Source organism: Barbus barbus (genome assembly GCF_936440315.1).
Source record: "Barbus barbus genome assembly, chromosome: 45".
Classification (NCBI taxonomy): Eukaryota; Metazoa; Chordata; class Actinopteri; order Cypriniformes; family Cyprinidae; genus Barbus; species Barbus barbus.
The window spans coordinates 2,780,264-2,882,143 of NC_136723.1; the positions used below are offsets into that span (position 1 = coordinate 2,780,264).

General features: G+C 38.8%; 4 protein-coding genes across 4 annotated transcripts; 3 read left to right on the forward strand and 1 right to left on the reverse strand.

Moving 5' to 3' along the window:
- The first annotated feature begins 26,963 nt into the window (after positions 1 to 26,963).
- Positions 26,964 to 37,428, forward strand: LOC306863957 (macrophage immunometabolism regulator). Its single transcript, XM_079407587.1, has 2 exons — positions 26,964 to 27,065; positions 36,053 to 37,428. The coding sequence occupies exons 1-2, from the start codon at positions 27,028 to 27,030 to the stop codon at positions 36,690 to 36,692; spliced, it is 678 nt and encodes a 225-aa protein (XP_079263713.1). The 5' UTR covers positions 26,964 to 27,027; the 3' UTR covers positions 36,693 to 37,428.
- Positions 37,429 to 51,072: 13,644 nt separating this feature from the next.
- On the forward strand, positions 51,073 to 79,878 carry LOC306864296 (chromodomain-helicase-DNA-binding protein 1-like). The gene is made up of 37 exons (XM_079408231.1): positions 51,073 to 51,367; positions 52,790 to 52,915; positions 53,929 to 54,121; positions 54,899 to 55,015; positions 55,125 to 55,177; positions 55,284 to 55,424; positions 56,284 to 56,549; positions 56,767 to 56,992; positions 57,074 to 57,174; positions 57,266 to 57,444; positions 57,528 to 57,652; positions 57,772 to 57,988; positions 58,078 to 58,167; positions 58,641 to 58,831; positions 59,074 to 59,262; positions 60,148 to 60,310; positions 61,606 to 61,758; positions 61,838 to 61,909; positions 62,189 to 62,338; positions 62,798 to 62,946; positions 63,087 to 63,183; positions 65,328 to 65,423; positions 65,539 to 65,715; positions 66,144 to 66,304; positions 66,558 to 66,599; positions 66,683 to 66,816; positions 67,201 to 67,339; positions 67,573 to 67,723; positions 68,067 to 68,189; positions 68,398 to 68,547; positions 71,372 to 71,635; positions 72,231 to 72,356; positions 73,564 to 73,742; positions 73,830 to 73,929; positions 74,079 to 74,130; positions 74,511 to 74,742; positions 78,376 to 79,878. Exons 2-37 carry the CDS (start codon positions 52,863 to 52,865, stop codon positions 78,680 to 78,682), a joined length of 5,358 nt encoding a protein of 1,785 aa, XP_079264357.1. The 5' UTR covers positions 51,073 to 51,367; positions 52,790 to 52,862; the 3' UTR covers positions 78,683 to 79,878.
- Positions 79,879 to 82,604: 2,726 nt separating this feature from the next.
- LOC306864212 (receptor expression-enhancing protein 5) lies at positions 82,605 to 88,277 on the reverse strand. Its single transcript, XM_079408043.1, has 5 exons — positions 87,892 to 88,277; positions 87,617 to 87,710; positions 84,311 to 84,449; positions 83,311 to 83,479; positions 82,605 to 83,132 (listed from the first exon to the last, which is right to left on the reverse strand). The coding sequence occupies exons 1-5, from the start codon at positions 88,007 to 88,009 to the stop codon at positions 83,083 to 83,085; spliced, it is 570 nt and encodes a 189-aa protein (XP_079264169.1). The 5' UTR covers positions 88,010 to 88,277; the 3' UTR covers positions 82,605 to 83,082.
- Positions 88,278 to 88,365: 88 nt separating this feature from the next.
- LOC306864211 (m7GpppN-mRNA hydrolase-like) lies at positions 88,366 to 95,706 on the forward strand. Its single transcript, XM_079408042.1, has 11 exons — positions 88,366 to 88,631; positions 89,310 to 89,461; positions 90,723 to 90,850; positions 90,955 to 91,053; positions 91,156 to 91,308; positions 92,888 to 93,000; positions 93,085 to 93,180; positions 93,713 to 93,836; positions 94,091 to 94,171; positions 94,248 to 94,299; positions 94,632 to 95,706. Exons 1-11 carry the CDS (start codon positions 88,579 to 88,581, stop codon positions 94,763 to 94,765), a joined length of 1,185 nt encoding a protein of 394 aa, XP_079264168.1. The 5' UTR covers positions 88,366 to 88,578; the 3' UTR covers positions 94,766 to 95,706.
- Positions 95,707 to 101,880: the final 6,174 nt, after the last annotated feature.

Consider the following 101,880-nt stretch of genomic DNA (forward strand, 5'->3'; position numbering starts at 1 on the left):
GATACAAGTGTTGCTGGTCAGGGTACATCCAGTGCTTCTGAGGTTGTGACTAGCTACAGTTCAAGGAACAACCAGAATGCACCTGCTCAACCGACCCGCAGATCTTCCTCAAGCCGCTTCTCTGTCAAGGGCTAAAAGACTCTGGTAAACTGATGCAAATGTCTTCCAGAATTGAAACTCCAATAAATGTTTTAAGCAAAGCAGTTTTCTTGGTGTCTCTCTTGCCCCCGAAACGCCATTAAAGGATGGTGGAATACTTGCTGGTTTAGTTACTGTAACTGTTAAAGGGTGCCATGTACGGTTTAAAGTGCTCTCCTATGAACTTTTAGTTTAATGTCAAAGGGTTTCAACTGTGGCACATGTGGAAAGCAATGAAATGAAAGCAAGCTCTTGACAATGGGGTTTTTTTTTTTTTTTTTTTTTTTAAACCTAAAAAAAAAATGAATTTGTTGAAAAGGTGACATTGCGTCTTCAGGCTGTAGGCATGCATATGTGTGCAGGTGTATAACATTTCTTTATAACGTTACCACCAACTATTTGCTACTGATAGTAACATCAGCACTATCATTCACTGACTTGTACTTCACTAAATCTTACCATTTTTGTTTAATTGCAGCATATTAATGTGTGGCTAGGGCTTCTTTAAAATTGGTGACCTTGCTATAGGCCCAGTTGTGGTGTTAAAATATCAGTAATTTGTATTGGCCTGAATATTTTTTATTTTTATATATTTTTTTCTTTCAGTAGTGCAAGACTTAAATTCTGACTAGTAAAAGCAGTAGCATAACAGTTTTATGTGTAAAAAAAAATCTGTGATTAAAGTGTAGGCGGGCCTAGTTGTGGTGATTGTGCAGCAGCAGCGATGCTCGTGATTTGTGAAAGCAATCACAAGGTCCCGGTACACTTTGTATGGAGTCGGACCAACATAACAGTAATGCTTGAGGCTGAACTAAGCAGGGATATATTTCCCAAAATCATTGTAAGCTTAAGTACATCGTAGATCCATTGAAACCAATAGCAACGGTATGCTTATGATGCTTTTGGGAAACGCAGCCCAGTTTAGTCCTTGTATACATTATTCTCTACTCATATCTCTCTATTAGTGCTACTGGATCTTAGCGCCGCGTTTGACACTATCGACCACAACATTCTTTTTAATAGACTAGAAAATTATGTTGGCGTTAGAGGAAGTGCACTGGCATGGTTCAAATCGTACTTGTCTGACCGCCATCAATTTGTGGCAGTAAATGAAGAGGTATCATACCAATCACAGGTGCAGTATGGAGTACCTCAAGGCTCAGTACTCGGCCCCTTTTCACGCTTTACATGTTACCCCTTGGGAGATATCATTAGGAAACATGGTGTTAGCTTTCACTGTTATGCTGATGATACCCAGCTCTATATTTCTTCGCGACCTGATGAAACTTACCAATTTGCAAAACTAACGGAATGTATAGTTGATATCAAAAACTGGATGACTAGCAATTTCTTACTGCTAAATTCTGAAAAAACAGAGGTGTTAATTATTGGACCAAAAACTTTTGCATGTAATAACCTAGATCACTGTCTAATACTTGATGGCTGCTCTGTAAATTCTTCGTTTTCAGCTAGGAACCTAGGCGTACTTTTTGATAGCAATCTTTCCTTCGAAAAACATGTTTCTAGCATTTGTAAAACTGCATTTTTCCATCTTAAAAATATATCTAAATTACGACCAATGCTCTCAATGGCAAATGCAGAAACTTCAATTCATGCGTTCATGACCTAGAGGCTAGATTATTGTAATGCTTTATTGGGTGGTTGCTCTGCAAGTTTAATAAACAAACTCCAGCTGGCTCAAAATGCAGCAGCTAGAGTTCTTACTAGAACCAGGAAGTATGACCACATTAGCCCGGTTCTGTCAACACTGCACTGGCTCCCTATTAAACATCGTATACATTTTAAGATCTTGCTAATTACCTATAAGGCCCTGAATGGTTTGGCACCTCAGTATTTGAGTGAGCTCTTATCGCATTATAGTCCTTCACGTCCGCTGCGATCTCAAAACTCTGGCCTTTTGATAATACCTAGAATATCAAAATCAGCTGCGGGCGGGAGATCGTTTTCCTATTTAGCGCCCAAACTCTGGAACAACCTACCTAACACTGTTCGGGAAGCAGACACACTCTGTCAGTTTAAATCTAGATTAAAGACCCATCTCTTTAACCTGGTTTACACATAATACACTATTGCATTTCTATAATTCAAATCCGTTAAAGGATTGTTAGGCTGCATTATTTAGGTCAACCGGAACGGGGAACACTTCCCAAAACACCCGATGTACTTGTTACATCGTTAGAAGAATGTCATCTACGCTAATATTAGTCTGTTTCTTTCTTATTCCGAGGTCACCGTAGCTACCCGAATCCAGTCCGTATCCAGATCAGATGGTGGATCAGCACTAGAGATGACCTCTACAGCCCTGAACGTCAGTGGAGACCTGGACAACTAGATGAGCCCCAGAGACTGATCCCCAGTGAAGATCCTGTCTCCTAAACGGCCATCGGGACAAGACCACAGGAACATGATGAGTCCTTTGCACAATCTGACTCTGCTTTAGCCTAGATTTAAACTGCTGATTTTGTCTGGCCAGAGGAGAATGACACTATTTCGACAAACTAATTCCCTGTCTAAATACTGTAAAGCTGATATAAAGCCACCCAGCTTTATATCAAGCTGATGTAAAGCTGCTTTAACACAATTTGCATTGTTAAAAGCGCTATACAAATAATAGTAAAAAAATAAAAATGACCGCGGGACGTAGGGGTGCTGAGGGTGTGGCAGCACCCCCTGTTGTGTAGCCTGAGAAAAAATGGGGGGCTGGGGGGTGCGGTGTTGAAAATAAATAAATGAAAGTTTTGCAACAAAAAATAAATCAAATCCATTTTATTAGAGTTTTTCTCGATTGCTAACACACTATAACTGATTAATTTGGCCCAATTTTCCAAACCGTTCATACAGTTCTCAAAACAAAGACACGTTTCTCAAAACTTTTAACACATTTCACCTGTTTGCACACACGTTCCAATTTGCTCAGTGTTTTCTGCAAAACTTTACACAAACAATGCCATCATTTTGCACAGGTTTAACCATGTTCTCATTCAGAAAACACAAACACACAATATAATTAACTCAAGCATCAAAAAATGCTTGCACACATTTATCCCTGTGTGAACATTAAGTAGCAAAACTGATAACACACAGGTCAGAATCTCAGGATGATATGCACAGGAGCACAGGTGATCATGTGTTTTGGAAAATTAATCCTGTTAATGGGATACAAAGAGGAATAGGAGGAGAAAAGAAAAATGAAGGAGTTGAGGTCAAGGGTCATTTGTTGCTGATGAAATATAAAGCATTATAGTTGACCACGTTCTTGTGCATGGAACGACCATAAGGAAAGCTGGCCTGCAGGCTCATCTACAGGGTTTTACACTACTTACACATTACACTTGCAGTACATAGTAGCAGTATTTCAGATGAGAGGACTTTCACTATTCTTTGTACTGTAAATACTGTACCACACACCCTCAAACTCGTAACTGTTGAATTTATTTGTAGCCAAGTACTTCTTACATGTATTTGTTGACTGTCTAGGGGAGGAAACATCTTTTGTCCGAAGAAACTGCTATAGTATAACAAATAAGGATATTACCAATACTGTAATGCAACTTGGCAGAGGATGCAGAATTAATTAATTTATTTATTGCTGTATAGTAACTGACAGTATATTCCAATGTGTGTTTACAGTTTTCAGTTTACATCTCAGACCTTATTTGTCCATACCCCCCCCAAATAAATCTCTTAGATCATCCTCTGACAAACTATTAACCGTCCCATTGTCCCACTTGAAATCTAAAGGTGACAGAGCCTTTCCTGTATTAGCCCCTAAGCTGTGGAATTCGTTACCTCAATCTGTTGGGTTATCCTCCTCTTCATCTGCATTTAAATCATCTTTGAAATCGTATCTCTTTTCTCAGCCCTATTCATAATTTTAGATATGTTAGTCTTAGTGAGTTAAATTCTTATCTTGATTTTCATTCGTTTTTATGGTTTAAGTTGTTGATCTAAGTATTAAAACTCTGTATGTTTGTATGACTGTCATCTTTTTATTTGTGAAGCACCTTGGTCAGCATTTATGTTGTGTTAAAGTGCTATATGAATAAAAATGACCTTGACCTTGCAAGGAAAGTCCATCCAAAACTAAAAATTCTTTCACCCTCATGTGGTTAGATTAGATGATTAGATTCAACTTTATTGCCATTGCACATGTAAGGTACAGGGCAACGAAATGCAGTTAGCATCTAACCAGAAGTGCAATAAGCAGAGGTACAGGATATACAGTGCCTACAATATGTTACATATGTACAGAATATACAGATAAGGCAGTAGTACTATGGACATAATTTACAAGTTTTTAAATACTATCAGTATGATATACAGATGGGTGATATGAACATACTATACAGATGGATTGTGCAGTAAATGTATGTACACTATGAGCAAAAACTATGAATATAATTACAAATGGATATGAATAAGCTATAAATTAAGATATATAAACACTAGTGCAATGAACATTGAAAGTGCATAGAAATAAAAATTTACAGTACATAGTACTCAGTGTGTAGATTGGTTGTTTTTTTTGTTTTGTTTTTTTATTCGATTTAATGATGGGGAGGGGTGAAGAGTTTGTAGTGGTGTGTGAGGGGGGTATCATTGGGCAGAGTTTAGTAGGGAAACAGCTGTAGGGAAAAAGCTGTTCCTGAGTCTGCTTGTCCTTGTTCGGAGGCTCCTGAAGCGCCTCCCAGAGGGCAGTAAGTTAAACAGTCTATGGTCAGGGTGAGAGGAGTCCTTAAGAATGCCGCGAGCTCGACGTAAACAGCGTTTTCTCTGGACGTCCTCAATGGCAGGGAGTGGTGTCCCTGTGATGCGTTGGGCGGTTTTCACCACCCTCTGTAGTGCCTTGCGGTCAGCAGTTGAGCAGTTCCCATACCAGACTGTGATGCAGTTGGTCAGGATGCTTTCAATTGCACACCGGTAGAAGTTCAGCTGGATGATTGGAGACAGGTGGTTCTTCTTCAGTGTCCTAAGGAAGAAGAGGCGTTGGTGAGCCTTCTTGACTAGGCTGGATGTGTTGGTGGTCCAGGTCAGGTCCTCCGAGATGTGGGTTCCCAGGAACTTGAAGCTGGAGACACGTTCAACAACCATCCCGTTAATGTGGATGGGGTCATGGGTTCCACTTTTCTTCTTCCTGAAGTCCACAATAAGTTCCTTTGTCTTGCTGGTGTTGAGGAGCAGGCTATTGTCAGCACACCATGCAGCCAGGTGCTGTACCTCCTCCCTGTAGGCAGTCTCATCGTTGTCTCTGATGAGGCCAATCACTGTGGTGTCGTCAGCAAACTTGATGATGGAGTTGGATCCATGAACTTGATGATGGAGTTGGATCCATGCACAGGCCTGTGGTACGCCGGTGTTGAGTGTGATGGTGGTGGAGCAGGTGAGGCCTGACCTAACATGCTGAGGTCTGTTGGTCAGAAAGTCCATAATCCAGCTGTAAAGGGAGGTGTTAACACCCAAGTCTCCAAGTTTAGTGGTCAGCTTGGAGGGAATGACGGTGTTGAATGCTGAGCTGAAATCAACAAACAATATCCGTGCATATGTGTTGTTGTTTTCCAGGTGTGTGAGTACCGAGTGCAGTACTGTGCCTACTGCATCCTCAGTGCTTCTATTGCTTCTATAGGCAAATTGGTGTGGGTCCAGTGTGGGTGGGAGGCAGTTCTTGAGGTGTGCCAGGACCAGTCGCTCAAAGCACTTCATAACAATGGGTGTGAGTGCTACGGGACGGTAGTCATTCAGGCACGTTGGGGAGGAGTGTTTCGGCACTGGCACAATGGATGTGGACTTAAAGCATGTTGGCACCATTGCTTGGGTGAGTGACAGGTTGAAAATGTCTGTGAAGACCCCTGCGAGCTGCTCTGCACATGTCCTGAGCACACGTCCAGGAATGCCGTCGGGGCCAGCAGCCGTGTATGCGTTGATCCGGCTCAATGCTGTGCAGACATCTGTGGAGGTGAGTTTGAGGGTCTGATGGTCTCCTGAGAGTGTGATCTTGGTGGCTGTCTCCTTGTTGTTGTTGTCAAAGCGAGCATAAAAGTCATTTAGCTCGTTAAGGAAGGAGACGTCTGTGACCGTTGGAGTGGAGTTGCATGGCTTGTAGTCACTGATGACCTGGATGCCCTGCCACATGCGCCGGGGGTCAGAGTTGGAAAAATGCTCCTCTACCTTTAGCTTGTAGCAGTGCTTGGCCTTCTTGATGCCCCTCTTCAGGTTAGCCCTGGATACGCTGTAGGCCTGAGCGTCATCTGATCTGAAAGCAGTGTTGCGGGCTTTCAGCAAGAGCCGCACTTCCTTGTTCATCCATGGCTTCTGATTAGGGTACGTTGTGATCTGTTTCTCTGTTGTGACACTGTCAATGGAGGTATTGATGTAGTCCAGTACAGAGGTGGTATAGATGTCAATGTCCGTGTGAGAGCCACTGGCAGCCTGAGAAGCAAACATACTCCAGTCCGTGTGTTGAAACTTGTCCTGAAGTACAGACTCTGCTCCCATTGGCCACACTTTGATGGTCTTCACTGATGGCTTCACACGGTTGATGAGGGGTGAATACTTGGGGGTGAGAAACAAAGAAAGGTGATCAGACTGTCCGAGGTGGGGGAGGGGAGTCGCGATGTAAGCTCCAGCGATGTTTGTGTAAACATGATCCAAAGTTTTTTCTCCTCTAGAGTGGCAGGAGACAAGTGTGAGTTTCTTTCTACTGTGGACACAAACTGAGATTAAATTGTTGCTGAATAGTAAAGCATATATTGTATAAATATTGTTGCCACACTGCAGTGTGAAAGTTTTTTTGTTGTCTGTAGCTCAGTGTAGCAGACTGTTCTGAACAAGTGGTATTCAGTGTGGAAAAGGCCAATTTTTCTCTTTGTTCTAAGATTTTAGAACATCACAAAGCAGCCTGTATCTGTATTTCAGAAGTGAATATATAATGGCTTAATGTATTCTATGAATATTTCATCGTTATAATGAATTCACTATATATAAAAGTACATATTTATCATGAAGTGTGAACAGAAGCCATATGTTCATAGAATGCATTACAAAGGAATTGAAAAGCATAGTGGCCTTATATCAAATCAAAGTAGGAAAACCAAACACTGTGCAATAGATTTGTCTTTTGTGTAAGACATGTACTGTTAGTCATTTTACATTTCGTATAAAAATGTGTGATATATGTTTGTGTAAGCAATATGTTTATTATAATTTATTTTGGTGCCATGAATATATGTACTGTGGTAAAGTGTGTGATATCAAGTGAATTCATAATTAAGTGATTGTTGTCTTAATGCATGTACGCTATATAGAAATTATGCATTTGAACTTGATGTGATGCAAATGAATGATTATGCTGATAGTTATTAAATATAATTCTTGACAGTTTGGTCTTGATTAATTTCTATACAGATGTAATTTATGCAAAAGGGTACTAGGGACTTTACAAAATACAAGGTGCTTCTCATTAAATGTACATATTCATTTCACCAGGAAGTTCTGTAGTTTGTCTAAGCCTGGTTCGTGTACAGCAGCTTGCTAACTCAGACAATAAGAAAATGTACAGGATTGTTTTTAATCTCCACCTAATTTAGTATAACTCTTTCAAATCCATGCCACATATTTGCAAAAGAAAATACTGAGCAAAAAAGAAAAAAACAACAACAAAGTTTTGCAAAAAAAAGAAGGAAAAAAAGAACAAAACATAATAGAGAAAAAAATGATTAATTGCAAACTAATGCTTTTAATATCAAAATTATTTTGATAAAAGTAATATAATTAGCACATACTCCAATAAATACAATTTTGTATAAGGTGTATGTGGATGTAGACATAGTGAAAGTAATGTTCGGGGATTAATTAGCTGCTTTAAAATGTTTAAACTGCAGAGGGTGTCAAAAACAAGCATCAATCATCTTTTAAAGACAAGTTTCCCAGGTGAATAATATTTCATGTAATTAGTCAATTGCTCTACTTGGACTGGTGAAGGCCTATAAAATACACGCACCACCAGCTGCATGTATGTCTGGATTTGTAGATTGTTTGTAAGGGTTTGAGAACGTGAACATTGGAGTTTTAGAGCACTTGTGGATTTTTTGTCATGGGTAGAGGGTGGAAAAGGTGAGTTGATTCATTCAGTCTGTGCTTATGAATGACTCTGCAAACGTTTATTAATGTTTTTTTTTTTTTCTTCAAATTCGTAGGTTACCCTTGCTAGTAATTTTCCTGCTATTTTGGAAGAATGCTGATGGATATAAAGGTGCAGTATATCTCTGTGTTTTCTTGCTTTATCTTCCAAAGGTGCTTGTTTAGTGGGACTTGTGTACAAAGGTGTTCTGCTTTCTTTAATTCTATAGGTGGAGCTTATTCCAATGGCCATGATCGGTGGGGTCAGCCTTCTGACACTTTCTCACATCGTGCTGTCCAGTCTTCTATGTCAGAGGCCCGTATGACTGGGACTTTGCCGGTTGAAGAAGTGGGCTCCAGTTTGTTCTCTAACAAACCCCTGAAGAGCAGGTCAATGTCTCCTCTACTCCAGTTTGTCAAAGGTGGTTCCAGCAGCTCTCAGTCAACGTCCCATGCCCAAACTGCTCCAGGCAGCTCTGTCTCTGCTTCCTGGCCTCTGCCCCTAGATGAACAGCCTTTAAGCAGCTTGACATCTGCTGGATCAACTATTTCAGGTGCTGCTAGTGGATTAAGTTTGCAAACCCAGTATGCTGCAAGTGGTTCTGGACACCTCGCTTCTACCCAGGGAGGGAGTAGTAGCTACCCTGCCGAGCTTGGCATTTCTGGCCAGTCCACCAGTGATGGTTTGCATTTGTCCACCTCCCGGGAAAGCTCTGTTCATCAATCAGCAGAAGCCTCTTTGCCTGTGTTCTCTCAGGAGAGCATCCCTTACAGCAGTTCATCTGCTCCAGGTGCCACTTTCACTTCTCAAAGGAGCTCTATACTAGTTTCAGGACGTTTGGGTCAACCTGTATCTTCTCAGGGGGAAGGTAGCTACAGTGGTTTGTCTCAAGGTGCCTCTAGTCCGTATACTCCAGGATCCCTGATGTCTAACAAGCTTGATGCTTTACCCTTAGGGGTTTCTAGCCATTCTACAAGTGCTCAAAGTTCACCTAGTAGTTCTCCAAGCACCCAGAGCAGGTCTAGCACTCGGTTGGCAACTTCTAGTCGTTATGTCTCTGTACAGGGAGGCAGTAGCTCTACTAGTTTTTCTCACAAGCTTCAGGGCACTCCGGGTCAGTATGCTCCCTTGTCCCCTACCAAATATGTTAGTGCTCCCATGTCTTCGCCCCAAGCTATTTATAGCCAGGCCACAAGTAGCGGGTCTTCCTATAGAGATGTTTCAAAGGTTGGTTCTCTGTCTCAAGTGGGAGCTTCTGGTCAGTTTGCATCTCGGGGAGGCAACCATTACAGTGGATTGCTTCCGTCTCAAGCTATCTCTAGTCAATATGCTCTTGGCTACTCCAAACCCATTTCCTCACCCCAAAGCACTTCCAGTCAGTCTGCAGGCGTCCTGAGTCCCCATAAGCAATATGCCTCTGCCTCCGAGGGCAGCTCTAGAGCCCAGTTTGGGGCCTCTACTGGTTTTGCCTCGCAGGGATTGAGCAGTTCTTACAGTGGTTCTGTCCAGGCTCAAGGTACCACAAGTCAGTTTGCCCCTGGCTCTCCTTCTCCATATGATAGTTTATATTGCAAGTGTGCACGGTCACCCCAAGGTGTAGACGGGGACTCTACTACTGTTCAGACTTCACGTAAGCAGTTTACATCTAGCTATGGCACCCAGTCAGGGTCTTCTACTCCCTTCACCCTGCAGGGAAGCACTGCTTATGGTGGATCACCTCAAGATGCTGCTAGTCAGTTTGTCCCTGGGTCTTATCCATATGCAAGTGTGTCACTATCCTCACCCCAAGCTGGTCCATCTACCACTGTTCAGGGTTCACGGAAGCAGTTTACATCTACCTTCACAGGGGGCTCTGGCACCCAGGCAGGATCCTCTACTCCCTTCACCCTGCAGGGAAGCACTGCTTATGGTGGATCACCTCAAGATGCTGCTAGTCAGTTTGTCCCTGGGTCTTATCCATATGCAAGTGTGTCACTATCCTCACCCCAAGCTGGTCCATCTACCACTGTTCAGGGTTCACGGAAGCAGTTTACATCTACCTTCACAGGGGGCTCTGGCACCCAGGCAGGATCCTCTACTCCCTTCACCCTGCAGGGAAGCACTGCTTATGGTGGATCGCCTCAACCTCAAGATGCTGCTAGTCAGTTTGTCCCTGGGTCTTATCCATATGCAAGTGTGTCACTATCCTCACCCCAAGCTGGTCCATCTACCACTGTTCAGGGTTCACGGAAGCAGTTTACATCTACCTTCACAGGGGGCTCTGGCACCCAGGCAGGATCCTCTACTCCCTTCACCCTGCAGGGAAGCACTGCTTATGGTGGATCACCTCAAGATGCTGCTAGTCAGTTTGTCCCTGGGTCTTATCCATATGCAAGTGTGTCACTATCCTCACCCCAAGCTGGTCCATCTACCACTGTTCAGGGTTCACGGAAGCAGTTTACATCTACCTTCACAGGGGGCTCTGGCACCCAGGCAGGATCCTCTACTCCCTTCACCCTGCAGGGAAGCACTGCTTATGGTGGATCACCTCAAGATGCTGCTAGTCAGTTTGTCCCTGGGTCTTATCCATATGCAAGTGTGTCACTATCCTCACCCCAAGCTGGTCCATCTACCACTGTTCAGGGTTCACGGAAGCAGTTTACATCTACCTTCACAGGGGGCTCTGGCACCCAGGCAGGATCCTCTACTCCCTTCACCCTGCAGGGAAGCACTGCTTATGGTGGATCACCTCAAGATGCTGCTAGTCAGTTTGTCCCTGGGTCTTATCCATATGCAAGTGTGTCACTATCCTCACCCCAAGCTGGTCCATCTACCACTGTTCAGGGTTCACGGAAGCAGTTTACATCTACCTTCACAGGGGGCTCTGGCACCCAGGCAGGATCCTCTACTCCCTTCACCCTGCAGGGAAGCACTGCTTATGGTGGATCACCTCAACCTCAAGATGCTGCTAGTCAGTTTGTCCCTGGGTCTTATCCATATGCAAGTGTGTCACTGTCCTCACCCCAAGCTGTTACTGGTCCTAGTACTGTTCAGGGTTCACGGAAGCAGTTTACTTCTATATTTCAAGGCGGCTCTGGGACTCCGTTTGGATCCTCTACTGGTTTTGCCCCAAAAAGAGTGAGTAGCCATTACAGTGGTTCTGTCCAGTCTCAAGATGCAAGTCAGTTTGCCCCTGGGTCTCAGTCCTCCTATGCAAGTGTGTCATTGTCCTCACCCCAAGTTGCTGCTAGTCAGTCCAGCCAATCATATCAAGGCTATTCTGTGTCCCAAAGCCAAGAATCTCAAAAATGGCAGCCTTCAGCCACTCGTTGGACACCAGCTATTCGGACCTCTGATGCTACTGCATCACAGGGTAGCTCTTCATCTCAAAGCTCTCCAATGCTGTTCTCTTCCCTGTCATCTGCAGGAGGCTCATCGAGAGTTTCTGGTCCGTTAGTTTCTGCACATGGTGGTAGCACCAGTTACGGTGGCTCGTTCCAATCTCAAAGCCTTTCTACCAAGTATACCCCTGAGTCCCAGGACTTGCCCTATGATACAAGTGTTGCTGGTCAGGGTACATCCAGTGCTTCTGAGGTTGTGACTAGCTACAGTTCAAGGAACAACCAGAATGCACCTGCTCAACCGACCCGCAGATCTTCCTCAAGCCGCTTCTCTGTCAAGGGCTAAAAGACTCTGGTAAACTGATGCAAATGTCTTCCAGAATTGAAACTCCAATAAATGTTTTAAGCAAAGCAGTTTTCTTGGTGTCTCTCTTGCCCCCGAAACGCCATTAAAGGATGGTGGAATACTTGCTGGTTTAGTTACTGTAACTGTTAAAGGGTGCCATGTACGGTTTAAAGTGCTCTCCTATGAACTTTTAGTTTAATGTCAAAGGGTTTCAACTGTGGCACATGTGGAAAGCAATGAAATGAAAGCAAGCTCTTGACAATGGGGGTTTTTTTTTTTTTTTTTTTTTTAAACCTAAAAAAAAAATGAATTTGTTGAAAAGGTGACATTGCGTCTTCAGGCTGTAGGCATGCATATGTGTGCAGGTGTATAACATTTCTTTATAACGTTACCACCAACTATTTGCTACTGATAGTAACATCAGCACTATCATTCACTGACTTGTACTTCACTAAATCTTACCATTTTTGTTTAATTGCAGCATATTAATGTGTGGCTAGGGCTTCTTTAAAATTGGTGACCTTGCTATAGGCCCAGTTGTGGTGTTAAAATATCAGTAATTTGTATTGGCCTGAATATTTTTTATTTTTATATATTTTTTTTCTTTCAGTAGTGCAAGACTTAAATTCTGACTAGTAAAAGCAGTAGCATAACAGTTTTATGTGTAAAAAAAATCTGTGATTAAAGTGTAGGCGGGCCTAGTTGTGGTGATTGTGCAGCAGCAGCGATGCTCGTGATTTGTGAAAGCAATCACAAGGTCCCGGTACACTTTGTATGGAGTCGGACCAACATAACAGTAATGCTTGAGGCTGAAATAAGCAGGGATATATTTCCCAAAATCATTGTAAGCTTAAGTACATCGTAGATCCATTGAAACCAATAGCAACGGTATGCTTATGATGCTTTTGGGAAACGCAGCCCAGTTTAGTCCTTGTATACATTATTCTCTACTCATATCTCTCTATTAGTGCTACTGGATCTTAGCGCCGCGTTTGACACTATCGACCACAACATTCTTTTTAATAGACTAGAAAATTATGTTGGCGTTAGAGGAAGTGCACTGGCATGGTTCAAATCGTACTTGTCTGACCGCCATCAATTTGTGGCAGTAAATGAAGAGGTATCATACCAATCACAGGTGCAGTATGGAGTACCTCAAGGCTCAGTACTCGGCCCCTTACTTTTCACGCTTTACATGTTACCCCTTGGGAGATATCATTAGGAAACATGGTGTTAGCTTTCACTGTTATGCTGATGATACCCAGCTCTATATTTCTTCGCGACCTGATGAAACTTACCAATTTGCAAAACTAACGGAATGTATAGTTGATATCAAAAACTGGATGACTAGCAATTTCTTACTGCTAAATTCTGAAAAAACAGAGGTGTTAATTATTGGACCAAAAACTTTTGCATGTAATAACCTAGATCACTGTCTAATACTTGATGGCTGCTCTGTAAATTCTTCGTTTTCAGCTAGGAACCTAGGCGTACTTTTTGATAGCAATCTTTCCTTCGAAAAACATGTTTCTAGCATTTGTAAAACTGCATTTTTCCATCTTAAAAATATATCTAAATTACGACCAATGCTCTCAATGGCAAATGCAGAAACTTCAATTCATGCGTTCATGACCTAGAGGCTAGATTATTGTAATGCTTTATTGGGTGGTTGCTCTGCAAGTTTAATAAACAAACTCCAGCTGGCTCAAAATTCAGCAGCTAGAGTTCTTACTAGAACCAGGAAGTATGACCACATTAGCCCGGTTCTGTCAACACTGCACTGGCTCCCTATTAAACATCGTATACATTTTAAGATCTTGCTAATTACCTATAAGGCCCTGAATGGTTTGGCACCTCGGTATTTGAGTGAGCTCTTATCGCATTATAGTCCTTCACGTCCGCTGCGATCTCAAAACTCTGGCCTTTTGATAATACCTAGAATATCAAAATCAGCTGCGGGCGGGAGATCGTTTTCCTATTTAGCGCCCAAACTCTGGAACAACCTACCTAACACTGTTCGGGAAGCAGACACACTCTGTCAGTTTAAATCTAGATTAAAGACCCATCTCTTTAACCTGGTTTACACATAATACACTATTGCATTTCTATAATTCAAATCCGTTAAAGGATTGTTAGGCTGCATTATTTAGGTCAACCGGAATGGGGAACACTTCCCAAAACACCCGATGTACTTGTTACATCGTTAGAAGAATGTCATCTACGCTAATATTAGTCTGTTTCTTTCTTATTCCGAGGTCACCGTAGCTACCCGAATCCAGTCCGTATCCAGATCAGATGGTGGATCAGCACTAGAGATGACCTCTACAGCCCTGAACGTCAGTGGAGACCTGGACAACTAGATGAGCCCCAGAGACTGATCCCCAGTGAAGACCCTGTCTCCTAAACGGCCATCGGGACAAGACCACAGGAACATGATGAGTCCTTTGCACAATCTGACTCTGCTTTAGCCTAGATTTAAACTGCTGATTTTGTCTGGCCAGAGGAGAATGACACTATTTCGACAAACTAATTCCCTGTCTAAATACTGTAAAGCTGATATAAAGCCACCCAGCTTTATATCAAGCTGATGTAAAGCTGCTTTAACACAATTTGCATTGTTAAAAGCGCTATACAAATAATAGTAAAAAAATAAAAATGACCGCGGGACGTAGGGGTGCTGAGGGTGTGGCAGCACCCCCTGTCGTGTAGCCCGAGAAAAAATGGGGGGCTGGGGGGTGCGGTGTTGAAAATAAATAAATTAAAGTTTTGCAACAAAAAATAAATCAAATCCATTTTATTAGAGTTTTTCTCGATTGCTAACACACTATAACTGATTAATTTGGCCCAATTTTCCAAACCGTTCATACAGTTCTCAAAACAAAGACACGTTTCTCAAAACTTTTAACACATTTCACCTGTTTGCACACACGTTCCAATTTGCTCAGTGTTTTGTGCAAAACTTTACACAAACAATGCCATCATTTTGCACAGGTTTAACCATGTTCTCATTCAGAAAACACAAACACACAATATAATTAACTCAAGCATCAAAAAATGCTTGCACACATTTATCCCTGTGTGAACATTAAGTAGCAAAACTGATAACACACAGGTCAGAATCTCAGGATGATATGCACAGGAGCACAGGTGATCATGTGTTTTGGAAAATTAATCCTGTTAATGGGATACAAAGAGGAATAGGAGGAGAAAAGAAAAATGAAGGAGTTGAGGTCAAGGGTCATTTGTTGCTGATGAAATATAAAGCATTATAGTTGACCACGTTCTTGTGCATGGAACGACCATAAGGAAAGCTGGCCTGCAGGCTCATCTACAGGGTTTTACACTACTTACACATTACACTTGCAGTACATAGTAGCAGTATTTCAGATGAGAGGACTTTCACTATTCTTTGTACTGTAAATACTGTACCACACACCCTCAAACTCGTAACTGTTGAATTTATTTGTAGCCAAGTACTTCTTACATGTATTTGTGCAGAACTGAGAGTTGACTGTCTAGGGGAGGAAACATCTTTTGTCAGAAGAAACTGCTATAGTATAACAAATAAGGATATTACCAATACTGTAATGCAACTTGGCAGAGGATGCAGAATTAATTAATTAATTTATTGCTGTATAGTAACTGACAGTATATTCCAATGTGTGTTTACAGTTTTCAGTTTACATCTCAGACCTTATTTGTCCCCCCCCCCCCCCCCCCCCCCCCCAAAATAAATCTCTTAGATCATCCTCTGACAAACTATTAACCGTCCCATTGTCCCACTTGAAATCTAAAGGTGACAGAGCCTTTTCTGTATTAGCCCCTAAGCTGTGGAATTCGTTACCTCAATCTGTTGGGTTATCCTCCTCTTCATCTGCATTTAAATCATCTTTGAAATCGTATCTCTTTTCTCAGCCCTATTCATAATTTTAGATATGTTAGTCTTAGTGAGTTAAATTCTTATCTTGATTTTCATTCGTTTTTATGGTTTAAGTTGTTGATTTAAGTATTAAAACTCTGTATGTTTGTATGACTGTCATCTTTTTATTTGTGAAGCACCTTGGTCAGCATTTATGTTGTGTTAAAGTGCTATATGAATAAAAATGACCTTGACCTTGCAATGAAAGTCCATCCAAAACTAAAAATTATTTCACCCTCATGTGGTTAGATTAGATGATTAGATTCAACTTTATTGCCATTGCACATGTAAGGTACAGGGCAACGAAATGCAGTTAGCATCTAACCAGAAGTGCAATAAGCAGAGGTACAGGATATACAGTGCCTACAATATGTTACATATGTACAGAATATACAGATAAGGCAGTAGTACTATGGACATAATTTACAAGTTTTTAAATACTATCAGTATGATATACAGATGGGTGATATGAACATACTATACAGATGGATTGTGCAGTAAATGTATGTACACTATGAGCAAAAACTATGAATATAATTACAAATGGATATGAATAAGCTATAAATTAAGATATATAAACACTAGTGCAATGAACATTGAAAGTGCATAGAAATAAAAATTTACAGTACATAGTACTCAGTGTGTAGATTGGTTGTTTTTTTTGTTTTGTTTTTTTATTCGATTTAATGATGGGGAGGGGTGAAGAGTTTGTAGTGGTGTGTGAGGGGGGTATCATTGGGCAGAGTTTAGTAGGGAAACAGCTGTAGGGAAAAAGCTGTTCCTGAGTCTGCTTGTCCTTGTTCGGAGGCTCCTGAAGCGCCTCCCAGAGGGCAGTAAGTTAAACAGTCTATGGTCAGGGTGAGAGGAGTCCTTAAGAATGCCGCGAGCTCGACGTAAACAGCGTTTTCTCTGGACGTCCTCAATGGCAGGGAGTGGTGTCCCTGTGATGCGTTGGGCGGTTTTCACCACCCTCTGTAGTGCCTTGCGGTCAGCAGCTGAGCAGTTCCCATACCAGACTGTGATGCAGTTGGTCAGGATGCTTTCAATTGCACACCGGTAGAAGTTCAGCTGGATGATTGGAGACAGGTGGTTCTTCTTCAGTGTCCTAAGGAAGAAGAGGCGTTGGTGAGCCTTCTTGACTAGGCTGGATGTGTTGGTGGTCCAGGTCAGGTCCTCCGAGATGTGGGTTCCCAGGAACTTGAAGCTGGAGACACGTTCAACAACCATCCCGTTAATGTGGATGGGGTCATGGGTTCCACTTTTCTTCTTCCTGAAGTCCACAATAAGTTCCTTTGTCTTGCTGGTGTTGAGGAGCAGGCTATTGTCAGCACACCATGCAGCCAGGTGCTGTACCTCCTCCCTGTAGGCAGTCTCATCGTTGTCTCTGATGAGGCCAATCACTGTGGTGTCGTCAGCAAACTTGATGATGGAGTTGGATCCATGCACAGGCCTGCAGTCATGGGTGTAGAGGGAGTAGAGAAATGGGCTCAGCACACAGCCCTGTGGTACCGGTGCGCCGGTGTTGAGTGTGATGGTGGTGGAGCAGGTGTGGCCTGACCTAACATGCTGAGGTCTGTTGGTCAGAAAGTCCATAATCCAGCTGCAGAGGGAGGTGTTAACACCCAAGTCTCCAAGTTTAGTGGTCAGCTTGGAGGGAATGACGGTGTTGAATGCTGAGCTGAAGTCAACAAACAACATCCGTACATATGTGTTGTTGTTATCCAAGTGTGTGAGTACAGAGTGCAGTACTGTGCATACTGCATCCTCAGTGCTTCTATTGCTTCAATTGGTGTGGGTCCAGTGTGGGTGGGAGGCAGTTCTTGAGGTGTGCCAGGACCAGTCGCTCAAACCACTTTGTAACAATGTGTGTGAGTTCTACGGGGCGGTAGACATTCAGGCACGTCGGGGAGGAGTGTTTCGGCACTGGCACAATGGATGTGGACTTAAAGCATGTTGGCACAGTTGCTTCGGTGAGGGACAGATTGAAAATGTCTGTGAAGACCCCTGCGAGCTGCTCAGCAAATATCCTGAGCACATGTCCAGGAATGCCGTCAGGGCCAGCAGCCTTGCACGCATTGATCCGGCTCAATGCTGTGCAGACATCTGTGGAGGTCAGTTTGAGGGTCTGATGGTCTCCTGAGAGTGTGATCTTGGTGGCTGTCTCCTTGTTGTTGTTGTCAAAGCGAGCATAAAAGACATTTAGCTCATTAAAGGAGACGTCTGTGACCGTCGGAGTGGAGCTGCATGGCTTGTAGTCACTGATGACCATGCCCTGCCACATGCATCGGGGGTCAGAGTTGGAAAAATGTTCCTCTACCTTTAGCTTGTAGCAGTGCTTGGCCTTCTTGATGCCCCTCTTCAGGTTAGCCCTGGATATGCTGTAGGCCTGAGCGTCATCTAATCTGAAAGCAGTGTTGCGGGCTTTCAGCAGGAGCCGCACCTCCTTGTTCATCCATGGCTTCTGATTAGGGTACGTTGTGATATGTTTCTCTGTTTTAACACTGTCAATGGAGGTATTGATGTAATCCAGCACAGAGGTGGTATAGATATCAATGTCAATGTCCGTGTGAGAGCCACTGGCAGCCTGAGAAGCAAACAAACTCCAGTCCATGTGTTGAAACTTGTCCTGAAGTACAGACTCTGCTCCCATTGGCCACACTTTGATGGTCTTCACTGATGGCTTCCCACGGTTGATGAGGGGTGAATACTTGAGGGTGAGAAGCAAAGAAAGGTGATCAGACTGTCCCAGGTGGGTGGAGTCGCGATTTAAGCTCCTGCGATGTTTGTGTAAACATGATCCAAAGTTTTGTCTCCTCTAGTGTGGCAGGAGACATGCTGATGGAATTTGGGGAGCACTGTCTTTAAGTTGGAGTGATTTAAAATCACCTACAACAATAAATGCAGCTTCCGGGTGTACAGTTTGTTGTTTACTAATGGCCGCATGTAGTTCGTTCATAGCAAGCTTGGCATTAGCATCCGGGGGAATATATGCTGCAGTTATAATGGTGGAAGTGAATTCCCGCGGCAGATAAAAAGGTCTACACTTAACCATGAGAAACTCAATGTTAGGTGAGCAGTGTCTTCCAACAATGTCAGAGTTCCTACACCAAGTTTGTTTACATAAATGCACAATCCTCCGCCTCTGGTCTTGCCGGAGTCATCTGCCGTTCTATCTGCTCGGAGTGTGCAGCGTTCGGTTAGATCAATAACATTATTGGGTATGTCGCTGTGTAGCCATGTGTCCGTGAAAACTGTTATGATGAGACGTATTGTGTATGGTCTCTCTCTCTCTCTCTCTCTCTCTCTCTCTCGCTCTTTTTCTCTCGCTCTGTCACTCATGCAGGTTGCACCTCCCTAATTGAACGTGTCGAGAATGTGCCCCGTGATTGGTCAACCTGGAACTGTGCGTCTTTCAAAAAAGAGGAAGAGACGTGGATCTGGCAGAGAGAGAAAGGGGACTGTTGTTGATGATTCATAGCGTTGTGGTTGAAACTGCTGTTGTGTTGTTGTAAAGATAAAAATCTCCGTGCAGTGACTTTGTTATTGTGTTATTCATTGTCCTTTTACTTTATCCCCATTTGTTGTTCTTTTTTTTTTTCTCTATTTTTTTTTAAGCGTTCTGTGAACGCTTTTTCTTGTAACACTCAACATGTCTGAGTGTTTCGTTCCTTATTATAATTGTAGTAAATGTCATTGCTTCAGCACGTAAGCCGTCGGAGTTGGGGTGCCACTTTTGCTTTACTGTGATTATACGTTTTCTCCTGTTTTTTGGTTAGTTAGGGAGTTAGTTCAGTCTGTATGTTTTTTTTTTTGTTTTTTTTTTGATAGGATAATAAGTTTTCTCTAAAAAAAAAGGGTAGATTGAATTTTGTTTGTTATTTTGGCTTTCCCAACCCTGAAGTTAACTTGTTTCTTTTTAACGTCTTGTGCTACTGTTTTCCAATTTGAACAACTTGCTTCAAAGTAATAAAAGAGAAAGAAACAAGAAGTCAGTTGTAGCGGGAGTTGTTATTCTCCTGGACCCTAGACCTGGTACGTAACAAAACCATGACATTGCAGTCCAAAAGTCTCTTACTATGGGTGATACGAAGTCGTATCTCATCCATTTTGTTCACCAATGACCGCACATTAGCGAGGAAAATGCTGGGTAAAGAGAGCCGGTGCGGTGTTAGCTTTAGCTTAGCTCTTAGCCCTCTGCACCTTTGTTTACGATCTCGGCTCTGCCTGTGAGCACTTCCGCCCGGCCGAGTAGAGTGCGTAGCCTCGGGTGTTCTGGAAATCTCAGGGATGAGTCGATGATTGGCTATAAAACTGTTGGAAAAGTGCAGACCGATATCCAAAAGCTCCTGTTGGGTGTAAGATGTTAAGGCAAAGCTGTTCAGTGCGAACAGGCCCGAGATGAGCAGGAAAAATACTGCAAAATTGCAAAAACTGGAGAGACGCTGAGCCTTGCGATGTGTACGTGCCGCCATCTTGGTCTTATATATTTAACTTATGGCAAAATTTGGTAATTCTGTATGTTGTCTGAGCGTAGGCATCCTCTGAGGTCATCTGAGGGGTTGGCATCATCTTTTCTCAGGTGTTTGGTCATCTCAGATCATTTAAGGGTTGGATCCAGACTGAAGCTTCTGTAATTCCTAGTTACCCCCGATGTTAATTCCGTGGCAGAAACAGAGAAACAAATAGAGACATAATTAGCGTAGCTGCTGTTCCATCGAAGCAAAAATTATTTGTTCAACCCAAGCTAAAGAATAATAATGTACATTTGATCAGATGTAGTACAAGATTATAAAATGCATTATGCGAATGCTTGGCTAAAGAGATGTGTCTTTAATCTAGATTTAAACAGAGAGAGTGAGTCTGAACCCCAAACGTTATCAGGAAGGCTATTCCAGAGTTTGGGAGCCAAATGTGAAAAAGCTCCACCTCCTTTAGTGGACTTTGCTATCCTAGGTACTACCAAAAGTCCAGAGTTTTGCGACCTTAGGGAGCGGATTGGATTGTAGCGTGGTAGAAGACAAGTTAGGTACTCAGGAGCTAAACCATTTAGGGCCTTATAGGCAAGTAATAATATTTTGTAAATGATACAGAACTTAATAGGTAGCCAGTGCAGAGATTGTAAAATTGGGGTAATATGATCATATTTTCTTGACCTGGTAAGAACTCTAGCCGCTGCATTTTGGACTATCTGTAGCTTGTTTATTGAAGATGCAGGACAACCAGCTAGCAGTGCATTACAATAGTCCAGTCTAGAGGTCATGAATGCATGAACTAGCTTTTCTGCATCAGAAACAGGTAGCATGTTTCGAAGCTTGGCAATGTTTCTAAGATGGAAGAATACTGTTTTTGTAACATGATGAAACATGATTTTCAAAGGACAAGTTGCTGTCTAATATAACACCCAGATTTTTGACTTTAGAGGACGTAACAGTGCATCCGTCTAGTTGCAAATTGTAATCCAAGAGATTCTGTGTACTGTTTTTTGGTCCAATAAGTAATATCTCTGTTTTATCTGAATTTAATAGGAGGAAATTATTGGTCATCCAATCTTTTACATTTTTAACACAATCTATTAATTTAGTTTAGAAGTTTCATCTGGTCTTGTTGAGATGTATAGTTGAGTATCATCAGCATAACAATGAAAAGTAATACCGTATTTTCTAATAATATTACCAAGAGGCAACATGTATATTGAAAATAGCAGAGGACCTAGGACAGATCCTTGTGGTACTTCATACTATACTGGTGATAATTGAGATGACTCCCCATTTAAATGAACAAAGTGGTAGCGATCGGACAGGTAGGATCTAAACCATCTTAAAGCCTGCCCTTGAATACCAATATAGTTTTGTAATCTATCTATGAGTATATCATGGTCTATAGTGTCGAACGCAGCACTAAGATCAAGTAATAATAGCAATGAGATGCAGCCTTGGTCTGAAGCAAGAAGCAAGTCATTTGTAATTTTAACAAGTGCAGTTTCTGTGCTATGGTGAGGCCTGAAACCTGACTGAAATTCTTCATAGAGATAATTTTTTTGCAAGAAGGAGCCCAATTGAGCAGACACAACTTTTTCAAAAAATTTTGACATAAACGGAAGATTTGAAATGGGTCTGTAATTTGCCAGTTCATTTGAATCTAGTTGTGGTTTCTTAATAAGAGGCTTAATAACCGCCAGCTTGAATGGTTTTGGGACGTGACCTAAAGATAACGATGAGTTAATAATATTGAGAAGCGGTTCTTCTGCTACAGGTAACAACTCTTTCAGTAGTTTAGTGGGTACAGGATCTAATAAACATGTTGTTGGTTTAGATGCACTGATAAGTTTATTTAGCTCTTCCTGTCTTATAGTTGTAAAGCACTGCAGTTTTTCTTTGGGTGTGATGAATGAAGCTGAAATACTAGACGCAGTAGAATATACATTTGATATTGTATTTCTGATGTTATCTATTTTATTAGTAAAGAAATTACTAAAGTCATTACTATTAAACTGTGAGGGAATATTTAGATCGGGTGGCGTGTGTTTATTTGTTAATCTAGCCACTGTGCTAAATAAGAACCTTGGATTGTTTTGGTTATTATCTATGAGTTTGCGGATATGCTCTGCCCTGGCAGCTTTTAGAGCCTGTCTATAGCTGGACATACTGTTTTTCCACGCAATTCTAAAAACTTCCAAGTTAGTTTTTCTCCATTTGCGCTCAAGATTACGAGTTTCTTTCTTGAGAGAATGGGTATAACTGTTGTACCATGGCACAGTACGTTTTTCTCTAACCTTTTTCAATTTGAGGGGGGCAACAGCTTCTAATGTATTAGAGAAGATAGTGCCCATGTTGCTAGTCATTTCGTCTAGTTCATGTGTATTTATGGGTACACAGAGCAGTTGAGATAAATCAGGCAGGTTATTTGTGAATCTGTCTTTGGTGGCTGGAACAATAGTTCTGCCCGGACGATAACGCGGAGCCATATAATTAATATCAGTAATACACAGCATGCACGATACAAGGAAATGATCAGTAACATCATCACTTTGAGGTACGATGTCTATATCGATAAGATCATATGGGGAAGTCGTGGCCTAATGGTTAGAGAGTTGCACTCGTAATCCAAAGGTTGCGGGTTCGAGTCTCGGGCCGGCAGGGATTGTAGGTGGGGGGAGTGAATGTCCAGCGCTCTCTCCACCCTCAATACCACGACTGAGGCGCCCTTGAGCAAGGCACCGAACCCCCAACTGCTCCCCGGGCGCCGCAGCATAAATGGCTGCCCACTGCTCCGGGTGTGTGTTCACTGCTGTGTGTGTGTTTGCACGTTGGATTGGTTAAATACAGAGCACGAATTCCGAGTATGGGTCACCATACTTGGCAGTATGTCACTTCACTTCAATTCCATGCGATATAATTAAATCTAGCATATGATTAAAACGATGAGTGGGCCCGGTGACGTTTTGCTTTACTCCAAAAGAGTTTATTAGGTCAGTAAAGTCCTAACACATCATTTGTATTATCAACGTGAATGTTAAAATCTCCGACAATTAGCACTTTATCAACATTAACCAATAGATCTGAGAGGAAATCTGCAAATTCTTTTAGGAAATCTGTATATGACCCTGGCGGTCTGTACACAGTATACCAGAGCAAGAGATAGGAGAGATTTATTTTGCATATCTAACAGTGTAACATTAAGCAGAAGTATTTCAAATGAGTTAAACCTCATATCCTGTTTTCTGAGTAACATTGAGAATATCACTATATATTGTTGCAACACTAGTGCAACTTATGATTCACGACCAGTCTGACGGGGCTCATGTTTATAACAGTAGCTTGGTGGAGTAGACTCATTTAGACCAAAATATTCATTTGGTTTAAGCCAGGTTTCAGTCAGGCAGAGTACATCAAAATTATTATCTGTGATCATTTCATTTACAAGAACTGCTTTGGGTGCGTGTGATCTAATGTTTAGGAGCCCAAGCTTTAAAAATTGTTTTTGTTAATGTATTTTGCGGTTTTTCTGGTTTAATCACGATCAGATTTTTTCTAGATCCTGCATTAAATTAATATTTTGACCTCGCTATGCGGGGAACAGACACAGTCTATATAGATTGGACAACGCAATTACTTCTGTCTTTTAAGTGAGTAGAACAAAAGTCATCATAGTAGTTATTTGAGAATTGGCTTACTAGTCAGATGGAGATGTGTGTTTGTGCCCGTGAGTTCATGTGCTGAGATGAGGAAACGCTTCCCTGCTTATAACGTGTATTAGCGACATACGCCAAACATCTTCCCTTATAATGACTTGCTATGAGAAGCGTTTCTAAACCTGTTGTCCAAAAAAAGAGAAAATTATACTTGTTTTTACTCCACAACATTGGTTGAGTGTTTGAAATAACTTTCTTTTGTGATGTGATGTGGCTTCTTATCACAGAATGAGGGAGAAAATATATTGTATAATAAAGGTTTAGCAATGGCTTACAAATATACTTAATCATTATGAAAATACCGGAGATATATTGCATTGCATTGATATATTGTTGCAGGCGAGTATTTATTGTCCTTACATTTTCATCATTAAAAACGTTTAACATTATATCTTCTTTTTATTCAGTTACAGCGATAGCAATGCCTTTATCCATATTAGGGATTTAACATCATCAGTTCAGTTACTTCTGTGACGCATATGTGAATTTTCTGTGCTAGGGCACCCTCTGGAGTATGGAGCTTATAATATGACACAACTATTTGAATTGTGTAAATTTGAATTATTGACAGGTGTCATTTAACAAAACTGAATATAATGTGGCATTTAACATAGTTCTAAATTTGATTTTTTTTAAACTTGAATAATGAACATTTGAAATTAAACAACTGAATGTTTTTATGGCAGTTTTTTAATAGACATGTATTTTCAAACAGCAGATTTTTTTGTTCTTAATTCTTTGAATGCAAATATCCAGTTTTAAAAAACACAGCTTCAAGTTTTCAAGATATTCGGAATATCAAATTCAATATTTAAAATTCAAAGCGCAGAAATTCAGATCGTACAGAAAGCTAACTATGGTCATAAGTTCCATTGAACTCTATTGGATAACGACGGAACCTGAGACCATAGTTGCCTTTGGGAGACGCACCCCTGGTCTGGAAACTCTGCTATACTGGATATATATTAGCCTCCAGGATGATGGTGTCTCTTATAAAAATCAGCCAAAGAGTCCAGAGATGTCTGAAAATTACCATAAAGGCACAGGCGTCATCCCCTCCATTCTTATAAAGGTGATCCGGTCACTTCCATTTATTTTGGTACATCTATACCGAAAGGGATTCATAAAGGGTGGATATTGTGGATGTTTCCAAGATTTGGGCTTTGGGTTGAACATCCAGCCAATCACAGTTTAGTTTTAACCTGTTCAGCAACCAGTTACTCTATCAATGCTGGATTTCCAACATGTGCAATCAAACCACTACAAATGATTCAGAATGCGGCACGACTGGTCTTTACTCTTTACACTCACTACCGCTTTGATCGAGTTCAAGACACCGATTCTTCGGTCCGGAACACACACACCTACCTCAACTTACTCTTACAAGCCACAATGCTCAGCGAATTTGATCTTTTGAGTAACTGTTCTTCTTCTTCTTCATGTGATTTTATTGGCGGTTGACAAACAACTTAATGGTGTATTTCCGGCACCAACTGGTATGGAGTGTGAATCAAAATGAGTTTCTCCCTCCCCCTTTTTATTTAAATGTATATTTATATTCTATCCCACAATTTAGTTTTTTTAAGGAACTGCAAAACTAGACTAAAACATTCATTATTCGAATTATTTTGTAAAATATATCTTATTATAAATTGTATTTTCCTCTTACCTAATTCTTGTATTAAACTTCTCCTCTCATTGTCATATTTCTGGCAATACTGTATGACATGTTCTACGGTCTCTTCCTGTCCACAAAACTCACACCTCCCCGTTTCATGTTTACCCATTTTATGAAGTGTGCTATTTAATCTTGTATGCCCAAATCTCAATCTTGATATTATTATTTCATCTTTTCTATTTTTCCCTGCATTTCTTATTTCACCCACTTTCCCTTGTATCTTATAGAACCATCTTCCTTTTTTCTCCTTATCCCATTGTTTTTGCCATCTTCCCTTCAGTCTTTTTTTGATTAAACTTTTGATTTCATTCTTACTTAAATTGATAATTAGGTTAATGTCGTTATTTTTAACAGCCTCCTTCGCTTCTTTATCTGCAATTTCATTTCCTTCCACCCCAATATGTGCAGGCACCCACAAAAACACCACTATAATCCCCATCATTTGAATTCTATATAATGTTTGCATAATTTCCATTAAAATGTCTGGTCTACTCTCTGAGTGGCTGTATTGTAAACTAGCCAGAGATGAACTTGAGTCTGAGCAGATAACCGATTTCATAGGTCTGATCTCTTCTACCCACTGTAATGCTAATACTAATGCAATCATTTCCCCTGTATAAACGGATAATTCATCACTAATCCTTTTCCTTACTGAGGTATGAAATTCTGGCACAGTAAACGCTACTCCGACCTTATTATCTAGACTCTTTGACGCATCCGTATAGATCTGAACATAACTATAGTATTTCTTGATATATGTCTGCACATGATATAAATTACATTCCTCGCCTTTATTTTTCTGTTCTAACAATGTAAAATCTATTGCAGCTTCTGGAAATAACCAAGGTTTAATTATTGGAAACGGCACCGTTGGACTTACATTCATCTGGTTGATTTTTAGTTCTGTTGCTTTTTCCTCCGCTGTCCATCCAAAACTTTTGGTTTTTCTACTTTCTTTTTCCCAACAGGGCTTTAAAGTTTCTTGTGTTGGATGCTCTTGACTATGTCCTTTTAAATTAACCCAGTAATTCAGTGATAATTGTAACCTTCTCATCTCCAATGACATTTCTCCCATTTCAACCTGTAGTGCTGCTGATTAACTGTTTCTTTAGAGCTTGTATTTTAAATAGTCTTCTTGTAACACCCTTTAAAAATTTGCCGAGTCCCCTAGTGGCCCCTGTTTTTAGAGAAGCACTGCTTTACATAAGAGCATGCGGCCCTCATCGCGTCACGTGACTGGATGCGCGGCTCGCGTCACGTGACTGGCGTCGACGGCAGACTCGGACAGAATCTCGTCTATGGTTCTGGAGCCCAGGTGTGCAGTCTTTCTGAACAGGTTTGATTTTACACTCTTTTCTTCGTTATATTACGGTCGCTCCGCCTCGACCAGAGCGTTGTCAGTGTGATGTTAAAGCCCCGCGCTGCTGCTGTAATGGTGTATGGTGTAATGGTGGCAGGGACAGAATAAAGACAGGGTTTGGAGGACGCTTGGCTGTTTCAGTCAGTAGTCACTGTTACTCGTGTTCGACGACGGAGCTGTTGATGAACGCGTTTGTGTGGTGCATCTGGTTTCTCAGCACAGTATTTCAATCTCTAATGTCGAGCATCATCATCATCATCAGGATCTCTCACTAAACCCTCAAAAATATCGTTTATTATCATAATTATTCATGCTTTTACATCATTCACAATGTCCAAAGTGTTAAATCGCGCATTTGGCTTCTGCTGAAATGCTACAGTGATCTTTGGTTCATTTACAGTGAAGCACTGGCCTGGTTTCTCCTTCATATCCTTGTCTGGCATGAAACACATTTCCATATGAATAGTAGCTGGATATATCCAGAAATATACTGTATGAGATCTGTGTTAGCTTTGCTGAATGACTGAATAATGCTGTTCGCTTTAAATTGAACTCAGATTTCCTTAAAGATGTGAAATAACTGAACCCCAGCATGGACAATTTACATCTGTCTGTCTGTCTGTCTAAAATTACAAATGGCAGTCCTCACAGAATACAGATGGTTTTAGTTTTATTCTAATGCACTGATCTTGGCAATACAATCCTGTAATTATAGCACTCATCTACTACTCATTGCTGACGTAGTCTTTTCAAACGATTCATGTGTTAATATACTGATGATTAAAAAGTGTGTAAAATAATCATCTTAAATGTATTTATTTGTTAGTTTGTTCATTCGTGTCAAATGAAAATAGGACATTACACTTAAGCACACTTAAATCTTAATGTTTTCCTATATCAAACACTAGATTAGTGAAGTATATCAGGAACAATACAAGGTAAATAAAAAAAGTTGTATCTACATACCTTACAAAGCATAATTAATAAAGTGATGTGTATGTAAGAGTATAGAGAATAAATCGAGACATGACAGCCCTTGATTCTACTTTATATTTGCTCATTAAATGTGCCATTGTTCTTCAATATATCACACTATTTAATTTAAAGATAAAGAACCCAAGCATAATAATTGATAGTTACATTATATTAAATTTGCATAATATTAATATGCAAAAAGAGTTTCTTGACAGTTTGTCTATACCTACTATCTCTGAAGAGACAAAAAGGTCTTTAGACATGGATATAACAGAAGAAGAAATTACAGAAGCCATTGACAGTTTATCAGCAGGTCGAACACCGGGACCAGATGGCCTTAATGTAGATTTTTACAAGAAATTTGGGGCAAGACTTTCCGGACCCATTTTAGATATGTTTAAAGAATCCTTTGCGAATGATGTGCTCCCAGAATCTTTAAGACATGCTCTCATTACATTAATACCTAAGCCTAATAAAATAAATACAAAATGTGAATCATTTCGACCAATTTCATTACTTAATACAGATGTTAAAATACTGAGTAAAATTTTAGCAAGGAGGTTGGAGGTACTTCTACCTAAGATAATACACAGAGACCAAAATGGATTCATTAAGGGCAGGCAAGGGTTTCACAATGTTAGAACCTTGCTTAATGTTTTATATCTTATAAAGGGAACTAGTGATGCGGCCATTCTGTCCTTAGATGCTGAAAAGGCTTTCGACAGGGTGGAGTGGCTGTATCTATTTGAGGTCCTTAAAAGATTTGGGTTTGGAGAGGTTTTCTGTAAATGGATTAAGATACTTTACACACATCCTATGGCTGAAGTGCTCACTAATAATATAGTTTCCAAAGCCTTCAACATTCAAAGGGGCACTCGTCAAGGGTGCCCCCTTTCACCCCTTCTCTTTATCTTAGCTATCGAGCCGCTTGCCATTGCAGTAAGATCTCATAGTAACATACAAGGCATCAGATCAGACACAGTAGATATGCGCATTTCGTTGTACGCAGACGATGTAATTCTGTACTTGACAAATCTGGCTCACTCCATTCCTTCTCTAATACAGCTTCTTTCACTCTTTGGTAACTTTTCTGGTTATAAAATTAACCAATCTAAATCATGTGTCCTTTTATTGAATAGTGGTGATAGTCAAATACCAGCTGTAACACCATTTAATGTGGTAGATTCCTTTGTTTATTTAGGAATTAAAATAACGGCTAATATAGATCAAATATCTTCAGTCAATTACCAACCTCTTTTGAACACTATCTCTAAATTTATTGAAAGATGGAGAAATCTACCTATATCTCTAATTGGACGTGTAAATACAATAAAAATGAGTGTGCTCCCTAAAATATTATATCTATTTCAAAATATTCCTCTCTGCCCCCCATCTTCCTTTTTTCCAACACTCCAGAGATTATTCACTGATTTCATCTGGAATAACAAAAGAGCTCGTGTTCGGTTATCATTATTATACTTGCCTTATAACAGGGGTGGTCTCCAATTTCCAAATCTACAGTGGTACTATTGGGCAGCACAGTTACGATCTACTTTATTTTATTTCTCTTCTGAATCTTCTACGTCTTGGTTGGACATTGAATCTTTCTTTATAAAGTCAAAATTACCCCTTAATCTTTACCTTTATTCGGCAGATATTAAATCTCTTAGAAAAGACAAAGATACCGTATCTTTTAACCCTATCCTCATTAATACAATTAATGTCTGGTGTGATGTATATAAATATTTAGGTCATTATAATACTTTATCATGTTTTACCCCAATATGGGGAAACAAGTGTTTCAAACCAGCCAGATCTGACCCAGGATTTAAGATGTGGTATGATAGAGGGCTGCAAAAAATTGAGGATTTTTATAAGGAAAATGATCTAATGTCCTTTGCAGAAATTGTAGCGGAATTTGATATTCCCAAAAAGCATTTCTTTAAATTCCTTCAACTTAGGAGCTATATCTCTTCTTATCAAGGGGCAAAGCATACAAAACCTAATAAGACACCTCTTGAAGACCTATTATCAAAACCTGCCCAATATAAAGGTTTAATATCTATGTTTTATAAAATGTTAGAATCTTACTCCAAAGAATCATCAGAATCTAAATTGGCTTCGTGGAGAGAAGATTTAAATCTAAATATTCCCTTGGTGGTATGGGAAGAAATATGTGTGAAAGCTCAACTACAAACATTTAATAGTAATCTCAAATTAATACAGTATAACTGGATTATGAGAACATATATTACTCCAGTTAGATTAAATAAAATTAACCATAATATTCCAGACACATGCATCAAATGCTCAGTTGATAAAGGCACACTTTTGCATTGCATGTGGAACTGCCCGAAGGTGCAGGAGTTTTGGAAAGAGGTGGCTATATTTATTTTCCAGATGATATCTATAAATCTACCCATGAAACCTGAAATTTTTATTTTGGGAATTATTCCTGAAAATATTGTTCACCATAGCAGTTCTCGTAAACTTGTTGATTTTAGTATACTTCAAGCAAAGCGTCTGATAGCTCTGTACTGGAAGAAAGTGGAAAGGCCGTCTATTGTACAGTGGATCAATAACATGTCTTTCTGTTTAGCAATGGAAAAGATAACTTATATGTTAAAAGGTAAACTTTCTTCTTTTGAGAAAATTTGGGCACCCTTTATATCGTTTATATCAAATTCGGATTTTGGCAATGTACTGAATGAGACTGGAGAAGACAAGATAACTTGACATCTGACACATACCACCCCCCCACCCCCCACACAGATTTATTTAAATAAACCACTGTTGAATATTGATTTCGTGTATGCCTTCTATGCATGTTTTGGATTTCCAACTTCTCCTTCTTATTGTATAACTGTCTGGAATAACCTGGGATATTATTTAAAATAACCTGTTTTTTTTTTGTTTTTGTTTTTTTTGTTTTTTTGGTTTTTTTTGTGTTTTTTGTGTTTTTTTTTTCTCTTTGTTTGTTTTTTCATATGAAAAGATGTAACTACATTATTGTTGTACTACATTTACTACTTTGTAATATATTGTTACATTTCAATAAACAGATTGTTCAAAAAAAAAAAAAAAAAAAAAAAAAAAAAAAAAAAAAAAAAAAAAAAAAAAAAAAAAAAAAATTTGCATAATATTTACTAAAATAACTTTATAATGTGTGAAATAAACAGATGCCACCTCCTGCATCGGTGTCTGCGGAGGTCACTTTAGATTTGTCGGATCTTAATGTTTGCCAGAATCTTGTTAGACATCTTTCCCACGTCACCGGCACATCATCGTCGCCAGTAGAAATGCTCCATCGGCGCTTACCAGACACCTTTCGAGTGTAATCCAAATGCCAGATTTGAGTTTCATTTCATACCTCCTGAATGGGTTTCTTATTTTATCTGTCAAAATGAGTCTTTGGAATTATCTTTCAGTGTTTTGACTTTAAGATCCATTCTCCTTGAAGTTGAGCTGAGCCTCCTCCTTTCTCTGCTGTTTATAGATTATATATCTGTGCATGTTCTATAGGACAGATGCATCTGCTTCTAATTGAGAAAATTACCACAGAAATGATTAAATAACACCTGCCTTAACTGTGCAGTTTTATCAAAAACATTACAGGTGCATCTCAGAAAATTAGAATATGGTGAAAAAGTTGTTGTAACTTTTATTTCAAAAAGTGAAACTTTCATATATTTTAGATTCATTACATGTAAAAATTAAAAAAAAAAATTGTTTTAATTTGGATGGTTAGAGCTTACAGCTCATGAAAGTCTCAAAATATTAGAATATTTAGATTTGAGTTTCAATTAATGACCATCCCTACAGTATAAATTCCGGGTATCTCTTGTTCTTTGAAACCACAATAATGGAGAACACTGCTGGCTTGGCAATGATCCAGAAGATGAACACTGACGCCCTCCACAAAGAGGGTAAGTCACAGAGGGTCATTACTGAAAGCTGTGGCTGCCTACAGAGTGCTGTATCAAAGCATATTAAATGCAAAGTTGACTGGAAGGAAGGAATTGGGTAGGAAAAGATGCACAAACACTTGGGAGAGCTTCACAAGGAGTGGACTGAAGCTGGAGTCAGTACATCAAGAGTCTCCACGCTCAGACATCTTCAGGAAAAGAGATACCAAGCCACTTCTGAACCAGAGACAACGTCAGAAGCGTCTTACCTGGGCTGTGGAGAAAAATAACTGGACTGTTGCTCAGTGCTCCAAAGTCCTCTTTTCAGATAAAAGTAAATTTTGCATTTCATTTGGAAATCAAGGTCTGGAGGAAGACTGGAGAGGCACAGAATCCAAGCTGCTTGAAGTCCAGTGTGACGTTTCCACAGTCAGAGATGATTTGGGCTGCTGTGACGTCTGCTGGTGTCGGTCCATTGTGTTTTATCAAGTCCAGAGTCAATGGACTCTGGACTTCAAATCTCGTCTACCAGGAGATTTAGGGGCACTTTATGCTTCCATCTGCTGACAAGCTTTATGGAGATGCTGATTTCCTTTTCCAGCAGGACTTGAGCACCTGCACACACTGCCAAAACCACTTCCAAGGGGTTTGCTGACCATGATTACTGTGCTTGATTCCCATCACCCTCACCTGAAGCCCATATGGAATCTGTGGGATATTTTCAAGAGAAAGATGAGAAACAGTTGATCCAACAATCCAGACGAGCTGAAGACTCAATAGAGCCTCAGCAGAGCCACAGGCTGATCGCTTCCATGCCATTCCTCACTGATGCTGGAGTTTGTGCTAAAGGAGCCCGACAAAATATTGAGTGCATAAATGAACATACCTTAAAGAATTTTTCTTTTTCTTTTTGCAAATCCTTTTTTTTATTGATTTTAGGAAATATTCTAATATTTTGAGATACTGATTTTTGACTTTCATGAGCTGTGAGCTCTAATCATCAAAATTAAAACAAAAAAAACTTTTGAAGTGTTTTACTTTACATGTAATGAATCTAAAATATATGAAAGTTTCACTTTTTGAAATAAGTTACAAGAGAAAATGAACTTTTTCACCATATTCTAATTTTCTGAGATGCACCTGTATTTGGCAGCTTCCCAGCTCCATACGATTTGTAGTTTGTAGGTTTTTGTGTAATTTAATAATTTTGTAATTATTTACTAAATTATTTATTAGAACTTATGCATTAAATACTATTCTTATTCTTTCCTTCCTGTGACAGGCAGCCCAGACAGAAGACACAACAGTTGACATTGAATTAAATGCCAGATAATATATATTGTGCAACCAGAATACCAATAAACTAATAAAAAAATTTACTTTATGCATAATGTGTGGCTTTTAGTTATAAACACGCCTGAAATACAGTGGCGCTCTTATTTTGAAATGTCTGTGCTTTACTCTTGCCAGCTTCTCATTCAGAAAGATGGAAGTGTGATAGAAGAAATGAGCAAAGATGGAGATCAGGAATTGAATATTAAGGCTGTAATAAAATGGTCTAGTGAGATAAATAGTGAAGCTTTCTTTGATTTTATTAGGGAAACAGGGCTGATGAATAGATCTTAAACTCTGTTCCACGCTCCAGAGCAGTAGGTGGTGGAAAAGCATCTATTACGTTGGTTGCCAGCCTCTGTTAAAAACCAAGAAGGAGGAGATAAAAGATGTAATATAAAAACCATAAAGTAGACATTGTCATAATAATTTACAAACAGTCGATCTTAAACAATTGCATGGAATAAATGTGCAGTATCCACTGGTGCAAGAGCACCATGTATTTACTTGCAATGCTCAGATTTATTTAATAATCATATTAGGCAGATTCCTAGCTAATATGATGATTCCTGTTTTTCCATCCTCAAATTTAAGAGTTTTACTGTGACAATTCAGCATGTGCCTAGGCATCAGACTCAGCTGTGACGCCTGATCATATTTTCATTATTAATGTTTGAGAATTGCTTACTCTTGTTTGAACAAACAAACCCAACCAATATTTAAATCACTTAACTGCTTTGAATGCCAGAGTCATCACAGCACTGATATATGTGACCCCGGACCACAAAACCAGTCATCCGAAGGTTGAATAAATAATCTTTCCATTGATGTATGGTTTGTTATGATCGGACAATATTTATCTGAGATACAACTATTTGAAAATCTGGAATCTGAGGGAGCAAAAAAATCTAAATATTGAGAAAATCTCCTTTAAAGTTGTTCAAATGAAGTCCTTAGCAATGCATATTACTAATCAAAAATGAAGTTTAGATATATTTACGGTAGGAAATTTACAAAATTTCTTCATGGAACATGATCTTTACTTAATATCCTAATGATTTTTGGCATAAAAGAAAAATCTATAATTTGATCCATACAATGTATAAAAATTTGGCTATTGCTACAAATATATCTGTGCTACTTATGACTAGGGCTGGGTATCGTTCAAAAATTTTCGATATCGATACCGATACCTTGAGTTCGATACCGGTTCCTGAACAATACTTTTTTCGATATCAGTTTTAATAAGATTACATTATCTCAAAAAACTATTTTTTAATGTTGATATTTATACAGACTCAAAGCCTCATCTCCTGAGCCACTGCACAAAGAACAAAATATATCCAACACAATAAATAAATAATTTTAATAAAGTTCAAATAGTTTTCAGTTTACACATCTGTTAGGCGTTAGTGCGTGTTCATTTTAAAACACTTCATGTTCATTTCTAGGTTGTTAAAGACTTTAAAATTTAAAGAAATTTAAGAAATTTAAAATCTTCATCCACTTTCATAAGTGGGTGTTTTATTTTCTTTCACCATATGTTTATTGTTATTAAATTCTGGTGTAGTATGTCTAATTATTTGAATGCATAAAAACAACTTGGTTTATTTAAATTTATTCTTAAAATAGCCTTATTAAATGTTTTATTTTTCCTCAGAAATTCTGTGTTCTGTATCTGGTTTTCAAATGAAGACAAAAAACATTAATTTAATTTCTCTTTAAATTATTGAAAATCAAAGTTTATTTATTTTGGCAAACAAAGGGGGTTTCCTATTAAAATAAAATAAAAATGGAATAACTGTTGTGTGATCATTACTAAAAAAAAATACTAATAAAGTTTTAATAATTTTAGTAGTAGCCTAGTAGTAGCAGTATGTACTGTCTGCTGAACAATATTAATTTATTTCTGCCGCAGTGTCTTCCAAGTAAACCCGAACTTTTATTTTGACGGGTTGCCTGGAATACCTTTACAGTTCTGTGTGTATATGATATGACTTTAGTTTTACTCAAATCAAATGGTAAAATGCTCATTAATTGACTCTCACAGCAGGTCTGGAGCTGTTGTTCATGTGTTTATGTCCTCATTTAGAGAGGCGGCAGACGCTGAAATGACCGCGAGCGTCACGCGAGCTTCAGTCTGTGTATAATAAACAAACCGCGCGATATAAAGAGCTGACTGCTCCGTGCGCTTTAGAAACGCTCTCGTGGAGGTCAAACACTGATCATTCAGCGCCGCGCTGCTTCTAGTCAAACACACCCAGGTTTATTGGCTCACTGACGGTGATGAGATTAACCCCTTAGGTATCGAAATTTGGTACCGAACGACAAGACGTTTTTCGATACTCGGTGGTATCGAGGCAATTCGGTCGGTGCCTAAAAAGTATCGAACTCGATACCCAGCCCTACTTATGACTGGTTTTGTGGTCCAGGGTCACATATGTGCTAGACAACGCTATAAATACAGTATAACTAGATCTAAAACCTGGAGGATCATTTGCATTGATTTAAATCCTCATATTATCCAGCCATGATGATATGCTTGCTCTATGGTAAAGTACAAATACATTATAGACATAACAGCATAACTTTCTGTAAAGCTGCTTTAAAACAATCTGTATTGTGAAAAGCAGATTTGACAAGGAATGTGCATTAAAGTAAATGATGATGAAATATAGGCTATACAATTTTGTGTTATTTGTAGCATAATATATGCTATTTATTCCCTACATAACTCCCTGTGTGTTTCAGCCAGGTCATGTCATTAAAGATGGAAATGGATGCCAGTGGAGCGTCCAGGGCGCCCATATCCGTTCTGCCTGCTGCTGAGGTCAAAGCCACCCTGAAGCCAGAAGCCGATAAACCCCGGTGCTCCAGCACTCCCTGCTCCCCCATTAAAAGTACTGTCTCAGGATACCAGATCCTCCACATGAACTCCAACTATCTCGTGGGCTTCACCACCGGTGAGGAGCTTCTCAAATTAGCCCAGAAGTGGTCTAGCCCTGACAACAGCAACACAGAGGCCTTGCCTAGCCCCATCAAAAAGCCTGTGGATTTAAGCCTGCACCGAGCCTCGCGGATTTACAAAGCCAAAAGCCGTTACTACCAGCCGTATGACATCCCAGCCATCAACGGACGCCGGAGGCGGCGCATGCCCAGCTCGGGCGAAGGCTGCTTGAAGTCGATGGTGAGCGGGGAGCCCAGCAAGGCCTTACACGGGCCCCTGCCCCTCTGCCTGTTGAAGGGCAAACGGGTGTACTCCAAGTCCCTGGACTACCTCAACCTGGACAAGATGAGCCTCAGGGAGCCGGCGGACACTGAAGTGCTGCAGTACCAGCTACAGCATCTCAATCTGAGGGGCGAGCGCGTGTTCACCCGCAACAAGACATGAGTTCTCAGAAACGTCCACCTGCTCACAGTTGTCTGGCTGTGATGTAGGGCCTTGATTTTTACCACTCTGATTATAGGCAGTTCACTACTAAAGTAGGGTGACCATACGTGCCATTTTTCCCGGACACGTCCTGGCCAGGATTCGTTTTGGCTTTGTTTTTCTGTTTTCATACTTGCTAAAGCCAGTTAATGATCAAAAAGTAGTTTGGCCAATAACATGAAGGCATTGCACATAATGGACCAATCATGGTGTGTGAGAAGGTGGGATCTACGGAGAACGGTCAAAGCGATGCAAATACGCGTACATATTAGGTGTGTTCGACTTAAAGCGGCGCTGCTCAGACCGATCAGTGTTTGACATCAAAGTACCTCGAGAGCATTTCGAATGCATAAGGAGCTGTCTGCTCTGCTCTCTATAGCTTTCATGCACATGCAAACAAAGCCAAAACCTACATATTTTAGGCAAAATAGAAATCCTAGCCTGGACATGTCCAGGAAAAATGGCACGTATGGTCACCCTAACTAAAGCCCAAAGTATACTTCGGTTTTTACATGTTTGACGCACATTTTGTCACCAGAATAGTACCCGTGTACTGTACGCGCAAAACCAGATTTTTCTTTGTACACGCAAAGTCACACATGTGCATTGACTACGTTTTGCACTAATCAGTTGTTCCACAAGGTGGCAGCACTGGCCCGGGCTGTTGTTTCACAGTTGAAAACCAAACTAGACACAGAACAACAACAAAATAGCAGAGACCGCAACAACAACAGACGGATCTTTAGATTAAGATATTTTTAGCGCTCATAACTTCTGGAGAATAATAGTGCAGACGCTGGACAAAGATGAAACACTATCAAATAGAGTATACTTTGAAAAAGGTACGCCTTAGACTGTACATGTATGCGTTCAAAAGCGATGTATACTTTGGGCTTAAAGCATCTATAGACCACTAATCTCGAGGTGTGATAAAGCACCATGAAGCCCAGTTAGGGTAAACTAAAGGAGTAGTTCGTTCAAAAAGACCAATTCTGTCATTCTGTACTCACCCTCATGTTGTTCCTGACTTTTTGAGAATTTTTGGAGAAACTTTGCGCAGCTCTTTCCATTCAATGACAGGAAATGTTGACCAAATATGGCTTGTGTGCCATATTCAAGATTTACTAAACAGGGCAAATTAGCATGAGAGTGCTGTCATCCCATAAAAGCGCCGATGGGAGTGGAAGGTTCTGCGGTTGATCTACTGACAAAGTGCACATTAAAGGACAGACACAGCTCATTTCCATAATGAGCAATGCAATCTACCAAGAGCAGCTCAAATGAGCAAATATTGCAGTCATGCCAAGGGCAAGATGGCTCAAGACATGCTTTCTTGTTTGTTAAAAAATGGCGCAAATACCAGTGACAACTGCAATCTGTTTATTTAAATACTTGCCTCATAAATATTGCGTCTGAAAGGGAAACTCCTACAAATGCATATGCAGTAAGGTCAGCCACAGAAATAACTTGGTTCATGCCTTTTCTGGGTGTCTTTAGTTAATCCTGACAGTAGTGTTTAATGCTAAAAGAGGGTTTGTTTTGGCGTAACTCTAATCCAAAGCCTGCTAAAGCCAGGAACAGGCTGAAATTAGTTATTGATATCTGCTGATGGTCTGAAATTTAATTTGTGTTCTGTGAATAAAGACTTTTATTTCAGTCTGTCACACAAAACTGTCAAGGGAACTAGGAATAGAGCAAGCACAGTTATAGTATAGATTTGTAGTATAGACTGTTTATATACAGTGTTGGGAAGGTTACTTTGGAAATGTAATAGGTTACAGATTACAAGTTACCCTGTTTAAAATATAAATCGTGTAACTATTTCAATAATTTTTTTAAGTAATGTAACTGATTGCATTTGATTAATTTCTAATGAATGTTTTCAAACATTTAAACCAGACAGGGTTAACCTTACAGTAGTACTGTAGACTTTTCAAATTGAATTATTTGCTTGAATTAAGATTTTAAAGCACAGCTACCACAAAATCTGACTTTAGCACCTCTTCACTTTGAGGTCATTCTGAGGTTAAATACAGATTTAAGAGTAAAAGAAACTGTAATTTACATGTTTCGTTTTCTCATTAACTGTAACAGATTACGGTTACATTTATTTTGTAATTAAATTCCGTAATTCTGTTACTAGTTACTCCCCAACACTGCTTATATGGTAGGGCTGCACGACTATTTGAAATAAAACCAAACTCATAATATGGCTTCGTGTGATTATCGCAAAGGCTGCAATTTAATTTAAGAAATGCATGCACTGCATGTTTTGGAGTGAAGCGCAGCACTGTGTTCATTTACACGCGAGCAGCTCATGGTCCAGTGTCTGTTTTCATCCATCAGCTCCAGGTTTCTGCCAAAATATAAGCTAAATGCGTCATCATTTGACATTGGGAAAAAATATTAGTATTGTAATTGTACAGTTATTAAAATTAACATTATTGTGATTTATTTGTTATAGTTCATGTCTTTTTAATAATAATATAATGCATTATTATGTAGTCGTATTGATATATAATCAACTTTATGTAAATTGTGCAGCTCTACAAACAAGCACGGCGCACCTGGAGCTTTTTTTTTAAACTGCATTTTATTTATTAGAATGATTGCAAATAGATGTTCTCCTGAAATCATGAAACCCTATTATCAGTCACTATGAACTGGCATTGGATGAAACAGAACTGCATAAAGATGCATTCAAAATTCTTCTTTTTCAGTTTGTAAAAACCTGAGGGTGAGTAGATAATGGCGTGATTACTATTCCTTTATCCACACAACAAATCATTGTAAAAGTGTGTTACGGGGGATTCATTCATAGTGAGGTTTTTCAGGATTAGCAATAAATGGTGTGGCTTAATTGCTGAATTCCTTCTGTTATCTGTGTGTGTGAGTGTGTGTGTGTGAGTGTGAGTGTGAGTGTGTGTGTGTGTGTGCGTGTGTGTGTGAGTGTGTGTGTGTGCGTGTGAGTGTGTGTGTGCGCGTGTGTGTGTGTGTGTGTGTGTGTGTGTGTGCGCAAAACACTTAAACCTTTTGAAATGTTGTGTGAAACTGGCTGTGCTACATCTAGTCTTCTGTTCTCCCTTAGCATCCGATCATACGCTTGTGTTATTCTGCTAACTTTAGTAACTTGTGTCAGGTGAGGATCTCGACTGTTACGCAATCCGGATGATGTTTAAAACAGACTCTGATAGGCTTTGTGCGAGAGAGGCTTATCTCTGAGATCCCAAACTAACATTAGAAACCATTAATGGCCTTTTCATTTCTCTAATCAATGTTTTACAGGAGACTCGCCGCATCGGTTTAAATTACACTGAATGCAGTGTTGTTTTCTGGAAGAAATCTTTGTTAATGAAGGTCGTGACATTTACTTTTTCCATTCCCCTTCACAATGCACATAGTTGATAACACTGCTATAAAAACCAAAGTCCAGGGGAACTTGATTAATCATTTTTGAACCGCAGACAATCTTTCATGGTTTTACACGATAAGCACTAGTAACAGTTTATGGGATTTTATTTTGACCACAGCGTTTAATATGGGTGCATTTGCTTTCTCAATTGTTTTTATATCTTTATCATCACGGAAGATATTTGTTCTAAAGCTTTGAATTTTACTGTCGGCGTCGTGATTCTTTAGGATCTTTGTTAGTATTGCAGATGCTTCTCATCAAATTATTTCATGCTTTTCCAACCCCTCGTGCATCTTTTTTTCTTCTACATCTTCCTCCTGTAATTTAGAATAATGCTTTGAACTGAATTGCTAGATTTCACCCTTACTATAACCGACTGCATTCTAGAGTTTCTAACCTAATCTTGTTGAACTGTCATATTATTTTAACGTTTCAATCATCCAATGATGATTAGATGGCTGAAATATTCAAATAATATTTAGGAATATGCTCTAAAAAGCACCTTAGCTTCATTCAATATATTTATTAATTGTGATGTGTTGATGTTTTATTACAGTATTTCCAAAGTGTTTTATTTACATACACTGTAAAACAATACAGACCTCCCAACTCAAAATGTTCTAGTGACTGATTACATCTAAATTTTTCCATTGGCTCAACATATTATTTCTCATTGAGCCAATGTTAACAGACCGTTGCCACAATTGATAGCCGAAATTGCAATTGGGCCGATTGAAAAATTTCGATTAGATCTAATCAGTCACTAGAAAATTTTGAGTTGGGAGGTCTGTACATTTTTTACAGTGTATTGGATTTTTAATTTAAGCCTAATCAATCGTTTTGTTGTCGTTTGATTTCTTAACTACATAGTGTTCGCATTTATGTGCTAGAAATCCATTGGACCACTGTTAAACTGAATTAGTGACATTACTGGAACAGTGTAATGTATTATTTATCTTCACAGCAATGAACACAAAGCTTAAACTAAAGTGAATGAAATCAAGGCTGTTTATATATTCAAAAATAACAGGCCTGCTACATATAAGGTAAATGATCAGTTCTCAAGCATCAAGGAATCAGCTTACTAAAAACACCACTGATCCTGATTCCCAGTCTTGTATTTACATGTTTTGGGCAGCAGTCACTCCATCTGAAGTCACTTCGTTTCTGACCCAGTCGAGCTGAAACTACCAAAAAGTGAGCTGCTATAAGAGCTGGTTTGCGGTCCTGATTTGAAAGCGTTTGGGGAAAAAGCTGTAAGGAGTTGCTACTTCTCGTGTTTTGGGATATCTATGCTATTAACAGATTCTTTAGGGATTGTTTTTATTATTCTTTTGTCGTGAAATAGCTAATTTCTGACTAAGAAATATACTCATACACTTCTGTGATATTTCAGAGCCAATAAGGGTAAAACTTAAAAGCTTGAAGACACTGAAAAAGTTAAACTGTTTTATTCTCTATTTATCATAATAATAGTCATAATTTAAAAACTGCACCTGCCTAGAAGAATACAACCTAATTTTAATCTCTTAATGAATAAAAATGCATTAGAAACCAGTACTGGCTGCAGTGCCTTCAGTAAGATGAGTTATTCAGAAGGCATGTCTAGAATACTTGAATGCACATGTTATATCTTCTGTTCTCAACATTTTTACTGCTTAAAATGTTCTTTTATCCTCTGCAGTGTCAAAGTTTAACTTTTGTTTTTGTCAGAGTTTGAGTTTCATTTGATATTAATAAAACACTCTTCTTTGCATTGTGTATTTCTTGCATTGTGTTGCCAGGAAATGAGTGGTGGATGAATGTTGCATGCATCTTAAATGCAAGTCACTTTGGATAAAAGCTTCTGCAAATGCATAAATATGAGAGAGTTGATTTTCATCAGAAAAACAGTGTTGTTAATGCACTGAGGATCTGAAATATGGGCTTATTTACAATATTCATAGTTATCTGATCATATTAAAACCATGTGTAAATGCCCTCCAAGATGCATTTATTAAAGACACTCAGCAAAGTGTGATTTCATAAAGGCCAGGAGAGGGCCTCGGCAAACTTTCTAAGGGTTTGCAGGATGACAGAAGTGTGTAAAATTAATAATGTATTGTAATATAATAATATATATATATAAAACTCTAATCTAAAATAAAATGCTAAAACGCATACAATTAAATTGTAAACTGAAATATTTTCCTCAATAATTATTTTTGATTGTAAAACATGCTCTCTGGAGCAGAGTCGCCTACCACTAAATGCGAGCAATATTTAGGCTAACGTAAAGCAAAAACATTCATCCAAATATTATTGGTTTAATTATGCTTATATTGAATCGCTGAAATTATGAGACAAAGGTCTTGTTGATGATTTTCTCTTTTGTTCAATGAAATCAACAGTTTTTCAATAAGGGAAGAAAATCTGAAAGTATGCGCTCTGCTGCTGGACTAAAGGACAATAACTGACATGATAATGAATAGTGATCATTTTCCATTTGTTGACATATCATGGTTAGATGCAGATGATTAATATCATTCAGTAACTTGGGTGACAAAGATTAGAGAGATACTAATAATTAGACATCGTGTCATATCATATTTATTATTATACTGTAAAGCTATATTAAATTATTATGGGATCTCCTTCAAAGCTTTGAGAATTTTTACTTTTTAAATACAACCTGAATTCCAGTAAATGTTGGGACGTTTTTTAAATTTGAAGAAAATGAAAACTAAATGAATTTCAAATCATTAGCCAATATTTGATTCACAATAGAACATAGATAACATAAACTGAGAAAGTTTAAAATTTTATGCACAAAATGAGCTCATTTCAAATTTGATGCCTGCTACAGGTCTCAAAAGAGTTGGGAGGGTGGCATGTTTACCATGGTGTAGCATCTCCTCTTCTTTTCAAAACAGTTTGAAGATGTCTGGGCATCGAGGTTATGAGTTTCTGGAGTTTTGGTGTTGGAATTTGGTCCCATTCTTGCCTGATATTTCCAGCTGCTGAAGAGTTCGTGGTCATCTTTGACGTATTTTTCGTTTAATGATGGGCCACATGTTCTCTAAAGGTGAACGATCTGGACTGCAGGCAGGCCAATTCAGCACCCGGACTCTTCTACTATGAAGCCATGCTGGTGTAATAGCTGCAGTATGTGGTTTTGCATTGTCCTGCTGAAATAGACGTCATCTGGAGGGGAGCATATGTTGCTCTAAAACCTTTATATACCTTTCAGCATTCATGGTGCCTTCCAAAACATACAAGCTGCCCATACCGAATGCACTTATGCACTCCCACACCATCAGAGATGCTGGCTTTTGATATTCTTATGCACTGTAGATGATGAGAATTGCAAAGCCTTTACAATTTGACGTTGAGGAAGATTCATTTATTTTCATTTCATTTATTCATTTAGCTGACGCTTTTATCCAAAGCGACTTACAATTGCTATATAAGTCAGAGGTCGCACGCCTTTGGAGCAACTAGGGGTTAAGTGTCTTGCTCAGGGACACATTGGTGTCTCACAGTGGATTCGAACCCGGGTCTCTCACACCAAAGGCATGTGTCTTATCCACTGCGCCATCACCACCATCACCACCATCACAATCAAGATTGTTTTTAAAGTATTCCACAATCTTTTTACGCACTCTTTCACAGATTGGAGAGCCTCTGCCCATCTTTACTTCTGAGAGACTCTGCCTCTCTAAGACATCCCTTTTATCCCAGACAGCAACAGTTTTGGCCCAGATCCGGCCCACATCTGGCCCGCATGGATTTCACACGGGCCAGATGTGGGCCGGATCTGGGCCAACAGTGCTTGCTGTCTGGGATGTTATAGACCTGATGTCAATTAACTTAATTAGTTGCTAGATGTTCTCCCAGCTGAATCTTTTCAAAATGCCTTGCTTTTTCAGCCCTTTGCTGCCCCGTGCCAACTTTTTTGAGATCTGTAGCAGGCATCAAATTTGAAATGAGCTCATTTAGTGGATAAAAGTATACAATTTCTCAGTTTAAACATTTGTTATGTTCTTTATGCTCTATTACATTAAAACAATTATTATTTTCTTTATCAAAAAATATAAGAGTAAGCGTTGCTAAAATTATGGTTTTAATTTGAACAAGTGTTAACTTAGATATTATTTAAATAGGAAGAAGACTGGAGAGGCACAGAATCCAAGCTGCTTGAAGTCCAGTGTGAAGTTTCCACAGTCAGAGATGATTTGGGGAGCCGTGACGTCTGCTGGTGTTGGTCCATTGTGTTTTATCAAGTCCAGAGTCAATGCAGCCGTCTACCAGGAGATTTTGGAGCACTTTATGCTTCCATCTGCTGACAAGCTTTATGGAGATGCTGATTTCCTTTTCCAGCAGGACTTGACCACCTGCCCACACTGCCAAAACCACTTCCAAGTGCTTTGCTGACCATGATATTACTGTGCTTGATTCCCATCACCCTCACCTGAACCCCATATGAAATCTGTGGGACATTTTCAAGAGAAAGATGAGAAACAGTCGATCCAACAATACAGACGAGCTGAAGACTCAATAGAGCCTCAGCAGAGCCACAGGCTGATCGCTTCCATGCCATTCCTCACTGATGCTGGAGTTTGTGCTAAACGAGCCCCGGCCGAGTATTGAGTTCATAAATGAACATACTTTAAAGAACTTGAACTTTTCTGTTTTGCAAATCCTTTTTTTGATTGATCTTAGGAAATATTCTAATATTTTGAGATGCTGATCTTTGGACTTTCATGAGCTGTAAGCTCTAATCATCAAAATTTAAACAAAAAAAACTTTTGAAAATGTTTTACTTTACATGTAATGAATCTAGAATATACTGTATGAAAGTTTCACTTTTTGAAATACGTTTAAAAAAAATCTTTTTTTTTTTTTTTAGATGCACCTGTATACTTCTTTAACTTACCTCTACAATCTTTATCAATACGGCATGGGTTAGATGAGTTAGAGAAACTTGGCTTCTGCAAAATATTGTTTTCCTTGCAATATACTTTAAAATGATAAGTTAAAAGTTATTGTTTGGACATGACTTCTGCAAGGTCCGAGTCCAATATCACACCAAGATTCCTGAACTGAGCTTTACTTACATTATTTACTGAATGAGCACTGCTTTGTCTTACATATGCATTCTTCTCTTTTCTTCTGATTTGTTTTTGTTCATGTTTTTAAATGTTTATTTGATCTTTTATGCTTCTCTGCTTTGATTATTTTAAAATCCTCTTTTTTTTGTAAAGCACTTTGAATTACCATTGTTAATGAAACATGCCATATAAGTGCATGTTAAACTAAAATGAATACGAAGATGTTCACAAACAATAAAAAGAGCATGTCTTCTAAATACCCATGTAAATATCACTGTATACAGTACTACATACATATTCCATCCATTAATGCATGTTTTGCATTTATAATTGTAATTTGCTAAATCATCTACATACACATAGTAATATGACAGACAAGGTGACAGACAAGGTGATGTTTTCTTGCTGTGCTCCAATATGTAATGTTACTATGAAAGTAAATTATTAAAACCAGGCCCTACATTTCATGCTGTCAAATGTACAGTATATTTCACAATATATTTGACAACTTATAAATGCATATTTCATCAAGTGACACAAGGTTAACATAGCAATCTACTTGAACTACCAAAATTGTTATACCTTAAAATGTATTGATAAACCATAATAATGTGGAACAGAAAGCCACATGATAAATCACAGCTCATCAGAAAGGGACAATAATCATGGCCAATAATAATTATATTCAGACGGTTCATAGACACAAAGACAAAACACTATCAGGGTACATGACAATTACAAGTAAATAACGCAAACACCTTTTTCCCCTCATAAATGATGAAAGAACTAAATAAACTGATAAAAGAAAAACTATTTAAATAAATAAATAATCTTTTTTTTTTTGTTGTTTTACAATAACTAAATGTTTGTGTTAAGCATTATGTATATTTAAATTGTAATAATTCATACTTTTTTTTTTTACTTCCAAAACCCACAGACGGCAGTGTTTTTCAGTAAATGACAACTGTTTATCATTTTTCATTATATAAATGGTTAACAGACTTTTACTGTAGCAAAAAATTACTAAATATTTCACAGCAGTGTAAGGTGGTCTCAGTCTGTGTTATTCATAACAAACTGTACAGAAAAACTGTTTTGTCAAAATTATTGTTTATTTTTGTTTTATTAGAATTTTTGATTTTGTGTTTTTGCTAAACAGGAAAATGTAAATTAAACATAACACACATTTAGAGTAATCAAATATATTACAAATATGGTAGAACCATCACTTCTACCACAAAAGACTACTTTATAAATAATCTTCCTGATTTACCTCAATTCCTCAGCATATCCAATAGCTCAGAACAACTTGATGTAACAGAATCTATTGACTCTCTCTTTTCTAGCACTTTAGATACGGTTGCTCCTTTATGCTTAAGGAAGATTAAGGAAAAGAGTCCAACACCGTGGTATAACGAGCACACTCGGGCCCTAAAGAGAGCATCCCGGAAAATGGAGCGCAGCTGGAGAAAAACAAAATTAGAGGTATTTCGTATTGCTAGGCGGTAAAGTACCCTATCCTACAGAAAAGCATTAAAAACTGCTAGATCTGCTTACTTTAGGTCTCTTTCAGAAGAAAACAAACACAACCCCAAGTATTTATTTAATACAGTGGCTAAATTAACAAAACATATAACATCAGCAGGTGCAGACATTACCCAGCAGCACATTAGTAATGACTTTATGAACTACTTTACTTCCAAGATCGAAACAATTAGAGATAAAATTGTAACCATGCAGCTGTCAGCCACAGTATCGCATCAGATGCACTATAGATCCCCTGAGGAACAATTCCACTCATTCTCTTCTATTGTAAATGAAGAATTGTATAAACTTGTTAAATCATCTAAACCAACAACCTGTATTTTAGACCCTGTTCCATCTAAGCTCCTAAAAGAGGTGCTTCCAGAAGTAATAGATCCTCTTCTGAATATTATTAACTCATCATTGTCATTAGGATATGTCCCAAAAACCTTCAAACTGGCTGTTATTAAGCCTCTCATTAAAAAAACACAACTCGACCCCAAATAATTAATTAATTACAGACCGATCTCGAATCTCCCTTTTCTGTTAAAGATATTAGAAAAGGTAGTATCATCACAACTATGTTCCTTCTTAGAGAAAAATTATATATGTGAGGATTTCCAGTCAGGATTTAGACCATATCACAGTACTGAGACTGCTCTCATTAGAGTTACAATTAGAGTTAGAGTTATTAGAGTTATCATCTGATCGTGGTTGTATCTCTCTATTAGTGTTACTGGATCTTAGCGCTGCGTTTGACAGTATCGACCACAATATTCTTTTAAATAGACTAGAAAATTATGTTGGCGTTAGAGGAAGTGCACTGGCATGGTTCAAATCGTATCTGACCGCCATCAATGTGTGTCAGTAAATGAAGAAGTATCATACCAATCACAAGTGCAGTATGGAGTACCTCAAGGCTTAGTACTCAGCCCCTTACTTTTCACGCTTTACATGTTACCCTTGGGAGATATCATTAGGAAACATGGTGTTAGCTTTCACTGTTATGCTGATGATACCCAGCTCTATATTTCTTCTCGACCTGATGAAAGTTACCAATTTGCAAAACTAACGGAATGTATAGTTGATATCAAAAACTGGATGACTAGCAATTTCTTACTGATAAATTCTGAAAAAACAGAGGTGTTAATTATTGGACCAAAAACTTTTGCATGTAATAACCTAGATCACTGTCTAATACTTGATGGCTGCTCTGTAAATTCTTCGTTATCAGCTAGGAACCTGTAGGCGTACTTTTTGATAGCAATCTTTCCTTCGAAAAACATGTTTCTAGCATTTGTAAAACTGCATTTTTCCATCTTAAAAATATATCTAAATTACGACCAATGCTCTCAATGGCAAATGCAGAAACTTCAATTGATGCGTTCATGACCTAGAGGCTAGATTATTGTAATGCTTTATTTGGTGATTGCTCTGGACGTTTAATAAACAAACTCCAGCTGGTTCAAAATGCAGCAGCTAGAGTTCTTACTAGAACCAGGAAGTATGACCACATTAGCCCGGTTCTGTCGACACTGCACTGGCTCCCTATTAAACATCGTATACATTTTAAGATCTTGCTAATTACCTATAAGGCCCTGAATGGTTTGGCACCTCAGTATTTGAGTGAGCTCTTATCGCATTATAGTCCTTCACGTCCGCTGCGATCTCAAAACTCTGGCCTTTTGATAATACCTAGAATATCAAAATCAACTGCGGGCGGGAGATCGTTTTCCTATTTAGCGCCCAAACTCTGGAACAACCTACCTAACACTGTTCGGGAAGCAGACACACTCTGTCAGTTTAAATCTAGATTAAAGACCCATCTCTTTAACCTGGTTTACACATAATACACTATTGCATTTCTATAATTCAAATCCGTTAAAGGATTGTTAGGCTGCATTAATTAGATCAACCGGAAGCGGGAACACTTCCCAAAACACCCGATGTACTTGTTACATTGTTAGAAGAATGGTATCTACGCTAATATTAGTCTGTTTCTTTCTTATTCCGAGATCACCGTAGCCTCCCAGATCCAGACTGTATCCAGATCAGATGGTGGATCAGCACCTAGAGATGACCTCTACAGCCCTGAACATCAGTGGAGACCTGGGGCCCGTTTCAGAAAGGAGGTTAAGTGAAAACTCTGAGTATGTTAACCCTGAAATCAGGGAAACACTGGGTTTTCGGTTTCAAAATGGGAGGTTTGTCAAACCCGAGAAAGCAGGGTAAGTCAAGCCCGTTTCTGAAAGAGAGGTAACTTATATTCTGAGTCAGTTACCGTAGTAACTTACTCTGTGAACCTAACCTGGTCGGGAGCAGGTTTTCTTCGGCAAACCCAGAGTTTCTTTCGGTCTCCTCCCCCTTTTTATAGTGTTAGCGAAGTTTAAATACCTTATTCATTCATTCACGCTGCAAAATAGATTTTCTTACTAAGTATTTTTGTCTTATTTCAAGTACAAATATAAAAAAATTCTTAATATGCATCTTATATAATTGTCTATATTTAGTCTTTTTTTTCCTGGGGGATTTTCCTTTTAAGTGCCTTTTACATAAAACAAGTAAAATTGTCCGCCATAGGGTAAGAAAAATAATCTTAATGCAAACGGAAACAAGAATACTTTTAATTTCTTACCATATTGGAAGATAATTTGCAAAATAAGAAAAATGCACTTTAAAACATCGGAGATGCAGAGCACATTATAAGTCCACTGTATGCAGATTCTAAGGAAAGTGTGCATCCCTCTCACACCCATTTTGACAATTTTTTCCTGGGCACAAATCCGTCAAAGAGGGGTTTCACAGGACTGTAAGTCAGTGGTATAAAAATTGGTTTAAATGAGGCTGATCTGATAAATGATGTTCACTTGATAACATCATTCTGTGACGTCTGGAAGTAACCCAATAATCCGAATTTCCTTCAGGACTTCCAGTGTGGAAGCTTGGATGCACTGATGACAAGCATATCCCCACCATCACACCTTCTGAACATGAAACCGATTACTTTATGGAATGGAAGGATGCCAGATCGAAGGGTAGTATAAGCCATAACCACCACCACAGCTGTTAAATAAACAAATTAGTCACAATTTTTTGGTCATCTTTATTTCCTAATACAAAAGAAAAAGTTACTTTTGGATTTTAGAAATCTTCCAATACTTGACCATCTCCTCTTCATCTGTCAGTGGTGCAGGTGCAGGTTCATCCCCCTTTTTGGGAGCCTCTGCCAATTGCTGTCGACAAGTCAGTAGTTAATTTTATTACTGTAATTAAGAAATGTAACAGGTTGGATTAGAGAATATTTAATTATGTGAAAAAAGCTGCAGGGCATTGAAATAGACACTGAATGATATTCAATGTCAAAAGTCATGTAGCCCATGAACTTTCCATGTTTAAAGCTTTACCTTGATTGAATTGTGTTTTTATACTTCATTTTTAGCTGCTGCCACGTTCTTGTTTCTTTTTTCTGTCTTTTTCTTTCTTTTTTTTTGTGATCATGAGATACCAATAAAATGATTTTATTTTTATTTTTAATAATTTATAGTTTTCACCTCTGATATTATAAAAATTATAAAGTTATTGGCAGTTATTAAGAATTAAAGTTATGCATTGACGGAAGTACGCACGCTGATGTCTTTTTGGCGGGAGCTGTTGCCATGGTGAATCGTAATTTCGGCGCTCCGCTGATCATGACTTTTCATAGTCATGGTGCACGCGCTTAACTCAGAGTCAACCAACTCAGAGTTGAGTAAACTAACTCAGTTCAGCTGTTTTGTAACCGAAAACTCTGAGTTTCCTGTCTCAGAGTAAGTCAACTCTGAGTTCATGTTTAAACTCGGAGTTGGTTGAACCTCCTTATTGAAACGGGCCCCTGGACACTTAGATGAGCCCCAGAGACTGATCCCCAGTGAAGACCCTGTCTCCTAAACGGCCATCGGGACAAGACCACAGGAACATGATGAGTCCTTTGCACAATCTGACTCTGCTTTAGCCTAGATTTAAACTGCTGATTTTGTCTGGCCAGAACAGAATGACCAGCTATATATCAAGCCGATGTAAACACACTTTGCATTGTTAAAAGGGCTATACAAATAATATTGACTTGACACGACAATTACAAAACAAACAAATAAACAAACAAACAGTCTAAGAATACTTATACAGTAAACATCTGGAGAAATTCAGTGCAGAACAAATCTTACTCTTCTGTTATCATCAGTTGGGCTTTTTGCTAGAAAGCTTTGTTTAGTTTAAATAACGCATTTGTTTAGAAAAACTAATTCACGGGAAACTGTTCGCTGCGGCGGGGTCCCTCACTCCGGATCAAAACATCGCTCGCGCGGTGACGTCACAGGTTTCGCTCTCTCTGTGTACGCGAGCGCGTCATGGCGGAGACCGGCTGGTGTAGGATTTACAGCTGAAATATGCCCGCTAACCCATCTGTTTCCCGGCTCGAGGAATACAAAACACTGCATAGCGTCTAAACCCGAGGCACTCTTGACCGTGGAGGGGAAAACTCAGAATAAAGTCTAAGAGTGTTTTTGTGGAGCTCCCGAGCGACAGCGGCGATCGGCTGAAAGAGCCCAAAGCAGCGCAGGGCAGACCGACAGGTAATAACAGAGAAAAACACCTTCAACAGGACCGCAGTCGTGTGAACAACGAGCTGGACCTGCCTGAGAACCCGGTCCTGGCTCGGCTTTCACTGCTAGATGTCTGTATACGGGTCGCGATGCTGTATTTGGCCGTTTTAAGAGCGAATGAAAACAAACTGAGCAAGTCAACAACAGCGTGATGATCAGACAGTATTACTCCGAAAACAGCCGAAACCTCCGATAATAAGACCAAACACACGAGCTCATTGCTAAAACTGTTTGTTTTAGGTGCTTAAGACGAGCCAGCTAAATTCAGAGCAGAATGTCCCATAAAAATCAAACTCAAATTGAGTGAGGCTGCTCATTTAGCTTAGCATGCGAGATAACCGATTTAACAAAAAAATATCAAGTTAAACTGAGAAGATTCTCTCGAAATATGGTTTAGATGGTGCTATATCATTAATCTGATCTAGATGATATCTTAGTGTACTCCAGTAGCGTGACCGTGTTAGCGACCGGTAGCCAAACAGCTAACACGCGCTTCTCTTATAGCGGTAGCATGCTAAGCTAAGTTAGCCTGTCCTGCTACAACAGAAAGAGACTGATGAAAGATTTGAAATGTAGCGCCAATCCAGCTATGCTAGTGGAGCGAACGATCAAAACATAGTTTCAAAATGTGGTTTTATGATGTGAAACGTAATTTTTAGTCCGGATAAACTTCATGACAATGGGTATTTGTAAACATCCCTTGATATAATGGTGTCCCGATGGTATTCCGCGCTCGTGCCCGAGCAGAGCGCTGCTTCAGGGCGCCGCACAGCCCAGGAAAATCCGCGGCTTTTTAGGCCTGAACCCCAGAGGCCTCTGCGGTCAACATCACACTTATCACTCTCATTCATTAAACCGTGCTAAATATTTTGTTTTACATAAGAGTTCTGTACGATTCATCTGTAGATTTTACGTGGACACAAAACGTGTGGTTTGCCGCTGAAGTAAATTTAGCCGTTTTCTTGTATTGATGTAACGCAAGTGTTTTGAAGAGGGGAAGTAGAGAAGTAATCCTCTCTAAGAAGCATTTGCTGATATAGTTTACTCCAGCAACATTAGAACCTCAATATTGAAGAATAACTAATAATATACAGTATGTACCCAAACAAATGATATGTCACAGTTTGCTTCACTGAACACACGTGCATTCCTGCTACTGTTTACAATGGCAAACAAAATGCAGACCTTTCTATATAATACTTTTAGTGTAACCTTGCTGAAAACCAGCAGCAATGTTTTGTTCATTTCAGTTCCTCAGACTCCTTTATAGTGTAGTCTCTTAGAAAGAAATCAGTAATGTTTATGATTGATCCTCATAAACATTGATGACCTTGATCAAAACATTCCATTTATCTGAGTTTCTGTTCTAATCACAACTTAACTATGTTTTAGGTGAGCTGCTCTGAAGTGGCGCACACAGACTGCAAGGATCTCATCAGGGACTAATCTTTAATATTTGATTGCGATGGCTGGACGCAGTGAGGATGAAAGTGTCAGCAACAGCAGCGGAGAGTCCAGGTAATCAGAACACATTGGTTTTGATGTTAACAAATTGTAAAGTAATAATTTGTCTGAAAATGAAAATTGTGTCAGTGAAGACATTTGCATTGATTATAATCAGATCCATTTACTTTTGATGTACTGCCAGCATCTGGTGTTGACTGGTTGTTTGACAACAGAGCATTGAATTCTAACCTTGTACTTGCTCAAGCTGTTTGTTCACACATGCTATCTATAAAATAAGCCTTTACATGTGCTTTACTTGTGAGAGGAGTTGATTTGTGTAATGCCAGACTAATGGTTACTTTAGTTTTCAGTAACACATTGTCACTTATACGTTCCTCCATTCTTCCTGAGTCTGTTTCTCCAGACTGTTTGTCAGTCATCTCTGATTTCAGGTTTTTTTTTTTTATTCTGCCGTCGATGTTTTGCCTAATCCAGGCCATTGTAGTGCTAAACATGCACTATAACTGGAAAGGGATCTAGACTTAAATTATCAGTCAATAATGAAGCATGAGTAACATCATACTTTGCTCATCTTCTTACATGCACAGCGTGTGAAAGTTGGAAGAAACACGAAAGACGTGAAATGTTTTAGATAGCTGCTGTTTTATTAATATTTATTTTAAAGCGACATTAACATGATTGTAGTTGTGTGTAGTCTTTGCATAAATATATTGCAAAATGTAAATATAAAAAATTAAGAAATGTCATGGAAAACAATATTTAACCGATTAGTTGACTAGTATTTCTAATGCTAGCTAGCAGCAATAGTGTTTAGTTGAATAGTCTCACAAATCCCTAGTCCTAATTCATCAGTAATCTACAATAGAGCCTAACCTGTGTTATTTTGCTAGATAAGCATGCATTGCCATTAAAAATACCACGTTCACTTTTTGTTGAAAATTGTATTGTCTAATCACAAAAAATGTTATCAAGTAGTTTCCTGCTCTTAAATGATCAGCGTTTAAATGTGCAAATTATGAGAAATTGACTCATCCACTTGACCCATGTACGTGTTTTTGTGTCAGTAATTCAGATGATGAGTCTGGGTCAGGATCGGGTTCTGGCTCGGGCTCCAGTTCAAGCAGTAGCAGTTCTAGCAGCAGCCAATCAGGGAGCAGCGACTCAGGAAGCGGCTCGGATTCTGGAAGCCAATCAGACTCAGACTCTGAGAAATCCAAGGAAAAGAATGATCAAGACAACAAAACCGGTGGAGCAGAGGTAAGCTTCATAAAGCTTTTGTGTAAAGTTGTCAGATTGCAAGGGGTAGTGCTACTTTTATGCTATAAAGTCCACTTGAAATCAAAATTGACCTCATTATTTCACATATAAAACAGTGAAAGATTAAATTATAGATGAGGATAAAGAAAATCAAAGGCACAAACCAAATGTTAACTGGTAATGTTCTACAGGAACGCATGTTAATGACATTTCGTTACCTTTTTAAAATGAGTGTTTATTTGTACACAATTAAATGTAATCCTGTAAATCCAGTAACAAATTTGAGCATATTTCTATTCCGCTCTGTTGGTGCTGCATATAGTTTAACGGAAGTTTACTCGCTGTTAGGATGAGCCATTTTTAAGATAAGATTTAGCTACATTTCTGTCAAAACACCTGATTTGGCAACTTGCATTAAATTAAACATTACATTTACATAATACATAGGATGCAGTTATCTTGCAAGCAAATATTTTGCACTTTTACGGTTTGATAAGGGCACTAAACTATATCGTGCTTTCGATTTTAGTTTGTTTGAAGATATTTGCTTTGCCAAAGCAATGGCACAAAACACATTGTTAGAGACCCTTTATGCTATTATGAGAGGTGTACAAATGTTTTCGGTTCATTATGAAACCGTGGCCGGACAGGTTAGACCGTGGCGGGCGCCAGTTTCTAGCTAATTAATGGGAAACAATGAGTAGGCACTTCACAGGGTTTTGGAACAGAACCTTTGTTTGTAAGTGTTTGAAAATGTCCCTGTTGTTGTAATTGTAGTTTTGGAGGTCCAATCCCAGTATCCTGACAGTTCAAAGGACAGCCATGCTCAGGAAACAACAGCTTCAACAGCAGCAGCTTCAGCAGCAGAGCTCCTCAAACACTGGCTCAGACGAGGTACTGCATGCTCTTACTGCAGCGCTGTGAAAATAAACATAAAATGAATCACAGATTTGTAAGATTGTCCAAATTCCTGTGTTTATAAGTGTGTTGTTCTTACCTGCAGGACTCTTCCAGTAGTGATGAGTCAGATGATGACTCAAAGAGCAGGAGTAAAGGGTGAGTGACTGTCTGTTTGGTGTGGAAACCATCTGCATTGGTACATCATATGAGATTATACTCTCGCTCCACATTTGGTTAACATTTACCCTGGCGTTCTGTGTAGGTCAGGTTCAGACTCTGACTCGGGCTCTGGTTCAGGAAGTGGCTCGTCTGACTCTTCAGCAGAGGAGGAAGAGAACAGTGACGAGTCGGTGTCAGACTATGAGCCCAGTCACAAAGTCAAAAGCAGAAAACCTTCAAACAAGTACGCTTTTCACATTAGTCTTGATTTACCTATGCCATTTTATGCAGGATATTTTTCACAAAAGTCCTCCATTGCTTAGTGTTTTTTTTATAAAGAGTCAACATAAAAAAAAAAAAACTTTTCTGTTAATGCTTTTGTAATTAAAAAAATATGCATTTTTGCTGATTTTCATTAAATTTGGCACACAGCCTTCACCCTGCACATGTATAATAAAATTCATAGTGACTGGCCATTCAGATTTTCAATACTACTGCTGAATTTTGATTGGCTGGCTGCTGGTGGCTTTTTTGGAAGTAAATATAGTGGTTAGTCTCAACCAATTGTTAACAGTTGTTATATTTATGTTTTTTTTTTTTCTTCATAAGAAAATGGCCATTATGCAGTTCCATTTTGAAATATCTGAAAAATAATAAATGAAATAAATGAAAAATATCTGCTGCTTAGCCTCTAACCACATTTTTCAGAAGGATTTTGATTTGTCAATTTTCCAAAGTCAGTTAAGCTTTGGCTGTGGTTTATGAGTAATTGATTTTTAATACTTTTGTTAAGTTTAAAACTAAACTTAACCATTTTGTATCTTTTAGGGACACATTTTGCACACATTTTGACAAAGCATAGTACACTTGGGCAGTGGAATTATTTAAGGGCACATACGAAATTGTCAATGCAAGAGGACATTTTACCAGAAGAAAATCCTCAAAGCTGTGCCATTGCAACCAAAACAAATGTATCCACAGCTTCCAATTTTGCTTGTTTTGGTCATGGTATTTTTTTTCCACATGTGCCTGCACCCTAATGATGGTGCCATTTGATTTAGTTTTCTGTTGCCGAATAAATCTTTGCTCATCTCATCTCTCAGGGCCAATGCCAGGAATGGGAAAAATAACAAAGCTCCCAACAAGAAGCCCTCCCGCTCCTCCTCAGATGACGAGGACGATTATAAAAAAGCTCTAGCGGGACCTCGGCGGCAGGCTACAGTCAATGTGAGCTACAAAGAAGATGATGAACTGAAGACGGACTCCGATGATCTGGTGGAGGTGTGTGGAGAGGACGTCCCACCACCAGAGGAGGACGAGTTTGAGACACTGGAGAGAGTTATGGAAATGAGGATAGGCCGGAAAGGAGGTGAGAACTGAGAACAAAATATGAAGTACGTTTTGTAATTGATAACTGTTCGGCTGTTCAGTCTGCGTGACGTGAATAAATCCACATAGCTTTCATATTTCATAGCCCATAGGTTCAGTCTGTTTCTCTTGAGGCAGAGTGAAATGTGAAAACACATTCAGCTTGGGAGAAAAGTTCAGAGATATTAAATATTAAGTGTTGTCTTGCTCTTTAACAGCAACTGGGGGAGTAAGCACGGTGTATGCAGTAGAGGCAGATGGAGACCCCAACGCCAACTTTGACCCCAGCAGACAGCCAGGAGAGGTTCAATACTTGATGAAATGGAAGAACTGGTCCCACATTCACAACACCTGGGAGACAGAGGAGACTCTCAAGCAACAGAACGTGAAGGGCATGAAGAAACTGGACAACTTCAAGAAAAAAGAGCAGGAGAAAAAGAAATGGTATGATTCCTTAAAAACACTTCATTTCCTTTAGGTAAAGTGGCTTTCGATGCTAATTTGTTCTCACGCTGTCGCCCGTAGGCTCAAAGCTGCCTCGCCTGAGGATGTGGAATACTTAAACTGTCAGCAGGAACTCATGGATGACTTGCATTCACAATATCAGCTTGTGGAAAGAATAATCGGTAAGAGGAAGCTGCCTCCCATTGTCTTTGTTTCAATCCGTTGTTGTTTATTTAGTGTTTATTTACCTCTTCTGTTGTCTTAATCTTGCAGGACATTCAAATCAGAAGTCTGCCGCAGGTTATCCAGATTACCTTTGTAAATGGCAGGGGCTGCCATACTTCGAGTGCAGCTGGGAAGACGGCGCTCTTATTGGCAGAAAGTTTCAAAAGTGCATTGATGAATACATGAGTCGCAATCAGTGCAAAACCATTCCCTCCAGAGACTGCAAGGTAACGGCACTCAGCGCTGGTCATCCGAGCAAGTAAATGAAACCGGCCGCTGTCCAACCAATTAATTGTTGGATTTCCTTTAGGTTTTAAAACAGAGGCCACGGTTTGTACCCATGAAGAAGCAGCCTCACTACATTGGCGCAGAGGGATTGGAGCTGCGGGATTATCAGTTGGAGGGTCTGAACTGGATGGCCCATTCTTGGTGCAAGTATGTCCGTTTGGTTTCTTCCCAATAGACATCACCCTGGTTTCATTGATAGAAAGATTGCCACAGTTGTGTATGATTTCATGAGTTTCTTCATCACTTATACTCTTATGCTTTCCCAGAGGAAACAGTTGCATCCTGGCAGATGAGATGGGTCTGGGCAAAACCATCCAGACTATCAGCTTCCTCAACTACTTGTTCAATGAGCACCAGCTTTACGGGCCGTTCCTTCTGGTGGTGCCTCTGTCTACCCTCACATCCTGGCAGAGGGAGATCCTGCTCTGGGCTCCTCAGATGAATGTTGTGGTGTACCTGGGAGACATCAACAGCAGAAACACGGTACAATAAAGAAAAAAAAATGCTAGAATGAAGCCGGTCCTAGGTTTCTTGCACACAAGAAGTGTAACGCCAATCTGTTTGTTGTTCAGATCCGGACACATGAATGGATGCATCCGCAGACCAAACGACTGAAGTTCAACATTCTGCTTACTACATATGAAATTCTGCTGAAGGATAAGGTACAGCTTGAGCCGAAAGCCAAGTTCAAAGGGCATCTATTATGCCCCTTTTTATAGGATGTAATATAAGTCTCAGGTGTTCCCAGAATGTGTCTGTGAAGTTTCAGCTCAAAATCCCCCACAGATAATATATTATATCATTTTGAGAGTGCCTATTTTGAGTGGAAGCAGAAACACACTGTCTCTTTAAATTCAATTGAGCTGCTGCTCCCTGCCGCCTTTTCTAGAATAGGGCTGTGCCTTTACAACTTGAACCTCAGATACTCTGCTAAAAAACATGTTTGGTTTTGATTATCATGTCACGCTGAAATAATGCGTTTTAAAATTATTTTAAACTTTTGCTATACAGTTTTGTTATATTTTGATTATGAAAGGTGCCCTTTAATGCAAAATGATATATTAATATCTATGTAAAAGCCAGGAATGTGTATTTTATCTGACTAGAGAGCTCATTGTTATACTTTCTCTTGCAGTCCTTTTTAGGAAATGTGAACTGGGCGTTCATTGGCGTAGACGAGGCCCATCGGCTGAAGAACGACGACTCGCTCCTCTACAAGACTATGATCGAGTTCAAGTCCAACCACAGGCTCCTGATCACAGGCACACCCCTCCAGAACTCACTCAAAGAGCTTTGGTCTCTACTACATTTTATTATGCCTGAAAAGTAGGTGTGCTCTTGTCATATCAGTTCAATATGTAGCCACAGCGTCTTTGTAGCAGTGTTACTATATGCAAGTTAACTTTTTTTCATGTGGTATTTTGGTAGCTCTTGTAACGCTTTGTTTTAAAATGTCAAGGCTGAGTACCATAGAGACAAGCGTTAACCACATTCTTGTATCGGTGTATTACAATGTAATAGTCAAATGTCACTGAATAAAGGGCTGATATAATCTGGCATGTTGGTAGATTTCACTCGTGGGAGCTGTTCGAAGAGGACCATGGCAAAGGCAGAGACTCTGGCTATACCAGCCTTCATAAGGAGCTGGAGCCCTTCCTGCTGCGCAGAGTGAAGAAGGATGTGGAGAAATCTCTGCCTGCCAAGGTGGAGCAGATCCTCAGGGTGGAGATGAGCGCTGTTCAGAAACAATACTACAAGTAAGACAGCATTTAGAGTACAGCGATTAGTACAGTAGAGAGAGACTGCTCAAACACAAGCTTTTACAAGACAGCACGGAATCACCATTTTACTGTATTCATGTAACTGGTCTTGTCACTCTATATCCTAACATATGGTTGTTCCTGAAGAAAATTCACCTTGGCTATTAGGGATGCAATGATTAACCGCGAGCCGGTTGAAAATCAATTAGAATATGTGACGATTCAAATCGGTTGAGATGCCAAACAAATCGCGATACAATTGGAGAAGTTTATATGAATATATCTCTGAAGGGAACTGACTGTCTCTAGAAATGTTTACGTGGTATTTTCTTTTGTTCTTGCCTCTGAATGATGCATATTAATGTTCATAAGCGCCACCTGATTGACTCTGTGTCTCATTCAGCTCATCTGCTGTTTCGTTCAGATGTCAGAGCATTCTGTTTTTGCTTCAAATTTCGAAACTATACAATCTAATTTAGATTAAAAAGTGCACATGCTGCATGTACGCTGCATCTTTGTTTAGCTGATGATTAAAATGCAGTGGTTGTCTCTCATTTTAAATGGGAAGAGCACAGACAAAGCCATAATGTGTTTATATGAAGAGATTTCTTTTGTGTAAATGGCTTATTTGATTTGGGGTTTGTTTTAAAAACTTCACAAAGAAACGTGCAGCAATAGCCTAATAAAAGGACACTTTCTCATTTACTGTATAATGTCATCAATCTCATTTTGTTAAAATCGTGAGAATCGAATCGTGGAATCAAAATCGTGAATCGAATCATGAGTTGAGTGAATCGCTACATCCCTGTTGGCCATATAATCCCCACTTATATCCAATCTTTTGATTAAATGCCCATAGATTAATCAATATTTTTTGTTTAGGTGGATCTTGACGAGAAACTATAAAGCCCTGAGTAAAGGCACTAAAGGAAGCAAGTCAGGCTTCCTCAACGTAATGATGGAGTTGAAGAAATGCTGTAACCACTGCTACCTCATTAAATCGCCTGAGGACAACGAGTTCTACACCAGACAAGAAGGCCTGCAGGTGTGTTTTCACCCCCAGAGATGGCAAGCACTAATTAGTACAATTGTAATAGCCACAACCATATCACCCTGCAGCCCAAGACAGGTTGCCCACTGAAGCTAAGCAGGGTTGAGCCTGGTCAGTACCTGGATGGGAGACCTCTTGGGAAAACTAGGTTGCTGTTGGAAGAGGTGTTAGTGAGGCCAGCAGGGGGTGCTCACCCTGTGGTCTGTGTGGGTCCTAACACCCCAGTATAGTGACGGGGACACTATACTGTAAAAAGCACCGTCTTTTGGATGAGACGTTAAACCGAGGTCCTGATTCTCTGTGGTCACTAAAAATCCCATGGCACTTCTCGTAAAGAGTAGGGGTGTAACCCCGGTGTCCTGGCCAAATTCCCTCCACTGGCCCTTATCAATCATGGCCTCCTAGTAATCCCCATACACTTGATTGGCTCTATCTCTCTCTCCTCTCCACCTGTAGCTGGTGTGTGGTGAGTGCACTGGCGCCGTTGTGCTGTGGCTGCCGTCGCATCATCCAAGTGGATGCTGCACACTGGTGGTGGTTGAGGAGAGACCCCCACATGATTGTAAAACGCTTTGGGTGTACGCCAATACACAATAAAGCGCTATATAAATGCATCATTCATTCATTCATTCATTCACAAATAAGAACTAGGTTATAAAAATATAAACAAGTATTTACTATTTTTACTTATATTTTCACAATGTGACGTAGAAAAATTATTTTTTAAAGGTCACAAATGGTTTGGATCAAATATCATTTACATTGAAAACATGATTTATTGCTTGATGCTTTGTCTCACACCTTGTAGAGCACAAAATCTGAGTTTTATTTGCGAATGCTTTAACTACATTAGTTGCTTCCAAATCCCCTAAAGAGACTATTTGTGCTTCCATAAGAAACTTTCATGTTAAAGAAAACATTAGTTACCAGTTTTTCCTGCACACATTTAAATGTTTTTTGTGCATTTGCAAAAATGTCACTTTAGGGCAGTGGCTCTTAACTGGGTGTCATGGCAACGTAGGATGGTTTAAATCAATTATTTTTAATATATATATATATATATATATATATATATAAAAAAAAATAGATCACATTCTAAATTAAAATTCCCTCACTAAGTGTCACTAAGCTGACATCCTAGAAAATACCTGTGTGGTGGAATTTGGATATTGTGCTTTAGGGGCTCCTTAGTGAAAGGGCAAGTGGTGATCTTTTCAAAAAGCTCTCGCTGGAGGAAAAACCTGTCCTGCATAACCACAGCTAACCAAGACTATATATATTGTCTGCAGCACCTTATTCGCAGCAGTGGGAAGCTGATTCTTCTGGATAAACTGCTGGTTCGGCTGAAGGAACGAGGGCACCGTGTGCTTATCTTCTCCCAGATGGTTCGGATGCTGGACATCCTAGCTGAGTACCTGAAGTACCGCCAGTTCTTCTTCCAGGTGATGGCAGGACTCACTCTGGAATTAAATGCACTGTTTGTGGCTCAGGTGTGACTTATGGAAGTGTTTGTGTTTGTAGAGACTGGATGGTTCCATAAAGGGTGAGATGAGGAAGCAGGCATTAGATCATTTCAATGCAGAGGGCTCTGAGGTATGTGTGATATCGCTGATTATCAAGGGTTTAAATATTAATTCTGGTGTTGATTGCATTATCATTTTGAAGTCTAAAATTGTGTCACTTTGATCTGATTAAATTATTTTGGTACAATTCAGATTTATTCAAGTAATAAATTAGGCTTTCGTTTCACAAACTGGAAATTATGTATATTCTCCAAATATTCCAAATATAAAGTGTAATTTGCTGAAAGTTTATAGATATAAAAACAAAAAAAAAAACATTAAAATCTAGGTTTGCCGTTGTCTCTTGCAGGATTTCTGCTTCCTGTTGTCCACGCGAGCAGGTGGTCTGGGCATTAACCTGGCCTCTGCGGATACAGTGGTCATTTTTGACTCCGACTGGAACCCTCAGAATGACCTGCAGGCCCAGGCCAGAGCGCACAGGATTGGTCAGAAAAAACAGGTCCGTCTTCACATTAGCATCAACTCCTCACATTACATGCAGTCAAACCAGCATATGTTCCATAACTGATATATTAGTCAAAACCTACAAATATTTACTTGATTTATCAGTTATGTAGTGTATGCTGGCTTCATTGCATGAATATTGATTAGAGCTGCACATATTGCAGTGCAAATGGCAGTATATGGTGATTACAATCTCTTATGTTAAAATTGTAACAGCTTTTCGTTATAATCTGGTCTGACGTCGTAAATAATAATAATAGTAATGATTTTAAAGAGTTTAAATGCTTAAAAATGCACCATAAATGAATATTGCTCATAAAAGGCTGTCTCAGTTATGACCTGGCAACAGTATTAATTACATCATGACTTCATTTGCACTAATAATCTACACATTTATTCTTTATAATTTAGTGTAGTTCAGTACTGTAAATGTTTATGTAATCTTCTCTTTCAGGTGAATATATACCGTCTGGTGACAAAGGGCTCGGTTGAGGAGGAGATTATTGAGAGAGCCAAGAAGAAAATGGTGTTGGACCACCTAGTAATTCAGAGGATGGACACCACAGGAAAGACAGTTCTTGACACGGGTGCTGCTCCTTCAAGGTACAGCTACCTAACTTGACATATAAACACTTTATTTTTTATTTTTATTGAATAACATGCAGAAAAAAAGTGGAAATTCTGGTATGTGTGTATAGTGTGTACATCTAAATGATGGTGTGTTATTGTTTGATTTCCTGCAGCTCCACTCCATTCAACAAGGAGGAACTGTCAGCCATCCTGAAGTTTGGTGCTGAAGAACTTTTCAAAGAGCCGGAGGGAGAGGAGCAGGAACCTCAGGTCTGTGGGGTTCAACACTAGGGCTGGGCGATATACTGGATTTGGACTGTTGTCTGATTTGTGGTTATGTTCATGAGATGTTTCTGTGCTGCAGCATCGCGAATGCTTGTCATTTGAATGTGTTTAAGCGCTGCGGTTTAAAAACTAGTGACTTGAGTGCAATAAGAAGTGAAATTTTTTTTTTTTTTTAAATAAAAAGACTTTTTAGCCATTTCTTGAAGATGGATAAGGATTCGGCTGCTCTGATTGAGTTGGGCAGGTCATTCCACCAGATGGGAACAGTTAATGAAAAAGTCTGTGAAAGTGTTTTTGTGCGTCTTTGGGATGGTACAATAATGCGTCGTTCACTTGAAGAATGCAAGCTTCTAGAGGGCATATAAGTCTGAAGTAATGAATTTAGGTAAAGGGTGCAGAGCCAGTGCTGGTTCTTTAGGCAAACATTAATGCCTTGAATTTAATGCGAGCAGCTATTGGTAGCCAGTGCAAATTGAGGTGTGGCGTGCGTTCTTTTCGGCTCATTAAAGATTAATCTTGCAGCGGCATTTTGGATTAATTGTAGAGGTTTAATAGAAGAGACCTGCCAAGAGAGCATTACAATAGTCAAGTCTGGACAGAACAAGAGCCTGAACAAGGAGTTGTGTTGCATGTTCCGAGAGAAACGGCCTGATCTTCTTAATATTCTACTTAAGGCTGTTTTTCCTACAGCTCGCGAGTAGTGAACTGAGCTCTGAACTGGTGCTTTATTGGGCCTAAATGGTCAAATACACACTTATGTGTCAGTGTCCTTTTTGTGAGTCTCCCTGTAAACACAGTTGGTTTTGTCTTAAAGTCTGTGTAAAGTCAATATTAAATGTGTGTTTGGAGTGGTCACACCACAAAAAAATGTTATTAACCACCCAGCTGAATTTGAATGCTTAAAAACGCCAAGTAAACAAAATAAGGTATGAAAATCTTGAAAAAATAAGCAGTATTCTCTGCTCTCAAACGCTGGGGGCGTGTCCACTGGCGGCGCTGAAACCACGCCCACTCGCGGGAAAGCTGCCGTCTCTCAACGGTCTTCCTCTAGCAGCTTAGTTAATAAGGAGACTGAACTGTAATGACAGTAACTCGCGATTGAGCCTGAACCACTGATGCGAATGCGCTCTAGTTATAAGGTGTTTGACTTGAAGCAGCGCTGCAGAACGATCAGTGTATGACATCAAAGTACCGCGAGAGCGATTCGAAAGCATCAGGATCTGCTCTCTGTAGCTCTCACTGTACTTTGATCGGTCTGCACGTGTTGGGAAAGGGGCTGTGCTCGTCATCAAGTCTTGATTTAGCCCCACCCAAAAAATCCTGATCACAAAAATGGTGAAAAACTGTTTAATCGTCTAAATCCACAATTAACTACTACATAGTTCACAGTCTTTGTAACATGTTTCAGCAATGCATTTAACATTTATAAATGTTTACAAACAATTCTCAGAATTGACTTTACATGGACTTTCAGTGAAAATAAACCGTTAAGAAAGAAAATGCATGTGTATCAGTAGATTAGGTCTGTGCATTTGGTCTTAAAGGGACAGCAGGCTAATAAACCTGCTGCTGTCTCTGCCATCAATGTTAATCAAAAGAACCTCACTGCTTTTGACAATCACTTCTGTAACTTAAATAGTAAATCTATATGCAATTGATTTAATTTACACAGTGATGACTGCAGTGTTTTTTTTAGTTTTGTTCTTAACATACAGTTTAAGTAGTATCTCTAGTGCTTGGAGTTTTTCAAGTAGGTCTATATCATTTGTGTCTCTTCTGTTTGTAGTTTTTTTTTTCGTCCTATTGCTTGTAATTTATTTGTTCTTATTTTATCGCTGGTTACTTGTCTTCAGTAAGCTTGAGATTTTTACTTATGTTAGGCTAGTATAATTTTTTTGTGATATTGATGGCGAGAAATATGAAATTTCAGTGCTTTCAGATATTTTGATATCATTACACCTTTACCATGCAAAAACAACTGTATACCATTATCATGACATAAAATTACTCTGTCATACAAGATTTTGGTCATATTTCCCCACTCCTGTTTAACACAAACATGGTTGTCAGCGTATGGATACGGACTTCTGTGCATCAGCTAATGTTTGACATGTTTGTTGGTCTGGTAGGAGATGGACATTGATGAAATCCTGAAGAGAGCAGAGACCAGAGAGAACGACCCTGGACCATCGACTGTAGGAGAGGAGCTTCTCTCACAGTTTAAGGTATACACTTTAAAACTTAAAATCCGCGATCCTTTCCACATGTGCTGGACCGTCTCCAGAGGGTGTCAGTTACATGATTAACACACAATTAAACAATGCTTGCTCCATCTTGCAGGTAGCAAATTTCTCCATGATGGAGGAGGAGGAGATTGACATGGACACCGAGAGGGACAATAAGAACTGGGATGACATTATCCCCGAGGAGCAGCGGAGGAGACTCGAGGAAGAGGAGAGACAAAAAGAGCTAGCAGAGATCTATTTACTGCCCCGTATGAGGAAGTGTGCTAAACAGGTTAGCCAGTCAAACAGCGTTTAACAGTGCGAGTTACATCATCAGTTATTTTCATTAGACGAAATGAATGGTGTACTGGTCCATAAGAGATAAATGACACGCAAACTAACATGCACACCTATTTCTTTGTGCTGTTTATTTCCTTTTTTATACTTTATCAACTTTTCCAAGACATTAACAAAGTTTCATACAATTACAAAATTGTATATCCCCCCACCCACATTAAAACATGCATACAAATAAAATAAAATAGCATACAAAATAGGTGATAGGATACCAAATGAACACAATGTTAAGGTTCAATAAATAAAAAATTACAGAAATAATCTGATAGATGTGTGGTCTATACATAATGTTATGAATGTATAAACCTAAACAAGACCATAGCAGATTGAGCTTCATGTCTTTGTTTTATTTTATGATGACAGAGCAACTTTAATGGGAACGAGAGCAGACGCAGCCGGAACAGACGATACTCTGGTTCAGACAGCGATTCTGTCTCTGACAGAAAGAGGCCCAAGAAACGAGGACGACCTCGAACTATTCCAAGAGAGAACATTAAGGGCTTCACTGATGCGGAGATCCGCAGGTAAAGCTGCTGCTTCTCAGTTTAGCAAATTCAACACTAGGGGTGAAACTCTGTCAGAAAAAACACAATGCATTTAATTTTTTGATAATCTAATGACAGTTCACTGTGAAATTAATTAATTGTTTTTCTTCCCTCAAAATGTATATATGCTAATTAACATTAAAGTGTAATCTTGAATTATTGTATTTAAAATATGTAAAATTGCTTAATTTTGTATGACTAATGTTTACTATAAAACTTTTTTTCCACACAGGTTTATTAAAAGTTATAAAAAGTTTGGTGGCCCTTTAGAAAGGTTAGTAGCTGTTTTTCATTTCTTCTTATGATAGCAGTCGTGCGTTGGCCTCTGCCATTCATGTGACTGTCCGTGTTTTACAGGCTTGATGCTATCGCTCGCGATGCTGAGCTGGTGGACAAATCAGAGCATGATCTGCGGCGGCTGGCTGAGACTGTACACAACGGCTGTCTGAAAACGCTAAGGGAGAACCCCTGTGGACCCGAACGAACCTCAGGCAAGAGCAGCACACAGTCACACTGACGGGCTACTGAGGAGTAAACTAGAGCCTGGAGGGCGGGTCATTGTGGCTGGGTTATTGTGTTTTGTGCATTTCACTCATACCACATAATCCTGCAGAGAAATTCATGCCTCTGGGTTATTTGTGTCATCCTCTTTCCACCCTTGATGAAATGAAAAGCACATTTAATTGCAGGGGTGCAGTTATAACATTCTGGATGTCATAAAGTAGCATGAATAAGACACTACTAGTAAAATAAAGATTTACACTCCTCACTGCAATGAATAAATCCACTCCCATATGAAGCATTTGGGATTGGACATTTTTAAGAAGTACATTTCAAGGCCTGACTTGATTTTGTTTTGTGCTGGTTCATATCAGGAGGCAGGCGAGGGAAGGTGAAGGGACCCACCTTCAGGATCTCAGGGGTTCAGGTCAATGCTAAACTGGTGATCTCTCATGAGGAGGAACTGGCACCATTACACAAGGCCATTCCCGCTGACCCTGAGGAGAGGAAGAGGTATATTAGCATTAACATGAGTGCATTGCAATTCACGCAGCCCTAGCCTGATTTTGACACCGTTTTGCGTTTGTTAGTGTTTGTTTTAAATGTCTTTTTCTTGGCTTTGCTACACCAGCGTTAAAAGTAGTTTTATCTCAAGACCCTGCATTCTATGTCAATTTATACTTTGTGAGGGCAGAAAAATTACTTGTTAAACAAGACAATTATTTTTTTTGTCTTGAATGTTACAGGTATATAATCCCATGCCACTCAAAGGCAGCTCATTTTGACATTGAGTGGGGTAAAGAGGACGACTCCAGCCTGCTCATTGGAATTTATGAGTACGGTTATGGCAGCTGGGAGATGATCAAGATGGATCCAGACCTCAACCTCACACATAAGGTGCAGAAACGCATGGAGAATCAGTGGTGTTGCTTGCACTTTATGTTAAGGTGTCCTTGTTACAGTATAATTATACATTTAAGTACTGAGTAATACTAATTAAGTACATGTACACTAACTATATGTTTAAGTTTAGAATTACAGTTTGGCTTAGGGTTACTTGCATGCAATTACGCATAATTTATTGTTATTATAATAGTAAGTACATGTAACGTGTAACAAGGACACCTTAAAATAAAGTGTTACCGTGGTGTTTGATGAATATGCCATTACATTGTTGTGTCCTTGTTGCTGTAGTGATTATATATGATGAAGTGATAAATTGTTACAAAACGTGTTGCAGCTCCTTCCAGATGACCCTGACAAGAAGCCACAGGCCAAGCAGTTGCAGACACGGGCTGACTACCTCATCAAATTACTGAGCAAAGACCTTGCCAAGAAGGAAGCACAGAAACAGGCCGGCACAGTGAGTCACGCAGATTAAACACAAATTACTGCACAACATCACTTAGTTCACTAAAAGCAGACGTTAGCAACAAACAATGTTGCGTTAAGTGGCTAAATTATAACTTCTAAAAATAACGTTGTCTGTGAACGGCTCCTGTAATTTAATTTGCTGTTCAGTGCTTTATTGATCATACAATACGATCACTGTTGCTCCTTCTGCTCTATAGGCAAATTCACGCAAGAGAAAACCACGGGGCAAGAAGAATAAAGCTGTAAAACCCAAGATAGATGACGTGACGAAGAGTCTGTCCTCTGCACCGCCATCAGATAAGAGCTCTGAAGAAGAGGATGAGAAGGAGGAAGAGGAAGAGGAAAAGGTTTGTGTTGCTGTAATAGTGCTGGTGTATCATGTGAGAGCTGAGGCTGCTGCTGTTATGTTTAAACTAATACCTTATTGAAAAGCAGAGCAGTGATTCTCAACCACGGAGGCTTCAGCACACTCACAAGAGGGCTACAAGACGACTTAAAATTGATTATATGGCAAAACAAGCTTTTTTTCAGCTAAGAAGATAACTGACATTTGTGAGTTAAATCATTTTGTTAACCTTCTCATAATCTTAAACAAGGAGAAAGTTATATAAATTAATTACTGAACCTTGAAGAGCAATCGGTTCTTGATTCTGAAACTACAGAATTTAATCATTTATTTAATTAAAATGTATATCATTTGAACATTATTGTTATTAAATTAAATGTATATTATTATAATATATTTAGATGGCTAGATTCTGTAAACATTGTAAATTAATTTTCGTTATAGCAGAAATATCACAAATATCTTATGTGTTTAAATATTGTTTTGGACAATGGGGGGCCTTTTAGTGAATAAGGTTGAACCATCAAGATTCAAGATTTATTTATTCGTCGCATACACAATTATACAGAGTATAACCAGCAGTGAAATATAAGTTTTCTGAGCGGAGCGACCTGGACGGCGTCCGGACACAGCGGCGCCATCTTGTTTCAATCATCCTAGAGCGTTCATTGTATTGTCATCAAACTCGACACTTTGTCCAAAGCATTTAACATCCTTTTGTGTACCCTTCTCACCCGCTCAGGCCCCGTTTACACTAGTGCGTTTTCGTAACTTTTGCTACGGTTACGCCTGTCGTTTACACTACTTCGAGGTCGAAAACGGAGACTTTTGAAAACGCTGCAGACCCCGTTTTAGTTTGAAAACTCTGAGGTTGCGTTTCAGGGTAAACGGACCAAAACGGAGACTTTTGAAAGCGATGGCGTGGCTGCCCACATTCGCTCTGCGTATCCTTGATGACCTGTAAACAATAACATCATGCTCATAGTCGTACCCATAGATATGTACGGGTAGATTCCCCATTCGACCGCTCCAAGCACCAAGCTGCCATCTAAATAATAGGCAATCTGCCAATACATATCTATGGTTGTACCTGCATGAATGGTCATGTGACATGCGTTTTTGTGTTGTGTAGATAGGGATGTAACGATTACCGGTTTGACGATAAATCATGATAAAATTCCCCACGGTTAGTATTACCGTTTCATATTTTAATTATCATTAAAACCGTATTCGATTACCGTGATTTGAACAACTCGCGATAAATAAATACTGTCCGGCATAAAGCAGTTTTCAGTAACAGTCTCACGTGCGCACGGCAGCACAGTAGTTTCGTTCTGAGTGAAAATAGGGCGGAAAAGCTGAGAGGTTTTAAAAGAGTGCTAAGGGAATTATCAATGAATTAATTATATGAATGTAGCTCTGAAGGTTCGGACTGTCTTCAGAAACGATTTGATGGCATTTTGTTCTCATCTTCAATCCATGTAATACCTAAAGGAAGTGTTCGCGGAGTTCACGGGAATCAGCTGTAATTCAGCTTTTCCGTATAAAGCGCCACCTGCTGCCAGAGAGTGGATTTACAGACACTTATTTACATTCGGTCTGTGTGCAGTTTCTGTCTGGCCAAAAAATTGACCAAATTTGCATGACCTGCTGTAAATTTTAACCGGTTGATGAAAAACAAGCTTATGTACATTTAAACAATTCAGATATGCTATATAGAATTATTTATGGAGCAGATAAAATGCATATAATCATTTATTAATTATCATTTTAATTTAACCCTTTTCTTTAAAGGCTGAAATGTGTGGTCTACCTTTATGTTAAACTTTTTCAAAGCTTTATTTGAACATTTACATTATTATGAACATGCTATTAAACTGGTGTCAGTCAAGTTGTCATTTAAAATCCAGACCTCATTGGTAATGTTATTGTTTTTGTGATTATGCAAACAAAAAGTCATTTTATTTGCTGTTTGTTGATTTTTAAGTATGAAACTTGGAGAAGTGATTTATGTTTCGGTACTTTTTGAACATCTCCAGCACATTTTAACAATACCGTGATAATACTGATAACCGTGATAATTTTGGTCACTATAATCGTGATTAGAAATTTTCATACCGTTACATCCCTATGTGTAGACGGAGATCGTTTCTGAAACGCAGTGAAAACGTTGATCGTTTTCATTTTAAAATGCCGTTTTAAAATGAAAACGCACTAGTGTAAACAGGGCCTTAGACTCTCTGTAGCCTTTCTGTAGTCACTATGCCAGTAAGTGCTGAGAATGCACTTTCACAAGGTACATTGTCAAAAAAAAAAGAGCAGTAAAGCCTGTACAGCGCGGTGTCTTAAGACTGATGACATTCGCTGTATGATGTGCACTTAGGCTAGAGTGGATGCATTTCTGACCACATCGCCAGAGACTGATCTTTATACCAGGTGTAAAATAGGTCTGATACATCTCCACTGTAAGACATTTCATGAAGTTATAGGAACACAATTGGCTCTGGCAAAAAGTGGAATGACATTGTGAGTGATAGTGACTTCTCTGCTTCTTAAGCCTTTCCCCTGCAGTCTAGCGGATTTATCAGTATACTAATTCTAAAGATTTAAAGACGAAAAAAGAAATTTACTTGGACAATTGTCCATAATGAAGATTTTTATGACTTTCCCCAACTCTGATACTCTGATCCAACTCAGTACTTTTCTATTGATATTTTCCACCTTGGTTATATTTAAAAGTAAATATTGTCTCTGTAATTTGACAACCTTGATGAAAGAATAAAGTCCCACCTTTCGGCTGCGCTAAAGTGTTTGTGTTCTCCCAGGAAACTCCTCCAGCTAAGCCGGTCGACAGAAGAGTGCGTGTGTCAGAGCGGCCAGTAAAGGAGGAGGAGGATGAGGACGAGGATGAAGAGTCTGATGAGGATGAGCCTGAGGATAAAGAGCCCGAAGAGAAGGACATAATGGAGAAAGTGGTCAAAAAAGAGATTAAGAAGGAGAAGAAAGAGGAGGGTTGGGACAGCAAAGAGCGGGAACCAAAAGAGATGGAGATGAAGTCAGACCCTGAAGAAGAGACTCCTGCAGAGAAGGTCACAATGCTCATAATCTCACAACTCTAACACACCCTTGAAACCTAGTGAGCTGCCAAAGTGTTTTTGGAAATCAAAGTCCTATTGCGAGTCAAGTCTGCATCCGATTAGCCAATTTTTATCTAGTTGTTTTTTTATGGATTGTCGTCTTTTGCATGTTCTCCATCTCACTCATTCAAACAAGCATGCTCTCAATCGCTCACTGACTGTTTCCTTTATTAAGCATATCTCTAATGTTTTTCATAGCAGTTGAGATGCGTGTAAACTTCAGTGTTATTTCAGCAAGCTTTACGTGACACAATTGGTGAGAAGTATCAAGGGAATTCAGTCTGTCCCTCTTTTTCCATTCTGAATCAACGAGTATGACCTGTGACAGATTTTAGAAAAAACTGGCTATTGATGTGAAACACTGACTGAAATAGTTTGTCAACTAGGCCTTCAGTAGCCACATGCCAAAGACGGCAAATATGCTGTTCTAGGCAACTCGCTAGGTTTTAAGACATTCTAGTGTCATTTTTGTCTTTGTATTCAAATATGCTATTGGGTACATAATTTGCATGAATTGTTATTCAAAAGCCGTTGACTGCGTTCTCAGGCTGTAGAGGTGAAGGCAGAAGTGCGAGAGAAGAAAGCTGATACACCCGTGCACACGCCCTCAGGAGGAGAGGCGATTCCCTTGTCTGAGGAGTCGGAAGAACTGGACCAGAAAACCTTCAGTGTGGTGAGTTTGTGGTATCTCCCACTGTTTTTCTTTTTTTCCCTTCCTATCCAATTCTCAGACTGAAGCCTTATTTATAGTTTGTGAAGAACTGGAATGTGTCACCAACTGAGTGGCTCTGGTGAGGAGATAACCCTATCAAAGGGGTCATGACATGGATTTTAATGTTTTACTTGAGGTATTCCTATGTTAATGAAGTTTTTGGTGCAAAAAAATACAAATATTTGAAAAAATTATCATTTTCAACCCTCTGTCAAAAACAAATTGTTTTAAAGGGCATGTCCTTTTAAGGCTTGTCAGTAATCAGCCACTGTTATGATTGGCTAATGTCACTGCATAGGAAACCATATAAACGCCCCTCGCGATACGACAGTTTGGTGTCAAGCATTGTTTGTTTTTAGTCTGTTTGAGTTTTCCCTCTTTTCCTCACCTTCCTTCACTTTTAAATAGCTTAAAAGCGCTATAAAGGGATACTCCACCCCAAAATGCAAATTTTGTCATTAATCACGAACCCCCATGTCGTTCCAAACCCATAAAAGCTTCGTTCGTCCTCTGAACACAATTTAAGATATTTTGGATGAAAACCGGGAGGCATACTTTTCTGTGCCTTGACAGTGTAATTTACTTCGCAGTCAATGAGACAGTCACAAGCCTCCCGGTTTTCATAAGAAAAAATACCTTAAATTGTGCTCCAAGGACAAACAAAGCTTTTATGGGTTTGGAACGACATGGGGGTAAGTGATTAATGACACAATTTGCATTGTGGGGTGGAGTGTCCCTTTAACACTTTCAAATTAGCGTCAATTTGGCGTCAATTGCTTGAATTCAATTCAAGCAACAACAAAATACAACGTATAACATAGAACTTTTATTAACAAAACAAATAAAAATACACCATGGTATATGCCTAATGTTGTTATTATTATTTAGTCATTTAGCAGATGCTTTTATCCAAAGCGAGAAAAGCTAAAACTTTATAAATACTACCTATACACATTTTAAAAATAAAGAAATTGTTCTTCCTGGGTACTTAAACTTAAGGGGTTAATAAAGATGCAGACTGCTCCATTATTTTGGGGAAATTTGCCGTTTTGTTGGCCCAAGTATACAGATCACTAGGTTTGGTACAGAGCTGATGTCTCCTCTCGTAAATGACATTGATGTGAGGTGATTGCACTGGAATGACGTGTCTATATCGTGTGTTTGTCAGTGTAAGGAGCGCATGCGGCCAGTGAAGGCAGCACTCAAACAGCTGGATCGTCCAGAGAAGGGTCTGTCTGAGCGCGAGCAACTGGAGCACACGCGCCAATGCCTGATCAAAATAGGAGATCACATCACCGAGTGTCTGAGAGAATACACCAACCCCGAAGAGATCAAACAGTGGAGGAAGTACGGCCATTTTATCACGAGCTTAGAACCGCAATATATAAATGAAGGTTAATATTGAGTTTAACCTTGTTTATTTCCCAATTCCAGAAATCTGTGGATATTTGTTTCGAAATTCACAGAATTTGATGCAAGGAAACTGCACAAACTGTATAAACACGCCATCAAGAAAAGACAAGAAAACGCTCAGGTATGGACACTGTTTTCAGAGATTCTGTGTTATGGTAGTGATATTTTGTAATGTTTTTGCTGAGTTAGTATCTATTGCATTATTAAATGATTTTTATCTTTATCTTTGGAATATTATAATTGAGGTTTGTGATGTTTGCTTCATTTCAGGCAGTGGAGCAGAACAGTAGCACTGTAAATACACAAAGCTTTAAACATGCAGGTATGTCTGCTCTCCATTTTGTCATTTGATGATTAACATCCATGCATATTCCACATGTGTTTTTGAAATTGAGATGTATAAATCATCTGAAAGCTCAATAAAGCTTTCCATTGATGTATGGTTTGTTTGGACAATATTTGGCTGAGATACAACTATTTGAAAATCTGGAATCTGAGGGAGCAAAAAAATCTAAATATTGAGAAAATCTCCTTAAATTACCCAGTTTTCTAAAGTTATATTTTGAATGTTTCATCCATCCATGTTTGCTTTATTTCATGTTTCCTCTTGATTTTCTAATGTAACTGCGTCTCTCTGGTGACGTATGCTGCACTTATGTAATCATTTCTGCTGTGTAACACTGAATGCCGTTGTTTTTGCAGATGTTGAGCGGATCAAGGAGTCACAGCAGGACGACAGCAGCAGAGACAGCTACAGCTCTGACAGACATCATTCATCTCGCTACCATGAGCACAGCAAAGATCGGCACGCTGGCGACTCGTACAGGAAGAGCTCTGATTCCAGGAAGAGACCCTACTCCTTCAGCAACGGCAAAGACCACCGAGAGCGAGACCGAGACCAGTACAGAGAGAGAGGAGAGCGACAGGACAGCAGGTGCTTTTCTGTTTACTCTAAAAATGTTTAAAGGTGCCATAGAATGGAAAACTGTCTTTACCTTGCCATAGTTGAATAATAAGAGTTCTGTACATGGAAATGACATACAGTGAGCCTCGAACACCATTGTTTCCTCCTCCTTATGTAAATCTTGTGCGTGTAAAAGACCACTGAAAAACAGGCAAATCGGAACATAACGCCGACTGTGATGTAACAGTTGGGATCACTAGTAGTTACACCCCCAACATTTGCATAAACCCGCCCATGTTCTAGGCGAGCCGGACCATCAGAAGTTCTGCAGGTATTCATTACAGTACATAAGATTTCACTTACCACATAAACAGAGTAAGGAGAGATGACTGAGGATGATGGCGAATGATTTACAGATCCTGAGCACCACTGATAAGCATCTGATCGTGTAAAATGTGTTAAGTGCCGCTGTAGTTTACATGCGATCGCGAATGTCGAAAGTGAAAGTAAAAAGCGATCGTGCATTCGAAAGCCGTTTCAATGCCCCGCATATTAATAGCGGCTCCCTGATGCCCTGCATTTTATATACAGTATAATTACCCAACGATATTACTGCGCGAGGAAGTATTGAAATATATATTTCCCTGTGTTTCCTTCCTGCTGTGTGAGTTACTGAAATGAGCCGCACCGTGAAACGGCCAATCAGAGCAGAGCTCATTATTATTCATGACCCTTCCAAATAAGCCAATAACAGACCATTTCATTCTAGGGACAAATCCTAGGGTTGTAAATGGACATGTAAAACCGTTTCTGGAGAATTTTTGCCCTTACCTAAGCCACATACCTTCTGTGTAGATATCAGAGAACAATTTAAAATATTGTATCAATGCATTCTATGGCACCTTTAAAAATAGCAGCGTTCACATATACAGTCACTGGCACAAATGCAGCTTTCTTCATTTCTTTTGAATGGGGTGATTTGTATGAAGCACATGACATGCAAGGAAAAAACAGGATATCATGGCCACAAAATAATTTGTTCCCTCATTTTAGGTAAATTGTGACCATGTTGTTCTAATTCGTTCCCTTGTTTTAGTTCAATCTTTGCTTTAAACAAGGGAAAAATGATTAAAACCCTGACCACAATTTAACTACAACAAGGAAACAAAGCTGTGAGAAGAGATTATGCCATTTCTTGCCAAAGAATTAAATGTAAACAAATGAACAAAGTATGAAAATGCAGTGAATATAAACAGTGTCAAGGACAATTTAGGGATGAACAATATTATTGCCCAGTAGAGGCTTAAAATTAAATCCTGAAATTAAAACTTTGAAAAAATGGACAATTAATAGCTTTTAAATAATATTGGCAGATTTCCTTAAAGGTATAGTTCACCCAAAATTTTTAATTGTCATTATTTACTCAACCTTGACTCGTATCGACTCGACCAAACCTGTATGAGTTTCTTCTGTAAACACACAAGAAGATATTTTGAAGAATGTTGAAAACCAAACAGTTGACGGTAGCCATTGACTTGCATAGTGTTTTTTCCAGTACTATGGAAGTCAATGGCTGCTGTTACATCTACAATGTTTTAGTGCTTTTCCTGCAGTTCCTAGATCTGCAAGGTTGAATTTCTTGACCACTAAAAGTGAATTTGTAATATAATGATAAATGAAATATATTGAATAGATATAGAACTAAACTTTTAAAAGTAAATGTTCTTGAATTTGATTAATTTAAATATACAACAAACTAATATTTGAAACATGCAATGTGTAAGACCAATGTTCCCTCTAATTGTTTTCTTGCTGAGCAAAACGTTTCTCTGTTGGGCGGACATTTCGGCCACCTCAGCAAAAACCTTCTTTATAGGTTACCTGTACAGCGCGTAACTTAACTTTTAATGAATTTATATTTGATTTGACCCTTGATGCAACTAAATGATGCACATTTTAGGTTACCTGAGAAAGCATTTTTACAGTGCTGTTACCAAAAAATCCTTTTAAAGATCATTTAAAAAAATCTCAAGCAGAAAAATTCAATTCTTTATTATAATATAATATGAACAAACGAAGCAGATAATATTGCTCATGAATTCCCTTCTTGAGGTCCGTTATCATCAGCTTCCCTATGTAGTAGAGTTTGCACACTACAGTACTAAACCTGTGTGACTGTAGATGTCTGGGGGTTTTGTTACCGCTCTGTGCCCATTATTCGCTATTTCCACCACTTAATCAAGCCATTCTTCTTTAAAACATGGCAACGTTTTATTTCAGGCCATTGCGTTTGCATTGGCTCTTGTGTTGAGCTATTTCGTCTGCAGCCGGTAAAGTATTCGATTTGTGCAGGGACTGATTCGGCGCATATCACACCAACTCTATGCGCGTATTCGTTCACGCCGTTTGAGGGAGCATTGCAGTAAGTCTGTAACACCCTTCAGTCTTACACAGACTAATGACTCACTGCAGTGACGATGTGGTGTCGTTGCATTTTAATGCTATTTTTTAGACTATCCAGTTGAACCCACTGGATGCGGCGCAGCTGCACTGATCATTCAAAATATTGCGGAAAAAGACATCATCTGATGTTATTTACATCAAAACTGAAACCAAGACGTTCACACAGAACGCATATTTATCGCTTTTTCTATATGGACATCTATCACCGTTGCTCTCGCGTCTCGCACAAGAGAGCCGCATGTTTAGAAAGCATGTAAAATTACTGTAAGTTCAACTTTTTCAAAACATGTCTCGAGACTTTATGGCGGAGACTTTATGGCGGTTTTTCCCCATCCTACTGCATCTCATGTATTAAGTACTCTTATACGAGAAGTGATAAGGAAATAACACAAGATCACGCTGATGTTATGGTCTCCTTCCTGATCAAACAGGAACAAAGATGACTTCCATGTTAACACATACTTCTGCTGGGAAAAATGTATATACACGCATCTAACTTTTTGAAAGTGAAACCAAAGTTTTGTGCATTTTATGAGTTTATTTCTTATACAAAAGCCCTCAAAGTGATAAATCTTAAAATAGATCTTTTTTTCCTTTTATAGTAGAATGATTTAACCTTAGCCCCCTTTTGTTTAATTTTAATTTTTTTTATTATACATGTCTATGTAAATGTATATATGTATATGTGTGTTTAAGTGAGCAGCTACTTCAGACTGCGTTGTTTTCTTGCGCTCTGCCATCTCACGATATTAAAAAATAAATACATTTTAAAAACTGTGTGCCGTAGTTTACACAGGACTGCCAGGAAATGTGCATTGATGCACCTTTATTAAATATGTTACATGGTTTATTTTGATAGGTTAAATGTTTTTGTGGTGTTAAGAGAAATCACCACGTTCTTAAAATAAGAGAAAGACAGTCTTTTCTGCTTGCTGCAATAAATCATATTTTTCTGAACTAAACAAGTGAATTTTGCCAAGATATTTTCAGAGATGATAGACATGTTATAGAATAATTGAATGAAAACCTAATTTTGACGACAAATTGACTTCAACCTATTTTTAGAATTTCCTGAAAACATCCCAGCGCGACATCCGACGGGTTTTCCCAGATCGCATCACAAATGTTCTAAGCAATTTTTAAATATCAGTTCAACGTGGTTTATGATGGTAACGTGTGGCTGATTGACTGATTTTGCAGATACTACAGCGACAGCAAGCACAGGAAGCTGGACGAGCATCGCTCCAGCAGAGAGCACCGATCAGAAAGCAACTCTAAGGACAGGACTCACTCCGAACACCGCTTTCACTCGGAGCACCGCTCTGCCTCCGACTACACGCACCACAAATCATCCCGGGACTACCGCTACCATTCGGACTGGCAGATGGAGCACCGGCCGCGCTCGCCGTACGACTCGCGCTCGCCGCTGGGCCACCGCTCACCCTTCGAGTACTCGTCTGACCACAGAAGCACACCCGAACAGGTCTGGAGCGGCCGCAAGACATAGCGCTCTCCTCTCAGCTCAGCTCCGCTCCGCTCGCTTCTGATTAGCCATAGACACACAACACACAGGAAATGCCTTAGGCAACTGTTGGCCGCTGCACTGGGGCTCTGGGAGTGCCACCCTTTCCTACTCACCTTGGAGGAAACACAGATCACATATTTTTGTATATTTAAGAGTTGGCTGCATTCTTTCGTAGGTGCTGCAGAGTAATTTTTTTTAATTATTATTTTTATAAATTGACTACTTTCCTTTTCGTTTGTTTATTTTGGTTTCTTTTTTTACTTGGAAACAGATGAATCCATGTTTCACTGTCACGTGCGACACTGGATCCGGACATATAGCCGTAAATGATCGCGACGCAGCTTATTTAAGAAGTGTTGAGTGAAAGGATGCTACAAACGTGTGTCGTCTTTATCAGCTGAGGACCTGAGGGGTTTCTGTTCTGAAGGACTGGGGTTCACCTTCCAAAGTACCTCGTTTACAGTGTTTTGTGACCATTTTGCCAATTTTTATCTGTAATTTTTCTTTCCATCATGCTTGAATTATTTAAATCTGTCTCAGCTGTAAAATAATCTGGACTATTTTTAGCACGCATCAGATAATGTCACTTTTTCCACGTTGTACTACTGTAAATTATTGTATAAAGTAAATCAAATGGGCTTTTCTCAGGCTGGTATTTTTTTAACTATTTCCCCATCAACTCAGGCTATTTTCTCTTTTCCTTGTTTTTGTTGACGTTTCTTAATCTCAGTAGTTTTGAATCATGAAATGGGGTAAATATTCCACGTGTATTCGTTCTGTAGGATGGTTTGGTTTGTTGATCTCTTTGGTTTCTCTCTTTGTAAGTGAATTGGCCTCGCTTTATAACAGCATCATGTCAAAAAATACAAACTGTAACAAAAAACAAAGGACATGAAAGGGTCGATTGTAGCTAGAGGCACTTATGAGCTCTCTCTAGAACATTTCCATGATAATCTTTCCTCTTGTTTTCTATAAATGTTGGCAATAATGTAATCTTTTCTATGCAGCCCGAGTGTTTTTCTGGTGACTGGCCCGAGTAAGGCAGAATGCTGTTACAGGACATACTGATGTATATATATCTCCTTCTATATTTCAAATCCAAATTTACACTGAACATGCATGGATTTTTAAAGTAATTTTTATATAATTGTTTAAGTCATTAAACTCAAATCACTGTTTTCACCTGTAATCTGGCTTTAATGTAATTTAGTGTGCTTTTCATGCAATCATTTTCAAAATAGATTTACGATTCAGAAGCATTTGACTCTGAGGTGGGTTGTTTGTTTCTGCCAATGAATGCAAACTTCTCAAAACGGGTTTCTTTTTGGCTAAACTCTGCAAAATGTTGGTGGTTGCTTATTTTTTTAAGTTTAGAAGTTATATTAACAAACACAAATGCAAAAAACAGTAACCAACATAGGAATGACAAAAAAAATACACGTGACCCTGGAGCACAAAATCAGTCTCGAGTCGCTGGGGTATGTTTGTAGCAATAGCCAAAAATACATTGCATGGGTCCAAAGTATTGATTTTTCTTTTATGCCAAAAATCATTAAGATATTAAATAAAGATCATGTTCCATGAAGATATTTTGTAAATTTCCTACTGTAAATATATCAAAACTTCATTTTTGATTAGTAATATGCATTGCTAAGGAGTTAATTTGAACAACTTTAAAGGAGATTTTTAAAGGAGAAGTACCATCAATCTGAGAAGACTCAATCGAAGGATTAATTGAGTATTGACTGAGACTTTTGGTCAGTTATAAAATGTATTTATCTGATTCAAAATCTTCAAAGAATTTCTCAACACAACATTACTGCTTCCTGATTTACGCTCCGATAAAAGCAAAGCTGGGAGAGAGGACTTTGGCAATGACAGCATCTGCACAAACCCATAATGGAGAGGTCTCAGATGTCATATCATCCAGGATGCCCCTTTGCCAGAAAGTGAGAGCCCTGGCCCAATAATAATGCTTAAAAACGAGAAGCCCAAGACCTCCACAATCAGTAGGTTTTTGCTATGCGAGATGTTTTATAGTTCTGAATCAAGTTGTTTAAAAAAAAGTTGCATGTAAATTAATCAGAAGATTTTGGAAGAAATATAAAAACTTAGGGAGAACAGCCATCTTTATCACGTTCGCATGGCCAACTAGAGATAAAGGGAGCAGTTTCCAGCTTTCAATGTTTAATTTGACTGTTAATTATGTCTTAACTTTTATTTTTTAACTAATTTGTAGGGTTCTTTGGAATTGTCAAACCAATGTAAAGTGATCCTTCACTATTTTAAATGGTATATTATTCAAAAAGATATTGCTTAAGTTATTTGTTAGGGGCATAAATTTACTTTTATTCCAATTAATTGAGTATCCTGACAGTTTACTAAAAGTGTCACTGTCAATGTAATTTAAAATTTTAGGGACGGAAACAACAGGATCCATAACACATATAAATTGATCAGACTTTCAGTATTGCCCAGAGAGATATATGTGGATGGGTTCTGATTCCTACAGCTTATGGCTCAAGTGCAATGTTAAAAAGAAGAGGTGATAAGGCATCACCCTGTTGTACACCCCGATGCGGTTCAAAAGAGCTGGATCTAATACCATTGGTCAGAACAGATGAAGATGGATGGAAATAAACTATTTTGATCCAGTTGATAAATCTATACCCAAATCCAAACAGATTTTAGTGCTTCAAACGTATATGGCCATTCAATCTGATTGAAGGCCTTTTGAGATGATGGCAGCAGAATAGTTAGCTAATTGACGATTTGCATATAAAATATTAAGTAGGCGGACATTACAGATTGATGCCTTTTTCAATACGATAGACTGTAATGCCAGGAAACTTTCCATCTGCATATTCACAGGGCTCCTACGCGGTCTGGAAAAGTATGGAAGAAAGAAAGCGGAGTATGGAAAAATATTTGTTTCCAGACTTTTGCTCATATGTAGTTAATCGAAAATTAAGAATTTAATGAGAATAAATGTATTGAACAAGTGAGATTTCATGGCAGCTGTTTAGTGATTGTTGTTTTTTTATTGATTGTCAAACATGCACTTTTTGATTATGCAAAATGCAGGTTATAAGCATTTGTATGCGCTAAAGAGACCCAAGGCTATGAAATATTGCATACTGCCCTAATGAAAGCCAAATTTTAAACACTTTTTACAGTAGCCTAACAGTCTTTTTCATAGACCCTTGGACTTGGCAAATTTTGTCATCAGCCCATTTTGTGTCATGGTTTCTGCAATAAGAAAAGCCTAATTTTGAGCAAGTAGATCTCTGTTAATTCATGTGCATCCATGCTCTCATTTTATTCATAGTGATGCACAAAGGAAATACGTTATATAAAACTAGAAATTGTAATGTATAAGCATGCAAACAATTCCCATGCAGGTGTGAATAGTTTTTCAAGGGCACAAAAAAGTTGTGCGTGCATGCAAAAGTCTGTTTTTCTTTTTATTATTATTTTAGGGACTCTGCAGGTCATCACTTTGAGAAAATCAATTTAAAAAACCTGAGAAAATACAAATATTTATAGATGACTGTACTATATACCAAACATAAAGTTGAAAATAATGCTCTAAGAGCCGTTTATGTTAAATATAGTCTGAAAATCTACTGAGAGGTTTGAGTCTGGAAAAGTATGGTATTTTGAAATGAAAAATGGGTAAGAACCCTGTGTTCAACTCCAAAAATCTTTGCATTTCTTCTGTCTTCTGCTTACAGAAATGTACCCTATTGCACAAGAGAAAAAGCCACAGCATGCTTTCACTAGTTAAGTATAGAAAAGCTTGCTTGTTAACCCAGCTTACAGCATCTCCATTAGTTTGCACCTGCAGTCCAATCAGCTGAGCACTGATCGTAACAGACTGAGGGAAGGGATGAGACCGTCAAGCTCGTGTCTTCCAATCATTTAATAGTTGATGTCAAATGCATGATTCGTAGGCTTACAGTTTCACTGATGTCATCAGAAGAGACATTTCTACAAACAAAACTTATCACACATAAATAGATTTTAGAATGCATATGTTAAATGACCTCAAGATGCAGGATAAAGGATTTTATGACCTTATAATACAAGCCAAGCTAACGATGTCTATAGGAAAGAGAAGGAAGTTTACAGAAGCATTGCAGGGTGAGCATCACTGGATATCTTGTAACGTGATCTAGGACTAGGTCTTAAACACAACTATGGTAACTTGGCTGTCTGATGTAATTAATATGGCTGGCACAGGTTCAAAGACAGGCACGGGCAAAGGGAATAACAATAATCGGCTCACTTCCAGTTGTTCGAAAAATAAGCATAGAAAGGCAACATTTATTCAGGCAAGAGTCATCCCGGAGGACAGGACGCTGTTGAAATGGCTGCAGATTTTAGTAGTTCTTTTTCTCCTCAAATATAAGGTTGGCAGTGGCTTTCTTGGCTGCAAGACAAAACAAAAGACTGGATTATCAACAGTTAATGACTGCTTTTTAAAAACTTCAAGGAAACTAACGACAAATGCTCATTTGTCGAGTTTGATCTTATAACATGCATCTCAAGTCATTGATGAAACATCTGTCAGTGAAGATCCCTTATATTCGAATGCATCTGGTTTTCACCTTCATCTTTAAACTTGTCTGCCGCCTCAGATGCTTTATCCGTGAGGTCTTTCATCACATTATCGATCTTGGCTTCATTCTTTAGGAAGAAGGGCCGAATGATTCTTGTGTAGATCAGAATGGAGCCGTTCGATGGAGTGGGAGCCATGCACCAAACCAAGAAAGCACACTAGCAAGAAAAAAAAACATTACAGTCTAGCATTAATGACAATATTTCACATTACAAAAATATTCACATTTTTGTGTCCACTTCAGTCCATTCACACAGCTGTTCCTTGAGGGGTTCAAGCACAAACATGTTTAGACTGCAACTCCTCAGTGCTCGATCTTAAAGTACCATAATATCATCATTTGGAATCAGAGTCAAAAGTTATCAAAATCAGGCTGAACTGTGATTCAGTGTGGTCACGACTAGCACAAATGTCTGTACCAGAAGATGCCACCTTTAACTCTTGGAAGCATATTTTCACAAAATGTAGTATATCTATCCCATATATCTCAATCTAAAGAGGCACGACCAATTTCAATAGGTTAATAAAATCACAACCATGTTAATCTTAAAAATTGAAAATAAAAAAATTAGTTATGCCCGTGAACTGTTAATAGGAGAATAAGATTTGGCACACTTATTAGGGTACACACTTACTAGTCTGGGACCTCTAAACCATATTAACACCTCCAACCAGTTCAAAAATTCATTCTTTGAGCCCTTTGGTCTAGAAACAAAATGCTTTTTATTCTAATTTAAATCTTTGTGTTTGTAATGTTTATCAATAATTAAAGAATAATTGTACTATTTATTATGTCTGTCATGCCAAAATTCCCCCATTCTTGTCATGCACCAATAAAAAAAGTGAATATATGGTTTGTATTTTTAATGAAATCATAATAATAATAATAGTTAGCATTAACTTATGATGCTGATTAATAATAAGAGCATTAACATTTGATTACAACAAAATGCATTTGACTGAAGCTAATATAATGTAATGTATAATACCTTTCCCAGGAAGTAGAAGGGGAACCAGGAGAGGAAAATGTCAGCGAAGAACTCTGCGACGCTGAAGACGCCGTAAACCACCCAGTAGGTCAGCCATTTGGTGTCGTCCTCTTTGGTTGCGCTCTCAATGGCTTTGATTCTGCAAACACATGAGACTGATATGACGCTTTCATTTAAGACTTGCTAATATTAGATAACAGGCAGAGGATAAAGAATCTGATTGTTCATCTAGAGCATTAACTGCTCGTCTTGTGAGATGACCAGGGAAACTGATATTTTAACCCTGTAAAGCCTGGCATATGAAATAATAGCCAGAAAGATAGCAGACATAAGAGGGATCGTACAAAATGCATGCTATTGTTTATTTAGTACTGACCTGAATAAGATATTTCACATAAAAGATGTTTACATTTAGTCCACAAGAGAAAATAATAGCCAAGTTTATAAAAGTGACCCCGTTCAAAAGTTTACACCCCCTTGGTTCTTAATACTGTGTTGTTACCTGAATGATCCACAGCGGTGTTTTTTGTTTAGTGATAGTTGTTCATGAGTCCCTTGTTTGTCCTGAACAGTTAAACTGCCTGCCGTTCTTCAGAAAAATCCTTCAGCTCCCACAAATTCTTTGGTTTTCCAGCATTTGTGTGTATTTGAACCCTTTCCAACAATGAGTGTATTAATTTGAGATTCATCTTTCCACACTGAGGACTCGTATGCAACTATCACAGAAGGTTCAAACGCTCACTGATGCTCCAGAAGGAAAAACCATGCATTAAAGGGATAGTTCACCCAAAAATGAAAATTGTGTCATCATTTATCACCCTCAAGTAGTTCCAAACTTGTATGAATGTTTTTGTTCTGCTGAACACAAAGGAAGATATTCTGACGAATGTGGGAAACAGAGCAGTTCTGGGGCACCATTGACTTCCATAGTATTTTCTCCCATACTATCAAAGTCAATGGTGCCCGAAAACAGCCTGGTTACTGTCACATTGCACTAGGAGAGAGGAGACACGGAGATTTCCAAACACGGAGGTTTATTGAATGTCCAAACACACGGAACATGGAGCTTGGGGGATGGACGAACAATACAGGACATGGGAGACAGGGAGACACAGGGCTTAAGAACACTGGGAAATCAACGAGGAAGAACAGAAACAGGTGCGGGGCAATTAAACACAGGGCTAGGGACTAATCAACTAATGAACAGGGAACGAGGACAGGAACAGGAAGGCCAAATATGGACACGAGAGGAGGAGGAAACAAGACACAGGACTGACAGTTACAAACTTTCTTCAGAATCTCTTCCTTTGTGTTCAGCACAACAAAGACATTCATACAGGTTTGGAACTACTCGAGGGTGATAAATGATGACACAATTTTCATTTTAGGGTGAACTATCCCTTTAAGATCATTCAGGTAACAGCACAGTATTAAGAACCAAGGGTATGTAAACTTTTGAACAGGGTCATTTTTTATAAATTCAGCTATTATTTTCTCTTGTGGACTATATGTAAACATCTTTTATGTGAAATATCTTATTCAGGTCAGTACTAAATAAACAATAGCATGCATTTTGTACAATCTCTCTTGTTTTGGTAAAATACTTAACATTTTGCAGATTCTGAAAGGGGGGGGGTGTAAACTTTTGACCTCAACTGTATATAACCTTACATATGTACTTTGTTTTGCATCATATTTGATACATCATGTCTTTTATGGCCCATATAGTATGACATATATGGAGCTTATACTCAAGAAAGACAACAAGGTCCAAACTGAGCAAAATGTGCAGATGTTGTCATATATATGGCCAAAAAGAAAGATGAAATTCTGACAGCAAATCAATGACATTTTTTAACAGTATAATAGACTATTTACATTAAATGATATAAATATCACTTTTATTGTGGAGGCAAAACATATAATTCAGTGCAATATAATAACATGATTTTTCTAAAAATGATTGATTAAAAAATGCTTCAGTCTAGTAAATGATCATCTTGAAATGCTACTAATAGTATGAAAGTTATTCTTACATTTCCTTTATAATAATCAGCACGAGCTGAAGGTGGACGTTTGTAGTTAAACTCGAGGGCTTTTTACTCGCTAACAGCGTGTGAACTATCAGTCAGAAGGCATGTAGTAGATTGTGTACGACAGGTTTTGATCGTGTTGATAATTTAGAGGCCTCAGAAATGCATGCATCACATACGACAGAGCAGGCTTTCTGGGGTTAATTTGGTGTATGATGTCTGGGTTCAGTGAGCAGCAGAAGACTTCTGCGGTTTGCCATCTTTAACTGCCTCAGCGCTTCACCTGATGATGGGACAAGACTGGGAGTTTATACTCAACCAATCACATAATCACATGAATAACAGTTGAAATCTGAAGGTGCTTCAAGTGTCCTCTGAAAAGGTTCTTGTTTTGAGAAATGAAAAGTGAAACTGTGCGTGCATGGCATGCAACAAAACCTGCTGATTCCCGCGTGTCAAGCCAACGCTTTCAGCTTCCTGCTGACCGTGTTTGATGTGTGTTGATCAGTGCTTCTGTGTGAAGAGAAGCCTAGAGTCTGTTCATTATATAAAGTCATCGTGTCTCCTCAGCAGACTACATTCATAGCTTCTATTAACTTTTTAAAGCTTGAGTGTTCTGGTTACCTGGACTTACCTTTGGTTACCTTTTTATCCATATTTCACAAAGACTGGAGCTGCGTTGGAGTGTTTGATAGTATTTTGGGTGCCGTCATATAGCTATACCATACAATTTGCAGAAAGAGAAAGCTGAAAAGGTGTAATGCGTTACAAATAAATCAAGCATAAAGCTTGAGATATTATTTTAACCTGGTGAAATGTAAATGACACGGGGCAATTTTAAAGGTGATTTTGTCAATATTTAGATTTTTTTGCTCCCTCAGATTCCAGATTTTCAAATAGTTGCATCTCAGACAAATATTGTCCGATCATAACAAACCATACATCAATGGAAAGATTATTTATTCAAGGTCACATGATCTTTCATTTTCGAAGTGATGCTTCAAACCAAGCACTGAATCCTGCTTGTATGCTCATGATAATTGTTGTGCATAATCACACCTTACAGCTGTATAAGATATTCGAAATAAAACACTAACAATAACCACATGAACACCACCACAACAACCCCCTTTCCAAAGAACTGAATGTCTTCCTGCTGCGATGACGTCAATACGTTGCAAACGTGAAGATGACGTAATAAACTGCCGAGTGATGCCAGAATTAAAAGCTAGTTTCTAGAAAGAAAGAAAGGTCGATTAGAGCTCCAACTCACGATATATATGCAGGATAGACGAATCCGATGAGATTACAGAGCAGCGAAGCTCCGTATCCGATCACCAGATAAACCGCGACGAGCAAGATGACAGCTGCAACACAAAACACAACATATCTGTCATATAAGAAGCGTGATCTGAGGTGTCCGACATTGAATGCGTGATCTGAGGTGTCCGACATTGAATGCGTGATCTGAGGTGTCCGACATTGAACGCGTGATCTGAGGTGTCCGACATTGCAGCGCGCGCGTGTTCCTGGTTATAAGACACTCACCGCACGCGATGTAGGATCGGTGCACTCCGGTCCTCGCCTCGATCTTCGCCAGCACATCCGTCATCAAGTTCTTCTCGTTAAGAAACTTGTCGAAGCGTTCTTTCAGCCCGTGCGCCATGATTTGTGTGGATTGGTGATGGATTTATTGCGAAGTAAAACTGATGCGCGCGGACACGCTGAGGCTGTGACGTCACGGAGCCACTTCCTCGACCACACCCTTCACAGAATTATTTATTTGCTAATAAATTGTAAATAATTGAAATATGCGTATAGATCTATGCACAGTAATAATTTTGACAGTTTAAACACATTTATAATCGCGTAGTAGATGCTAATCTATTAAACCGCTCTCTATGATTTGTCTCTTGGTGATGTCCGTTATGTGTAGAGCGATGTGATTGGTCAAGCGTTCTTAGAGCGGAGTTACGCGCTCTCTCATTGGCTGCCGCTTGTAGCCACGCCTACTGTGAAGTTATTCATGCTGCGCTATATTTTTAGCTTGTTAGCATGCTAGCATCAGCGTCGTCGAAATAAATTCACAGCACTTCTTGCTCTTTTATTGCTAAGCGTTTGAATAGCACCATGTACTTTTGCCACATATTATAAATGCGAAGCACGCAAGTGTAGTAGCTTTGCGCTGTTTTTAACGCACTAGTCTTGCGTGTTCGGGATGTTTTTACCCTTAACATGGAGACAAAAAGAGGGGAGATTCCTAACGGACTGCTGGATGACCTTTGCAGGTAACCCGAGAGAATACATTTACACCCGACCGTCTGTTTACGTGTAATGTGCGTTTATATCAGTTTGGCTGTCAGTGAAACGGACTCCGTAGGGCTGTGTTGATGTTCCCCAGCAGTCTCTGAGTATAGTCTAGTCTTCTGAGGCAGTTTGTACATCACTGCCTCGACCTGAGGATATGTGTTTATCACATGCGCGAGAGGACACGTGCCAGATGGGCGGGATTTAGACTCCAAACGTGAATATAACATTTCCCAAAATCAACCGATAATGATAGTAGTAGTTGTTGTTCATATGGTCTAATATTTTGTTCTAAATGGTCAATTGACGACTATTTCCGTGTTCTGTTTCGCATTTCCGGTAACAACATTCACGCACCTACCATTTTTTTAGTCTATGCTACAAATCCGGATGTGATTTCCTTGTTTATTTATTTATTTGTTATTAATATTATTGTTTTTTATCAGATTTTCATAGAAAATGAAAGTGCAGATTATTATTTCTGTTTAAGGTTACCTTATTCTTATATCTGTTGGATGATCTTCAGAAAACTAGTGTGCCACATTATTTAAAATGCTATGAATTAAGTAGTTTATTGTGTTGAACATAAATCATCCTTAAATGTGCAGTTGACTCATGCAGCTTCGTGTTCTCAGTATTTTCTGTGCTTTGTCTTGCAGTCGCTTCATTCTTCACATCCCCAGTGAGGAGAGGGACAATGCCATCAGAGTTTGCTTCCAGATCGAGCTTGCCCATTGGTTTTACCTGGACTTCTGCATGCAGAATTCACCAGGACTACCTCAGTGTGGGATAAGAGACTTTGCCAAGGCTGATATCCTAAAGAGATCTTTTTATATTACTCTTATATGAAAGCATACTTTCTGAGAGAGATTACTGAGTTTGAGTGTTCAGTAGCCTTAGAAAAGAGTTGGGAAAGATTTCCCACACTGCAGAAAGAGAACATAACCCATTACTAATGCACAGAATAAATGCATTTCAGCTGATTCCTACAAAGTTAGAACAATTATCAATGGTGATGATTCATTATTATGTCACTGAAAACTTTTAGCACAAGTTGGCTTGTGACTGAATGCTATATTACGCTTCTCTTTGAGCAGAATATTGCACTGGAGATCCACAAACCCCAAAACACCCTTTTAGCTCATTTAAAAAGCAACATAAGTTGACTTAAAGTACTGCACAATTGAGAAAAACAGTTTAAAGGGCACATGATCTTTCTCTTGAATACTTCATATATATCAAATTTGCAACAAAAAGGAACCCCATGAACCATAATCCCACAGAACTTTGCATTTTCCTCTTCATGCAAATCTAATAATGACATCTAGCTAATAGTTCAAACACTGTCTTCAAGGTGACAAGCACATATATACAGTAGTTTTAGCACTAGTTTGACACAGTAAAGCCCCGCTCAGACCAAGAGCGATAACTATATTAGCGTCCACACTGGCGGATCACATAGTCTGTTTATTCTAAGCGCACACTCCTCTGCTGCTTTCAATTCTCCAGCTCGTTATAGCAGAATGATTTTTAGAACTATATCTTTATCGTTATCTTTATAGTTACCGTGCTTGGTGTGAATGGGCCTTAAACCAAAATGCCTTCTAAATTGTGATCAAAGTGTGTGTTACCACTTTAATTGTAATGCAACCATCATTGAAAGTGGTGCACAAACTAAAGATTTAAGGGAGAACTTTGTTGCATGAGTGCATGATCTTTATTGTCAGATTGTACAAAGTATAATGTTACGAAATGTGCAGGATTGAACCTCAGATTGGGTTGTTTGGGTTTATGGAAACCTGGCAAGCCTGAGCATTTTAAAATCTCATGGATACTGCAGTAACATAGCTTTCAAATGAAATTAACTCTGGATAATTGATAACTGTCAGCAGTGTTCATTATGTTAGGGTTATAGTTTTCTTCAACAACATTTTTTTCCCAGATGAAAATGAGACTATAACTAAATTTATTTTAAAAAAACAAGTTTTGAATGACAAAAATCTATTGAAATCGATACAAAAATGTTAAGGAGGTTTCTTTCTCTCTGTGTGTCTCCTTAACATAATGATCACTTTTTAATCACTGTCCGTTCCTGCTGCCCCATGGAGAGGATGTTCAGAAGGTTTTAGAGCAGTGGAAAGAGTATAAGATGGGTGTACCTACGTTTGGTGCCATTATTCTTGATGAAGCGCTTGACCATGTAAGTATACAGCAGCTGCTTGGAAGCATCATAAACTATGCTATGCGTTTTTAAAAAAGGAGTGCAGAAACCTTCATGTATTCATTCTTTATTTTTTCCTGAAGGCGTTGATGGTCCAAGGTTATCTGGCCAAGTCTGGCTGGGGTTTTCCTAAAGGGAAAGTCAATGAAGATGAGGCTTTCCATGACTGCGCTGTTAGAGAAGTATGCAGCTTTCTCAGCTTTTAAAAATATAAATGTTAGTCTGGTTTATGTCGAGCTAATGAGTGTATTGAAAACCACTGTTAATGTTTGATTTCTCTGCAGGTTTTGGAGGAGACAGGCTTTGACATCCGAGATCGTATCTGCCAAAAAACATACATTGAACAGAGAATTTCAGATCAGTTGGTTCGATTGTATATTATACCAGGAGTTCCTAAAGACACCAAGTTTAACCCCAAGACCAGAAAAGAAATAAGGGTATGTATACGTTTTAATGCTATATACAGTGCTGCTCACTAATATTGACACCCTTGTTAAATATGAGCAAAGGTGGCTGTGAAAATAAATCTGCATTGTTTATCCTTTCATTCAAAAAATTCACAAAATTCTAACCTTTCATTGAAGTAGAACAATGGTAAGTGGGGGAAACTCACATTATGAAATGTTTTTCTCCTGTTCATGTTAGCCACAGTTATTGGCACCCAATTATTGCAACATCCTTTTCCCAGGGTAACAGCTCTGAGTTTTCTCCTATAATGTTGGAGTTTGGAGAACACCTGATAAGAAATCAGAGACCATTCCTTCATCCAGAGTCTTTCCAGATCCTTCAGAATACCACTACTGAATTCTCTTCAGTTCACCCCACTCATTTTCTGTAGGGTTCAGGTCAGAGGACAGGGACAGACATGGCAGAAGCTTCATTTTGTGCTTAGTGACACATTTTTGTGTTAATTTTGATGTTTGTTTTGGATCATTGTCTTGATGGAAGATCCGAACATGGCCCATTATAAGATTTCTATCAGAGGCAGTCAGGTTTAGATTTTTTATCTGTTGGTATTTGATATAATCCATGATGCCATGTGTCTAAACAAGATTTAACCGTGGACATGTGGTACTTTTTTTATCTCTGTGTTCACCAAGCTCATCGTCAGTGTTTCACTGCCAGAAAGCTCTTTTTTAGTTTCATCTGACCATAGAAGCCAGTCCCATTTGAAGTTCCAGTTGTGTCTGATAACTGAATTTGCTGGAAATAGTTTTTGGATGAACTAGGAGTTTTTTTCTTGAAACCCATTTGAACAACATGTGGTGATTTAGGGGATGTTTGATATATTTTTTTTAGGTTTCTGACCCCAAAACTCAACTAATCTCTGCAATTCTCCAGCTGTGGTCCTTGGAGAGTCTTTAGCCACTCAAACTCTCCTCCTCACCGTGCATTAGGACGATATAGACACACGTCCTCTTCCAGGCAGATTTTTAACATCTTTAGTTGATTGGAACCTCTTAATTATTACCCTGATGGTGGAAATGGGGATTTTAAATGCTTTAGCTCTTTTCTTACCGCCGCTTTCTATTTTGTGATGCTCAACAATCTTGTTCTGCACATCAGAACTGTATTCTTAGGCTTTACTGGTTGTGATGGATGATTAAGGGAATTTGGCCTTTGTGTTCCTCATATTTATAATCCTGTGGAACAGGAAGCCATGGCTGGACAATTTCATGCTCCAGTCACTCTTGTGTGCTAAAAAAAATATACATATGAATATACTTCAGAGATATTTTACTAGTAAGAATTTCTAGGGGTGCCAATAATTGTGGCCAACATTCATTGGAAAAAAAACATTTATTTCATCATGAGATTTTCTCCCCACTTTCAATTGTTTTACTTCAATGAACGTTTAGAATTTTGTGAATTTTTCGAATGATGCAGATTTATTTTCACAGCCGCCTTTGCTCATATTTACCAAGGGTGCCAATATTAGTGAGCAGCACCGTAGAAGCACAATTTTGATTGTCTAAAGCTCTAATTGTGTTTCTCTGCTCTTTTGATTCCTGATAGAACATTGAATGGTTCCCAGTGGATAAACTGCCTTGCCACAGGAACGATATGACCCCCAAATCCAAGCTTGGACTGGCTCCTAACAAGTTTTTTATGGCTATTCCATTTATGAGGTACATCTTCTCTCTTTAAAGTGATCCATGGTCATGTTTTTGTTTGTTTGGGGTATGACAGAGGTGTAATGTGCTCATCTGCAGGCAGCTCAGAGAGTGGATTGCCAAACACAAAGGAGAGTCAACGAGCAGCGATGAGGATTTTGCGTCCAGCGGCAGCACACCTTGCAAACTATTCCGGTACGATCATTCTCACTGTGGAAGGCATTCACCATTGCATTTTCACATGTGCGAAGATGTTGTTTTGCAGCGCTGATAGTGCAGTAGAATTATGGTGCTTAAACACTATAGTAGAGATGGACCAGGATGGCTAGTTTGACCAATAACAACTGAATTTAATATTCGAGTGGCTGTGCATCCCATAAAGAGGGTTGCAATTGTGAAATAAGAGCCAGTAGACTAATAATAGTTCTTTCACATTATTTGTTGACTATCTGAAGGCTGCACTTTATTCTCATGAAGTGTGGGGCCTTAAGACTGACTAGTCGTACAGAAAGCCCATTGATTTATGTTTTAAATTAACTGACTGTGAAGTAATGAAATATTACATTTACATTAACATTTCAAATATTAAAATTACAATAGTTTGTTTCTAGAACACCTCAAGTATATAATTTTCTGTGGAGTTGTGCGTGTATATTACTGTATGCTGTTGAACGAGCAGACTGTTGAGATTATGACATGCACTAATTTTTGTTGTTCCTCTGCTCAGCTCTAAGCCCAGAAGGTCTCAGATGTTGGTGGAAGCATCTCCTGAAAGCTGGTCAAAGCAAAAACAGCAGAAACCCTTTGGACAAACCGCCCAGAGTGAGTTAGTAGACGAGCTTAAACCCAAGGTAGGTGTTCACATCACAAAATATTCTGTGTAAAATTGCTATTATGGGTAGGTGTAAGCAGTGTGACCCAAAATCTTATATAGTACAGAAAAAAGAAAGCTTGTACAGAAATCCACATGTCAGTATGCGAGGACTGAATTCAGATATTATTCACAGTTTGTTTCACGTTTATTAACTGACATGCCAGCAGCACAGACCGAGTGATCAATCTGTTTAGTGCTGATTCAGTGATTGGTTGATTTATTTTGTTGCAGAATCATGTGAAAGGCAACAGCAAGAAACACCAGGAGTCTCCAAGCCTGATAAAAAGAGCTGATGGTGTCAGTCAGCAACCGGTAAGTAGCTACACACATGATTTACTTTACATTACAATAGATGTTATAGTTGTGTAACGCTATATTTATTTTGTAGAAAGATGAGAAGAAACTTCAGCCCAGAAGACTGCAGGATAACTTTGACACAGGTAAATAAGCTTTTGAAGAAATGATGCATTAGGGATTAGAAGTGAGAGCAAAATCCTCACAAATATCCAGTATGCAACTAGAATTTGTTAATGTTTGAACACTTAATGCATGAGAGAAAGGGTGTGTGATCAGGATTTTTCTACGCAGATTTCACAAGTTTCACATGGCTTTGCTGTATTGACCAATAGAAAGCTGTGTCATAAACCGCTGCATTGACAGTAGATCTTTTTGCCTTTGACCACACCTTATGTTTATTCATCAAATAATTTAATGCATGAATTTCAACAGTTGTGGACGATATTTTTCAGTTGTTCTACAATTGTTTTTGCAGATGCAGCTGGTGAAGTCTATGGCTGTAACGGACAGGCAGACTTGTGTTACGGGGAACACAGCCTCTCCTCACGGTCTTTTCTCAGCTTCAAATTTGACAAGGATGCCATCATGAAATCCTGCTTCGAGTCCTGAAGATCTGCTGTACTGCCTCTGGTTTTTAAAAGATTTGATGCAGCAAATTTCCAGTGGATCTTCTGCGCTGTAAACCTGTTGGTCGAGATGCATTGTGTGTTGGACCAAGATTACAGATAAATCAAAAAATTCATTTTTTCACACAAGTATGTCAGTTCCTATTAATCTGGATCTGGAATGCTGTTAGCTTGAGTTCTTTTTAGACTTTATATTTATGCTAAAACGTGTGCCCAATCATGAGTGCATCATTTTGTCATTAAAGAGAGGTGTTTCTTGGTCAACTTGCTCGTTAAGAAACTGGTTTGTCTGAAACACACTTAACAATAGTTTGGTTCGGAGCCCCTGAAGTGTGTATTCTACTCTTCTTATTTCATTGTGAATTCAGATGTTACAATAATAATCGGTCCAGCTGTATGTTGAATTTCTATGGCTGAAGTCAGCTCAGTGTTCGTTGCTTTTGCTGTTAAACATAAAGCAAATATAAGAAGCTGCTTTCAGAGCGTCACATGAATGGTACTGTACAGGTAGGGTGGACTTTACTCGTCCGAAAGCAGGAAAACCCATTGAAGCACTATATCCTTTATCAAGTCCTCAGTCACCAAATGTCAGCTCAGTTTGACATTGATGCGTGTTGGATTTGCAGTTTGATAAATGACATTTCATCCGTTTCCCTCAAATGACGTCTTCAGTTGTTTTGTCAAGCTGTTTTCTGTTCATGTTCATTGATATTTTTATCATGCTTCAACTGCTCCCCAGGTTTTCCCCACCCTCCATACGGTTGCTATACTATATTAATATTTTCTCTGTGAAATGGCACTGATATCTGTGGTAAGTTGATTTACAATTATGCTACATGATTTGCTTAACCACATTATCTATAGTTTGTATCGTTGTTTGTTCTTTCTCATTTTTTGGTAAATAAAGACACTTTCTTAAAGAGTGATAGTCTATTGTTCCTTTCCACGTTAAAAAAATATACATTCTCTTTCAACAAGAAGTGAACCAAGTATCACTTTTACAACCAAGTCCAGATCTTTCCTCTGCCGGCCTGCGTCTTCTCATAGTACATGAGTGTCCAATCCTTTCTAGTTTCTAGTGAGTCTGAAGGCCTTGATTAGCTGGTTCAGGTGAGTTTAAACCCTGCGGGACAGAGGCCCTCCAGGAACATGACTGGACACCCCTGCTATAGTGCATCCTGATGCCATGGCTTCCCCAGATAAACCACACACACACACAGAGCCGTCTGTATGCTCTCACACCTTTCTCTCATTGCCAGCATTAGGGTTTTCAGCTATTTAAGTTACAGTAGCTCTTCTGTGTAACTGGACTATTAGCCCTCGCTCCCACATGCATCGATGAGCCTTGGACGGCCATAACCCCGACGCCGGGTTCACTGGTTGACCTTCCTTGTGCTTTTTTTGGTAACCACTGCATACTGGGAGCACCCCACAGGACTTGCTCTTTTGAAGATGCTCTGAGGATCTAGCCATCACTATTTAGCCTTTGTAAAAGTCATTCAGATCTGCTTGCCCATTTTCCACTTGCTGCCTAATGTATCCTTAAGTAAGATCTTCCATAAATGCAATCTCTTTTTCCTTAAAAAAAGCCAAGGATTCTCCTGCCTCTCCTATTGCATCACTGCTATGCATGAGACTCTGACTATGCACTGTATCATGAAAACATGTGGCGTACTGTAGATTTGCCAACTTCATCCTGTTTGTGTTTTTATTCCCAGTTTGTGAACAGTCTACGAGTGTCTTTTGGAGAATGGAGGACAGCATCTGTGACAGATTAAATGATGAATCATTAACATTTCAAATTGCCGTAGTTGATTTATTGTACTGTAATTTTAGTGCACCACATCAGAAAATACACTGTTCATAAGTGTGTGATAATTGGATCATGTGGTGTTGAGCACTACTGGAGAAATGCAGCTCTGCTAATAAATATTAGGACTCAATGAAAAATGGGAATTTCCAGGGATTGAGGAATAATCCTGCAGTCAGTTCCTGTTTTGTTTATTCACGGCTGAACTTTATCTTGGAATGTTCCGACATAATGTTATTGGCAAGATACTTAAACACCTTAAACATAAAATAAATTAACAGTTTCAAATCATTCAGACTAATGATTGTGTGAATTGTAACACATTCCAGCTCATTGGACAGAATTGTTTGTCAGCTGGATTCTTTGCACATCTCATTTGTAATTGACGTGACAGAAGTTACTCATTAAAAGTTCTCTCAGAAGAGCTTTTATATAATGAGGATTTATATAAGGAGGCTGTGCTTTCTAATAGTTTCGAATTCACTTGAAAGTATATTATTTTGCTTCATATATCGCACTTAACGGCAAGTGACAAGTAAATGACAATGGGTCACCCTGTAAAGTCAGAAAGGTTTTCAGCCCAAAGACTTTATCAACAGTTCTGTTCAGTATTATGTCATGTATTTCTGCTGAACATGAGCATTGAGCTCTCAGAAATGTCCATGCAGTGAATGACGATTCATCCACTCTCTATAACTCAGGGGTTCCCAACCATGTTCCTGGAGCCCCCAACACAGCACATTTTGCATCTCTCCTTTGTTTGACACCCATTTCAGGCCTTGGAGTCTGTGCTAATGAGCTGAATCAGATGTGTTTGGTATACAGGAACACTGTAAAACAACAACAACACAACTGCACATCTTCCACCTTTTGAGTCTCAAATATACTAAAAAAAAAAATGCTATTTTCTTGAAACTACATAAAAGTCCTTGTCAGACCAACAAAATTACCCCAAATGTTGTCCCAACTAGTCAAACACAGCTGTCTTAAAGAATTTCATATTGTTGAAATTTTAAGGCTTTGTGAGTTCCCAGCATGCATTGCAGCATGAATAAATTATGCAGTTACTGTAATAGGATAATTGTTTTGCTGTTTGCTGAGTTAATTAAAACTGTTTTGTTGTTGTTTTATCAATATTGTTAGTTATTTGTGTAACACTTTAGAATAGGGAACACTTATTAACTACGACCTTTTCCTCAATAAACTCCTAATTTGCTGGTTATTAATAGTTAGTAAGGTAGTTGTTAAATTTAGGTATTGGGTAGGATTAGGGATGTAGAATAAGGCATGTGCTTAATTAGTACTAATAAATGTCTAATATTCTAGTAATATGCATGCTAATAAGCAACTAGTTAAGAGACCCTAAAATAAAGTGTTACTGTTATTTGTTGTATTGTGATGTAAAGAGCTCATCTTTTTAACATTTGTTTGTTGCCACCTTGAGATTTGTGTGTCTAGTTTTGATGTTCAACTGTTTATATCGGTTTCCTGGATATCTTAGTCTTGTAAGTTATTTTACAAACAAAGACTATGTTATCAACATATTAGGCTAAGTTATCCACTAAGGTTTGTCATTTCTGAACAAACATAAATTTGATAATGTGGTGAATTTTACACATTCTTTATGTTCCAGGAAATAGAAAAAATAAATTACCTCCATGACAGTAATTGTTGCTTCAGGTGCTGTGAAAAGAATGTTTCTATTAGCAAAATAATACAATCAGCATTGCATGAACAAACACATTTACATTTGCTAAACAAAGTATTTTTGCAGAGAAGAACTAAAAATCTATTGTTGAGAGAACTCAGAAATCTTACTGCATCAATAATTTTTTTTTTTACAGTGAATGTGGTTGGGAACCCCTGCTCTAACTGCTTGTCCAGTGTATGGTCGCAGGGATAATGAAGCTGATCCCAGCATTAACCTGATATAAGGCAGTGATGACAATAGTGCAGGGGTGTCTGCGCTTGCTCCTTTAACAGGTGTGGAGCTAAACTCTGCAGGACGCTGGCCCTCCAGGAGCAGGAGCAGACACCCCAGCAGTCCTTCTCTCTCCCCTCATTTCCATCTAAACGCAGGACACTGCCGAGATCACCGAAACCACTTTTCTTAATCAGAGTTCATAACAATGCAACTGTTCTTGTTTGAAAGGTCTCTGTGTGTCTGGTAAAAAGGTTTCATTATCTTAACAGGACAGACAGCCATCAAGATTAGAAAAAGGTAATACAAATCCTAAGAGTTTGGAGATAAGTTGATTGCTGTAGAGGGTGTCAGTTCCCAGTGTCTTTTTTAATGCAAATTACCTTCTGTCCCAAAAAGGTATTAACCCTACTTGATCAATGCAAATTCCAATTGTTAGTTCCTATGTCCATTTTGGGGGATGCTTGTCTTTGTCTGAGTACTTAAGGAAATCTTGCAAGAAAATCAGGGCAATTCTGCAGCCAGAATGAGCCCATAGTATAAAGGGTGTCCACACATTTCATACTATTTTTCTAAAGTCAGGTATCTTACTCTTAGATATCAAATCAATAAAATACATCAAATTCTCAAAAATGAATCTTTGAATTGGCTATGTAATTGGCATAATACATATTTACCTGACTGATAATAAATGGTTACATTTGATTTTATTCTGACTTATTCTGAAATTATTTTCTCAAGTAGATTAAGTGAAGGCGTATGCCAAGTTGTATGTAGTTATATAACTATCGAGGGATAGATATTACGATACTAGCATAACCTCTGATGATTGTTTGAGCTTTAACTAAGTTAGGGTGATTGTAGGGGGGTGAACAGAGCCACTATTTAAAGAATGACAAACATGAGGTGGTCTATTAAATAGTTAGTCATAACTTCTGACTAATGATCAGACTGGAGTTTGTGACTGTGGGGTACACATACATCGGCCGGCGTGAGTGACATAGATTCATAATGAATGAGTAAATATAAACTAAAGAGGGAAATAGAATAATCAAATGTCAGAATAATAACAATTAGAGATGGACAAACAACTAATTTGCATTTCGATTTAAATTCGAGGTCATAAAATGTAGTCAGATTATAATCGAACTTAAATTAAATAAGTGCGTACCGAAAAGACTGAACATGCAAGAAACCTTCAGCCACCATTGGATACCTTCCGTTGGCCTTATATTCTCATTTGCATTTTTGTTTTTCCTTTTTTTCCCTTGTTGCAAAAGCTTCAATGAAGCCTGTTTTTGTTCGACATCATCTCAAACGTTGATTTCCTTCTTGCCACACACTAGACAGATTTGAATTTTTGAACAATTATCCTTCATTTTAGGTAGTTGTTACTCTTAGTTCATGAGCACTTCAAGCGTTCTCTGGCCGGTATAATGTGTATGTGCATACCTCAAATCATCTCAGATGAGGACATGAAGACCAACTCAGAACGTTACCCATGTAAAGCTTGTTTGTGGGTCCTTTTGTGGTTTGATTGATTCGTATAATGTGAAGGTGAAAACATTTCATATGGCAGAAATACCTTGAGGCTCTTGCCATTGATAGCTTCCGATTTCCGTCACTAGTAAAAACAAAACTTTTCACATGACTTACTCTGTTCCTGCACCTATTGATATCTGTAAAGAAACTGCATTACATATCCAAAACATATAAGATTATTAAAGTTAATCTTATACTCAAAAAGTGAAGGGTTGGGGAGAATTGAAGTCCTGTCAGTGCTAAGAGCACAGAAAATGTTCCCCTGTAAGTCCACTTACATTGTGAACATCAACAGCACTCAGGTCATATGCATCTTGTTCTCTCTGGTTCACTTCAGCTAAACTGGGTTTGGTTGCAGCACCACCATTAGAGCTTGAGTAAGGGATGCTGATGCATTACATTGACTGTATGGAGTCATGACAAATTTGGACTCCTTTATTTGCTTTTGGATTGCAGTGTTTCCCAGTCTTAGTCCTAATCAAACACGCCTGATTCAACTCGTCAGCTCGTTATAGCAGAGACTCCGAGAGCTGATCTGGGTGTGTGTGTGTGATGACGGGGCATTTTGAAGTCACTCCTTCTGTTTACCAAATAGATGAACGTGGCGTTACTCACCCTGTGTCCCAATGTGCATACTATCCACCCAATTTGCCCTAAATAGTATTGAAAATTACTAAAATCACATGGAATTTAGGATGGATAGTAGTATGCCCATTAGTATGCACGCAGGCTCCCTATTTTGAGGGCTACTAGTTCTTTTAACAGGGTGAAAATCTTTGAGCTCATGACTGATAAGAACCTCTGACGGCTTGGTCACCAGTAAACTGGATTTATATCCTTACAGATACTGCTAAAGAAATGGCATTTGTTTTAATAAAAACAATTAATTTTAGACATCCATATATTGTACTTACAGCCAAACCCACTCAACTCTTACAATTACAACACAACTTATAAGTGTTTTTAATTTTCAACAAGATCTGTCTATGATATACTTTTGACTCTGGTGGATAATTCTAAATGCTTGCTATTATTTCTTTAATTATATCTTTCTTGCTATTTTTCTTACTTTACAAACTCAGTAATTATGTTAACATGGATTAGAGTTAGAGGTCCATTGAAGTGAAAAGAAAAAGGTTTTAAAGCACTCTTTGGGTAAGTGAAATTCAGTGAAATGTGCTCTTTCTCTTCCTTTTTCTTCTTTCGTCTGCTCCCATTAGAGGTCACCACAACAGATCATACATAGTTTATTTGAACTATTCAAATAGTTTGAGAAATATTCACATATTGTTTCTTAAATTAGGTTATTATATTGGTCTTATTCATTGACATGTCTTTCTTTTTTTTGGAATATTGTACTTTCACTATGCAAAAAGACATATTATTCTTGTTTTGCCCAGAAATTCTGGTTTCTTTGACAAAACAAATAAATAAAACAAAAACTTGGTACTATTCTGCATTTTGTAAGACATCTGTGTAAAGCGTTTGAAAAAAAAATAGTATTGAGAAAAGCACATTACTAACTGCAGAAAAATAAATAAATATAATTGGAAAAATAATACATTTGGATGTTACTTTTTTCTAATTTGTTTAAACATTCATTAATGACACTCATTAGACTGGATGGAATATGGAAAAAGAATCACTTCTTCACTGTAAAAACTCAAAAGTTGAGAAAACTTAAAAGTTTAAGGCTACCAGCTTCAGGAGATTTTTGAGTTTTCTCAACTTTTGATTTTTTACAGTGTTTGCTTTAACAGAATTAGCTACTCGGTTTGTAGCTTATTCCCACTGAACTTTGATCAAGGAAGGAGGGAGGCATGTA

Excerpts from the sequence above, each read along its gene's own strand:
- LOC306864296 (XM_079408231.1), top strand. The coding sequence starts at position 52,863 with ATGGCTGGACGCAGTGAGGATGAAAGTGTCAGCAACAGCAGCGGAGAG. Across the intron at positions 52,916-53,928 it reads AACAGCAGCGGAGAGTCCAG|TAATTCAGATGATGAGTCTG; the intron begins GTAATCAGAACA and ends TTTTTGTGTCAG. Across the intron at positions 58,832-59,073 it reads CATTTTATTATGCCTGAAAA|ATTTCACTCGTGGGAGCTGT; the intron begins GTAGGTGTGCTC and ends GCATGTTGGTAG.
- LOC306864211 (XM_079408042.1), top strand. The coding sequence starts at position 88,579 with ATGGAGACAAAAAGAGGGGAGATTCCTAACGGACTGCTGGATGACCTT. Across the intron at positions 89,462-90,722 it reads AAGAGACTTTGCCAAGGCTG|TTTTTAATCACTGTCCGTTC; the intron begins ATATCCTAAAGA and ends CATAATGATCAC. Across the intron at positions 93,837-94,090 it reads TAGACGAGCTTAAACCCAAG|AATCATGTGAAAGGCAACAG; the intron begins GTAGGTGTTCAC and ends ATTTTGTTGCAG.
- LOC306863957 (XM_079407587.1), top strand. The coding sequence starts at position 27,028 with ATGGTTCTGGAGCCCAGGTGTGCAGTCTTTCTGAACAG. Across the intron at positions 27,066-36,052 it reads TGTGCAGTCTTTCTGAACAG|CCAGGTCATGTCATTAAAGA; the intron begins GTTTGATTTTAC and ends TGTGTGTTTCAG.
- LOC306864212 (XM_079408043.1), bottom strand. The coding sequence starts at position 88,009 with ATGGCGCACGGGCTGAAAGAACGCTTCGACAAGTTTCTTAACGAGAAG. Across the intron at positions 87,711-87,891 it reads CCGATCCTACATCGCGTGCG|CTGTCATCTTGCTCGTCGCG; the intron begins GTGAGTGTCTTA and ends TTTGTGTTGCAG. Across the intron at positions 84,450-87,616 it reads GTCTATCCTGCATATATATC|AATCAAAGCCATTGAGAGCG; the intron begins GTGAGTTGGAGC and ends ATGTGTTTGCAG.